The sequence below is a fragment of the Schistocerca gregaria genome, chromosome 2, assembly GCF_023897955.1.
Source record: "Schistocerca gregaria isolate iqSchGreg1 chromosome 2, iqSchGreg1.2, whole genome shotgun sequence".
Lineage (NCBI taxonomy): Eukaryota > Metazoa > Arthropoda > Insecta > Orthoptera > Acrididae > Schistocerca > Schistocerca gregaria.
In genome coordinates, this window is record NC_064921.1 from 1,053,325,363 (window position 1) to 1,053,469,541 (window position 144,179).

The following is a 144,179-nucleotide window of genomic DNA, read 5'->3' on the forward strand; positions in this document are numbered from 1 at the left end:
TTAATGTAATTGATGTTTTCGAAGGAGCGCCACGCAAACCAAATCTAAATGGCAAAACAACACAATAATTGTCCCGGTTTTGGTTTTAGCACATGAAAATTTTAGGGACGTAGGCCTATAACCTTTTAACCAGTTCAGATGTATAGTCTGACGTTTTGGAAGAGAGTTCGAGTCTAACAGTATCGAATGAAAATGTAACCTCCTTAGCAGCGTACTCGAGATCCCAATTCCCATCTTTGGCTTTAAAAAGATGTTTGGTGAAGCAGTAGTATTAATGGCAAGGGGTCAGTGGCGACTCATAGCTCTCACAAACAGTGAAAGGAAAAAAAAATACAATGTAATCATCTGTTTTTCTTTCAAGAAAATGTTTTAACAGTCGGTATTACGTAGGGTTTTGATAGGGGCGGAACTAGAATTTTTTATGGTTACTTACAAGTTGCCATTCCTTTCCCAGAATATTAAAAAATGCACCATATCGCCCGATCTTGCGGCCTGCCCCCCCCCCCCCCCCCTCACCTGCCCCCACTGTAACTATCGTATGGGAGCTTTTAATTGATACGACTCATATGTTTAACTTCTTTCATGTGGTCTTTCCTTTATGTGCAGTACAAAAGTCCCTAGCACATAACGTGCAATAAAGACGTTATTACTCTCATTACACAATTTCGGAAATTTGTATTCTTGTCGAAGGTTAACAGCCAACACACATTCTTTTGTCCATTTGCTAAAAGAAGAGTCAGAAACCGAATACTAATAAAACGATCAGAAGCATGTAAACAGAGGCACGGCTATAAGAGAAAATTTAAAAACTCGATGTCGAGCGTATAGGTATAGAATTAAAAAAAAATCTTCGTGATGCATAAAATTGTCAACTTCCCGGACCCTACACTGCACAGAAGTGAGAAACCAGGACTGTCCAGGCTAATCCTGGACTTATGGGTAAGCCTGCACGTAGGGGCTCAGAAGCAGACACCAGACACTCCATACGCGAAGCAGCCATACTGTGTGGTACAATGGGAAGTAGACTCTAGCAAATATTTCTAAGAGCATGTGTAAAAATGTCGGCAAGCAAATTAAATATATAAGTTACGGGAACAGGTCTGTTCCCTTCTCCAAACTGATTTAACCTGGTCAGTCCAGTGCAAACAGAGTTCAGCGATCGTCCTGCGTAATATCACTTCCGTGCAGGAGAACCAAAAAATTTGTCAATTTCAGTCTGGCTCCTGAAGTAGGTATCACGCTGTGTGTATCGTGTCGCGAAGTATTTGATGCTAGTGGGCATGGCCAGCTCCGGATCTACTATATTTCCGAATCGGGGCAAAAGCTTGATATTGGCACCCCCCCCCCCCCCCCCCACCTCTCCACCCTTTCCCTCCTCATGCGTTTGAAGTAGTACGACAAAATAAAAAAATCGATTTTTCAAAAATACGTTGATTTTGTAGCGCAAATCTTTCAGAAGAATTTGATATATAAAACGTATATGTTCGAGGAATAAATGTAAGACATGTTATTTGGTCTTAAGTGCGTCAAAGTGCAGTGCTACGCCTCTTCACAAAGCATTTTTCTATCGTACGTTACTGTATTTCGCGCTTTGGAATGCAAACAGGTATATTTTGTAATTGATGCCATCAAACCTGTATTCAGGACAGTAAAATTAAAATGTTCTGTGGTGCTGCTCCTGCTGTCAGTTGCCCGGTTTGTATCCTACACCTACACTCCGTAAAATAAAACTCAAAATTAATACTGGGTGGGATTATTTGTAGCCGGGAGAATAAGAACTCTTCAGAAAATTTGCGCTCTTTGCTGCCTATTAGCTAATAACTCTCTCATTTGTGTGACGTAAAACTGGTTATAAAAAACATAAAACCTGTAAAGACAAGAGACAAGCAAGACTGTACACATTTCTCCAGTCCTTAAGTCATAATTTTTTTTTCTCTCTAATCTTTACACGGTGTGCTTTCCTTTCAGCGAAAGAATGTGTTACCTCATCAAAGTTCGTCAAACGATTTGCTAGATGAAAACTCAAAATGCCATTCTTTAATACCGAAAAAGCTGTTAAAACGAATAGTACCCAAGATTGGCGTGGTTTCCCAATTTGGTTACGTCTGTTTTGTCACTATCTGTTAGATAAAACGAAATAGGTCTTTCTAATATTGCAGCAATTGTAACACACGCTAAATAAGCGAGACTATTTTGGCACATATGGTCATTTTTATGTACCCCATTTACAAAAATAATACGACATCATAAAATTCACGAAGTTCAAATATCAGATGCCTATTAGGGCTAGTACAAGCAAAAAGTTGTATGTTAGCCAATAGTTTCAAATTTCATTCATTCTTTCCAGTTTCTCAAGCATGGGATCGAAAAGCTGTAGTACGAAATTTGTGTATAAATTTGGAATCGTCATATTGTTCCGTGTAATTTGCATGCTCTCTCCGTTTCTTCTCCTTCCTCGTTCTAATAAACAATTTTGTCATCACTAATTCTCGCACACCCAATAAACCACATAAGCAAGCAGCGATTGGCATCCACCTGTGAGTGTTTATTCGGCTCAGCTCGTTTAGCACCGTCCTCTTTTGTCTGCGGAAAAGTTTAATCTTCTAGATGCGACGGGGATTCCCCTAGCAGAGGCATCACGTACATTATGCATGCATTCAAAAATCAACTTATGATTCGTTCAGAAATCAATATAGATTGTGTTCAAAAATGTTCGAAAACCACCATGATGATTGAAAGTCATATGAATAATCGATAGACCAACGTGCTCTGGATGCTAGACGCTTCGTGACACAAGGTTCTTTTCTTCAAGATTATTTGAATTTGGCGCCCCCTGAAATTACCGCTCGGGGCAGATACCTCGGTTTGCCCCCACTGAATCAGGGCATGGGAATGTCTAGCAATGCAGACAGAGCATTTCTTGGGTTGAATTTAGTGTTGTGTATAAAGAAGAGATAGAAAACAAGACGCTGGTCCAGGGAATAGTTGAAAGTTAGAGATAAATACATCGATGAAAACGCGCCGAAGGAAATATTGCACTCAGACCTTGATGATTACATCAACTTCCTCCGAAAGCAACTTTCTAGGACTACCTAGCATTTAGGCCTTCACTCAAAAAGGCGACACAGTTATGTCAAATCTGATGTCTTCTATTTGTTTCCCTAAGGAAAGTTCATTAAAGAAATACATTTGGAAATTATATGCATCGTTCATGGAAGAATAGGAGATCATTGATTTTTTTTTATTTTACTGCACTCCCGCTTGCATGTTGTGTGTAGGATATTCATTTTATTCTTCACGTATTCCTGCGTAATATATGGCTGAGATGATGATGGCGTGTGACGAGGGCCTCCCGTTGAGTAGACCGCTCGCCTGGTGCAAGTCTTTCGATTTGACTCCACTACGGCGACTTGTGCGTCGATGGGGATGAAATTAAGATGATTACGACAACACAACAGCCAGTCCCTGAGCGGAGAAAATCTTCGACCCAGCCGGGAATCGAACCCGGGCCCTTAGGATTCACAGTCAGTCGCGCTGACCACTCAACTACCGGGGGCGGACTATGGCTGGCAAAGAAGTAACACCTCTATACCAGTTCGGTTATTGCCAGTCCTCTTTTGTTTTTATTATTGATCGTGTTTTCCACAACTGTGGAAAGTCACACTAATAATGAGATAAAATTCTAATGAAAACTCTTTCTCGTTAAACATGCGCGACGAAACATTAGAAGAAACAGTGTCCGCCCTCTTCAAATCGGCCAACAATCACAATGTCTTTCAGATACGTTAAACAAAATCTACGTTTGTGAAACTCTTCAAAGACACACGCTGCCAAATAATTTGACGAAACTGGTGAAGTCTGAGCTAGTGATATTTGTCAAATTGTTTGATCGTTTATAGGAGGGTCTTTAGATACAACATGAGTTAGGCGTACTATTAACATGCAAGGAAAAAAGTGGAGCCGCATCAGGCTTCGAGCCACGGTAGACAGTGACATCACTCGTCGGGGCGTATCGCATTTAGCTCTCTTCTGGCGACGCACAGGCTTGAGTCCTGTGGAGGGGGCAAGGACACTTACGTCGCCTCCCGCGCGAGTCAGCACGTGACCCTGCTCTTGTTCGGCGCCTTGGCGTGTAATCGTGCCTCTCTCGTTAAAAGGTAACTACAGTAATGCTAGTCATTTCCTCTTTACTTCCGTACTGATTAAATTCCTGTAAGTCTGCATCTTAAACACCTATATGCTGTTCTGCATAGCGTGATACATACGCACTGATCAACTCTTCTTATAGCGTCATTGTGCCCGTGCTTCAACACTCATGTTTTTCGCTCTGCTTGTTGAGCCGTGTGTCAACAGTCGTCCTATAAAGACCCCGAGACCCTGCACTACGTTTCAGTGTGCTTCTTTTCACTAATCTAATACCCTGTGGACAATCGAGACCCCTGATGGCTTGCAAATTCAGCATTGCTTTACAGGGTATAGGCATTTATTGTAGTAGACCAAGTGGAACACAGCCGGCTACACTTAATCCAGAAGTCTAAACGCTTCGGACAATTCCGTTTTATGCTCTGGAAGTGGGGGGAAAACGTGTAACCTCAAGGTCGAAAAGATGACCTCACCAGTAATTTGAAATATCTTGTCTATCGGGCTGTAATACAGCGCCACATGCAACCACCGAGCTACCAGTATGAATTCATCGGTCGAGCTGGTATGACTGTACGATAGTGTAAGGTGCTTTTCCACTACGGTCGCAAGTTCGAATCCTGCCTCGGGCATGGATGTGTGTGATGTCCTTAAGTTAGTTAGGTTTGAGTAGTTCTAAGTTCTAGGGGACTGATGACCTGAGAAGTTAAGTTCCATAGTGCTCAGAGCCATTTGAACCATTTGCTTTTCAACCCTCACCTAATCAGGTGCAGGCCGTTGGCTACTCTTTACATAACCAAGAAGAACCAGTTTTGAAAACGTATTTTGTTCAATTTAAGTTGAACAAGTAAACACAGGGTCACCCTCTGTCCCTTTATATCGCGACCGTCACCATTACGGGCCTTCTTGTCCCGTTATCCCGGCAAGATCCTATTTTGTCCAGATTTTGCAAAATACTGTTACGAGCTCGCCTCAACTACTGAAACAACACCGTCTGTTAGCGCAACATGTAAATAAAGCCCCGGTTAATTTTATTTATCTCAACAAGTTTTTGTTGACAAGGTTGTCTCACAGATGTGTATCCTATATCGACGATGCAAGCACCTTCTAGATGTAGTGCTATAATTCGAGAAACTACCGGACTTCTGAATTCAGGGGTGGACCCAAGGGGGGGGGGGGGGGGGCAATGGGGGCAATTGCCCCCCCCCCCCCCTGGTGCGTGACGATCTTTTTTTTCCGACTGCTTTAGGGGCTGATTACCTCGGCCTATGTAGTATGTTTTACTTGAAGTCGAAGATGTAACATTTCAAAAAGAGACCTTGAAACCTCTTCCATTTAGCGAATAAACTACAGAAGAAACAACTAAGGCATGAGCGATCTGTGTCCCTTTTTTAGCACTTTCCCCGCAGTGCGTATGTAAGATTTTGTTTCTAGTGGCATTTGCAAAGAGATAGTGTTGATAATTAAGCGATGAACACCGAAGGAATACTTGAAAATATTCTCATTAGTTGCAAATTATCAGAACGTTACGACAGTCCCTTTTATTCTGCAATTGCACATTTTCGATTTGGATGAACGCTTCTCCCCCATTTTGGCTTTTTTCTCACTTTTGGTGCGGAATGTGAACAAACAATAACTAGCCAAATGTAATAATGTAAACGAAAATAACGTCTATGGATTCATTCACAATCCACTCTCTTATACGGTAAGAATAGAAATGTTACGGTCAGCAGACTCAAAAAATACTGAAATCTAGAAAACTCAGATTCATTTCTCTTTCTCCAAAGTGCAAAGGGCAACTCTGCCAAAGACTCAGGAAGATGCGTTTTCCTCAACAATAAAATTTATTCTGAGGTATTAAGCGTATGCTTCTATCGCAATCTGAAAGAAGGATAAATTTCATAACAGTGTTAGAACTTGTTGCGGCTTTGCTCTAAACTGTTTGCTTATTTCGGAAGTCAAATCTTGAAGAAACAAACTGGTGTTTGCAAATAGCCAAGGAAACTGCCGGATTATAAGGAACAATCTGCTTATTTAAGAAAATTGATAAATGTAAACCGTTTCCTTGGTCTTGCACTTATGCATATTCATTACCAGATTCCTGTAGATGTAGAAAAAGTAATTACAAGATTTAAAAAAGTGGGCATAAAAGGGGATTAGAATTTAATATTTAAGAGCAGTAATGTGAATATACATATTTAATATTAAATTTAATTTTATTTATACTTTTGCATTTTTATTTTATTTCTTATTTTGTTTACACAGAGAAAGAAAGAAATTTCTTATTGTTAGTATTTACATTCATGAGAAAAACAGCTTATTATGAGCATAAAATGACGTAAATAACAATATAAGATGATTTCCTGAACACAGTCAAGTACCCTATAATAACTTTTCGCAGTAGTATCGTCATTGCTGAGTATAAACACATGCGCAAATTCGATGGCAGCATTCTGTGAAATGAAAGCAATTGGTGAACTAATTTCGAAGATTTAAGAATGGAAACAAATGAACATTAGCATTTTTATAGATTATTTTACATTATCAGACAAACACAGAGTTTTTCAAGTGCACGTGTCGTCTTTGAATAATATGTTTTAGGTAATGCAGTAATTTATTTCATTAAACACACTTAACACATATCGATACACAATTAAACTAAAAACAGAATATATATATATATATATATATATATATATATATATGTGTGTGTGTGTGTGTGTGTGTGTGTGTGTGTGTGTGTGTGTGTGTGTGTGTGTGTATCAGAATTTACAGAGTGGTCTGAAGCTGCAGTCACAAGGAAATCCGATTCATCTATGATCTTGCCATTCACATTTTTCACATTCCACATTTTCTGAAACCAAAAGTTACATTTGTTGGTGTCATGCCTTAAGCAAGCTTTCACCAGAAAATGCCGCAACTTCAGAAATTGCCATAGGCCTAAAGTTTACAGCACCCACGAGTATACACTGTTTCACTATACACTGTATACAAGTGTTTAACTGTGTACTAAATACATCATAAACCAAAAAATTACTTCAGTTTCATGAGCTACGTATGTACCACATCTGAAACTGGCCAGTATATAGCTAATAGTGTATATATGATCACAAAATAGCAAATTCTTCTTACCTGTGAGTATTACGGAAAATATTAAGTTTATAAATAGATGCTCATTTTAATTCCTGACTACAAAAAGTACCGTGCTTTACTGTGTAGTACTCTCCTCTACGCCTTTTCTCAAAATTTGCAGCAGCCTTTTCCTCCACTTCGATCACTGTTAATATTGGTTATTTTTGTTTATGTCCAACAGAATTTTCTCAGTCGTTCCGATTTTTTCTGATGTCTATTTTTGGTTTTCGTTTCATACTACAATATGGGGCAATAAATAACGTTTTTTAAAATTGTTCTAGCTTTTTGCATAACTCTTTGCATACACTGGAATTAATCATATGAGTATGAAATACTAGATCTTTGAATCAAAGAGTGGCAACCTTATTCATATTAATAACATAAAAAGATATAATTTGCACTCACCCTTTAAATATGAAGGTAATCTATCTTAAAGGTGCTAACTATGTAAGTAATAATCATTTGAGGTATAATAAATTTTGTGTGCTTCTCGTCAAATTTAGTTCCTGGCGCACGACACGTTTTCAGACGCACGTAGCGTTATTAAAGAAATACAACTTTCAGAATTTTGCCCCTTGGAAAATTTCTGCGGACGCCGATGGACGTGTTAGTAGTAACTGAAACAACAGTGTTTCTTGTGATGTGTTACAGAAAACCATAGATATACGGAGGAGAAAAAAAGTAAAGCTGTCATAAACCCGATTGTTGTGTTGAACAGTAGGGTGCTTCGGGATCTTATGGGAGACTGTCTTCCTCTGACCTCTGAACTAACTCACGCAGTCCATTACAGGGGGATGCCGAACCGCGGTGCTACTCGACAATTTCACTACGACCAACAATCCAGAGATGAATGAAGTGATAAGTTGCTGGTAAAAGTATCAGGAACAACCAGAGATCGAACCGGAGGCGTTTGGATCTTTAGTCTAGCCCTTTTCTATGGAGGTAATAAATTACAACACGTAAAAATAATCGTCTTTAGTTCTCTTCGACTCATGCTATCAATTTTAATTTCTCCATTTTATCCTGAACAAGTTTCTCAGTTGTAAGGAGTTTTTGGCAAGTCTTACCTTTTGTGGTTGGTTTAAAAGGAGGGGAAAGGGACCACACTGCTTGGTTATCGGTCCCTACCTTTCGTGCCGTTACTTTGTGCTAGCGTGAAGCTTGTGCTTAGGGTTCATGTAAGGCTGAAGCAGATCATCTGGAAGGCACCAAATGGAGAACATACACCATCAGAGTGAAAGGTTCGCCAATATACTGTATCGAATAATCACACATCCAAATAAAAATTTAGATAATGTTGTAAAAGAGATGTGAATTTCATCAGTATCGCACAGAAAATATTTCTGTAATGATCTTATAAGATGCAGTGCAGTACGATAATTACATACTTGTCACAACATACGGCATAGTTGTTTTCTAAGACTAATAAACTTTGCCTGTATCATCTTAACAACCACATCTTTGTTCCACACCCGTACTGTACTTACGAGAAAATATTTACCTATTATGCGTTGACCTTCCCAGAACACAAGTAACGAACTCTACGAGAAAGTATACAGTCTTCTAGACAGTAGAAAGTCTTCATTGGGATAACCGTAGATGACATGCTTAACATGCCGTCATTAGTTCCTTGTTTCCAGTGTAGTGCATTGACGATTGTCTTTTGGAGTATTTCATTGTGCTTTGTCAATGGCAGATTAATGCACAAACACTCATAACAACAGCGAAGCCATTGTAGCATACCTGCACTCTAACGACGATTGTCGGTGATTTCCGTGATTTGTGAATAATGCGTTATGTAAACGAGGTCCTTGTCATGCAAAATCTATAGAGCGTTCGTTTTACAGAATGTAACATGTAATAAATAACATCGTACATGAACCATGGACCTTGCCGTTGGTGGGGAGGCTTACGTGCCTCAGCGATACAGATGGCCGTACCGTAGGTGGTTCCTGAAGAGGGGCAGCAGCCTTTTCAGTAGTTGCAGGGGCAACAGTCTGGATGATTGACTGATCTGGCCTTGCAACATTAACCAAAACGGCCTTGCTGTGCTGGTACTGCGAACGGCTGAAAGCAAGGGGAAACTACAGCCGTAATTTGTCCCGAGGGCATGTAGCTTTACTGTATGATTAAATGATGATGGCATCCTCTTGGGTAAAATATTCCGAAGGTAAAATAGTCCCCCATTCGGATCTCCGGGCGGGGACTACTCAGGAGGATGTCGTTATCAGGAGAAAGAAAACTGGCGTTCTACGGATCGGAGCGTGGAATGTCAGATCCCTTAATCGGGCAGGTAGGTTAGAAAATTTAAAAAGGGAAATGGATAGGTTAAAGTTAGATATAGTGGGAATTAGTGAAGTTCGGTGGCAGGAGGAACAAGACTTCTGGTCAGGTGACTACAGGGTTATAAACACAAAATCAAATAGGGGTAATGCAGGAGTAGGTTTAATAATGAATAGGAAAATAGGAATGCGGGTAAGGTACTACAAACAGCATAGTGAACGCATTATTGTGGCCAAGATAGATACGAAGCCCACACCTACTACAGTAGTACAAGTTTATATGCCAACTAGCTCTGCAGATGATGAAGAAATTGAAGAAATGTATGATGAAATAAAAGAAATTGTTCAGATAGTGAAGGGAGACGAAAATTTAATAGCAATGGGTGACTGGAATTCGGCAGTAGGAAAAGGGAGAGAAGGAAACATAGTAGGTGAATATGGATTGGGGCTAAGAAATGAAAGAGGAAGCCGCCTAGTAGAATTTTGCACAGAGCACAACTTAATCATAGCTAACACTTGGTTTAAGAATCATGAAAGAAGGTTGTATACGTGGAAGAACCCTGGAGATACTAAAAGGTATCAAATAGATTATATAATGGTAAGACAGAGATTTAGGAACCAGGTTTTAAGTTGTAAGACATTTCCAGGGGCAGATGTGGACTCGGACCACAATCTATTGGTTATGACCTGTAGATTAAAACTGAAGAAACTGCAAAAATGTGGGAAATTAAGGAGATGGGACCTGGATAAACTGAAAGAACCAGAGGTTGTACAGAGTTTCAGGGAGAGCATAAGGGGACAATTGACAGGAATAGGGGAAATAAATACCGTAGAAGAAGAATGGGTAGCTCTGAGGGATGAAGTAGTGAAGGCAGCAGAGGATAAAGTAGGTAAAAAGACGAGGGCTGCTAGAAATCCTTGGGTAACAGAAGAAATATTGAATTTAATTGATGAAAGGAGAAAATATAAAAATGCAGTAAATGAAGCAGGCAAAAAGGAATACAGACGTCTCAAAAATGAGATCGACAGGAAGGGCAAAATGGCTAAACAGGGATGGCTAGAGGACAAATGTAAGGATGTAGAAGCTTATCTCACTAGGGGTAAGATAGATACTGCCTACAGGAAAATTAAAGAGACCTTTGGAGAGAAGAGAACCACGCGTATGAATATCAAGAGCTCAGATGGCAACCTAGTTCTAAGCAAGGAAGGGAAGGCAGAAAGGTGGAAGGAGTATATAGAAGGTTTATACAAGGGTGATGTACTTGAGGACAATATTATGGAAATGGAAGAGGATGTAGATGAAGACGAAATGGGAGATAAGATACTGCGTGAAGAGTTTGACAGAGCACTGAAAGACCTGAGTCGAAACAAGGCTCCCGGAGTAGACAACATTCCATTAGAACTACTGACGGCCTTGGGAGAGCCAGTCATGACAAAACTCTACCATCTGGTGAGCAAGATGTATGAGACAGGCGAAATACCCTCAGACTTCAAGAAGAATATAATAATTCCAATCCCAAAGAAAGCAGGTGCTGACAGATGTGAAAATTACCGAACTATCAGTTTAATAAGTCACAGCTGCAAAATACTAACGCGAATTCTTTACAGACGAATGGAAAAACTGGTAGATGCGGACCTCGGGGAGGATCAGTTTGGATTTCGTCGAAATGTTGGAACACGTGAGGCAATACTGACCTTACGACTTATCTTAGAAGAAAGATTAAGAAAAGGCAAACCTACGTTTCTAGCATTTGTAGACTTAGAGAAAGCTTTTGACAATGTTGACTGGAATACTCTTTTTCAAATTCTAAAGGTGGCAGGGGTAAAATACAGGGAGCGAAAGGCTATTTACAATTTGTACAGAAACCAGATGGCAGTCATAAAAGTCGAGGGGCATGAAAGGGAAGCAGAGGTTGGGAAAGGAGTGAGACAGGGTTGTAGCCTCTCCCCGATGTTATTCAATCTGTATATTGAGCAAGCAGTAAAGGAAACAAAAGAAAAATTTGGAGTAGGTATTAAAATTCATGGAGACGAAGTAAAAACTTTGAGTTTCGCCGATGACATTGTAATTCTGTCAGAGACAACAAAGGACTTGGAAGAGCAGTTGAACGGAATGGACAGTGTCTTGAAAGGGGCATATAAGATGAACATCAACAAAAGCAAAACGAGGATAATGGAATGTAGTCAAATTAAATCGGGTGATGCTGAGGGAATTAGATTAGGAAATGAGACACTTCAAGTAGTGGAGGAGTTTTGCTATTTGGGAAGTAAAATAACTGATGATGATCGAAGTAGAGAGGATATAAAATGTAGACTGGCAATGGCAAGGAAAGCGTTTCTGAAGAAGAGAAATTTGTTAACATCGAATATAGATTTATGTATCAGGAAGTCGTTTCTGAAAGTATTTGTTTGGAGTGTAGCCATGTATGGAAGTGAAACATGGACAATAACTAGTTTGGACAAGAAGAAAATAGAAGCTTTCGAAATGTGGTGTTACAGAAGAATACTGAAGATAAGGTGGATAGATCACGTAACTAATGAGGAGGTATTGAATAGGATTGGGGAGAAGAGAAGTTTGTGGCACAACTTGACTAGAAGAAGGGATCGGTTGGTAGGACATGTTTTGAGGCATCAAGGGATCACAAATTTAGCGTTGGAGGGCAGCGTGGAGGGTAAAAATCGTAGAGGGAGACCGAGAGATAAGTAGACTAAGCAGATTCAGAAGGATGTAGGTTGCAGTAGGTACTGGGAGATGAAGCAGCTTGCACAGGATAGAGTAGCATGGAGAGCTGCATCAAACCAGTCTCAGGACTGAAGACAACAACAACAACAACATTACGTTTAGCATGCAAGGTTTAATACATAGAAAGACTGTTAATCTATAAAGAGTAAAGTTATTACTTAGATTCCATCACCACAAAAAATTCAGTACTCTTATGTTCCCTTCAGATATTTATTATCTGCTCACACGTCTGAAGCTCTAGTCCGTTATAATTATCAAGTATTCAGAAAAACTACGCTCTCACTGTTTTCTTCCTACAAAATATTTAAATGGCAGTAAAAATGGAATCAGTAGTTGAGAATAGAACGAGACAGGGCTGTAGCCTGTCCCCGATGTTACTCAGTGTGTACATTGAGGAAGCAATATAGGAAACCAAAGAAAGATTTAGAGTCGAAATTAAAGTTCAGGGGGAAGAAATAAAAACTTTGAGGTTTACCGATAACATTGCAATTCTGTCAGAGACAGCAAAGGGCTTGGAAGAGCACTGGAACGGAATGGATAGTGTCTTGAAGGCAGGGTATAAGCTCGACGTCAACGAAAGCAAAACAAGAATAATGGAATGCAATTGAAATAAATCAGGCGATGCTGAGGGAATTAAAATAGGAAGCAAGACACTTAAAGTAGTACAAGAGTTTTGCTATTTGAGCATCAAAATAACTGATGATGGCCAAAGTAGAGAGGACATAAAATATAGACAGGCAAATTCACAAGAAGCGTTTCTGAAGAAGAGAAATTTGTTAACATCGATTATAGGTTTAAGTGTCCGGAAGCCTTCTCTGAAAATAATTGTATGGAGTTGTGGCCATGTATGGAGGTGGAAAATGGACGAAAAACAATTTAGACAAGAAGAGAATAGAAGCTTTAGAAATGTGGTGCTGTAGAAGTATCCTGAAGATAAGATGAATAGATCACGGAACTTTTAAGGAAGTACTGAACAGAGCTGAAGAGAGCAGAAATTTGTGCTACAACCTGACGCATTCTGAGACATCATGCTGACATAAAAGTAGAATTGGTGGGAAGTGTGTGTGTGTGTGTGTGTGTGTGTGTGTGTGTGTGTGTGTGTCTGTGTGTGGACCGGGGGGGGGGGGGGGGGGGTCGATATCGTAGAGGGAGACCAAGAGATGAATACAGCAAGCAGATTCAGAAGGATGCTGGTTATGGTAGTGATTCGGAGATGAAGAGACAGGATAGAGTAGAATTCAGAGCTGCATCAAACCAGACTTCGGCAGACCACAACACAAACCAGTATGAGTACTTAAAGTGGGGAGAGTTTGACGTTTCGACACCAGCAAGAGATATCCATGACTGATATGAAGACGCTGTCATTGTGATCTTCAGTCGTAAAACGGCAAACTAAATCAATTTCAACTTTGCATCTTATAACATCTTTTCTAGACAATATCCATTCCGCTCAAAAGATCCAAATTCAATGCTATCTCTGGTAGAACTAACTCGTTGGCATACCTTAAACTCCCTGAAGTTTTAATCCCGTTTAACTCGTTTGTTTGCGTTATGGTTGCTCAACGTACAGATTGTTAAATAACTCGGGACATAGGCTAGACTCATTTCTCTTTCTCTTCTCAGTTACTATCTCTTTCTCATGTTCTTCGGCACTTATCGCAACAGTCTGGTTTCAATACGTGTTGTAGATAACCGACCGCTCCTGTATTTTGTATCTGTAAACGTCACAGTTGCAAAGCTGTTATAAATATATTCTTCCAGCTTTATAAAATGAGTCATTGATTTCTTCAGAACCATAATTATTCTTCTGTCAAGTCCCCTTCTGCTTGTTTCCATAGAAAACTCGTGTCAGTGTTTTACAACCATGACAGTGAACGGTTGATTCATTAATGGTCACAATTGTCAGCACTTCCTCTTATTGATGCTGGATTGCTACAAAATTCTCGAATCAGAGGGCATTTCGCCTCTCTCATACGTCTTGCGTCCAAGCAGTGTAATTGATGAAGGAGGAGGAAAACGTAGTAGGCTGTGTCACTTTAATGTGAGCAATCTCGGTCTTCGTCATAAGTGATTTAGGAAAGTCAGAATGACGGGCCAGAAGTTGGAGCTCATTATGTTCCGAAAGCGCCGCAGGTGAGATTCAAGAACGAGGAGAATATCAACATAATGTGTCGCTTGACGTCGATGTTTATATCTTATTGCTCTTGAAATTAACGCTCTCATTTACATTGATAGAGGCAGGTAATTTTTGGAAAGACTTTTTTAGTGTCTATATTTTTCGGTCATGTTCTTGTTCATCCATTTCAGACGTCTTGTCTTTGCTAACACTATTGACATTAGCTTCACTGGTTAACCAAGAGCTTTAAGTCATAATACTGACTGACTAGTGCAACTAGTCTGTTCGCTAGTTCCTCGCCACAGTCGGGTATACACTGTACTACCGCTGTGGTTGGCACTGTAGGTGAGAGGGCGGCAAGTCATATTAGGTGGGGTCCGGAACTTTTGAAAATGTTTATCGAAAAAGAAACTCATATTCCTTACTAATTTTTATTTTGGTTATCACTCACAAAATAATATGAGATACGATAGATAGGCATGAAGTGGAAGAAATAACATTTGAGGTCTTGAAGCCAGCTTTCTGAAGTTAGGTTCACGCCGGGAGCTTACGGGAAGAGTGTCTTCGAGATGAATGGCCGTTAATCTTGAGCAATATTATTTCTTTAAAAAAATTGGTTTTTGAAAATGAAGTTTCAGTAATATGTTTGGATCCGAATTTAGCAACCAGGTAAACGGCAAATTTTTTGTAATTCTTTGGAGGATGTGTTCCTACATGTCTGTTATCTCCATCTGGAGTAAACGCTTTGGAAGACAACAACTTCACAGCCACGCCGGTCCATTATGCCGCTGTAGAAAATTCAAAAGACGATTTTAGGAATCCCGACAACTTCTCTAACGTTGCGAAGTCTTGGAATATTGCTGCAAACTCCTTGCTAACTGTAGTATCTGACATAGAATCTGAAAATACTGCAGTGTCTATTTCAGATTTATTTTTATATTCAATAATTGTTGAAAAGTGAATAAATTCTTGACTTGCAAAGTCTTTTTCAAATATGTATAGCTTGTAAAGGAAAAAAGATATACATTTATCCGACAACGTACTAATTTCACATTTCCATGTAGTTCGGTATTGAGCGCCTTTAAATGTTTCATAATTACTTTGGGAAAGGAAGACGTTACTAGGAACTGCACATGCTTCCTTGCTTCCTGTGTGTCCAAGTTGCCGAAGAAGCAGGTTACTTCTTGTTTTTGTGCCAAAACGTTCAGTCGCTTGACCTGTGCGAACAGTGTTGTGGTGCAGGAAGTCAGAAAGCGCCGAATCACACTCATACAGAAACTCTTTGAATTGTCTGTGCTAAAGGGCAGAAATGGACCTCAAAAAATTAATCAACTTGACCAAACTATCCTTTACTTCTTTCACAGTGGACTAAGTTCCCTACAAAGGACTGCCTCGTGAATTATAACTAATGACACAGTAGCCCAGCATCCTTATCCTTGATTCCCTGTGCTAGTCCCTTTCTTCGCCGATCATTGCTGCGGTTCCGTCCGTCGAAAGAGACACCATTTTATCAAAACTAATGTTTGATTTTGTCACCAAGTCATCAGAAGTGCTGAATAAATCTTCTTCGCAAATCTGTCCTTTAGACGGCAATATTGCTAGCAATTCTTCCTTAAGTGCTTTACTTTCAGTATCCAAAAATTGCCATTTGTTCTTCATCAACAATGTCAAGTGGTTTAACAAGTGATGGCGTATCAAGGCGTCTTCCGCTGAAGCTCGCGTGAATTGCTGCTGTTGTGACAGGCAAAATTTGGATTCTCTTGTGTTGTGGCGACAATGCAATACCTTGAACTGTTTCGGCAATATCCTTTTTCTCTTCAAAAAGTGCCATGACAACTTCCAACGTACATTTCTTTACTATACCAGCGTCAGAAAATGACTGCTGGGGTTTATTAAGCGTCCAACACACAGGCAACTCTGCTTCGGTAGATTTTTGTTGCCCACTCTTAGGATCGATTTAGTAAGGCTAAGAGTTTTTCTTGACGAGTTCCACTACTCACAGGAAAATTTGTATGGAGCTGCTGATGAATTGTTTCGTAGTCGCTTTTTAAATTGATGCTTTTAACAAAAGCGATAGTTTTGTTGCATATGAGGCAAACTGGAACAGATCCAGTCTTATCAGGCAGCGTAAAACAATACTGTTCAGTTCACTAAATCAAATACTTCCTATTTTCACGCCTTTTACGGTTCCGTACCTCAATCGGTAAAAATGGAACCTTTGTAGGACCACTTTGTCGATCTGTCTCTCTGGATATTAATGATTTATTTTCTCAGGAACAGGTAGACGTACAAAGTTAAAATTTATGTCACACACTGAGGTCTGTGACTCAGGGGCAGAACGCGGCAAGTGCCGTCACCCGACCGAGTTCCCAGGAACTTTGCTCAGTGGAAGAGCCACAACAAGTGAACACGTGTCTCGGCTTATCCGTAGATATTCTACCGTTTGTAAAAAAAAGGCGCTAAAAGTTTTCCAGGTATTTTCGAGGTATTTTAGGTGCCTTTTAGCGCGCGATTTGCTCAGACGAAATGGTGGCTCAGTTAGCGCCCTGTTTCTTAATTTTATACCCCATGTCGAACCTCGACTATAATTGTTATTTATTTTATTTTTATTGTTTTCATTTATCTACCTGTGTCCGTAGGAGATGACTAGACAAATGTTTCTTATCAAATTAAGGAATGTAAGGGCATTATTTTAACTGTAAAATTACGACTACATTTCACAATTGGTGTCATACATTAATTACATATGCATGTATCGTATGTTGAGGCGTTACAATCTATTTAAATTCTCATACTCTTATACTTCATTCTCATATCAGTTCTTACATTTTTTATTCACATGTTTATTCTTCCGAATGATTTGGTGCACTTCCTTGGATGATACCGATCGTAGAAACATATGGAACACAGCTGTTCCAAACACCACGAGCATTGCCCGAGGACAGGTTTGCGACGGCTTCGGGAAAGAGACGTCGTTAACGTCGAAGATTTCTCTCGTTTGTAATAATTTCGCGGCAAACCATGCATAACGGGTCACTTCCGTGGTAGCTCCTGTAGCCGGCCATAATTTCAGACGTGTTGCTAGTACACAATTTTGTGTACGAAATGGCCTCTAGATTATGCCCAACAGACGTCCAATGGGTGGCCAGATCATTCGCTCGAACTGTTCAAAATGTTCTTCAAATCAATCCCAAAAAATTGTGGCCCGGTGACATGGCGTATTGTGATCACAAAAATTCCATCGTTGTTTGGGAACATGAAGTCCATGAATGGCTACAAATGGTCTCCAGGTAGCCGAACATAACAATTTCCAGCCAATGATCGGTTCAGGTGGACCAGAGGATCCAGTCCATTCCATACAAACACAGCCTACACCATTACGGAGCCAACACCAGCTTGTACAGAGTCTTGGTAACAATATGGATCCATTGTTTCATGGTGACTCTGCCACACTCGAACCCTACCGTCAGCTTGTATTAGCTGCCATCGTAACTCATCTGACCAGTCGTCTAGGGTCTAACCAATGTGGTTGTTGGGAAGAAAGCCAGTTGGGCTACCTGCACTAACATAACCCCCAGAAAATGGGCTCGAAATTTGAGTTTTGGCGGGAAAATAGGTCAATTGTGTTATGTCCGCTAACCTAACCATCCAGAAAAAATTGGCGCCAAATTCAAATTCCAACACGATAATGGCTGCAAAAACCGTGCTTGTCTTTATTATTATTCATTATCATTTATTATCTTTCATTATCATTTATTATTATTGGCATACCTCCACTGCAAAATTGCGCCAAATTCAAATACCAACACGATAATGTCTCGAAAACTGTACTTCTATTTATTATTATTATCATTTATTATTTATTGAACATGACCGATTTCGGCGGGAAGAAAGCCATTTGCGTTACATCCAAAACAAAAATCTGTTCAAATTCCAACACCATAATCGATCGCACATACAAAATAATCCACATGCTACGAACTTTGACTGTCCCCTAACTTTTTTCACTGCTAACCTATCAAAATCGTGTCAAATAATAAACTGCACTTGTGCTAACGTAATTCACATCCTCTGATTTAGCAAGGAAAAAGGACTGAAGTCTTTATTTCAAGCAGTACAGTCATAACTTGTTCTCGAACTGACTTAGTACACATCCTCGAGATCGCAGCAACACCCAGTGCACTCGCCACTGGGTCCGGACTCCCAACTGGCTCAGTTCAAATCGTCGCCAGTAGAGGAGGCTCCCCCTGGCGCCACCGGTCAGCGGTAGCCCGCCACTGGTCCAGCGGCCGCCCGGGCTGCGCCAGTTGCTGGACCCTGTAAACATGTTTCCGCCGGACACACTGGAACCCGCCGATGCCGACATCACACACACAACCGCCCTTCCGTCCACGATCCACCATGTGGTCGACATAGAACGCACTGCCACACTTTTGGCGCCAAATTTGTTTTGCTGGACAGGTTGGGGGCTGTCCATGCCTACCTTACGACGGCCAGTCAGCCGCTCGGACCACTAAACATGTTTTGCTCGGTCGAACCTGCCCATTCTGATGTCACAACCATTGGTTAGCAATTCAACACTCTGGTTTCGTGGCGCTTTGCGCCAAACTTGTTTGCTGGAGAGTGGAATCTGCCCTGGCGTCACACAACCGCTGGTCCATCACATGGCGTGCTCGACAAGGAATGCTCTCGCTAAGATAACTGGCACAAAATTGTCTGCTGTCTCTCTAGCGCGCTCGTTACAACTGGACACGTTCCGTTGCACCGCGGGTGTCCAACCACTTCCGTCACACAGCCTCGATCGCTGCCCCTATACACGCGCCGGACATAGTCTTCTGTAAATATGCTAACGCCCACATCGCGCATCTAAGCTATCAATTGCCTAAGTACTTAATTTCATTTCAATTTTAATCATATTAACTAATTCAATTCACAATTTCATAAAAGTATCAATTGCGTTCGATGATCTAATTTCAACTATTTTCAAGGTCGTCACTGCCACCTTTTCCTAGGAACCAGCGGCAAGTTTGAATTCTGCCAGTAAAGAAAACTCACTTGCACTTCCACCACCAACCTAAGAAAATTGTTGCAAACAAAGCTCATGACCAGTAACCTAAGCCTCCAGGACGCAACGTCTTCCTATGTGTTTCTGGTAAAAGGACTCAGCCTGCACTAGGAGCATGGATCGAGGAACGAATGGACTTTATTTAAGGATGGAGTATATGCATCACAGAACACAAGCACCGACATGCCCCACACCATACAGACCTGCAAACCACTCCTACATAAGTGATTTATAATGCTCTACACACATGCTTGCTAATCGTCAACAGTTAACAATAACACATCGGACAGCCTACAGACATGAGAACCGCTCGTAAATAATGCAAAACATATACGCCCAAATAGCCAAACAACACCTAATTTTCGGAAACAATTTCAGCGCAGACCAGCAAACTGCTCCTAAATAATACAGCACACTCATGTGTAGACACGCTAAGTGCTCGTAAACTATTCAAATAGCGCATATGAAGGCCTACAAACCCGCTCCCGAAATAATCCAATCAACGCGCTCAAGCACATTCCCTTGAATACAAAGGAGGTAGCGATAATTGACGTATATGGCAGACCGCGCACAGCTCCTGCTCGGCTTCTGCAAGCATGAGGTGGCGGCACCTCCCATTCATACGTAACACCTGGGAAATTCCCATCCAAATACGTCTTCACCTACACACACGTGCTGATGTGATCGGGCGGGAACGCAACCGCGAGCTGCAGCCGAACGCAGACCAAAGTTGTAGGTAGGCGCCGTTAATGACCGGGTGTTTATTTACACACATCGCGCACTCCAAGCACAGCCGTGCGCCTTCGGCCCTCCTCACACTAACTGCGGACCGGCGAAGACGCTTCAGAATTCCATTCCACGATAGCAGACTCTGCTTTCCCCTCTTAGCGATTCTAACGGACCACAAGTGACGACCGACTGACGCTTCATCGCGCACGCCACAACCCCCGCGAAGTGAGGCAGCCACAGCTCCCACCCGCCAACTGCCGCTACCAAACACCGGTGAAAGTTGCATTCCAAGCAGCGCTCACACCAATCTCATATTCGAGGCATCTCCAGGTGCCGCTTGTCTCTGCTGTTCAATGCAGACGCAAACACACACACAGTCACACGTTTAACCATCCTTAACTACCCAGCCAGCATGGTTCTCGCCTCGACGCGAAACGTCTGCGTGACGACTCGCCATTTAAAACGTTCTCAACATTACTCTTACATCACATCTCTTTGGAAAAAATAAGAAACAAGTCTCGGGGACTGTATAGTGTCCCAGAAACAGTTAACGCTTGCTTGCTTTCTTCATGCTTCAGCTTGTATGCACGGAAATTCCTCCCATAACAGAACCTGTTTACCAAAATATCACCGAATCCAGTCTTCCTCCCGGACATAACGCGATAGTCTTCCTGCTATCAACATACGCAAATGTTCTGACCTCTCCTACACTCCTGGAAATTGAAATAAGAACACCGTGAATTCATTGTCCCAGGAAGGGGAAACTTTATTGACACATTACTGGGGTCAGATACATCACATGATCACACTGACAGAACCACAGGCACATAGACACAGGCAACAGAGCATGCACAATGTCGGCACTAGTACAGTGTATATCCACCTTTCGCAGCAATGCAGGCTGCTATTCTCCCATGGAGACGATCGTAGAGATGCTGGATGTAGTCCTGTGGAACGGCTTGCCATGCCATTTCCACCTGGCGCCTCAGTTGGACCAGCGTTCGTGCTGGACGTGCAGACCGCGTGAGACGACGCTTCATCCAGTCCCAAACATGCTCAATGGGGGACAGATCCGGAGATCTTGCTGGCCAGGGTAGTTGACTTACACCTTCTAGAGCACGTTGGGTGGCATGGGATACATGCGGACGTGCATTGTCCTGTTGGAACAGCAAGTTCCCTTGCCGGTCTAGGAATGGTAGAACTATGGGTTCGATGACGGTTTGGGTGTACCGTGCACTATTTAGTGTCCCCTCGACGATCACCAGAGGTGTACGGCCAGTGTAGGAGATCGCTCCCCACACCATGATGCCGGGTGTTGGCCCTGTGTGCCTCGGTCGTATGCAGTCCTGATTGTGGCGCTCACCTGGACGGCGCCAAACACGCATACGACCATCATTGGCACCAAGGCAGAAGCGACTCTCATCGCTGAAGACGACACGTCTCCATTCGTCCCTCCATTCACGCCTGTCGCGACACCACTGGAGGCGGGCTGCACGATGTTGGGGCGTGAGCGGAAGACGGTCTAACGGTGGGCGGGACTGTAGCCCAGCTTCATGGAGACGGTTGCGATTGGTCCTCGCCGATACCCCAGGAGCAACAGTGTCCCTGATTTGCAGGGAAATGGCGGTGCGGTCCCCTACGGCACTGCGTAGGATCCTACGGTCTTGGCGTGCATCCGTGCGTCGCTGCGGTCCGGTCCCAGGTCGACGGGCACGTGCACCTTCCGCCGACCACTGGCGACAACATCGATGTACTGTGGAGACCTCACGCCCCACGTGTTGAGCAATTCGGTGGTACGTCCACCCGGCCTCCCGCATGCCCACTATATGCCCTCGCTCAAAGTCCGTCAACTGCACATACGGTTCACGTCCACGCTGTCGCGGCATGCTATCATTGTTAAAGACTGCGATGGAGCTCCGTATGCCACGGCAAACTGGCTGACACTGACGGCGGCGGTGCACATATGCTGCGCAGCTAGCGCCATTCGACGGCCAACACCGCGGTTCCTGGTGTGTCCGCTGTGCCGTGCGTGTGATCATTGTTTGTACAGCCCTATCGCAGTGTCCGGAGCAAGTATGGTGGGTCTGACACACCGGTGTCAATGTGTTCTTTTTTCCATTTCCAGAAGTGTATATCACATCACAATCAATCGATCATTCTCATTAGCTCTTATCGTATTTACCGGCCGAATTACTAACGCCGTCGCTATCGAAGCACCACCCACTTTTTCTTTCTGGCGCTCTCTCGTTATTTTGCAAAGATTGCTAATGTGCACGGACAGTTCCCTCAATCTATACACACCCAACCTGTTCTTTCTTTCTACAGACGCTACACTCAATGGTAATAACCTATTTTACACTGATCACCATTTTTCACAGACAACTATAACGTCGCAATGTTGTGTACAGGTTATCAAATATAAACCATACTCGCAAGAGTATTGACCCGTCAAACCGAACTCCAACCACGGAATATCACCGAGTACCGTCAATTTCCGCTGTATTTCTCGATATCAAGAACATCGCACTAGCCTCCTGATCGCTAACGTAGCATACGCTGTAAATTATTTCTCCACAAACACCAAACTTTAGCGATGTGCAACGTGCTGTAAACCATTGACTAACTAGAAACATTAAGAGTAAACTGATATTCGCACTCTCGAATACTGCGGTCGGCCATCTAACAGATCCGAGATGATCAACATTCTGCTGGCCAGAGTGGCCGAGCGGTTCTAGGCGCTCCAGTCTGGAACTGCGCAGCCGCTACGGTCGCAGGTTTGAATCCTGCCTCGGGCATGGATGTGTGTGATGTCCTTACGTCAGTTAGGTTTAAGTAGTTCTAAGTTCTAGGGGACTGATGGCCTCAGATGTTAAGTCCCATAGTGCTCAGAGCCATTTGAACCATGTTTTTAATCAATATTCTCTACAAACCAACTAAGGTCGTTTCCACGTCTAGAGACCAGGAAAACGTGTGTCCAACACATCACAATCCATATTCCCTCAACTAAATAAAGGCATCAAATGTGCAGAACCAGTTGACTGAACAATTTACATGGGAGGGAATAACGCTCCACCGCAAACGCGCCATCTTCTCAAAGTTACACTTGATCAAGAAAGTAGTCCAGGACATACTTAGTTCGCTATTCGGTCGTCTAGAACATGATGAAATTACCTTTCTCGAACCTATCTGCAACAGTAAAAATCCAACATGGTCTTAGTCAGACCCTACACATCTTGCAATTGTTCCCATTTATACAGCTTTGCACATGTGATCACACCATTTTAAGTCGATACTAAGTAGAAGTCGGACAAAGACGTATCCACCACCTTCTGCAGCCCGCCTAGAAACAGAGTGAACTGAGTTACTGCGACAGGACCGTGTTTTGACCATTCGGCGGAAATGCGCGCATTGTGGTGCGTCCCCAAACTACATACAAGCACTACAGATCCACATCCATTCAAATCTATGAGCCCAACATCCTGTCATCGTTATTCTCTCCCCCCCCCCCCCCCCCCCCCCACAGACAAAAATTAACAACGATGGAAGCTAAAATAACTTCATCCGACATAGAACTCACATAGACGCCATTACTCGCGCGTTGACGCAAAGCTGTGTTGGGGGTCCAGCGGGGAGAGAGAGACAGAGACAGAGAGAGGGAGATAGAGAGATTTCGCAATGCTTCCCAAAAAAGCACAACACGCAGCCCTAACGGCATACTTCACTCCTCACTGAATTTACCGCTCAAACTGCTGCTGCTTCCTGGGTCGAACAAACCTATTAAATACACACTTATTGATACACTACAGAGGGAAGTTTAAAGTTTCATCACCTCTACTCTAGGAGAATGATCGTATCCCACGTACTATACTGTGAATCCCAAGAAACGCCCAGTGTGAACCTGTTTACTTGTTTGAAACACTTTTCTAACGCGCTTTGTATACTGCCAAACATTTCTTTTTTCAGCCACGACTTCGACCTCCATGTCACATTCTAAACTGGCATTAAGACGCTCTGATCCATGTCCTCTCACTGAAAACGAGACATCACATTATGTAAATCATATTCTTACTGCGGACAGCATACCACTGAATTATTTTTAAATAAAACACACTTACAACATAAGGAATGTAGAAGAGTTTGGCAGCGTTGAGCGGGGTTTCCAAACTACCGTGCGAAATTCTTTCATGACCTCTACATTTAAGTTCATATGTCGCCGTGACAGAACAGATGATGGCTCGGCGTTCCATTTCGACTCACTGGTAATTTTGCACTCATGTAGACGATCGCTGTTTAGTTGCTAGCAGCCCCCAGAAGTTGTCTCCAACCCACAAAACTTCCCCCCCCCCCCCCCAACTCAAATAAGCTAAGTCACTCAATTTTTATGTGGTAACCAATGTGTGGATGTGATGGAAAAGACACCTTTGATGTAGTGTAATATTAAGCAACAGACTTGATAGTGCGAAGAATTTTACACTGAGTTCAGCACCGGTCATTGACGTGAAGGCTTGCTCCCCCAATTTCAGTATCACAGCTACACCACCCCTTTTACATCACTTTGCGAGTATGATTGCGAATGTGGGTAGATTACTATGCAGTACGTGATCAAAGTATATCAGACAACGCTCTACATATTTGTAACACTTCGAACAGAGTGTGTAATTTACGATCTATCTCTCAGTGTATGTGTCACAGAGAATTCTCCCCGACTCAGGGTAAAAGACCAACCTCACACAGTCATTGACCAACACACCCTGCAGCACCGCTAGAGAATTAATCTCCAAGCGATCAGAAAAAGAGCGCTACACTCCAAGCTCGTGAATGAATATAGCTCTCCAAGCCCCAAACCATCCAAGAGCTCGAGATTTCTCGAGATGTTACCATGTCGAGTAGCTTAGCCCTCCTTATCGATGTATAGTAACAGATTTCAAAGTGCCGTAATGTAACAGCATACAATTAAGAAGAACAAGACAAGACTTATTTTTATACGCAATGGACTTCGAGACGAATTGAGTTGGATACATGTTTACCTAAATCAACGAAGCTATCAACTCTAAATTATTGTTCTAGAGTCTAGGATCTGTACTTGGAAGGTAGTCGTAAGACAGAGAACATAAACACACACACGCTCCTAAGACTACGATGTTCTGCACTTAAAAGCTGTCTACAAATGGTTCAAATGGCTCTGAGCACTATGGGACTTAACTTCTGAGGTCATCAGTCCCCCAGAACGTAGAACTACTTAAACCTAACTAACCTAAGGACATCACACACATCCATGCCCGAGGCAGGATACGAACCTGCGACCGTAGCGGTCGCGCGGCTCCAGACTGAAGCGCCTGGAACCGCTCGGCCACTCTGGCCGGCAAAAGCTGTCTACAATATTAGATCGAAAACCTTTCACCCCTTTCAGACATACCTCCTCCTTCATAGTTTCTCAACGATGAAATATCTTATCGAATCGCAAAACATTACCTGTTCATTATACATGCGCAATATAGCTTTGCGGAGACGTATAGTGTCCATTGTTCACATCCGATCATGGTTTAGAAATTATAAGGCCCACATAAAATGATACTTACTAGCGGGGGATACATCCGACAAGGAGACAGATAAACGCAAAGCAGCAGCATGAGACATGTGGAAATTACAACTCATTCCGTCTCTAACTCTGTAAACAGCGCATCAGTCGGGCAATGCATACACAGCGGTTGCTGCGCGTCACAAGCTCTTACCGCTAAGTTAGTTATGACCCTGAAGTCTCGATTTTACACCCAAGATGCAACAGGGGTGATCGCATACATGAAAGTTCCTTTAGAAGAGCGTGTCAAGTTTATTCACACATGAGATGGAAGTTCTCTGATGCCCGACAGGTTTACCGTTAACGATCGCAAGTAGACAGTGCTATAAACACATATGGGACACGTAGCATTATACGAGTAGAACACAGGCTATGTCACGTGACTGATGAATCCGGTACCTCAATAGACATACAACATAATGCACCCCCAATGGGGAAAAAATTGACTGCCTCCCTTATTCCCTTCGTTCCGATGTCCCCATTTTTCCAGGATTCTTCCTGTTGGAGCATACTTGGTCCGATATACAAATTTTTCGGTGCGAACCAGAAGATAGCAAAGTATCTTCTCAAGTTCATCGCATCAGGCTCTATATTCGGTCGACATATACCTATTCTCTGGTCATTTTTCGCAGTTCTATCGATTTGAGGTCAGATCTACATATGCGATCATGACATATCATCACGTACTGTGTTTTAAAATGGATTGTAAAAGTAGCACAGATGCCACCACCTAACCCAAATGAATTGATCAGGACATGTAATATAGCACTGCACTCGACTGTATCCATTCACATCCACATTCGGAGAGCGTGACGTCAGAATCGGCGGGTTCGACCGAGCAAAACATGTTTAGTGGCCCGAGCGGCTGACTGGCCGTCGTAAGGTAGGCATGGACAGCCCCCAACCTGTCCAGCAAAACAAATTTGGCGCCAAAAGTGTGGCAGTGCGTTCTATGTCGACCACATGGTGGATCGTGGACGGAAGGGCGGTTGTGTGTGTGATGTCGGCATCGGCGGGTTCCAGTGTGTCCGGCGGAAACATGTTTACAGGGTCCAGCAACTGGCGCAGCCCGGGCGGCCGCTGGACCAGTGGCGACCGGTGGCGCCAGGGGGAGCCTCCTCTACTGGCGACGATTTGAACTGAGCCAGTTGGGAGTCCGGACCCAGTGGCGAGTGCACTGGGTGTTGCTGCGATCTCGAGGATGTGTACTAAGTCAGTTCGAGAACAAGTGATGACTGTACTGCTTGAAATAAAGACTTCAGTCCTTTTTCCTTGCTAAATCAGAGGATGTGAATTACGTTAGCACAAGTGCAGTTTATTATTTGACACGATTTTGATAGGTTAGCAGTGAAAAAAGTTAGGGGACAGTCAAAGTTCGTAGCATGTGGATTATTTTGTATGTGCGATCGATTATGGTGTTGGAATTTGAACAGATTTTTGTTTTGGATGTAACGCAAATGGCTTTCTTCCCGCCGAAATAGGACATGTTCAATAAATAATAAATGATAATAATAATAAATAGAAGTACAGTTTTCGAGACATTATCGTGTTGGTATTTGAATTTGGCGCAATTTTGCAGTGGAGGTATGCCAATAATAATAAATAATAATAAATGATAATGAAAGATAATAAATGATAATGAATAATAATAAAGACAAGTACGGTTTTTGCACCCATTATCGTGTTGGAATTTGAATTTTTCGCTATTTTCTAGTTGAGGACGGCCAATAATAGTAACAATAAATAATAATAAATGATAATGAAGTATAATAAATGATAATGAATGATAATAAATGGTAATGTATTATAATAATAAAGACAAGCACGGTTTTTGTAGCCATTATCGTGTTGGAATTTGAATTTGGCACCAATTTTTTCTGGATGGTTAGGTTAGTGGACATAACAGAACTGACCTATTTTCCCGCCAAAATTCAAATTTCGAGCCAATTTTCTGGGGGTTAGGTTAGTGGAGGTAGCCCAACTGACTTTCTTCCCACCAAAATCCGCCATATTAAATGACTTCATGGTGGCGCTCTCTGGTGCAGGGGTATGTACTAACAGTTGCACTCCAGACCTCGTAGTGAACATCCGTGCATCGTATAATAATAATAATAAATAATTATAAGTGATAATGAATGATAATAAATGTTAATGAATAATAATGTATAATAATAGAGCCAAGTACAGTTTTGCAGCCATTATACTGTTGGATTTTGCATTTGGCGCCAATTTTTTCTGGAGGGTTAGGTTAGTGGCATAGCACAATTGGCCTATTTTCCCGACAAAAATTAAATTTCCCGCCATTTTTGTAGGGGTTAGGTTAGTGGGCATAGACGAATTGCTCTATTTTCCCACCAAAATCCGCCATCTTGAATGATGTCATGCACTGTTGCCAAGTCTACACTCGGCCATCTTGTATGAGGTCATCGCCGCCATCTTGAATAAATCTGGCAACAATGCAGAGTGTTTCTGTTGGTTGGTTTGGGGAAGGAGACCAGACAGCGTGGTCATCGGTCTCATCGGATTAGGGAAGGATGGGGAAGGAAGTCGGCCGTGCCCTTTCAGAGGAACCATCCCGGCATTAGCCTGGAGTGATTTAGGGAAATCACGGAAAACCTAAATCAGGATGGCCGGACGCGGGATTGAACCGTCGTCCTCCCGAATGTGAGTCCAGTGTCTAACCACTGAGCCACCTCGCTCGGTGAGTGTTCCTGTACGAAGGTAGTTCTACTACTACTGACATATGAGGTGCCTACTGGAAATTGCAGGCCAATTAATGACATGTGGTAGATTATTCTCTAACTCTTCATAATAATATGTATTTTCCTTTCTTCAGAAAGAATGCCTCTGTTCTGACAGGATTGGTATATAGCACATTCGTCTGAGAAGAAAACCATGCCTCTCTTTGTGAGTGTCACTAACACGTCGAGAGAACTTGAGCAAGCTTCATACTTTTGCCACGTGTCCTCGTCACTTAACTCAAGTACAAATTTTGACCTGAAAAATTTTCATTCCAGATGTTTTTTCATGTGTGTCAGCAAAGTGTTTATGGAATTCCAAGTTCAGCACATCTTTTCCGCAATGATTTTATGGGAGATCTGGTCAAAGAATCCGCCACTGCTGCACATTTCTACTGTCGTGTTGATGGTCGATCTGTCCTCTTTCCCTTATTTGTAATTTAGAGTGAGAAACTTTATTTGTGAAAGTAAATTGTATCACAAGGTACAATATGCACATTTTTCACTTTTCGGCATGCTCACTGTGAACATTTAAACATTTGTCAACTCGTGGCTCCAGCTTCTCGATCCCAGTATCAAAGAACACTGCCGCCTGACCGCTAAACCATTTAGCAACATTTTCTTCCAACATATCTTCTTTTCCCATCCGCATTTCACCAAGAAATCCCTTCAGTTTTGGAAACAGATAAAACTCTGCTGGTGCTAAGTCAGGGCTGTATGGCGGATGATCCAGTACTTCCCAATGCAGCTTGTGCAGTTGCGCCTTTGTTCTCGCCACAACCTGAGGCCGTGCATTGTGGAGCAGGACGACGCAGTTGGGGAGCAGTCCCGCCGCCGATTCTGAATACCGCGCCTGAGCTTTTACGATGTTTCACCGTACCTCTCAGCATTTATTGTCATTCCTCATGGCAAAAAAAGGTCTAATAAAAGAATGACTTTCCGGTCCCAAATAATCGTCCACGACTTTCCATGTTGAATTTTCTAGTTTGAATTTTCTTGACTTCGTCGGGGAGTCTGAATGATGATCACTGGATTGACGATTACTTTCTAGAGTGTAGCACGCAATCCACGTTTCACCGCCGGTCGCAATGTGACTCAAGAACTCGTCACCATCCTTGTGATAGCGCTCCAAAATGGACAAACAATGTGTTATTCACTTTGTTTTGTGTTCTTCTATCAACATTTTCGGCATCTATCTCGCACACATTTTTTTGTAGTGAAATTGTGAAACTACTGATCTTGAAACTTGTGGAAATTTCTGATACAGCTCGTCGACAGTGAAGCTCCTGTTCTGGTGAATTGCCCCGTCAAGTTTTCGTGTCAAGTCTTAATTCATAACTGTTGGCCGACCAGATCGTTCTACATCATGAACATTCGTCCTTCCTTCATAAAGCAACCCACACCATTTATGCACGTTTCCATAATTCATTTCACCTGCACCATAAACTTCAACAAGCTGCCCGTGAATGGACCTGGCGACAGGCGAGGCAGTATAAGCGTACAACCAACACCGGCAGAGACGTGAAACGTAATTCCGGCCTAGTGGGAGACTATATGCTTATTGGATATGTTCGAACATGTCCGAAAGAACAGACACCATATCCATATAAGTATATCGTTCTGGCAATACCGACCATGACCTTCCTCTTCTGTGCTGATGCACACATATTACCCGAACTCTTATGGGATTTGGTAAGAATGTCTTCCACGAGTAATGAGTGTCTTGGATGGGGACACTACGAATGTACTGTGTGGACCTATAAGGTGAGCATGTGGGTCTCGCGGGAGGCTAGTCCCTGCAGCCGCACCACCCTCTGTGCCCTCGGTGGCTCAGATGGCTAGAGCGTCTGCCATGTAAGCAGGAGATCCCGGGTTCGAGTCCCGGTCGGGGCACACACTTTCACCTGTCCCTGTTGATGTATATCAACGCCCGTCAGCAGCTGAAGGTATTAATGTTGTTGTTGTTGTGGTCTTCAGTCCTGAGACTGGTTTGATGCAGCTCTCCATGCTACTCTATCCTGTGCAAGCTTCTTCATCTCCCAGTACCTACTGCAACCTACATCCTTCTGAATCTGCTTAGTGTACTCATCTCTCGGTCTCCCTCTACGATTTTTACCCTCCACACTGCCCTCCAATGCTAAATTTGTGATCCCTTGATGCCTCAAAACATGTCCTACCAACCGATCCCTTCTTCTAGTCAAGTTGTGCCACAAACTTCTCTTCTCCCCAATCCTATTCAATACCTCCTCATTAGTTACGTGATCTATCCACCTTATCTTCAGTATTCTTCTGTAGCACCACATTTCGAAAGCTTCTATTCTCTTCTTGTCCAAACTAGTTATCGTCCATGCTTCACTTCCATACATGGCTACACTCCAAACAAATATTTTCAGAAATGACTTCCTGACACTTAAATCTATATTCGATGTTAACAAATTTCTCTTCTTCAGAAACGCTTTCCTTGCCATTGCCAGTCTACATTTTATATCCTCTCTACTTCGGCCATCATCAGTTATTTTGCTCCCCAAATAGCAAAACTCCTTTACTACTTTAAGTGTCTCATTTTCTAATCTAATTCCCTCAGCATCACCCGATTTAATTTGACTACATTCCATTATCCTCGTTTTGCTTTTGTTAATGTTCATCTTATATCCTCCTTTCAAGACACTGTCCATTCCGTTCAACTGCTCTTCCAAGTCCTTTGCCGTCTGTGACAGAATTAGAATGTCATCGGCGAACCTCAAAGTTTTTACTTCGTCTCCATGAATTTTAATACCTACTCCAAATTTTTCTTTTGTTTCCTTTACTGCTTGCTCAATATACAGATTGAATAACATCGGGGAGAGGCTACAACCCTGTCTCACTCCTTTCCCAACCACTGCTTCCCTTTCATGCCCCTCGACTCTTATGACTGCCATCTGGTTTCTGTACAAATTGTAAATAGCCTTTCGCTCCCTGTATTTTACCCCTGCCACCTTTAGAATTTGAAAAAGAGTATTCCAGTCAACATTGTCAAAAGCTTTCTCTAAGTCTACAAATGCTAGAAACGTAGGTTTGCCTTTTCTTAATCTTTCTTCTAAGATAAGTCGTAAGGTCAGTATTGCCTCACGTGTTCCAACATTTCGACGGAATCCAAACTGATCCTCCCCGAGGTCCGCATCTATCAGTTTTTCCATTCGTCTGTAAAGAATTCGCGTTAGTATTTTGCAGCTGTGACTTATTAAACTGATAGTTCGGTAATTTTCACATCTGTCAGCACCTGCTTTCTTTGAGATTGGAATTATTATATTCTTCTTGAAGTCTGAGGGTATTTGGCCTGTCTCATACATCTTGCTCACCAGCTGGTAGAGTTTTGTCATGACTGGCTCTCCCAAGGCCATCAGTAGTTCTAATGGAATGTTGTCTACTCCGGGGGCCTTGTTCCGACTCAGGTCTTTCAGTGCTCTGTCAAACTCTTCACGCAATATCGTATCACCCATTTCGTCTTCATCTACATCCTCTTCCATTTCCATAATATTGTCCTCAAGTACATCACCCTTGTATAAACCTTCTATATACTCCTTCCACCTTTCTGCCTTCCCTTCTTTGCTTAGAACTGGGTTGCCATCTGAGCTCTTGATATTCATACACGTGGTTCTCTTCTCTCCAAAGGTCTCTTTAATTTTCCTGTAGGCAGTATCTATCTTACCCCTAGTGAGATAAGCCTCTACATCCTTACATTTATCCTCTAGCCATCCCTGTTTAGCCATTTTGCACTTCCTCTCGATCTCATTTTTGAGACGTTTGTATTCCTTTTTGCCTGCTTCATTTACTGCATTTTTATATTTTCTCCTTTCATCAATTAAATTCAATATTTCTTCTGTTACCCAAGGATTTCTAGCAGCCCTCGTCTTTTTACCTACTTTATCCTCTGCTGCCTTCACTACTTCATCCCTCAGAGCTACCCATTCTTCTTCTACTGTATTTCTTTCCCCTATTCCTGTCAATTGTTCCCTTATGCTCTCCCTGAAACTCTGTACAACCTCTGGTTCTTTCAGTTTATCCAGGTCCCATCTCCTTAATTTCCCACATTTTTGCAGTTTCTTCAGTTTTAATCTACAGGTCATAACAAAAAGATTGTGGTCAGAGTCCACATCTGCCCCTGGAAATGTCTTACAATTTAAAACCTGGTTTCTAAATCTCTGTCTTACCATTATATAATCTATCTGATACCTTTTAGTATCTCCAGGGTTCTTCCACGTATACAACCTTCTTTCATGATTCTTAAACCAAGTGTTACCTATGACTAAGTTGTGCTCTGTACAAAATTCTACTAGGCGGCTTCCTCTTTCATTTCTTAGCCCCAATCCATATTCACCTACTATGTTTCCTTCTCTCCCTTTTCCTACACTCGAATTCCAGTCACCCATTACTATTAAATTTTCGTCTCCCTTCACTACCTGAATAATTTCTTTTATTTCATCGTACATTTCTTCAATTTCTTCGTCATCTGCAGAGCTAGTTGGCATATAAACTTGTACTACTGTAGTAGGTGTGGGCTTCGTATCTATCTTGGCCACAATAATGCGTTCACTATGCTGTTTGTAGTAGCTTACCCGCATTCCTATTTTCCTATTCATTATTAAACCTACTCCTGCATTACCCCTATTTGATTTTGTGTTTATAACCCTGTAATCACCTGACCAGAAGTCTTGTTCCTCCTGCCACCGAACTTCACTAATTCCCACTATATCTAACTTTAACCTATCCATTTCCCTTTTTAAATTTTCTAACCTACCTGCCCGATTAAGGGATCTGACATTCCACGCTCCGATCCGTAGAACGCCAGTTTTCTTTCTCCTGATAACGACATCCTCCTGAGTAGTCCCCGCCCGGAGATCCGAATGGGGGACTATTTTACCTCCGGAATATTTTACCCAAGAGGATGCCATCATCATTTAATCATACAGTAAAGCTGCATGTCCTCGGGAAAAATTACGGCTGTAGTTTCCCCTTGCTTTCAGCCGTTCGCAGTACCAGCACAGCAACGCCGTTTTGGTTAATGTTGCAAGGCCAGATCAGTCAATCATCCAGACTGTTGCCCCTGCAACTACTGAAAAGGCTGCTGCCCCTCTTCAGGAACCACACGTTTGTCTGGCCTCTCAACAGATACCCCTCCGTTGTGGTTGCACCTACGTTACGGCCATCTGTATCGCTGAGGCACGCAAGCCTCCCCACCAACGGCAAGGTCCATGGTTCATGGGGGGGAGGGTATTAATAAATAATTCTAATTTAATTTAGTGAGAGACTGGTCAAGATTGGCCGTCCGTGAACGGACATCACGGGACAGGATGCGCCGCTATTGGTTCTTACTTAAAAAGTGATCCTAGTAGATGCAGTTCTGAAGAGTTTCTGATGGCATCGCAGTATCGTTCGCTTTGGTGGAGCTTCTTTACGGAATCGTGCAGAAAAATCCTGTTGCACATTTCTAATAGTTCTCAAGCTATGTGCACGTTCATAAGCCTATGCAGTTGCAGGAAGACGTTTTCGCACACTGTAGGTATTGATCCCATCTGAAAAGAAAGAAAAGACATAAGGAGTATAAAAATCCATCATGACGAAAAGAGAGAGGAGTGGCAGGGCTTTCAGACCTTACTGTGCAGAGTGCGCGATGGGCGGAACTTTGACAGAGGTACTGAAGAAATTTAAAGACTAGAAATGTTTGAGCGACATGTCGTGTGAGGAGTATAGAAATAAAGGTGAATGAATTTTTTAAAATTTATGCATAAAGGTTAATGTGCACATAGAGTAAAAGATATATATATTGTATGAATGAAAGTCTGTCGGCCTTTTGTATCTCAGTTTTTAGGTTTTATTCCGGAACTATTACTGTTGTGGTTTGGTGGTGGTGGTCCTCACTGCGAAACTAGCGTGATGCAGCTCTCCATGTTACCCCATCCTGTGCGAGACTCTTCCTCTCCGAATAACTACTGCAACCGGCATCCTTCTGAATGTGCTTACTGCTTTCCTCTCTTGGTCTCCCTCTACACTCCCCCCCAGCGCTACATTGGTCAACACACGATGTCTCAGTTGAGTCCTATTAACTGATTCCTTCTTCCAACCAGGTAACGTCACAAATTTCTTTTATCCCCAGTTCTATTCACTACCTCCTCGTTAGTTACGTGATTTACGCAGACAATCTCCAGCATTCCTCGTTAGCACCACATTTCAAAAGCTTCTGTTCTCTTTTTGTCTACACTATTTATCGTCTATCACTTCCATACATGGCTACATTCAATACAAATACTTATAGAAAAGACTTCCTGACAAATCTATATTCGGTGTTAACAACTCTCTCTTCTTCAGGATCGCTGTTCTTGCCATTGCCAGTCTACATTTTACATCCTCTCTAATTCGATCATCATCAGTTACATTGCTGCCCAAATAGCAAAACTCATCTACTACTTCGAGTGCTTCGTGTCCTAATATAATTAACTTAGCATCACCTCATTTTATTCGTCTGCATTCCATTATCCTAATTTTGCTTTTGTTGATGTTCCTGTTTTATGGTCCATACACAAATAAATTAATAAACTTTACATAAACGACATTTGTTTTATTTATTTTGCTTATGTTGTGGTTGGCAGGAAAGCCAACACCGTGTTACTAGAGGAGGCCGAAAGGGACACGTTTTAGCTCACGCAGGCTGCCGTGAGGTCTGGAACAGGACAAGGAAATTAGAATTTAGAAAAACGGACGTAGCTGGACTAATACTTAACTTTAATCCATTAATGATGAACGTCGCTCTTGACGGTACATGATTCTCAATATCAATAGTAACTGAATATGGCGCCTTGCTAGGTCGTAGCAAATGACGTACCTGAAGGCTATGCTAAACTATCGTCTCGGTAGATGAAAGCGTATTTTGTCAATGAACCATTGCTAGCAAAGTCGGTTGTACAACTGGGGCGAGTGCTAGGAAGTCTCTCTAGACCTGCCGTGTGGCGGCGCTCGGTCTGCAATCACTGATAGTGGCGACTCGCGGGTCCGACTTATACTAACGGACCGCGGCCGATTTAAAGGCTACCACCTAGCAAGTGTGGTGTCTGGCGGTGACACCACAGCTTGACCATGACGTATTTCCTCAGGTGACTATAAATCACGTTGCAGGTTTTAGGAATTACTATAGATAATAATTGTGGAGATGGAAATGATCGCATGGCATTGTTGGCCGGGAGGCCCTGTTCGGGGTAGTTCGGCAGCCATATTGCAAGTCCCTTTTAGGTGACGCCACATCGGCGACTTGCGAGTGAGTGATGATGACGGACACACAACACCCAGTCCCCGGCCGGGAATCGAACCCGGGTGCCCTGCGTGGTTGGCGGTAACGGTACCGCTACGCTGCGGAGGCGGACATTGTGGAGATACAAGAAGACGAATTTGGGGTCCTCTGAACTTCTGCCAGTGCCTAGAAACCGTGAAGTAGCTAACATCCTCCCCTTGGAGATTACAGCATCTCTCAGGATTGTATTCTTTTCCGTTAAGAATTCTTTGACGATGTTCAGCAACTCCGAAATGCATGTTTCATCTATTCTTAGGTAATCACGGAAGTCAATGGCTCGCAGATCCTTAAGTAACAGAGCGTGGCTGAATTTCTTTGGATTAGCCATTTCTTTACCCACAGCTTTCTCTCGGCGTTTTTTTTTTTTTTTTTTTTTGTTGTTAACTTTGATACAGTCAGGGCAAGCCCCAGTTTTTGTTTTTGTTTATGTGCAAAACCAAAGATAATCTTGTGAAACATAGACTCGATGAACTTCAGATAAACAAATCAGAACAATAGGGCGACGCTGTAGGCTGCCACGAAATTGGTGCGTTCGTTGGTCGGCCGGATGACTTCGTGAGTGTGAAGGCGCCTATAGCGACCAACGCGAGCAGCAGTATTGTGAAACGATAGCCCAGTACCCTTCCACTCTCGAATTCCGATACATGTTGCGAGACATTTCTTCTTCCTACAGAGGCATATCACAATATTCTTACGAACTTGAGTAATCCTTTCTCTTACACATAACGTAAACGGCATTACACCTACCTATTTTTGCGGTGAAATGTTAACCATTAGCATAACCGAGCATTTAGTCAGTTCGTGCCAGTTTGACATTCCACGCTCGCTTCCTTCACGATGCTGCAGTTTTAGCGGCCATCAGCGTATTTTATCTTACCGGCAGGTGGCAACACGATGTCGGAGATGGCGCCGTGGACACGGCCGGAGTCGGTGCCCTTCCCGAGCGTGCACCAGCGCCACGAGGGCCGGCGGCCGCCGGGGGCCGGCGGAGGAGACGCACCGCCCGCCTACGTCGTCCGGGAGCTGCCCGACGATCGCCACGACGAAGCCGTGCGCCTCATGGCCGATGTCTTCCTGCGTGAAGAGCCCATCACCTCGTGCTTTGGCTTGCGCGACGATCCAGAGGTACGCTATCCTTCGACGTCGAGTGTTGCTCAAATTGTTCGACCCGTGTACGTCGGCGGCCTCCAGCTCTAGTGGCCCAAAACTCGCGCGACTGCAAATCTGTGACGTCAACACATTAGTTTCGAGATCGGTACGTAGTCACGTCCCCAGGTCCATCTGAAGTGCTCGCTCACTCACAGGGGTCAGCGCTTAGCCCCCATTTAGGAGACAGGAGCAGGCAAGTCGGTGTTAGCTTCGGGAACGGGATGAGCGGCAGCAGTGGCTCTCTCAGATGAGAGAGGATGACGGACAGCGGCCTGGTGACGCGCGTCAAGCCCACGGCGGGCTTGCAGGGTGGTACTGGGCTCTGTGGCCCAACAGCAGTGGCCAGTACGTTGTCTGTCAGTGCATCTGGCAGCAGAAGCACCCTTCCAGCTGGACTCGCGGCTCCACATACGATCCGAGACAGCTGGACATGCCGAGGGTGGACCTCCGTAGCCTTTCCTCTCAGTGGATAGCTGCAGCTTGACACGAGGGCTCAGATTGCACACCGGACAGTCGGCAGTCAGACATTAGGTAAGATGGGTAGGCTATTTATGTTCGCGTGCGCTCTGCAGCAATGGGGATGGCAATTATGTCATGCCTCCTGGTTTTTCCTCATTCTAAGCTCTGCTAGTGAATCCGGACTTTCGCAACTTCGCCTTACAAAGGCTATTTTCTGCTGGTTCGACACCTGAACACTTATTGTTGCGTTGCATGTACGCCTCCTTACAACACTCTGCTTTGTCACTAATATAATGGTATTGTAACGTGCGCGTGGGGCACACAATACTCTTGAAAGCCTGTGCTATGGTAATTGAGCGGGGTTCACCTGATGAGAAAGGATTTTCGTATAGATATCGACCGCGTATACCTGAATGGTGGCAAATCAGACTTACACCAACTCTGTAATAACAATGATCCGCCAGCAAGTTCGAAATGCAATTACACGTCAGTATGGACCAAACGCAACACTGAAGATGCTACCAATTAGATAATAATACGGTCGCCAGCCTAATTAGGCATTAACTGAGTTTCTTCCCTGTACAAGTTGGTGTATATTCATGCAAAACAACACGAAGTAACACTGCATAATATAGTAGAATTTTAGAACCAAAAAATCTATTGAACTGATTGTTTCACGTTCTATACTGATATGGAAAAACCATGAATACATAACACTACACCATAATGTATACTACAAAACTTCATACTGTCTATTAATCTGATTAAAATCGGGCATAGGTTACCCTAGCAATAGCACTTCCGTGACACACACAAACTGTCAATTTTGATAAAGATAAAACACTGATAAATTTTGACTTTTATATTGACTTGTGGAACACTGAAATTATCATGCGTCCAAGATTATATCTGTCTCGAAATAATTAAATTTCATTACTGTATCAATATTAAAGTTATCTTTCAACTTCGTTAGACCTTCGTTATTCAGTTACCTGTTCATTAACAAAACAGTTCTTTAAACACCATTCTAACATAGCTAGGTCTGCAACTACTTATTATTAACACTAAATGTAATTTTTCATTTCGGGACACTCGGATTACACAACATTTGGAAAGGACCCTGTCTAGGTTAGTTGTGAGGATAATTAAATGATGGGAAAGTTCTGGTAAAATTTAGGTTATTATTGCACAATTCACTCTCTGGCCCATATGAATACAGTACTAAAAGTTTTAACCTGCTTGTATCGATGCGGCGGTTGGTGGGCGGCGAGATGGCGAGGCACAGAGCACACGTACAACCACAGCTATGGCTCTTGACGTATCGGCACTTTAATTCTTCTTAGCGTCGCAGTACTTTTGCGTTTAGTGCCTATGGAACTTTGCCATGCTGTGTGGGCTTTGGAACGCCATACCCGAGGCTCAGTGAAACTACGTCTTCCAGGAGAGCCTCCTCGCTCCAGAAGGTGTTGCTCAGACCAGTGCCAGACTCCAACTACTACTGCTGTGCCCGCTGTGCCGTGCAGTGCAGTGCATTTTCCCGCGCTCGCCTGCCATCCACATTTCACCGCTCCCTGACAGACCGGGTATTCACCCGAGGTTTCGCATTCTACATATCCTAACACATTGCCTACGTATGGACCAGACGCAGTTACAATATTAAACATTTTACAACAGTCTCAACATTTGTTAGATTTCAATTCTATTACAATATTGCTTGACATTTGACATAAACATTAATATTCACATTGAAACTAGTTTACAGTTTTCTTAACACAATGACATGAAACAAAAAAGAAATGAAATCAGGACATCAATTACCCTGGTTTATCGAAAAATCAGATGGAAAAAAATTACTTATATGTACAATAGCACAGCGTCATTGTTGTTACAGTATCACTAGATGTCATTATGCTTCGCATGCAGACTTTGGTACTTGGTCATTCCCATGTGCTGCAATAGCTTCCGTGTCTCCCACAACTTGCTCGGTATTTCCGCCTAGCTGACAGTGTGCCCCTCATTGGCACAGGCAGTTCAGCTTCCGGGAGCTGCCAAGGAAAACATTAGACAAATTTTTAGCTTCTGCTGTGGATACTATCTAGGGCCGTAACAGATGACAATGAAGATGTCACACTAATTTACGTATTTCAGTTTCTATTACTTAATGTTTCTATGACATTATACAGTAATGGAAACGGGAAGTTTTATACCGTGAATTATCAGTCGTTTGTGAGATTTTCATCACATAACTTGTGTTTAACCTTTCACTCCATTTTGAACTGATGTCCATCACAAACATCAGAATGAATTGTGACCCCTCCCCCCCCCCCCCCCCCCCCCCCCAGTCTTTTCTTCATTGGGGCACTGAGGCAAAAAGCTTCCGAACCTCGTCTTGAGGAATTTCTTGCCATGTTTCGAACACTTATTGTGTCAATTCATCAAGATTTATCGCTAGTGGATGGTCTTCCCATCTCATCCCAGACAAATTGGGGGACTGGGCAAGCCAGTCAAGCATTCATTCACTCCTCGAGGTATACTGTATTTGGTGAGAAAAGAGTTTGGGAGCTTGCATTATCATGCTGGGATAAGCCAGTTGATCCACTGGTCATGAAGGCTATCGCAGCACAGTTTACTATTCAGCCTCCGTTCAACAATTACCAAATCAGTGCTGTTGTACCAACTACAGGGGTGGAAAAACTGCGGAATCGCCAAAAACACACCGGCATACCACGCCCCACGCCTAGCACGCCGTAGGAAAACGACTGGCGGTCAAAACAGATTCTAGTGCTTTCTGACTGGAGAAACACAGGTCATGTACGATTTTCAAATATCGGTTTTGGTGAAAAACTGTGGCAAGTGCAGATAACGACGATGGAGGTAGGTAGCGATTACGCATCGTTTTCTCTAAAGCCGCGCCGGGTAGTCGCGCGGTCTGAGGCGTCTTACCACGGCCCGGGCTGCTCCCCCGTCGCAGGTTCGACTCCTCCCTCAGACATGGGTGTGTGTGTTGTCCTTAGCGTCAAGTATCGTGTAGGCTTAGGGACCGATGACCTTAGAAGTTTGGTCCCATAAGGCCTTACCACAAATTTCCAAATTTCTCTAAAGCAGACCACAAAGCCTCAATAATCCTGAGATCCGGTGACTGTGGTGGCGATGGCATGTACAACAGTTCATCCTCGTGCTCATAAAACCAGTCCTGGGTGATTCGAGCTGTGTGAACAGAGGTCCTGTCTTCTTGGAGTACCAGGGAGTAATAACATTGTACTATGCGATGGACTTGATCAGACAAAGTGGTCACAAAATCATTGCAAGTAATGCGACGTTGCTGAGTAACCACGGGGCCCGTGCAATACCGCGATATGGCTGCCCAAATCATCGGCGAAGTCTCACCTCACGAAATTACTTGCTGCCAGTGGTCCATACGGCTTTGGCACCACGTTTTCCTTTTACAGCATATGCATCAGTGATGAGTGGTTTTGTAGTTCCAACTCGCCTTGAAATGCACTGCTGATGGATTTTTTCTCCCTTCGTGTTTTGGAGCTGACAGGATTTGCGAGCGCGACATGTAGATCTGCTCTGACTTAGCGGATGGTTGAAATGATTCAAATGACTCTTAGCGGTATGGGAGTTAACATCTGAGGTCATCAGTCCCCTAGAACTGAGAACTACTTAAACCTAACCAAACTAAAGACATCACACACATACATGCCCGAAGCAGTATTCGAACTTGCGACCGTAGCGGTTTCGCGGATCCAGACTGAAGCGCCTAGAACCGCTCGGCCACACCGGCCGGCTAGTGGGTGGTATTTTAGCACTTTCCCTGTATGCTGTGTGAATCTTCGATTCGGTACCTCTTGAAACATCAAACACTCAGGCTCCCCCGGTTACGGAAGTGCCTACCGTACGAGCACCTACAATTTGCCTACATTCGGATTCACTCAGTTCTGACATAACGCTCTCACTACTACACAGAACACTGCTCTGACCTCAGCTGACACTTGTGATGCACTGAGGACACGGCACGTGAGCCGCTCGTGGTCAAACTCGGCATCGCAACCTGCAGGCTTGGCTACCATCTGGATTTACGCCGAAGCACGCGTTTCTCGCGGTGTTTCCACATATTTATTCCTCCCCCCTCCCCCCGCCCTCTACCCTCCTCCCCCCTGTAGCTCCCAATATCACAATTCCAGTAGCTAGATGCACAGGCATGAATCTGTGAAATCGCTGCTTCGCTTCACCTGTCGCCAGGTCGTGAATCTGACCGCCACGGACAGAAGCAAGACTCACGGAAGAATTCACTCTGGCTCTGCAGCATTTCAGGCTGTTGTCTGCGGCATGTTGCCAGCTGTAAACGATACATGGCAACTCGAGATTTCAACCCAGGTTGCAGTAATTTTCTTGGATTTCAGCTGTTGTGATCTGTCTCTTTGCCTTGTGGTATTATTGTGGTTCAATTTTCTTGGAAGGGCTCGTGTTTGCTCTCCGTATCGCACTATTGTGACTCCATCTCGTCTTCATTCGTCGTGCAGTAATTGCACTACAGACACCTGTTTATGCGATCTGTCGGTACGATACTCTCATATCAACCTTTCACAAAATCCGAAAAATGGCGATAAGGTACATTTACTCATCCTCCGGATATCACGTCTTTCGATACCCATCTGTTCCACTCATTAGGCACATTTAGTAGGTACCATGACCACTCACCATTCATTACCTGTTGATATACCTTTTCCTGTAATTAAAACACACAAAGTAAGCAGTAACGTTTCACAGCGACGAAATTTTGATCAAAATATCCCAGAGTCATAGAAATACTAGAGTATTAGTTTCGCACTTTTCGGTCAAGGCTGTGAACTACATGTGTGGTTTGTGAGAAGACTCTCTGAATTGTGTTTAGGGAACAAAAGAGATCTATCTCCAAGCGAACAGTGAAAAAATATTTGAAAAATAATCACCGTAAAGTTTAAGAGGACTGAGAAATTCCATTCTCAGCTTTAATACACTGTCCAGTGCTACTGTGACTACGGATCAAAAGCCTGAATAATCAGATATTGCCGCCCGAACCGCTGCGAGTCGTGCAGGGAGAGAGACATTGAGGTCCTGGAAGGCATCGAAAGGGATGTGGAGATTCCAGTGCAGCGGCTAGCTGCGCTAGGGTCTCCGGGTGATGATCCATTTCTCCAACAGCTCGATCGACGTAGTCCCACATATAGCGCACTGGCCTTAACTCCGGGACTTTTGCTGGCCAGGGTAGTACATTAAACTCATTCTGGTACTCTCTGAACGACGTGTTGCAGTGCGAGGTGTGTGGCACGCTGGTAGATACAACTGTGCCGGGGAAAAACAGACTGGCTTGTGGGGGAGGGCACGGTCCCCAAGGATGGGTGCGTACTTGTGTTCGTCCATTGGCCTTCCAGACCCAAACGTATCCAATGTGTTTGCTCTCAGACCTTTGACGCTGTACATGCCAGTAGCCATCTGTCCAATAGAACATAAAACGTGATTAATCTAAAAACGACATCTCTCGCATTCACTGGACGTCCAGCTGCGTTTCTGGTGTGTAAATTCTTGTCTTCGTCACGATGAGTAGCAGCCAGCATGGGTGCATGAGCCAGGCACCAGCTGTAGAGGGCGACACGCAACGACGTTCGCTGAACGGTCGTTGAGGAGACACTGTTACTAGCCCCTTGATTCATCTGGGCTATCAGCTGCTCAACAGTTGGACACCTATTCGCTCATACACATCCCCACGGCCATCATTTACCCCTGTGACCTATGGCCTGTGGCGCCTCAGTTGCCTCGGTGCTGGTTTATAGTAGTGCCGCTTCGCCGTCGACGGTATACTAAACCACGACGGTGTAGAAACAGTTTACAAACTTAGCAGTTTCGAACATGCTTTCACCATTTGCGCGAAAGCCAAAGATCGTACGTTTTTGAACGTCTGATAAATCGCTCAGTTTGCACACTACGACAGCAACTGCAGTCTTTTCCATGTTCCCCATAAACATCCTTCACAGCTAGTAAAGCCAGCTGTCATCTGTGTGTGGTTACTGCACGCTGACGTCGAACATAAGTGGTGATCACATCAGTGTGCGTGGACTGTGTATTAGCCTAGGCACTGAGTTCTGTCGAGTAAATATACAAGTACTTTACACGCACCGGAGAGTAAATGAGAGAACAAAACTTTGTAACAGACCGGGAATAAAACGTGATTTTTGTTTTCCATCTTAAAAGCTCGAATGACTGATTGATCACACCACACCGAGTCATCCGACCAGCTTCAGGCTACGTGTTCGTGCCTCTTTCTCTTCCAATCGGCGCACGGGCTCTCCACCATAGCTGACTGAGTTGGCACTCACGTAATGCACAGCTTATGTGTTACCCCGTGTCTCTCGCTCTGTGGAAAGAGATGTGAGCTGTTATGAAAATTAAGGATGGAGCAAAACTGACTGTCTTTCACAGGCAACCATTTATGTCTCTGGTAGAAAGGACTGGGGGAGAGAATAACTGATTTTAATCTACCGTGTGAATCTCAACCTTACATCTAATTAGTATATGTATGTAAATATGCTTCCCCCCATGAACCATGGACCTTGCCGTTGGTGGGGAGGCTTGCGTGCCTCAGCGATACAGATAGCCGTACCGTAGGTGCAACCACAACGGAGGGGTATCTGTTGAGAGGTCAGACAAATGTGGGGTTGTGGTTCCTGAAGAGGGGCAGCAGCCTTTTCAGTAGTTGCAGGGGCAACAGTCAGGATGATTGACTGATCTGGCCTTGTAACACTAACCAAAACAGCCTTGCTGTGTTGGTACTGTGAACGGCTGAAAGCAAGGGGCCGTAATTTTTCCCGAGGGCATGCAGCTTTACTGTATGATTAAATGATGATGGCGTCCTCTTGGGTAAAATATTCCGGAGATAAAATAGTCCCCCATTCGGATCTCCGGGCGGAAACTACTCAAGAGAATGCCGTTATCAGGAGAAAGAAAACTGGCGTTCTACGGATCGGAGGGTGGAATGTCAGATCCCTTAATCGGGCAGGTAGGTTAGAAAATTTAAAAAGGGAAATGGATAGGTTAAAGTTAGATATAATGGGAATTAGTGAAGTTAGGTGGCAGGAGGAACAAGACTTCTGGTCAGGTGACTACAGGGTTATAAACACAAAATCAAATAGGGGTAATGCAGGAGTAGGCTTAATAATGAATAGCAAAATAGGAATTCGAGTAAGCTACTACAAACAGCATAGTGAACGCATTATTGTGGCCAAGATAGATACGAAGCCCAAACCTACTACAGTAGTACAAGTTTATATGCCAAGTAGCTCTGCAGATGACGAAGAAATTGAAGAAATGTATGATGAAATAAAAGAAATTATTCAGATAGTGAAGGGTGACGAAAATTTAATAGTCATGGGTGACTGGAATTCGGTAGTAGGAAAATGGAGAGAAGGAAACGTAGTAGGTGAATATGGATTGGGGGTACGAAATGAAAGAGGAAGCCGCCTGGTAGAATTTTGCAGAGAGCACAACTTAATCATAGCTAACACTTGGTTCAAGAATCATAAAAGAAGGCTGTATACATGGAAGAAGCCTGGAGATACTGACAGGTTTCAGATAGATTATATAATGGTAAGACAGAGATTAAGAAAACAGGTTTTAAATTGTAAGACATTTCCAGGGGCAGATGTGGACTCTGACCATAATCTGTTGGTTATGACCTGTAGATTAAAACTCAAGAAACTGCAAAAAGGAGGAAATTTAAGAAGATGGGACCTGGATAAACTAAAAGAACCAGAAGTTGTACAGAGTTTCAGGGAGAGCATAAGGGAGCAATTGACAGGAATGGGGGAAAGAAATACAGTAGAAGAAAAATGGGTAGCTTTGAGGGATGAAGTAGCGAAGGCAGCAGAGGATCAAGTAGGTAAAAAGACGAGGGCTAGTAGAAATCCTTGGGTAACAGAAGAAATATTGAATTTAATTTATGATAGGAGAAAGTATAAAAATGCAGTAAATGAAGCAGGCAAAAAGGAATACAGACGTCTCAAAAATGAGATCGAGAGGAAGTGCAAAATGGCTAAGCAAGCATGGCTAGAGGACAAATGTAAGAAGGTAGAGGCTTATCTCACTAGGGGTAAGATAGATACTGCCTACAGGAAAATTAAAGAGACCTTTGGAGATAAGAGAACCAATTGTATGAACATCAAGAGCTCAGATGGAAACCCAGTTCTAAGCAAAGAAGGGAAAGCAGAAAGGTGGAAGGAGTATATAGAGGGTCTATACAAGGGCGATGTACTTGAGGACAATATTACGGAAATGGAAGAGGATGTAGATGAAGATGAAATGGGAGATACGATACTGCGTGAAGAGTTTGACAGAGCACTGAAAGACCTGAGTCGAAACAAGGCCCCCGGAGTAGACAACATTCCAGTAGAACTACTGACGGCCTTGGTAGAGCCACTCCTGACAAAACTCTACCATCTGTTGAGCAAGATGTATGAGACAGGCGAAATACCCTCAGACTTCAAGAAGAATATAATAATTCCAATCACAAAGAAAGCAGGTGCTGACAGATGTGAAAATTACCGAACTATCTGTTTTATAAGTCACAGCTGCAAAATACTAACGCGAATTCTTTACAGACGAATGGAAAAACTAGTAGAAGCCGACCTCGGGGAAGATCAGTTGGGATTCCGTAGAAATGTTGGAACACGTGAGGCAATACTGACCATACGACTTATCTTAGAAGCTAGATTAAGGAAGGGCAAACCTTCGTTTCTAGCACTTGTAGACTTAGAGAAAGCCTTTGACAATGTTGACTGGAATACTCTCTTTCAAATTCTGAAGGCAGCAGGGGTAAATTACAGGGAGCGAAAGGCTATTTACAATTTGTACAGAAACCAGATGGCAGTTATTAGACTCGAGGGACATGAAATGGAGGCAGTGGTTGGGATGGGAGTGAGACAGGGTTGTAGTCTCTCCCCAATGTTATTCAATCTGTATATTGAGCAAGCAGTGAAGGAAACAAAAGAAAAATTCGGAGTAGGTATTAAAATCCATGGAGAAGAAATACAAACTTTGAGGTTCGCCGATGACATCTTAATTCTGTCAGAGACAGCAAAGGACTTGGAAGAGCAGTTGAACGGAATGGATAGTGTCTTGAAAGGAGGATATAAGATGAATATCAACAAGAGCAAAACGAGGATAATGGAATGTAGTCGAATTAAGTCGGGTGATGCTGAGAGAATTAGATTAGGAAATGAGACACTTAAAGTAGTAAAGAAGTTTTGCTATTTGGGGAGCAAAATAACTGATGATGGTCGAAGTAGAGAGGATATAAAATGTAGACTGGCAATGGCAAGGAAAGAGTTTCTGAAGAAGAGAAATTTATTAACATCGAATATAGATTTAAGTCTCAGGAAGTCATTTCTGAAAATATTTGTATGGAGTGTAGCCATGTATGGAAGCGAAACATGGACGATAAATAGTTTGCACAAGAAGAGAATAGAAGCTTTCGAAATGTGGTGCTACAGAAGAATACTGAAGGTAAGGTGGGTAGATCACGTAACTAATGAGGAGGTATTGAATAGGATTGGGGAGAAGAGAAGTTTGTGGCACAACTTGACTAGAAGAAGGGATCGGTTGGTAGGACATGTTTTGAGGCATCAAGGGATCACAAATTTAGCATTGGAGGGCAGCGTGGAGGGTAAAAATCGTAGAGGGAGACCGAGAGATGAGTACACTAAGCAGATTCAGAAGGATGTAGGTTGAAGTGGGTACTGGAAGATGATGAAGCTTGCACAGGATAGAGTAGCATGGAGAGCTGCATCAAACCAGTCTCAGGACTGAAGACCACAACAACAACAACAACAGGTAGTAAGGAAATCCGTCCGTAATCCATGTGTAATCTGTGAGGAAGCTTTACTACAACATAGCTTAAAGGGAAGGAAAAATTCGAGCCTGGATTTGATATGCTCTTTGTTAACACTGAATACGGCTCGAGAAGCAAAATTTGGAGGAGGTTACTCTGATTTAACATCAAAAAAGAATGTGAAGCACCTTGACGGCATCGTTTGCCATTTCTCGGGGATGAGAAGCAAGTTCAAATTCCTGTGATCGGGAGAACATTAGAAAGAGACACGTGATGAAACATTTTACCGAAATTCTTTCATCCTCGCGATGATTATGTGTCGATCTGTGACGTCCGTAACGACTCTCCATACTGCTGCAGGTTCAACGGGCTAGCAGATATTCCGTCTTGGCACACAGATGCACACTCGGTGTGTTACTACAGTTTCCGTTAGATTGCTGGTAGACGGTGGAGAGTTGATTTTGTCTCAAATGTAATAGAACGAAATGAGAGGTACTTGTCAGTAGCCAACGGTTAAGCAAGGTACGTAAATTTTATGACTTTCTGTCCACGACGGCGCCATGACCTGAGGGAAGAGAAGTAGACGTAAAGGAGGGAGTTGCCCAACGTAAAATCAGCTTATAGCTATCATTTGAATTCGTGAAACTAAAAGTGCAAATTCGCCACACGGTTACATAATAAACTCAGGGTGAGCTGTTCTGAGGCTAGGGGAAACGTAGGAGACAGGTATTGTCTTCAACATTGGGTTGGAAATCTTACTGTAGTTTGACGTCGAGCAAAACTTGAGTTAGCAGACCTCCGCACACTACTCAAGAAACTGGTAATTATCATGTCTGCTGTGTTTATCACCTAGGAACTGCTGATGGGCTCTGTATATTGAAAACCAAGCTTTCATTGTCCATAACTGCAGGATGACTTCGGAAGACAATGTTCATAAAAATTTAATCAAATGAACTTCAACTTTATGAAACATAACACTGTATTACTGTTCGCTTTATGTAAGAAGTGCTATAATTAACCCTTTAGTCAACAACATTGCTATCAAACAACACTGATTTATACGGAGGGGCCCAAAAGAATGTATCCACTGTTTAAAAGTCCATAACTGGCAAAGTAATTGACGGAGTTGTCTCATCTTTGGTAGTGTAATAGTTTGTAGTTCCGGCAATCGTCACACAAGCGTTGTATTGCGTTGTTTTGTTTTGTCAGATGACAGTCGCCAGATAGTCAGTGTTTTGTTCTTAGTTGCACCTAGTTATTCGAGTAAACATAGCTCGCGCGAGGCTTACATTCGATGAAAGGAAGTCAGTTTTGAAGTGGTATTTTAAGTACTAAAACATTAATGAGGTTCAACGGCAATAGTGAAATCAGTATCAAACAGAGCCACCGACACGTTTAACGATTCGTCGCATTCGAGACAAATTTGAAGCCGAAGGCTGTGTTAAGGATGTACACAAACAACGATGTGGACGACCTGTAACAGTAACAAGTCTAGCTAACTCCCGTCGCATGTTGCAACAATTCACTCGCTCACCACAGAAGTCTGTGGGACAGTGTGCCTGTGAAACTGGAGTGTGTCGCTCAAGTGTTTGGCGAATTTTGAAGACAGTAAAGTGGGAGTCCTACATCCTACGATTGCTAGACGCAATGAACGAGGACGACCCAGATCGTAGAATGGAGTACTGCGAGTGGTTTACTAACATGGTGCGCAACGATGAAGAGTTTGCAGAGATGATTGTGTGGTCTGATGAGGCACAGTTCAAACTCAATGGTACTGTAAATCACCACAATTGCATCTACTAGGCCACCGAAAATCCGAACGTCCATGTAGTCAAAGCCGTGAATTTGCCAGGAGTAAATGTGTGGTGTGGGCTGTCTTTCCGGGGCTTGATTGGACCATTCTTCTTTGACGGCACAGTTACCAGGGAGGTGTACCTCCAGAAGCTTCAGACATCCATTTTACCTGCCATCCGAGACTTGTATGGAGACGGAAGAGTTTACTTTCAACAAGGTGGAGTCCCAGCCCACTACCAAAATCGTGTTAGGGCGTATCTCGACGAAAATCTACCAGGAAGATGGGTAGGTCGTAGCGGTGCTGTGGAGTATCCACCACGTTCCCCAGACCTAACTTCTCTGGACTTTTACCTCTGGGGAACACTAAAGGACGCCGTTTATCGACAAAAGCCACGTACATTGGATGAACTTCGAGAATCCATCGTACATTCATGTGCAAATATCCAACTGAACACGTTGCAGTCAGTAGTTCGTGCTGCAGTTCGGCGGCATCGTTTGTGTGTGGATGTTAACGGTGACCATTTCGAACACCTACAGTGAGATCTTTAAGTTGGACTTTAAGCTACATTTTCACCAAAAATGAGACAACCTCTGTCAATTATTTTGCAAGTTATGGACTTTTAAACAGTGGATGCATTTTTTGGACCCCTCTGTAGTAACCGCTGTACAAGGAATAATATTCTTAAAACACTCATGCTCATAAATTAAGGATAATACTGATACCTGGTGAAACAACGCTCTGCTGGGCGGTTTGCGGGTTTAAATCATCTCGGGGTATGACCATGCGGTGCATTTGACCTGCGGTCGTTGCACGGTGGCGCTGGCAGCAGTCCACATACGCAGTGGTGTGTTGGTGCATGTCAGAGTACGGTGCAGCGAGTAAGTGTGCAGACTTTTCAGACGTGCTAATGGTGAATGTGTGTTGAAAATGGCTCAAAGAACACATATCGATGACGTTATGAGGGGTAGAATACTAGGGCGACTAGAGGCTGGTCAAACACAGCATGTCGTAGAACGGGCCCTCCGTTGGCCACAACGTGTGATCTCATGATTATGGCAACGATTCCAGCATACAGGAAACGTGTCCAGGTGCTACAGTACGGGACGCGCACAGTGTACAACACCATAGGAAGACCAATATCTCACCATCAGTGCCCGCAGACGGCCACGGATTACTGCAGGTAGCCTTGCTCGGGACATTACTGCAGCCACTGGAACAGTTGTCTCCAGACACATAGTCTACAGACGACTGAACAGACACGGTTTATTCACCCGGAGACCTGCAAGGTGCATTCCACTGACCCCTGATCACAGGAGAGCCCGTAAAACCTGGTGTCAAGAACGCAGTACATCGTCAATGGAACAGTGGTCCCAGGTTATGTTCACGGACGAGTCCAGGTACAGTCTGAACAGTGATTCTCGCCGGTTTTCATGTGACGTGAACCAGGAACCAAATACCAACCCCTTAATGTCCCTGAAAGGCACTTGCTATGAGGCCGTGGTTTGATGGTGTGGGGTAGGACTACGATTCGTGCACGTACACCCCTGCATGTCGTTGACAGACGAACTGTAACAGGTCAGTATGTCCGCTTTTTCAGGGGTGATGGATGATAATGCACGGCCCCACCGAGGAGTACCTTGAAACAGAAGATATCGGGCGAATGGAGTGGCCTGCCTGTTCTCCAGATCTTAACGCCATCGAGCACATTTCAAAGCACTACGACACTCCAGGAGCTCCGACAGGCACTGATGCAAGAATGGGAGGCTATACCCCAGCAGCTGCTCGACCACCTGATCCAGAGTATGCCAACCCGTTGTGCGGCCTGTGTACGTGTATATGGTGATCATATCTCATACTGATGTCGGGGCACATGCGCAGAAAACAGTGGCGTTTTGTTGCACGTATATTTCGGGACGGTTTTCTCAACATATCACCAATTTCGTAGACGTACAGATATGTGTCATGTGTGTTCCCTATGTGCCTATGCTGTTAGCGCCAGTTTTGTGTGGTGCCACGTTCTGTGGCACTACGTTCTGCAATTATCTTTAATTTACGAGCATGAGTGTACGTCGTAACTTCCAGTCACCCCATTGGCTACGCGCATTTGGCAGGGCCTAGCGTTGTTGCACAGTGTTTTGCTCCAGATGTCACCGTTAGGTAGCACGAGAACTGTGAGTTGCTGGAAGGCACTTTTTTTAGTGTGGTTAAATAAAAAAAGACATTCATGTAAATTCGTTACTTAATAGAACATATACAGGCGCTTCTACTTTGATTTACAAGAAAATAAAGTAATATTAACTGCATACAGCAATATTCTATATTTTTCGAAGATATGCGTCGTCTGTCAGGAGGGAGGGTACATGGACATACTACGCCCTATTCCGAAAGGTTTCCGAGTTAGAAGACATTTAATGTCAGTTTTGTACGTTTTCCATGAATAACTAGAAAACCGCGGCCACAGCTAAAGCGTGTCGAAGTACAAAATTAAACTGCATTCAGTTTCCTACAAAAAAGATCCTATTCATTTTTTTACTGTAGCGCTAATAGTTTGCGCGAAGAAAGTAAGAGAATATTGAAAATCTCGCGCGACGCCCAAGCGCTGTGGATTAAGTAGATCTGTAGGCCAATTTGAGGTAGTTTCCCGACCTACTACATAACAAGTGCCCCGTATCAAACTGTTCGTCTCAAATTCCTCTACACTACTGTGGTAAATTTTGAATAAATAACAACGTACTCGTACAGTAAACGTGTTCTCCCACAGCGACCATTCGGATTGGGACATATATCAATATGCATTGTGGTCAAAATAACCAATACTGTCACCCCCCAAAGCACTTAATTTTCCCGTTACTCACCCTGTGGTAAAATTAATTGATGTAAATACTTTATTGCATAAAGTAGGCCTCATGTACAGGGTGCCCATAAAGAAAGTATCCATTTTCATTTTTCAGATGTGCTACAACACAATAAACATTATATTTAGAGAGAGTAGTTAATACTGTTGAGCATGTTCACCCTCATTGGCAACACACTTTTCCCATCGCCTTGTGGTTGCGTGGAACACGCTCTTATAAATTTGAGGGGTTATTAGCAAGCCCGCCTCTCGATTCGCCGTTTCAGTTCGTTCAGATTTGGCACCCTGGTAGCATAAACTCGTCTCTTGATGAAACCCCACGCAAAAAAGTCCAGGTGAGTGAGGTCAGCGGAGCGAGCAGCCCACATGCGACCTGCAGCTTTTCCCGTCCACCTGTTAGGAAAGGTCTCGTTCAGGTAGTCCCGGACAATGTTTGCGTAGTGGGGTGGTGCCCCATCTTGTTGATACACGACAGAGGCAAGGATACCATCCTGTTACAACTGTGGCTCCAAGAACAACTGCAGCATGTCCAGGTAGGCTGCTCCGGTAATAGATCCTATCTTTGATGAGACCACGCCACACATTGGCTTTGGGAGTCCTTTTGCCACTCAGTGCATTCAGGGGTTGCTCCTCTGCCCAGATCCGGAAATTGTGTTTGTTGACGACGCCGCAGACATGAAATGTCGCCTCATCGCTAAACGTAACATGATTCATCAGGTCCTCCTCGGCTACAGTCTCCAGCATATCATAACAGATGGCTGCTCTTGCCGCATGGTCTCCCTCCTCTGGCTGGTGAAGCATCTGGACATGATATGCCTTGGTTTTAAGGGTGTAGTGAAGCATTTTCGACACTGTGGATTTCGGCATGGATAGTTCACGACTCAGCTGGCGGTTAGATGCCGTCGGAGTTCTTTCGACAGCTTCCCTCAGTAGGTGCGCAGATTGTGGGCTGACCGGTGGTAGCGCAGCGCGTCTCTCATCAGCTACAGATCCTGACGCCGGAATTTGTCGATGAGCTTCCGAATAGCAAGTCTTGTGGGGGCATCCTTCCGATACTTTCTCTCAAACAGCCTCTAGACCTCAGCACAGGTTTCGCCACGTAAACGATATTCCAGAATTGTGATTCTGTCGGAAATTGTTAACATTGTGATGTCTCTTCACGGTACCTGTAACAGAAGTAATCCACATGTACGTTTTGCACAAAATGGATACATACTTTATGGGCAACCTGTACTTCACGTTAACAAGTTCTAAACACATTTATTAAGAAGAGAATTCAGTAAGTCAGAGCCCACGAGTGAAGGTTAAACATAAGAAATATGATCAGCACCCAATCAGCAAGTACGCATTAACTGAAAATGTAGCATAAAATGCCAAACCATAAAAGTCCTGCGCTTCAAAATAATGTCAACTTTATAATTTTAACTTTATAATAACAAGGAGGGCATCTAACAGTGGACAACCGTATCACTAATAACTATACATGCTGGGAGGAATGACAAAAAAAGCAAGGTTCTACCTCAGTACACCGTATCCAAAATTGGACTAACTGGAGTGGAAACTCCAACCCCCCCCCCCTCCAAAAAAAGTAAACAAACAATACTAATGAACAAGAGACACAGTAAGTAGATAATTAAGGGACACTGAACCAGGCCATACGATGCTGCCAGGCCAGGAATTCAACTGAGGCCAGCCATCTTGAAGTCAGGAAGGTAAACATCGAAACAAAATTGAGAATAATACAAGGTGTACCCTTTGGATTCAATTCACGCAGAATCTTCTCGTATTAGAACTTATTTCAGATAACACTAGGCCTCGCGGTAGCTTTGCTGTTACGATAACGTAATAACCAGCGCAGCTGAAGCTGAAACACAGCCAGACACAGGCGTCTGCGCAACTAACGTTTTCTGCAAAGCACAGCCGTCACAACACCTTTCTTGTGCGCCGTCGTCCAGTAGCACACACCGCAGCAAATATCTGTTTGGGTCTCATTAGCACAATTTTCCATGGAGCCAGAGTCTAGGTACTACAAGCTCGCGTGAAACATGAAGTGATGCCTCTTGTCGCTCGGGCCCAATCTGCACCAGGCTGCCTCCATTGCTGGCTACACGAACCTGCCGCAGTGTGTTGTCCAGCTGACTCCTTTCTCAGTTGCTTGCTTCTTGTCGTGCTTCCTCGCTTGCTGTGCACATCTCGTTTAGCTTCCAGTCCCCACGATGACAGCAGCCAGCGCATCCTCCACACACGAGGGCCACTGTCACCGGCTGCCAGCAACCAACTGTCGCTGCCCTCCGGCCAGCTCCCTGAACCGTCCACTCCAGGATGTGAAGAACACTGGCCGGCGCCATCCACGCGGGACTCGAGATATTGACCTGCAGCTGCTGTCCACGTCCCCCAGTGCTAGTTCAAAGTTACTGTCGCTCTCTTGTCCCACACCAGACTACTCTTCACTGTCACTCCCGGCTGCTCCTAGCCTCGTCATGGCACTGCGCTCGGCTATTCTGCAGTTTTGCGCACACTCTTCTGGACCATCACTACCAGCTACCAACCTGGTGCCAGATACCAAGTGCCGTGAGTGGGCATTTCACAACACAAAACCAATTAAATAAATTTGAGCTCAAAAATTTTATACAATGCCAAATAAAGTGTTAATACGTATGGGAACTGTTTGTCTTAATATTTTTCCTAAGGATGTTACAATACTTTCATACAGCAGTCTTTGTTTTTCAGAGACTTTTCTATGATACATTGCTCTTCAGAGTAGACAACATTACAAAAATCTCATGCTCTACTGTGCCGGCCGCTGTGGCCGAGCGGTTCTAGGCACTTCAGTCCGGAACCGCGCTGCTGCTACGGTCGCAGTTTCGAATCCTTCCTCGGGCGTGTATGTGTGTGCTGTCCTGAGGTTACTTAGGTTCAAGTAGTTCTAAGTCTAGGGGACTGATGACCTCAGACGTTAAGTCCCATAGTGCTTGGAGCCATTTCAACCATCTGATCATGCTCTACTTTGTTGTACTCACATAATCATATCAACATCTACATGATTAGTCGTAGTAGTAGTAGATCCCTTTTTACAAGTATATAGGACATGTCAAAGTATTTACAAATTTAGATCAATTTAAAATAATTCGTAACACTCATATTTACAGACTTCTAGTTAGAGACAATGATTAGATTTAATTTTGGTATACAATACTTTTTTTTTTTTACAAAGAACTTATTAAATAATGCCACATTGCTCACACATATCTCACCATCAGTCACACACACACTGGTCATCTCTGGACCATTTTCTGTACTGCAACTTCCCATTTGCTATCCTGAAAAACTGAGTCAGCATCCATCCATAATGAGTCAGATGTTGAGCTCAGAAAGAGGTGGAGATGTTAGTATTGTGCTATGCATAGCTTATGGATAAGAAATTCTAGAAAGGAAAAAAGAAGGAAAAAAACAAAAAGTTAAGGTAAGTGGAATGCTGGATATTTTATAATCATTGTTATTATTTATTTGTATAACATTTTTTATCAAACATCTACTCTTTTGTAGCTAAGTAATCCTTCAATGTTTAAAATGTATTGCATAACAGGTAATTTTTAGCTGCCTTTTTAAATAAGTATATTTTTGCAATTTCTTTAATCTCTTTTGGTAATTTATTGTACAGTTTCATTCCTTGGTGGAAAATTCTGTTTTGAGTTTCAAGTTTGTTTTTTCTTGGCAAATGTAAGTTGAGTCTATCTCTTGTTGCATGATCATGCACAGAGCTGTTTGTGCAGTAATTTCCAATGTTATTTTTGAAGTGTACAACTGACTGGTAAATGTATTCACAAGGAGCAGTTAAAATCCCCAATGTTTTGAACAGATGTTTATAATGAGCTCGACTAATATTTTCACTCATTATTTTTATGGCTCTTTCCTGGAGTTTGAAAATTGTGTTCATATTTTGTGCATTTGTTCCCCTCAATAAATGCCATAGCTAAGAATTGAGTGTACATATGAATAGTATGTAGCTAAAAAACACTGCACGTTACACACTGATGATAGGAATCTAAGAGTATAACATGCTGATGACATTCTGTTTGCAAGTACCTTTGTGTGTTAACACTACTTCAACTGAGAATCAATATTCATTCCTAGAAATTTTGCGTTTGTTACACAGTCTATAGAGGTGCTATCTACATTTAATTTAACATTGTCATTTGTGCTCTACAAACTAAAATTCAAGGAATTAGTTCTCTTGTGTTCAATGTTACTTTATTGCTTATTGACCAGTGAAAACTTCCTTGAGAGTTTCATTTGCTTTCTCAGCTAGGAGTTCTCTTGTTTTCTCAGTGGATTACTCTGCAATTCACAATTAAGTGCCTGTCAGAGGTTTCTTAGAACCACCTTGAAGCTATTTCTCTACCATTCTACTCTCGAACAGCATAAAAAAAACTTAAATCTGTGTGTGGCAGCTGAGCTCTGATTTCTCTTATTTTATGACGATGATCATTCCTTCCTGTGCCTGTGAGCGCCAAGAAAATATTTCCATGATATAAGAACGTCGGCTTCCGCGGCCGGTGCCATAGTGATTGAAATTCTTCCGGATATTATGCCGCGTCATTGCTAAAAACTAACAATAATGAACTAAAACCGACGTTTCGGCCGAATTGCAACGGCCTTCGTCACGGGACGACTGGTTTTGCATGGGGATAGGAGCTTCTATGTCCATCGATGTCTGATGTCAGTGTTGTAAAACTTTTAATTGGCCCTCTAATATGATTGGCTAGCCATGACGTAAGGCAAGATGGAAAGAAAGAGGCTATTCGTCGATGTCCATGTAATAAATAGAAGCGCCTATATCCATGCAAAACCAGTGGGGCCGGAGGAAGGCCGTTGCAATTCGGCCGAAACGTTGGTTTTAGTTCATTATTGTTGTTAGTTTTTAGCAATGACGCTGCATAATACCCAGAAGAATTTTAATCAAAATATTTCCACACTGTGAGGTGAAAGTTAGTGATTGAAATTTCAAGAGAAGATAATGCGGCAACGAAAAACACCATTGCTTTAATGATTGCCACCCAAATTCAAGTATCACATCCGTGGCACTCTCTCCCCTATTTTGCGACAGTACAAAACGATATGGCTTCCTTCGAACTTTTTTTGACGCCCTCCGTCGATACTATATGATGAGGATACCATACCGTACAGCAGTGCTCCAGAAGAGGACGTACAAACGTAGTGTAGGCAGTCTCTTTAGCAGACCTGTTGCATTTCCTCAGTGTTCTGCCAATAAATCGTAGTCTCTGTTTTGCGCTTTTTGCTCAGTATTATCTATATGATCGTCCCAACGTAAGTTATTTTTAACTGTAATGCCTAACTATTTAGTTGAACTTGCATCCAATGGATTTGTTGTGATTTATCGCGTAACCGAAATGTAGCGGATTCCTTTTGGTACTCACGTGGATGACTTCACACTTTTCGTTATTTAGAGGCAGCTGCCACTTCTCGCACCGTACCGTATGGTGTGTAAATTGTTTTGTAATTTATTTTGATAACACTTCCTAGGGGAACGCCAGATATTACTTGTGTTTTACTCGATGACTTCCCGTGAGTTACTACGAGTTTTGACCTTTCTGAGAGGAAATCAGGAATCAAGTTACAGAGTTGATACGATACTACATAGTCACGGAATTAGATGAAAAGTCGCTCTTGAAGTATACTACCAAAAGCCATCTGGAAATTTAAAAATATTCATTCAATTTGAGATCCTCTGAGCCGCGCGGAGTGACCGCGCGGTTTGGGGCGTCATGTCACGGACTGCGCGGCCCCTCCCGTCGGAGGTTCGAGTCCTCCCTCGGGCATGGATGTGTGTGTTGTTCTTAGCATAAGTTAGTTTAAGTAGTGTATAAGTGTAGGGACCTATGACCTCAGCAGTTTGGTCCTTTAGGGGTTCGCACACATTTGAACATTTGAGATCGTCTGTCAATAGCACTAGTACCTTTGTGAGCAGTAAGTGAGAAAAGTCAGTAGACTATGCTAATAGTTCACTTTAAATGGCGCATTTTTTATGGTTGAGACTGAAAAACTACTTGCTTGCACAGCCGAATGCGTAATGGGCAAACTTACTAGGCAGGAAAGTGTGCCAGTTTTGGCTCGAATCTACGTGCGTTGTTAACCACCACAAGTCCGGTATACCAGCGTCGTCAGTTTGTTTTACAGCTCGTCTCCCACGCAAATTGTGGCGTGGTTCCCGAACTCGGTGCCACAAAATTTGATACGCAAGGAGTTGAAGCACAAGAGCAAAGTGTAAACCATTCACAGACAGATGGAGCACACATTACGTTTACTGGAGACCGTGGGGGTGTAGTAGGCATGCAACAACAAGGTTAAAACAATTTTTTTAAAATCATGAATTGTTCAATGGAGCATTATTTTTTGTCCCGGTACTGCCCCTATTTTCGGGTTCAATGTTGTTCGTAATCTGCGTTGCAGGCGTTCGCAGAGCTGCAGGAGGTGTGGCGGATGGTTCTGTCGGAGCGCATCAGCCTGTGCGCCCTGGTGGAGCAGCCGGACGGCAGCCTGGGGCCGCTAGCCGCCTGCAACATGCTGATGGTTGTCCGGCCCGGCGAGAAGTTCGAGGTGGGAGGCTGTACTGGGCTCTATCGCCTGCGGTTTTCGGTTGCCTGTACCTAATCTGCGTACTCTTGCATTCTGTAAAGCACTCTCTCTTTAGTGTTGGTTCTACATCTACATACATACTCCGCAGTCCACCATACGGTGCGTGGCGGAGGGTACCTCGTACCACAACTAGCATCTTCTCACCCTGATCCACTCCCAAAGAGAACGAGGGAAAAATGACTCCCTATATGCCTCTGTACGAGCCCCAGTCTCTCTTATCTTATCTTTGTGGTCTTTCCGCGAAATGTAAGTTGGCGGCAGTAAAACTGTACTGCAGTCAGCCTCAAATGCTGGTTCTCTAAATTTCCTCAGTAGCGATTCACAAAAAGAACGCCTCCTTTCCTCCAGAGACTCTCACCCGAGTTCCTGAAGAATTTCCGTAACACTCGCGTGATGACCAAACCTGCCAGTAACAGATCTAGCAGCCCGCCTCTGAATTGCTTCTATGTCCTCCCTCAATCCGACCTGTTAGGGATCCCAAACGCTCGAGCAGTACTCAAGAATAGGTCGTATTAGTGTTTTATAAGCGGTCTCCTTTACAGATGAACCACATCTTCCCAAACTTCTACCAATGAACCGAAGACGACTATCCGCCTTCGCCACAACTGCTATTACATGTTTGTCCCACCTCATATCACTCTGCAATGTTACGCCCAAATATTTAATTGACGTGACTGTGTCAAGCGCTACTCTACTAATGGAGTATTCCAACATTACAGGATTCTTTTTCCTATTCATCTGCATTAATTTACATTTATCTATATTTAGAGTTAGCTTACATTCTTTACACCAATCACAAATCCTGTCCAAGTCATCTTGTATCCTCCTACAGTCACTCAACGATGACATCTTCCCGTACACCACAGCATCATCAGCAATCAGCCGCACATGGTTATACACCCTATCCAAAACATCATTTATGTAGGTAGAAAAAAACAGCGGACCTACCACACTTCCCTGGGGCACTCCAGATGATACCCTCACCTCCGATGAACTCTCACTGTCGAGGACAACGTACTGGGTTCCATTGCTTAAGAAGTCTTCGAGCCACTCACATACTTGGGAACCAATCCCATATGCTCGTACCTTAGTTAGGAGTCCGCTGTGGGGCACCGAGTCAAACGCTTTCCGGAAGTCAAGGAATATGGCATCCGTCTGATACCCTTCATTCATGGTTCGCAGGATAGCATGTGTAAAAAAGAGCGAGTTGTGTTTCACAGGAGCGATGCTTTCTAAAGCCGTGCTGATGCATGGACAGCAACTTCTCTGTCTCAAGGAAATTCATTATATTCGAACTGAGAATATGTTCGAGAATCCTGCAACAAATGTTAAGGATATTGGTCTGTAATTTTGAGGATCCATCCTTCCACCCTTCTTATATACAGGCGTCACCTGCGCTTTTTTCCAGTCGCTCGGGACTTTACGTTGGGCGAGAGATTCGCGATAAATGCAAGGTAAGTAAGGAGCCAATGCAGTAGATTACTCTCTGTAGAACCGAATTGGGAGCCAATCAGGACCTGGCGATTTATTTATTTTCAACTGCTTCACAACCCCAGGGATGTCTATCACTATGTCCTCCATACGGGAATCTCTGCGAGACTCAAACGGCGATATGTTTGTACGATCCTCCTGCGTGAAAGATTTGTCAAATGCTAAATTTAAAATTTCAGCTTTTGTTTTGCTGTCTTCCGTTGCCAGGCCAGACTGATCAGTGAGTGACTGGATGGAAGCCTTCGACCCGCTTAACGATTTTACGTAAGACCAGTTTCCTTGGGTTTTCAGCAAGATCTTTTGCTAAGGTATGACGGTGGTAGTCGTTGAATGCTTCGCGTATCACTCTTTTTACAGCAGCACGAATCTCTAATAACTTCTGCCTGTCCTCACTCTCCCGATCTTTGTTGTATCGCGAGTGCAACTGCCTTTCCTTCTTACCATGGTGAGTCTTTTCCGTCCGTAGCCTACTTTTTCGGCACATACTTGTCCAATGCGTGATTTACAATGCGTTTAAAATTTTCCCATAATTCTTCCACGTCCATCGTACCGGAAGTAAATGAAGTCGATTCATTTACTAAGTGGGATGCTAACAACTGCTTATCTGCTCTTTCTAGTAAGAATATTCTCGTAGCCTTCTTGACTGACTTTTTAAATTTCTTAACCATAGTCGTAATGAAAACATCATGATCACTAATCTCTGTCTCAACACTGACACCGTCGATGAGGTCTGGCCTGTTGGTGGCTACCAGATATAAAATATTTCCATTATGCATTGGCTGTCGATTTAGTTGCTCAAGACAGTTTTCGGATAAAGTGTTCAAAAGTAATTCACACGACGGCTTGTATGTACCACCTGGGGTTGATTTTTTTTTTTTTTGGGGGGGGGGGGGGGGGCAAACAGTCTCTTTAATGTATGAATGTCCATATGAAGCAGATGTTTTATACTATGCCTCGCATATTTATAAATAAAAGAAAACAACTGTATGGTCGTTTGAGATCTCCATATTTCTTTTACGCAAGTCACAAATAATACGAGGACTATTCGGAAAGTAAGGCCTGATGGTGTAAGAAATGGAAACCACAGTGATAATCCAATGAAGTTTTGCACAGATACGTTGGGCGGTGTCTTTAGTGTGCCTGTCCACCGTGTCATGTTGCTCTGTTCAATTCTGAGCACACAGTGACCACGTAAAGGTGCTTAGAACAACAGTGTCCCCCACCAAGTATGAGCGCCTGGTGTGACGTTTCGCCTGATGTCATGCAGCCCACATAACACAGGTGTCATGCTTTCCCTTCTGTATGTCAATTCTCCGCCGCACTCTGCGGGGTCAATGAAGATGCTCCGCAGCATTTTCGCTGGGAAGTGTTTGATCACCCACAGTTGAGCCTATAACTGATTCTTTCTGACTTGCTTCTCCGCTCACATGAAGCACTGGTTATGAAGACAATGTTCTGGCACAGGCAACGAGCTGTAGACCAGCGTAGAGAATCGGCAGGAAGCACAGACGGCTGCCTTCTGTGACGAGGGTACTGGAATGTTGCTACAACGCTGCGGCAAATGTCTAAATCGGAGCGGCGACTATGTAGAGAAGCAGTGGGAAGGTGTAGCTAACTGTTGCAAATAAAACATTTTTGATTGTCACAGTGGTTTCCATTTTGTGACTGAACGGACCTTACTTTCTAAATAGGCCTCGTAATTTTAAAAAAGAAAGATGCAAAAGTATATACTCCGGTACAAAGAGACCATCTGTAATTCGGTTTCATTACATTTGGCTACTTTGCTGCAAAGTATAAGAATGCTACCATAAGATAGTAAAAAATGCGTCTTAATATCTTGTACGTTGATATTTTCTTACTATTATGTATAGGAAAAATGCATCTTAATATATTGTACGTTAATATTTCCTTACTGGTATGTCTTCTAAACATATCTGAAAATTTTCCACAATTTTTCTTTTGTTTTAGGCCATCTTTCCTAATCTCCTTCTAAAATATTCTCTTTCAGAAATCAGTCTTTTCTATGACACTTTATAGAATTTCCTGTAAACTGTCGGAATGACTGAGATCTAGAATGTACACGAGTGTTCAAATAGTTTTGTCATACGGCCACAGGAACACTATGTATGCTTCGTATTTAGGCTAGTTGGTCAGAACATCGAAGAGGTGAGGAAGAAAATGTTTAGAGCACCTAAAGCACGACATACACTAGTGGCCATTAAAACTGCTACACCAAGAAGAAACGCAGATGGTAAACGGGTATTCATTGGACAAATATATTATACTAGAACTGACATGTGATTACATTTTCACGCAATTTCGGTGCATAGATCCTGAGAAATCAGTACCCAGAACAACCACCTCTGGCCGTAATAACGGCCTGCATACGCCTGGGCATTGAGCCAAACAGAGCTTGAGTGGCGTGTACAGGTACAGCTGCCCATGCAGCTTCAACACCATACCACAGCTCATCAAGAGTAGTGACTGGCGTATTGTGACCAGCCAGTTGTTCGGTCACCGTTGATCAGACGTTTTCAGTTGCTGAGAGATCTGGAGAATCTGTTGGCCAGGGCAGCAGTCGAACGTTTTCTGTATCCAGAAAGGCCTGTACAGGACCTGCAACATGCGGTCGTGCATTACGCTGCTGAAATGTAGGATTCCGCAGGGATCGAATTGTTTAAGAAATCCTGCCTGCATGTGTACGCCAAAGAAGTGACCGAGATGTGTAACCAATGGCAGCCCATACCATTACGCCAGGTGATACGCCAGTATGGCGATGACGAACACACGCTTCCAGTGTTAGTTCACCGCGATGTCGCCAAACACGGATTAGACCATCATGATGCTGTAAACAGAACCTGGATTCATCCGAAAAAAGGACGTTTTGCCATTTGTGCATCCAGTACACCATCGCAGGCGCTCCTGTCTGTGATGCATCGTCAAGGGTAACCGCAGCCACGGTCTCCGAGCTGATAGTCCATGTTGCTGCAAACGTCGTCGAACTGTCCGTGCAGATGGTTGTTGTCTTGCAAACGCCCCCATCTGTTGACTCAGGGATCGAGACGTGGCTGCACGATCCGTTAGAGCCATGAGGTTAAGATGCCTGTCATCTCTACTGCTCGACTGCTAGTGATACGAGACCGTTGGGATCCAGCACGGCGTCCCGTATTACCCTCCCGAACCCACAGATTCCATATTCTGCTAACAGTCATTGGATCTCGACCAACGCTAGTAGCAATGTCGCGATACGATAAACCGCAATCGCGATAGAGTACAATCCGACCTTTATCAAAGTCGCAAACGTGATGGTACGGATTTCTCCTCGTTACACGAGGCGTCGCAACAACGTTTCACCAGGCAACGCCGGTCAACTGCTGTTTGTGTATGCGAAGTCGGTTGGAAACTTTCCTCATGTCAGCACGTTGTAGGTGTCGCCACCGACGCCAACCTTGTGTGAATGATCTGAAAAGCTAATCATTTGCATATCATTGCATCTTCTTCCTGTCGGTTAAATTTCGCGTCTGTAGCACGTCATCTTCGTGGTGTAGCAATTTTAATGACCAGTAGTGTAATAGTGTAATAATGGTATGACAGTACATATCTTTGGATGATGTTATCACTAAAGATAGTCAGATGATTATTTTAGAAGGTTATTTACAAAAAGTTATTTAAAAGCCTGGCGTCAGGTTCATTTATAAATTCTACTGGGATAAAGTGAGGCTATTCTGAGCCCGCTAGTTGCTTGCAACACTGTAGCGCTTTGCTTTGCATAATCCTCTTGGAGACGGTCCTCTTTTTAACTAACTTATGCGGTCTCAGTTATATGTGGATCTACAAACAAAGACCCTGAACAAAGGAGTAACTTGGGATTTGTTAATGTGAAATAAGTCGAGTTTTATATTTAGTCCCAGGTTATGAAACTGGTTTCAAAACAGTAGATTAGAAGAGCCCCATTCAGGAGAGCTTGTAATTAATTTGGTTTAATGTGGTTCCTCTAAATAACAATGTAAGCATGGTGAAGTACTTTCTTAACAAAGATATTGACTAAAGTGCTTGTGTGCAGAGTATTTTGACAAACAGCAGGAGAGTAAAGTTGAGAGGATTAGGAACATTAAGGTGTAACGCACGTATCTCCAGAAATGCATGGTTTCCATGCTACGTACCAGTTTATTCATATGTTGCAGCACCCGGTACAGTTGATTTCAGTGGAACATGTACCGTCATTCTCTCAGAGGAGGCGCGTCATGTAGGTACTCTGCGTGGGAACGCATTACCAGCGTCGTGGGAGGTGACCCTCGTATCAGTACCAGAAAGATGAGCCGCTAGTATGAAGTAAGCAAGGGGAACGTGTGGCACATCCCCCATGAAAACTGTTGCTATCCGTTTTTTAGCATTACATGAGTATGTTACATATAGTCTGACCTACTTTGCGTCACTTGATTGTAGGGGAGTCGAAACTAGTAGTGACCCATGACGCCATATCAACTTGAGATTTTTTTACACATGTAATTCATTTCTAAATTTTATTGATTATTTGCAGAGTAAAGAATTAAATTATGTATCACATGTAAAAGGTAATGAGTTTTTATGAGATAGATATAAATATGTTTTGACTTAGCAAATCACCTTGATGCATTATGCATGACATGTTCTCTCTTTGTGAAAGTAAAAAGAAAAAAGTTTCCGTGTTGCTCGAGTGCGCAGTCGAGTAGTCGTCGAGTGCGGATCTCCTATATCTTTCATGAATGGACGTAGAATTGTTAATTTACAACCGGGAGTTGATTAAAAAATTATTCTAGGCAACCACGGCCCGACTTTGGGGCAAACAAATCGAGCGCGAATTCTCAAATGTCGGCGCGGAGTTTAAGATAGGCGGCTGGATATCGGACGTTATCGTCGCGTGTATGGTTCAGTAACATTAACCGCAATTTACGGACATTACTTTGATAATAATTATCAAAGACTTATACGAACGACATAGTCATCTTCTTGATGCTTAAAGCAAGCGAGAAGCGATTTACTGTCGGGATTCGACAAATATTAATCATTGCATAGTCAGCTTGTTGATACGTTGCTTAGCAACTCATAAACGAACAGTGATAGAATTACTGAAACAATCTTTTAAGTATCAGTGACCACTACACACATCAGAAACTAATTACTCTAACTGTGAGTGACTTCACTATTGGATGAGTTTTTTTTAATTTCAGCTAATTGGTATTAATAAACTTTATTTCGAGGTTGAAGCTTCATCAATGGCGTCGCGCTCATTCAGTTTAGGAGAACGGTAGATAGTACTAGCTACGCTACTGTTTGTAGTTTTAAAAGAAAAGAGAGCACATAGCTGTTTTTTGCTTTGAGAAATGTTCGTACTTCAGTCGTCAGTCTTCTCAAACCAGAGTGAGGAGTGACACTCCCTCACACCACTACGATATCGTGAACCACTACACACTACATTTCTGCGTTGAAAACCCTGAGATATAGCCGCGGTACGAAGAAGAAAGAAAGAAGAGGAAATATCAGCGAAAGAAACTGAGCATAGAGAGAAGGGAGGTCACAGTTTCTTCTGCAATGTTATTACCATTTATTACTGACTGGGCTTCCTCAGCTAATTTTATATTGTCGTTGGTTCATTCAGGTAACACTAACATTTCCGAATATCTATTGTCTGTTCAATTGACGGTTAAAGCCAACTATGTGAGCGACTGTAGCGCTAACATCTGCCTCACCCTTCTGTGGGAGTGCATAAAACCACCGTAGTACGATGACCAGGAACCGTCTGTACCAGCCAGCCTCGGTGTGTTGGTGGGACTACTGGTGACCACCCAATGGCTCCAGTCGTTCTACCAAAGTGCTGCACACTCAACTTCTTCTGCGTGACACGAATGCCGACAAGGTTGCTTCAGTAACTAAACAAATATGTTTGAGGACATGGAAAATAGTTCTTATTACAGTACTGTGAAATTTTACTGATAATTATGATTTAATTATAATTAGAAGCACGAAAACAACATTCTCTATAACACAGGTCTGCATATTCCCCCTCAGAAACTACGTAAATCGTTATTTTAATTGTATCCCATAACAGTGCACGGTTACGCAGGGTAGAGTTTTGTGCGGATCACGAGTCTTGCAAATAAGAATGTGGAACATCAGGTCATGTGGTTGCTGCTGTATGTTCCTCCAGCCAAGTTCCATGGTAGTAAATATGGATGTCGGTATACTGAACGAGGCGATTGTGGCAAGCCCTGTCGTTAGACCTGTTTTTTGAACTCACACCAGTGCTGGTGTGTGAAATGTGTTTTTGGATGCAGGCTGCAACATTTGAATGAATGGGGCGATCTGTATGGTGATATGAGTGTAGATCGTTCAAGGCAAGTGTGGAACACTTCGAACATCTGCTGTATGCCTCATCGTGTGTAGTCTGATGGAATCTACTGTACAGGCGATCAACGATATGAGTAAAATGACGTTTGGAATCGCAACGCAAGCATTTTCGAAAAAAAATTAATTACAGCTTATTTGTTCTTTAACCTTAGTTTTTTCTCAGTATCCAAAATTATACTACAGAGCCTGTCTAAACATATTTGATTCTTTCTCTTGCCTATTTTGTTAAATAGAAATACATTGCTGCAATGACGGTTACATGGTGGCCTGTTATTATTATACAATTCTCGGTCATTAATGGCGTGTAAATGAGCTTAGGGGGCACTGAGACACCAAAGTGGAATAGGGAGGCACTATACCAGCCTATTTACTCATAACTGCGTATATAGAGATAAGATATATTCATCATAGATACGTTTCATATACCGTCTAACACTGATCACAGATTTATAGAATTAAGCGTTTGAACTGTCTGTTGACATAATACTTTTATATGATTCGTATACATTTAATTATTCCCAGAATTTAGTTAAATATTTATTCCCCAGATAAAAATTAAAGCTGAACACCCAGCTAAATTAACATCAGACCAAAACTATCCAACGAGCTCACAGAGCGATCGATCAAAACAAGCAAAAAATGAGATCAAAAAGTGAGACTGAGGAAGGACTCTTGTACAGTGGTTTTTGTGACCACTTACGTCGATTATCTTTGTCTGTATAGAAATTACATTTATTGTTACAGCTCCGGTATCTCTGATACAGTTCATATAGCCTCAAAATTTTATTCTTTTCCTTTGTGCACTTTACAGTGTCTATTTCCACACATTTACGTTAATAAATTAAGGGGAAAATTTTTAAAGTTCGAACATGACGCCACAACTCCTTCCGTCCAAAAAAACCATGCTGTTCACAGTTACCCATGTTCGTCTGCTCTCACGTTGTCTTATTGATGACCACCAGCGTACTTGCAAGCCAGAACAAGTGCAGATGCACTGTGCCACCTGTGTAAAGCAGCAACACCATCTGAGTACGGTAGGCAGTACTTTAGTCTGTCTTCACGCATATATCGAACACATTTCAAACTGCTACTTTGCAGAAGTTTTAAGGGGAGTTTTGAACAAACAAAGTAGTAATGATGTATCTGACATCGCACTCGCGGAGTAATAATTTTAATATATTTTCCATAAGCTTTATTTATTTGTATATCAGTCGCAAAGTATATTGTTATTCTTCAGGAGGAACTGTTGGTGTAAATTTTTAGGAAAGATGTGAGCTTTCCTGGCTAATGTTTCCATGCAATCCTATACATTTTAATGAGTCTTTGGTCTGGACACTGAGGTCAGATTTTTGGAATGCTAGGAGTGGTACATAAATACAAAGACTAATTATTTCAAAACTGTGTTAGAAGGTCCCTGATGAATTCTCATCAGGCTAATGGAGAAAAACAACTGAGTCACTGAGAACTATAAGGCCTAAGGTACATCGTCGTCAGTTTTGAGATTTTAGCATGTATGCATGCTCCTAATACTTCTTGGTCCTATGGTGAACCAGCTTTAACTTTATCTGTGGCCCCTCACTGTATATATGAACATTCATGAAAAGCTGTCTCACTCATTTCTAGGATATTCGTTTCCATATGGGCCTAAAGCACAAAGCATATCTTTGTTGCTCTGCGCTGCTCAATTGTTGTTCAGGGTTCACAAGCTAATTTCGTGTGTAGATCGTGTAGGTAGTGGTTATACTTCATAATCAAAATTGTATTGGCAGTTTTATCTGAACCACAAGCCACAGAACGTGCTTAATGAAAGTAACGATAACGAGAACCTTGAAGTGTTGGAACAGGTCATAAATGTGTTTGTGGTGTATTTACTATATGTTCTTTATGTGCCGATTGTTGTTTCATATTGCTCACAATCTTTACACAATTCAAAAGACACTATTGGCACTAGCTTACGGAAGGACAGTGCGGCGAAATTTTTCGTTGACGGTCTGTGGCAGCAGACGACCGACGGAGCACTTCTGCTAATAGCACGACATCACCTGCAGTCCCTCTCCTGGGCTCATGGCGATATCTGTTGCAACTTAGACTACTGGGAAACCGTGGCCTGTTCAGATGAGTCCCGTTTTCAGTTAGTAAGAGCTTACGGCAGGCACCGAATGTGGCGCAGACCTCACGACGCCATAGGCCCATAAAAGGCACTGTGCAAGCTGTTGATGGCTCCATGATAGTGTGGGCTGTGTTTACATGGAATGGACTGAATCCTCTGGTCCAACTGAGCCGACCATTGGCTTACTTGCAGCCATTCATGTATTTCATGTTCCCAAACAACGATGGAATTTTTATGGAAGACAATCCGCATTGTCACGAGGTCAAAATTGTTCGCGGTTGGTTTGAAGAACATTCTGGGCTACACGAGCGAATTTAGTTGACCATCCAGGTCGCCCGGCATGAATCCCATCCTACATTTCTGGGTCCGGACATGCACAAAATACTTCACCGGTAACACTTTCGCAATTATGGACGGCTATAGAGGCAGCTGGCCTAGTAGTGTTTCTGCCGGGGACTTTCAACGACTTGAGTCCATGCGACGCCGGACAAAAGGAGCTCCGACACGGTATTAGGAGACATCCCATGGCTTTTGTCACTTTAGTGTAGTGAGTGTTGCACCACGATCCTTCAGGCATCAGGCAACAGTCCAGGGATATCTATATCTGCATGTGCACTCCGCAAAACACAGTTAAGTGCCTGGCAGAGGATTCACCGAACCACTTCACAATAATTTTCTTTTACTCCAGTGTCTAAAAGCGCACCGAAAACACGAACGCCTGCATCTTTCCGTGTGAGTTCTGATTTACCTAATTTTATTATGATCATCTTTTCTGCCTATGAAGTTCGGCCTCAACAAAACATTTTCGCATTCGCAGGAGAAACTTGGTATGGAAATTCCGCCGCAACGGAAAACGCCTTTGTTTCAATGACGTCCACCACAAATCCTGTTTCATGTCAGTGATTCTCTCTCCCCTATTCCGCGGTAATACAAAACGTGCTGCTCTTCTTTGAACTTTCTCGGCGTACTGGGTTAACCCTTCCTGGTAAAGACCCCAGGCCGCGCAGCAATACTCCAGAAGAGGGCGGACAAGCGTGGTGTAGGCAGTCGCTGTAGTGGAGCTGTTAACGTTTTCAGCCAATAAAGCGCAGTCTTTGATTTTACTTTCTCACAACGTTTTCTACGTGTTCTTTCCAGTTTAAGTTAATTCCTTGGTATATGGTTGAATTTACAGGCTTTAGATTTGACTGATTTATCGTGTAAGCGAAGTTTAACGGATCCATTTAGCATTTTCTAAATCGTTTTGCGATTTTTTTTTATCTTCTGATGACTTTACTAGACGATAAACCACAGCATCATCTGCAAACAACCTAAGATGGCTTCTGAAATCTCATAAATCGTTTATACGGGGTCTTGAACTTAAATAGTGGCGACTATTTATTCACAACAGATACAAAAGAGTTACATTTTTGCATCTGTAACTGTCCTTCAAAGCAGTCACCAGTGATGTGTAGAACGCGCTGCCAGCAATGTGGAAGGGGTAGTATTTTCATTAGCAGAGCCTGTTCTGTTGACTGTGCGAATGGAGCGATCTAAAGGTTCAAATGGCTCTGAGCACTGTGGGACTTAACTTCTGAGGTCGTCAGTCCCATATAACTTAGAACTACTTAAACCTAACTAACCTAAGGACATCACACACATCCATACCCGAGGCAGGATTCGAACCTGCGACCGTAACGTCACGCGGTTCCAGACTGTAGCGCCTAGAACCGCTCGGCCACACCGACCGGCCGATCTAAAGTTATGGTGATTCTCGTGTACGACTGTGATGGTGTTACCCTAACGCGTTACGTTCCTCCACGGCAGACCGTCAATGCACAGTATACTGTTCGTTTTTGGAGCATCACCCGCGACCAGCTTTGCGAAAGAAGCGGCGACACTTTCTGCGTAACCCACCCACCACTTTGCACGACAATGGGCGGGCGCATACAGCGCAAGCTGTGGCTGCTCTGTTGGGTCGATGGGACTGGGAAGTAGTGTACCATCCACCGTACTTCCAGGACTTAAGTCCTTGTGACTTTGATTCCGAAGATGAAGAAACTACTTCGTGGCATTCGCTTCAGAACAGTTCCAGAGATTCGACAGGCAGTGGACCGCTCCATTCGCACTATCGACAGAATAGGCTCTCCTAACGGTATACTACGCCTTACACATCGCTGACAACGGGTTCTACAGAACGCTGGTGCGAACATGTAACACTTTTGTGTCGGTTGTGAATAAATAGTTGCCACTATTTAAGTTCCAACCCTCGTACAGATAAGGAACACCAATAGGCCCATAAAACTAACTTGGAGAACGCCGTAAATCACTTTGTTTTCCGTCGATTACTACTAACTGTGATCACTCTGGCAAGAAATCACGAATCCAGTCACATAACTGATACGATATTCCATAAGCACGCAATTTGACTAGAATCCGGTTGTGTAGTACAGTGTCAGAAGCCTTCTGGAAATCTTGAAATACGGAATCAATTTGAAATCCCTTGTCAATAGCACTCAACACTTCGTGCCAGCAAAAAGCTAGTTGTGTTTCATAAGAATAATGTTTTCTAGTCCCATGTTGACTGTGTGTCAATTCACCGTTTTCTTCGAGGTAATTCATAATGTTCGAGTAAAATATAGGCTCCAAAATCCTCTTGCATATCGACGTTAATGACATGGCCCTGTAATTTAGTAGATTACTCCTGCTATCAGCATTGAATACTGGCGTGACTTGTGCAACATTCCATTCTTTGGGTATGGATCTTCCGTTTAGCGAGCGGTTGTATATGAGTATTAACTATGGAAATATTGGATAGCTTACTCTGAAAGGAAGCTAATTGGTATACAGTCTGGACCAGAAGACTTGCTTTTATTAGGTGATTTAAGTTGCTGACGATATTTACTTCTAAGTTACTCGTGTTGGCCGCTGTTCTTAAATAGAATTCTGGAATATTTACTTCATCTTCTGTGGTGGAGGAATTTCGGAAGGGTGTGTTTAGTAGCTCTGCCTTAGCAGCACTGTCGTCGATAGTATCTCCATTGCTATGGCGCAGAGAAGGCATTGATTGCGTCTTGCGGCTGGCGTACTTTATGTATAACCAGAATTCGTGCCAGGTTTCGAAACAAAGTTTCGTTGTGGAAACCAATATAACTATGAAAGTAATATAAACATGAGATCCGCACTTAATTTCAAGCTTGTGATAAAGATAGCTAATCTGGAAGATTTTGCGTTCATTTAAGTTTGGCTTGCTGTTTTCGTGCTCTGACCCTTTTCTGATATGCTGGCCAGCCACCAGGGCTACCATAGCGCTGGCGCAGCCTACTGCAGCGCGGCACCCTCCGGTCAGCGGTTGACATGGTTGCTAAATGCCGTACAGAACGCGACGTTTCCACAGCCGACTACATGACAACAGTGTACCCGCTGCCATAGCACATTTTTGATGGCAGCATTCCTTTGGTGTCGTGCATTAGACTGCCGAAATCTCCACACCCCAATCACCGGTCGAATGTACGGCTAAGCTGGTCAAGGCTCACCGAGCCTCACCGTCAACTAGACGAAGCTGCTGCTTTATGTGGTGTCAGCTAGCCATGATGGCTACAGGATTCGTAATCGACCTGCCAAGGCGGAGTCGCCCAGTCCATGTCGTGGCCTGACACTCCAGCCACCATCGATGGTCCTGCGTTCGACGTGATGCCTGCACTCCTTCTGCCAGTTGCCACAGACCACGGTTGGTGGCACCTACCCATCTAGCCTTGTTACCCCACGAAACTTGACACACGACACGACAGCAAGGTCTTTGCCCATTGCTAGCCTCTGCTGTCTCAGCATACGCCAAACACTACATACCTACCAAAACGGGTGCTTGGGTCGCTACTGTCGAGGTACTGTACGGGAGGCAACAATCGATAAAAATGTTCCATTCAGATGTTTTACTGTTGAGGGCAAGTAAGTCATATTTCTGGAATAAACCTTTTCAGCTGTATATGAACTTTTACAGCAACACAACCAGTTTCGTCATATCAGAAGTATTTTATTTTGAGATGGTAGAGTCTTTCCCCTTCCCGTGTCAGGACGTAAATCTTTTACAGACGTATGGACACCAGAAGACGTGATTTGACATCACGAAATCGGTAGTGTTCTTGTAAAGCTTTATATACAGCTAAAAGCGGTTTATTTCCGAAACATGGAAAAATATTCCTGTTGACTAAACATTTTTGACTCCTCACTTGCCTCGGTACTTAAGAAACCTATCACACTTATTCTTCCATACGCAATTCTGCAGCCAGAACCGGGCAGCTCGCAGCATAGAAGAGGTTGCGCTGCGACATGGCCAAACATACATACAATGGTGGAAATTGGTGTAAAGGTAATTTGCTATTTGTGGAAAAAAACGTGTTTACTTACGTATATAGAATTGCACGTGAAACTTCCTGGCAGATTAAAACTGTATGCCGGACCGAGGCTCGAACTCGGGACCTTTGGTTTTCGCGGGCAAGTGCTGTACCATCTGAGCTCCCCAAGCACGACTCACGCCCTGTGCTCACAGCTTCACTTCTGCCAGTACCTAGTCTCCTACCTTCCGAACTTTACAGAAGCTCTCCTGCGAAACTGAAAGAAAGGACATAGCGGAGACATGGCTTAGACACAGTCTGGGGGACGTTTCCAGAACGAGATTTTCCCGCTACAGCAGAGTGTGGAGGTTCGCAGGAGAGCTTCTGTAAAGTTTGGAAGGTAGGAGACGAGGCACTGGCAGAAGTGAAGCTGCGAGGAGGGTACGTGAGTAGTGCTTAGGTAGCTCAGATGGTAGAGCACTTGCGTCTGCCAGGAAGTTTCATGTCAGCGCACACTCCGCTGCAGAGTCAAAATCTCATTCAGGAAGTATTGGACGTATTTTTCCCGTGAAGTCTGCAAAAAAGCAACACAAAATACATTCACATTTTACGAATGGCATTGATACTTAGGAAATTTAAATACACAAGCCAACCTTAGGGATTTAAACTGATGTAAAGGCACTTTTGAATTGTTGTCAGAGTAACCTAAACTATACAGTAGATAGAACACAACTATGACCTAGTATTTGGTGGAACCTACATCGTTCTTAATTACTGAAAAAATTTCTCTTAGTGATTGATTATATAAGGGCAGTATATCTTCCTACGAGATTGATATCCAGTTGATTCTAACTGGAGTTTGCAGCTGGGCCACAGTCTCAAACTGTCATCCACTGTAATGAACACGTCGCGGTAAGATGCCCCATCGACACTTCTCGATGGTCAATTTAGAAGTGGAATTCCTTCGACTTCGTCGCGATAGACCACTGAATCTCAGCGTTATCGTGTTGGAGTAGGAAATTATCATCCTTAAATTCCTCATACGTACGAACCAATTCAGTTTCCAGCATTCCTGTATAGTCTTCGGACTTCATTTTGGGGTTCAGCCATGCTACGTTGGACGTGTCTTTAGCTAGTAATGCTGCCCAGATAATAACGCTGCCACCGCCCAAGTTTCTACTCATGCGAACTGTTCCTCTGTACGGAGCGCCATAAATACTGAAAACCGTCTGGCCCAACCAAATTACACTTCTTCTCCTCGCTGAAAATTGCTTTGTTCCACTCTTCGTTCCACGACATATGTTCTTCCGCAAACTTCAGTCGAACGTGGCTATGCGCATTGTTTGAAGGTGGGTTGCGGAGCCTCTTCCTGGATGCCAGATTCGCGTCTTGAGACAGGATTCGTCTAAAGCGTGTGGAAATCAGCCACGATTTGAGAGTAACACAAGCCGTTGATTTTTTGCTTTAAGCAAAATGAAACGCTTATCTAATGCTGACAGTTTTCGTGATCGGCCACATTCGCAATTACTGTGCACCAAATATGATAAGATCATCAATAACACAACCGGAACGCCCTAATTTCTCAGCAATCTTGTGATGGTGCATGTGCATTTCTTTGTACCGCTTAATACCTTCTTGCTCGTCGCCTGATAGAGGCTTTCCACGGAACATTATCACAGTAACTGCCGTACGACGTTAGCAGTCACAGCTCCAAACTGTTACCTGTAGCAGACTGTTGACATTCACCACGGCGCGCGTCAACTAGCGGACGTGCGTTTGTACCAACTTCCTTCAAATGGCTCTGAGCACTATGAGACTCAACTGCTGTGGTCATTAGTCCCCTAGAACTTAGAACTACTTAAACCTAACTAACCTAAGGACATCACACACATCCATGCCCGAGGCAGGATTCGAACCTGCGACCGTAGCAGTCGCACGGCTCCGGACTGCGCGCCTAGAACCGCGAGACCACCGCGGCCGGCACCAACTTCCTTCCCGTCGCAACGGAAAGACCGCTTTTTTTTCAATTTGTAAATACTCGGCCTCATTCCAGTTATGAAGTGAGAATATATTTTGTTTTGCTTTGCTGTAAACTGTAAATATACATGCATTTTCCATAAGTAACCACGTGCTTTTATACTAATTTCCTCCAGTGTACACCAGCACTCGATATCCGGAGCAGTGATTATAAATATGAAACCTATTTTTCGAGACTTCAGTGATAAAAGTCCTTTAGAAAAACACCGCACACAAAATACAAACGAATGGTTGCAGTTTTTGCAATGTCCCACAAGTTGGGTTTTCACTACTTTAGGTATCAGTTTTTTAAGGAAATGCTTGCAGTAGGGAGTCAAAAATTAACATGATGTTGTATCTAATGACGTACTGCAAGAGGGGTACGTAACTACTCGTGGCTCTGTCTTGTCAAGAGATTATCGTTCACGGCGAAAGGTGTGAAGAAACTGGGGAAGTAAAACTTATGTTACCGCTTGCCCTGGCTCGCCTCGTGTGCGACTGACTCATTCGCAGCACGTGCGAAGGTCACCCAGAATCCTGACTGGTTAAATCAAACTGCGCATTTAAATAAGCGCTGTTGCAGAATACAGGGAATTAATGATTTGCGTTTATAGTTACGGATGATAACTTACAGGCACGAAACAGCTGACGACTTGTTGCTTACGCCATAGCGCTACCGCCTTAATGGCTCTGAACTAACACAACCATCCGAGCGCTCAACCAGGTGATCACTGACGAGGGACGGTCGCCCATTACGCTGTTCATCACTGGTACACCAGTGACGCAACATCTGTTGGCTCATCATTTCTGCCCGTAGGTCTGACGACAGAGATGAATTCAGATGGCCGCCATGTTTTGCGCATTAAGGAACCTTATCACTGGCCGAAGTCTGCTGGCGCCTGGAGAACGAATAAAAGACGCGACTTGGGAGCACTGCTGCCGCCGACCTGCCCGGCCGGCACGCGACTGCCACGTCAAACACCCTGCATACGTCTGGATGCGCCTCGTGAAATCAGCACTGAGTGAGATCAAGTAGAGGACAGACATTCCAAGTTGTAGGACATCGTTATTTAATAAATCTGACACAAATATTTTTTGAACGGTCAGTGTGATCCTGGAATCCACATTGTGTAACTATTCTGTCGCCGACCTTGAAGTTCATTTATGTGAAAATGGCATGTAGGAATGATATTTGACTAACGGAAGATGCTAATCGGGAAGCGTTGTTAGAAGAACTGAGTTACCAAAGTGACGTAAGTGACTTTGAAGCTGTTAGTCCTATAGCAGTTGTGGACAATGGCGGAACTGATCAACCTAAGAAATCTTCAAATAGCGATGAAGAAAATGCAGTCGCCCACGAAAAGAATGGTCGTTATTGCTACAAAGCTGTCCTTAATAGCTCTGACCTGCCAGCTGCCGATAACCTGACGTACATATTCCAAGAGCTTGGAAATAATAAACTGAACGGATTCGTGAAAAACTGGGAACATCTCAATTCTTGTACCATGTGCATTGATTAAATGAATAGCATCTCCAGGTAATTAAACTGCAAATGAAGTCTTTAGATTCGGATCACTATCAGGTTTCTTCACTCAAAAGTTTCCATGACAGGTTTAACTTAGTCTCGAATTTTGGATGCATTAATACAAATGTTGGTTGAAAAGAACATGACAGATGGGAAATGAAATGGGTTCAGTACATGAGTGTCCAATAACATTATAAAATATTCTACTTTCAGGCATTTTCTCCAATGTATAAGTGAACCTGGTTTACTTTTCCCATGACAATGTCAGAGGTGTACACTACTAGGAATAATTTGAGAAAGAAATCTATGAGAATGTACGTTTAGAGCTCTACATTGTATGACAGTGAAACATGGACTGTGGGAAAACCAGAACAGAAAAAAATGATATTTAGATTAGATTAGATTAATTATTCATTCCATAGACCCATAACAGAGGGAATCTTCCTGGGTGTGGAACATGTCAGATAAACACATTACAAAAATGTAATTAGAAAAACTTGAGTTTCATTAATTTTAAGGATCCTCAGTCAATAAACAGTAACATTATGTACATGAACTTAATTTAAACTTCTAATATTTACAGGTTTTATACTTACATCTGCTTTCATTAAATCCATCATTCACACATTTGCTAGTTTATGGCTATTACAACCAAGTATTGTCAAAAAATAAAGTAAATTATTCATTTCAGTGCTCCTCAGTTAAGACCAGCCAGATTACATACAAGATTTGAAATTAAACTTCCACTATCAACAGACTTGAGACTTACATCTGCTTTCCATACATCCATCATTCACACAGTAGGTAGTTACTTGGCTGTTACAACCAAGTATTGTCAAAAATTAAAGTATAATAAATTTTCATTAAAGTGGTCTACTGCACTTGTTGAGAAACTCAGTGATGGAATAGGAGTTGGCCACCAAAAATTCTTTTAAATTATGTTTAAATTGTGCCTAGTCTGAAACTAAGCTCTTAATGGCTGCTGGTAACTTATTGAAAATATGCATTGCTGCATACTGGACTCCTTTCTGGGCAAAACCAACTGATTTTAAATCTTTATGTATATTGTTCTTATTCCTAGTATTGATACTGTGTACTAAGCAGTTAGTTGGAAAAAGAGATGTATTATTTACAACAAACTTCATTAAGGAATAAATATACTTAGAAGCTGTGGTTAATATGTCCAATTCTTTGAATAGATTTCGACATGATGTTCTTGGATCTACACTACTCATTACTCTTATTATACACTTCTGTACTCAAAAAATTATTTCTCTGTTTGTGGAGTTACCCCAAAATATGATACCATATGACATAATGGAGTGAAAATAAGCAAAATATGCCAGTTTTTTAAATATTTATATCTCCTATGTCTGACATCATTCGCATTGCAAACACAGACTTGTTCAGGCGCTTTAGCAGTTCATTAGTATGTTGCTCCCATCTAAATTTATTATCAAGTTGTAATCCCAAGAATTTTACACTCTCAACGTCTCCTATTTCCATGTCATCATATTTTATACACACACCAGAAAGAAATCTCTTGGAAGTTCTGAACTGCTTATAGTGGGTCTTTTCAAAGTTTAATGACATTGAATTGGATATGAACCACTTATTAAGTTTGATTAGCTGCCCTTTCTAAATTTATATTTGATTTACTATTTATTGCAATGTTTATATCATCTGCAAATAAGACAAACTTGGCATCTGGTAATGTAACAGATGACAGGTCATTAATATACACAAGAAACAGTAGTGGAGCTAGTATGGAACCTTGGGGAACACCATATGTAATTTCTTCCCAGTCATGTGATGTCTGTTAGCCTACTGCGGAAGTGTTACTTAATTGACACCCTTTGTTTTGTATTAGTAAGATATGACTGAAACCACTTTGCAGCTCTACCAGTGACGCCATAATATTTTAATTTACTTAAAAGAATGCTGTGATTCACACAGTCAAATGCCTTTGACAGGTCACAGATTATGCCAGTTGCCTCTAATTTGTTGTCCAATGAATTAAGGGCATTTTTGCTGTACGTGAGGTGCTACAGAAGAACGTTGAATATTAGGTAGACTTGATAGGATAAGAAATGAGGAGGTTCCCTGCACAATCGGCGAGGGAAGCACTATATGAAAAACAATGACAATAAGAAGGGACAGGAAGAAAGAACATCTGTTAAGACACCAGGGAATAACTTCCATGTTACTAGAGGGAGCTGTAGAAGATAAAATCTGTAGACGAAGACAGGGATTGGAATACATCCAAGAAATAGTTGAGGATGTAGATTGGAAGTGCTACTCTGAGATGAAGAGGTCGGGACGTAGGATGAATCCGTGGCGGGCCGCATAAAAAGGGGCAGGAGATGAGTCAATAAATAAATAAATTTCAAAGTCATAGGTACCTGACACTAAAAGTAAAAGCGATCGCTTGCTGTATGTTGCAGCTGAAAAACGAGAAGCTGGCGGATCTACTGAAGGCGGTGAAGGAGGTGGAGGCACAGCCACAGCCGGACGTGTTCGAGCGCTTCGGCGTGTCGGAGTGCCTGTATGCGCTGGGGCTGGTGGTGGCCCGCGAGCACCGCGGCCAGGGGCTGGGCGAGCAGCTGCTGCGAGCGCGCTGGCAGCTGGGCCGCTCCCTGGGGCTCCGGGCCACCGCCACCATGTTCACGGGGCCCGCCTCCCAGCTGCTGGCGCGCCGCGCGGGCTTCCAGGAGCTGGCCGAGGCGGTGTACGCCGAGCAGCCGCACCCCGCCTTCCACACCATCACCAACTCGCGCAGCATGATCTTCATGGCGGCCGCGCTGGAGTGAGCATCGCCACAGGCACGGGGAGTGCCTGGCCTGCAAATATATCTTTTTTATATGTACTTAATGAAAAATGTAAACTACAGACTATTACTGAATAAACTATATGCAATGCAAAACAACTGGAGATTAACTACACTGATTGGCTCCTTTGCGAAAAATGCAAACGTTCTATTAGCTACACGTAGGTCACGAAAGTCACGAGATATTCCGTAATATTGTGTACAATCTCCTTTCGCCCAACGAAGTGTCATTGATTCGACGAATCATTGGAAGTTCCTGCAGAAATGTTGAGCTGTGCTGAGTCTATAGCCATCCGTAACTGCAAAAGAGTTGCCAGTGTAGAATTTTCTGCACAAACTGGCCTCTCGATTAAGTCCCATAAAAGTCTGATTGGATTCAAGTTCGACAATCTGGATGGGCAAATCTTTGACTCAAATTCTACAGAATTTTGTCGAAACTAATCGTGAATAGTTCTGGCCCCATGACACAGTGCCTTCTCATCCACAAAAATTCGATCATTGTTTCGGAATGTGCAGTCAGTAGTAGGGTAGACTATGTTCTGGGCCATTTTGTTTGTGTGGGTTGCATACATGCAGTGGTAAACATACATTCGAGGAAAGCTTGACTGATTTACAACCCCCTCCCCTCCTCTTAACCCATCCTTCTTTTAATCGACTTATGGTCCCCTGGTGATAATATGCGCTAGTGAGAAACCACCCACCCCTCCTCTCCCATCCACTTCCCCCAACCCTCTGGGAAACCCCCTATCTCATACAAAGATAACTTTTGTATCAAAGTAATTGACGAATTCCTGAAATCGATAAATTAAGTAACTTCTTCCCCTCTGGTAAATTCCTCAGTCTCCCTCCCATCCCCCTTCTGAAAGTATGTGGGAAAAATTGCTCAGTTATTATTGGATTGTTGGACTGGAAGGATCTCACAACAGCATGCTAATATATCGTCAATCAGTTTGCATTAAACAAAAGGCACTGAAATATTGTTTAAACAGAGTTATGGGATATTGTTTATTTAAACAATTTCCAGGAGCCAAGGAAGTGCAGAATATTAATTATTTCAGCTATTTCCAGGGATGTTTTACACGAAGTTTATTTATTTCTAAAATCACAATGGAAATGGAAACGAAGTCTCACACTTCTTGACCTAGCATAGTGGAATGATGAGGGAGACCCGCACCGCCGTACTAGGAAAGCTCCTAGTGGAGGTGGCTTGCCGTTGCCTTCCTCCGACCGTAATGGGGATGAATGATGATGATGAAGGCGACACAAGAACACCCAGTCATCTCGTGCCAGATGAAAATCCCTGACCACGCCGGGAATCGAACCCAGCATCTCGAGATCGAGAACCGAGAACGCTACCGCCAAACCGCGAGCGGCGGACTAAAACCACAAAACAGCTCGAAATTGACGATGTCCGACAGATAATGTTATCTTTCCGAAAAAAATTCACGGTATCGCTTAAAAATAATAACAGACAGACTCAAACTCTACAACTCGAAATAAATAAATATATCTGTAACTATAAATGGGATGCTCACCACTTTTCGAGTTTTGGCTGCTTCTTTGAAGGCACTGTCAGAGAAAGAAAACTTTCTTAGACCTACAGCTGGTGTGGTGTTCATCATTTTTCTGGAACGCTGAGTTGACTTAACTCACCTTCTGCTGGAGTCGGTAATATTAATGTATTTATTTTTTATTTTCCTCGCTTTTCGAATCGCACTCGTGTCTAAGCACAGTCAGGAAAATCAGAACAATTAGATATCTAAAAATTAATGCCATATTTTGAAACCCACAACACATTGGGAGAAAAAACACAGACACACAGCAGATCAGATGTTTCTAAGATTCCCCTAGAGTTCGAAGCACCGTCCCACAAACGAGAAAAATGGCTGTAATTTTCGGTAAGTTTTCGATGGCCTACAGCTGCTGGTATGGAGATGCTCTAAAGCCATAATGGTGGGTGGGGGAGTAAATCCCATCTGCTGAAACCGGAGGGACCTGGTAAGCCTGGAGTTGCCTCTGAACACTTGAACAATGAAAATATCCCGTGACTGCATTCTGCATGTAGCTATCGAGCACGAAAGACTCATACATACACGGCGAAGACACACACACCCCAAAAACATAAGCACATGTACCGTATATAGTCACAGTTTTCATTTATTTATTTATTTATTTATTGTCCCGTTGGACCAAATTAAGGCGAAGTCTCCATGGTCATGGAACGAATCAATACATGAAATTATAACACGATATTAGAAACAGATAAAATGAAATATAAAAAAACATATTCAGGTGACAAGTCGTAAGTTTAACTAAAGAAAATCAACTATGTAACACTGGAATTTGCTTAATTTTTTAGCTCTTCCAGGAGCTCCTCGACAGAATAGAAGGAGTGAGCCATGAGGAAACTCTTCAGTTTAGACTTAAAAGAGTTTGGGCTACTGCTAAGATTTTTGAGTTCTTGTGGTAGCTTATTGAAAATGGATGCAGCAGAATACTGCACTCCTTTTTGCACAAGAGTCAAGGAAGTGCATTCCACATGCAGATTGGATTTCTGCTCAGTATTAACTGAGTGAAAGCTGCTAACTCTTGGGAATAGGCTAATATTGCTAACAACAAACGACATTAACGAAAATATATACTGTGAGGGCAATGTCAGAATTCCCAGACTATTGAATAGGGGTCGACAAGAGGTTCTCGAACTTACACCACATATAGCTCGAACAGCCCGTTTTTGAGCTAAAAATACCCTTTTTGAATCAGAAGAATTACCCCAAAGAATAATACCATACGACATAAGCGTATGAAAATATGCGAAGTAGACTACTTTTCGTGTTGAAGTGTCACTTATTTCAGATACTGTTCTAATGTTAAATCAAGCAGCATTTAGTTTCTGAACAAGATCCTGGACATGGGCTTTCCACAACAGCTTAGTATATATCCGAACGCCCAGGAAATTGAACTGTTCTGTCTCGCTTATAATATGCCCATTCTGTCCGATCAAAATATTGGTTCTTGTTGAATTGTGAGTTAGAAACTGTAAAAAGCCACGAACTTATTTAATGAAGTACATTATTTGACACTGTTACAATATTACATACAAGATCCTTCACTACCGAGGTGGTCTCATCAGCAAACAGAAATATTTTTGAATCACCTGTAATACTAGAAGGCATATCATTTATATAAATAAGAAACAGCAGTGGCCCCAGCACCGACCCTTGGGGAACGCCCCACTTAACAGTGCCCCACTGGGACTGAACATCTCTACCACTCTCAATATTGCGGAGAATTAGCTTCTGCTTTCTGTTCTTAAAGTAAGATGCGAATCAATTGTAAGCTACTCCCCTTACTCCATAATGGTCCAACTTCTACAGTAATATTTTGTGGTCAACACAGTCAAAAGCCTTTGTTAAATCAAAGAAAACACATAGCGTTCGCAACCTTTTCTTTAATCCGTCCAAAACCTCACAGAGAAAACAGAATATAGGATTTTCAGTTGTTAAACCATTTCTAAAACCAAACTGAACATTTGACAGCAAATTATGTGAATTTAAGTGTTCCAGTAACCTTGTATATACAACCTTCTCGATAACTTTTGCAAACACCGATGGCATAGAACTATTTCTATGCCACATAATTGTCAATATTATCCCTGTCTCCCTTTTTATAAAGTGGCTTCACTACCGAGTACTTTAATTGGTTAGGAAACCGACCACTCCTAAAGGAAAAGTTACAGATACGGCTAAGTACTGGGCTAACATACATAGAACAATACTTCAGTATTCTGCTAGGTACCCTGTCATATCCATGAGAGTTCTTGGTCTTTAGTGATTTAATTATTAACTCAATCTCCCTCTTGTCAGTATCATGGAGGAGCATTTCAGGTAACAGTCTCGGAACACTTTTTTCTAAGAGCGCTATATGATTCCCTGTTGGGACTAGGTTTCTATTTAATTCACCTGCTATATTCAGGAAGTGATTATTAAATATTGTACATATATGCGACTTATCAGCAACACGGACATTCCCACTACGCACTGATTCTACACTCCTGCAAAATGAAATAAGAACACCATGAATTCATTGTCCCAGGAAGGGGAAACTTTATTGACACATTCCTGGGGTCAGATACATCACATGATCACACTGACAGAACCACAGGCACATAGACACAGGCAACAGAGCATGCACAATGTCGGCACTAGTACAGTGTATATCCACCTTTCGCAGCAATGCAGGCTGCTATTCTCCCATGGAGATGATCGTAGAGATGCTGGATGTAGTCCTGTGGAACGGCTTGCCATGCCATTTCCTCCTGGCGCCTCAGTTGGACCAGCGTTAGTGCTGGACGTGCAGACCGTGTGAGACAATGCTTCATCCAGTCCCAAACATGCTCAATGGGGGACAGATCCGGAGATCTTGCTGGCCAGGGTAGTTGACTTACACCTTCTAGAGCACGTTGGGTGGCATGGGATACATGCGGACGTGCATTGTCCTGTTGGAACAGCAAGTTCCCTTGCCGGTCTAGGAATGGTAGAACGATGGGGTCGATGACGGTTTGGATGTACCGTGCACTATTAAGTGTCCCCTCGACGATCACCAGAGGTGTACGGCCAGTGTAGGAGATCGCTCCCCACACCATGATGCCGGGTGTTGGCCCTGTGTGCCTCGGTCGTATGCAGTCCTGATTGTGGCGCTCACCTGCACGGCGCCAAACACGCATACGACCATCATTGGCACCAAGGCAGAAGCGGCTCTCATCGCTGAAGACGACACGTCTCCATTCGTCCCTCCATTCACGCCTGTCGCGACACCACTGGAGGCGGGCTACACGATGTTGGGGCGTGAGCGGAAGACGGCCTAACGGTGAGCGGGACCGTAGCCCAGCTTCATGGAAACGGTTGTGAATGGTCGTCGCCGATACCCCAGGAGCAACAGTGTCCCTAATTTGCTGGGAAGTGGCGGTGCGGTCCCCTATGGCACTGCGTAGGATCCTACGGTCTTGGCGTGCATCCGTGCGTCGCTGCGGTCCGGTCCCAGGTCGACGGGCACGTGCACCTTCCGCCGACCACTGGCGACAACATCGATGTACTGTGGAGACGTCACGCCCCACGTGTTGAGCAATTCGGCGGTACGTCCACCTGGCCTCCCGCATGCCCACTATACGCCCTCGCTCAAAGTCCGTCAACTGCACATACGGTTCACGTCCACGCTGTCGCAGCATGCTACCAGTGCGATGGAGCTCCGTATGCCACGGCAAACTGGCTGACACTGACGGCGGCGGTGCACAAATGCTGCGCAGCTAGCGCCATTCGACGGCCAACACCGCGGTTCCTGGTGTGTCCGCTGTGCCTTGCGTGTGATCATTGCTTGTACAGCCCTCTCGCAGTGTCCGGAGCAGGTATGGTGGGTCTGACACACCGGTGTCAATGTGTTCTTTTTTCCATTTCCAGGAGTGTATATGAGCAGGCTGGTGTGGCCGTGTGGTTCGAGGCGCTTCAGTCTGGAACCGCGCTACCGCTACGGTCGCAGCTTCGAATCGTGTCTCGGGTATGGATGTGTGTGATGTCTGTGATGTCCTTACGTTAGTTAGGTTTAAGTAGTTCTAAGTTCCAGGGGACTGATGACCTCAGATGTTGAGTCCCATAGTGCTCAGAGCCATTTGACTCATTTTTTTGTATATAGTTTCAAACAAATAAAGGCAGGAAATGTGTTGAGTGACAATACAAGCAGTAAACCGGTCACTTTACATGTGTGGGATATAACTGTCCAGAGTTAAGACTCGCCATTCTGAAACTTCTAAAAATTATGCATAAAAATCGGAGACTACTCGCAACACACACGATCACAAATGCTGTCCAGTACGTTCTGGGTATTACCTCGCTATTCACTCGACCAGAGAGCGACACGGTTAGGTTAACCGCAACACTGTTCCCCGCCTGACCGGTTCGGGAAGCTCAGCAACCAGTATGGCGATGACGAATACACGCTTCCAATGTGCGTTCACCACGATGTCGCCAAACACGGATGCGACCATCATGATGCTGTAAACAGAACCGGGATTCATCCGAAAAAAGGACGTTTTGCCATTTGTGCACTCAGTACACCATCGCAGGCGCTGCTGTCTTTGATGCATCGTCAAGGGTAACCGCACCCACGGTCTCCGAGCTGATAGTCCATGCTGCTGCAAACGTCGTAGAACTGTTCGTGCGGATGGTTGTTGTCTTGCAAACGTCCCCATCTGTTGACTCAGGGATCGAGACGTGGCTGCACGATCCGTTAGAGTCATGAGGTTAAGATGCCTGTCATCTCGACTGATAGTGATACGAGGCCGTTGGGATCCAGCACGGCGTACCGTATTACCCTCCTTAACCCACCGATTCCGTATTCTGCTAACAGTCATTGGATCTCGACCAACGCGAGCAGCAATGTCGCGATGCGATAAACGGCAATCGCGATAGGCTACAATCCGACCTTTATCAAAGTCGGAAACGTGATGGTACGCATTTCTACTCCTTACACGAGGCATCACAACAACGTTTCACCAGGCAACGCCGGTCAACTGCTGTTTGTGTATGAGAAATCTGTTTGAACTTTCCTCATGTCAGCACGTTGTAGATGTCGCCACCGGTGCCAACCTTGTGTGAATGCTCTGAAAAGCTAATCACTTGCATATCACAGCATCTACTTCCTGTCGGTTAAATTTCGCGTTTGTAGCACGTCATCTTCGTGGTGTACTAATTTTAATGGCCAGTAGTGTATATCTCCTTTGTGGACGTAGACAGTAATTTTCTATGAACATGCTGGAACACTTATCCTAGTAACGTTAAGTTGCAACAGCATAACATTCCTAACATTTATAGTTGTATAGCGTCCGGAAATTTATGGTATGTCCACCCTCTCACCAGCTGGGTGTCGTTTTGCACTAACTTACAAGTAGAAAAACACTCTCGCCACATCGTATTTGTCGAAGAATAAAGGGTATAATAACAATTAAAAAGTCCCCCTCGTCTTATATTTATGTTACTGACGTTCTTGCACGATAGCCAGCGTTTGTCAGAGGAGCCAGCTCACAGACTGCTGCTAACTCCATCACGTCCCAACAGCACTGTTCCGTAGTTAGAAGTCTGTCTAGCTAGAGAGCTATCGCAACGACAAGAGGAGCACACTAACGTACATGAGGAACTTCACAAGAAAGCACAGTATATGCGGAGTGCACAGAGAAATTCAGACAACACCTACAGTCCATCGACACCGAGTGACTCTCTACAAACATCCCCCTGTACGCATCCTGATCACCTTTAACGTATTCCTATGATTAACATCATAGAAATACTACAGCACAGTGGCGTTAGAGTCGTAGAGTCGTCGTTGACACCACAATCTCTCTGTCTCCCCTCATTATTTTTGTAACTTCCAATGGAGTAAACCTACTAGCTGTAAAAATTCCACTAAAGTCATCAGGTGGAGAACCCAATAAGATTTCTCTTCCGATATGTCGGAAGCAATGCTGTGTGCGCGCTGACACTGACCATATGTGGCGACCCCGGTAAACAGACATGTGTTGGTCCGTCGGAGCAGGCCGCCAGTGTTTGCAGTCACCTCCGTGGACCTGTGTGAAGTTTTTTCGCTTGTACTGGAGGAAGATCATGTCACACACACTATAATTCACAATAGAAGGTTCTGCTTGTGTTGTTCTTTCAGACGTCGTTTGATACTTTTTTTTCTGTAGCACATCGAGGAATTGTAAGACTACAGAAGTGCACAAATCCATACATTTTATCTTTTTCTTTGAGGTCTATGTCAGTTACTAAACCGACATTAATAAGTTTCAGTCCATTTACTCTCACAGAAAGTTGATCATCGCTAAGTATAAACTAAGCTGCTCCCACAAGACACAGAAAGGTTGAAATAAAAGACAGAGGTGGAGTTTCTTGTTGACAGAAATGTGGAAGACACCTGAGTATTCGGTATAGAAGAGTCTGCGCCATTGTGGAGCGTTTCAAAACTGCTATCTGAACGTGATGACCTTTATATTTTTCATCTTAACTTCCACAGTGACGGGGAAGCAGATGCCTCGGCGTTCTGTTCTCAAAGAGACCCAGATCATTGATTCCTCATACTGGTGGTGAATATTGTAGCCAGATATGTGATCAATGTTTCGGTGTCCTAGCTGTTAGTGTACCTGACCCCCAAATCTTTGGACACTGCGTCTACCATTTTTATGATTTACAATGGGTAACAGCATGTGAAACAAAAGGGAATTCTGCAGGACTTAAACCCATAGACCATGGATGAGATCTATAACGGAATTTCCTATTCCTAAAAATATTAGAGATGTGAGAAGCTTCCCCGTATTATATTCTTATTGCTGTCGTTTCATCAAAGATTTTTGTATCGAAGCTAGGCCACTCCAAGACTTGTTAAAAACTGATGATACATTTATCTGGGGTGGTGCTCAACAAGATTCTTTCGATGTGCTGCGAAGAGCTCTGACGACTGACCCTGTATTTGGTCTGTATGATGAGAGAGCACCCACAGAACTAAACACAGATGCCAGCGGGTATGGGATCGGTGCTGTTCTGGTGCAAATTTCGGGTGGAAAAGAGAAGGTTATAGCCTGTGCTCCTAGGACACTTACCAAATCCGAGAGAAACTACTGAACTACAGAAACAGAATGTGTTGCTGTGATCTGGGCCATGTGCACATTTCGACAGTATCTCCATGGAGTGCCATTCACGGTTGTTACGGACCATCATTCACTTCGTTGGCTGACAGGTCTTAAGGATCCAACAGGACGACTCGCCAGGTGGGCACTACGCCTTCAAGAGTATGACATTACCACAGTGTAAAAAACTGTAAGAAAACACCAAGACGCCGACTGTCTCTCGATAAACACTGTGCAAGACCATCAAGACTTTGTTGAAGATAGTGACTGTCTCGCTGCACTCCAGGATCTCTCTTCTGAGCAGAAGAAGGACGCCAGATCATCTCAAATTGTGCTTGCCTTAAATCGGTCAGAGGATGTGAAAGGATAGTTTAAGGGAGTTAATGGATTACTTTGCAAGGAAAGCTTTGATCCGTTGGTAAAGCGGTGGCTACCAGTGATTCCTAAACACATGTGCTTAGATGTTCTACAGAAATTCCATGACACACCTGAGGCCGGACATTTAGGATTTATTAAGACATACGATAGGATCCGCAAGAGATTTTTTCTGGCAGGTTTATTTAGGAGTATCTGTCACTATAATAATAATAATAATAATAATAATAATAATAAGGGCGTGTGGCTAGGGCTTCCCGTCGGGTAGCCCGCTCACCTGGTGCAAGTCTTTAGATTTGACGCCAGTTCGGCAACCTGCGCGTCGATGGGGATGAAATGATGATGATTAGGACAACACAACACCCAGTCCCTGAGCGGAGAAAATCTCCGACTCAGCAGGGAATCAAACCCGGGCCCTTAGGGTTGACAGTCTGGCGCACTGACCATTCAACTATGTGTCGCACTGTCGAGATTTTTTTTTTGCCGGGGGGGAGGGAGGGGGGGGGGAGAAAGGCAGAAACCACCTGGTCGACTCATACGAATTCCACCAGCCGAAACGCCTTTCCAGCGTGTTGGGATTGACCTCCTCGGACGATTTCCAACGTCTGCTAGTGGCAATAGATGGATTATTGTTTGCACTGATTATCTGTCACGCTATGCCATTACAAAAGCAGTGAAACAGCCGAAGCATTCGAGGTAGCCAAATTCATTGTGGAAGACGTAGTATTAAAACACGGTGCCCCCAGGTCGCTAGTTACGGATCGAGGGAAAGTTTTTCAATCGAATCTTGTGACAGAGACAAACTGTCAGTGCAACATTACACATCACACGATGACTACCTACCATCCACAAACTAACGGGTTTACTGAACGCCTTAATAAGACCTTGGCCGACGTGCTATCAATGTTCGTCAATGTTGAGCAGAGCAACTGGGATGAGGTGCTAGCTTTCGAGACGTTCTCCTACAACACCGTCAAACAGGACACCACAGGATTTACGCCATTTCTCCTGGTGCGTGGGTGTGAGGCGACGACAACGATGGTCACCGTGTGCCCGTCACACCATGATGACGTGGACGACGACTACAAGGGCATGGTGTTAACCAGAGCTGAGGAAGCCCGGCAGTTAGGTCGACTGCCCACGTTTCAGGAGATCAAGGAAACGATCGCCGAAGGTGTGACGAGAGCCACCGCCCTGTTGTCTACCAGCCTGGTGACCTCGTCTGGACCTTCACTCCTGTTCGGAAGGCTCGTCTCTCTGAGAAGCTCCTCAGGCACTACTTTGGACCTTATAACGTTGTAAGACAGTTGTCTGATGTCACTTATGAAGTTGAAGATTTCAACGCCGACGCAAGACGACGAAAGATCAGAGATACGGTCCACGTCCTTCGTATGAAGCCCTATAAGGATCCTGCAACCCAGTGCAAATTCGAAGCTCCGGGGACAGGCAACAAGCGGAAAGGTGGCGAAGAGCGTAGCGGCCAAGGAGGTTCTAAGAAGGTCACCGCCAGGGCGAGCATCAGTCATCGGGCGTCGGAGTGCGCAGGACCGAAGACTCGGTCCCGGTCTAGCAGGACGTAACCCCGAGACGCTGGCTGCTCTCTTAAGACCCGCGGGCGTCCGGCCGCTTACGTCACATACCCTCGATCGCCGCCCTCACACACGTGTCTTCTCTAAATATGCTGACACCCACATCGCGCATCTAAGCTATCAGTTGCCTATGTACTTAATTGCATCTCAGTTTTAATCATATTAAATAATTCGATTTACAATTTCATATAAGTATGAAAAGCGGTCCAATTACCTAATTTCAACTACTTTCAAGGTCGTGACTGCCACTTTTTCCTAGGAACCAGCTCCGAGTTTGAATTCTGGGAGTAAGGAAAGGTCACTTGCGCTTCCGTCACCAGCCTAAGAAAATCGTTGCAAACAAAGCTCATGACCAGTAACCTAAGCCTCCAGGACGCAACGGCTTCCTATGTGTTTCTGGTAAAAGGACTCAGCCTGCACTAGGAGCATGGATCGAGGAACGAATGGACTTTATTTAAGGATGGAGTATATGCATCACAGAACACAAGCACCGACATGTTCCACATCATACAGACCTGCAAATCACTCCTAAGTAAGTCATTTATAATGCTCTACACACACGCTTGTTAATTGTAAACAGTTAAAAATAATACATCGCACAGCCTACAGACATGTGAACCGCTCGTAAATAATGCAAAACATATACGTCCAAATAGCCAAACAAATCCTAATTTCCGGAAATAATTTCAGTGCAGACCTGCAAACTGATCCTAAATAATATAGCACAATGATCTGTAGACACCTTAAGTACTCGTAAAGAATTCAAACAGCGCATATGAAGACCTACAGACCCGCTCTACTGAAATAATACAATCAAAGCTCGCAAGCACAGTCAAGTGAGTACACAGGAGGTAGTGATAAGTGACGTATACCTCAGATGTCAAACCGCGCACAGCTCCTGCTCGGTTTCTGCAAGCATGAGGTGGCGGCACCTCCCATTCAGACGTAACACCTGAGAAATTCCCATCCAAATACGTCTTCACCTACACACACGTGCTGATGTGATCGGGCGGGAACGCAACCGCGAGCTGCAGCCGAACGCAGACCAAAGTTGTAGGTAGGCGCCGTTAATGACCGGGTGTTTATTTACACACATCGCGCACTCCAAGCACAGCCGTGCGCCTTCGGCCCTCCTCACACTAACTGCGGACCGGCGAAGACGCTTCGGAATTCCGTTCCACGATAGCAGACTCTGCTTTCCCCTCTTAGCGATTCTAACGGACCACAAGTGACGACCGACTGACGCTTCATCGCGCACGCCACAACCCCCGCGACGTGAGGCAGCCACAGCTCCCACCCGCCAACTGCCGCTACCAAACACCGGTGAAAGTTGCATTCCAAGCAGCGCTCACACCAATCTCATATTCGAGGCATCTCCAGGTGCCGCTTGTCTCTGCTGTTCAATGCAGACGCAAACACACACACAGTCACACGTTTAACCATCCTTAACTACCCAGCCAGCATGGTTCTCGCCTCGACGCGAAACGTCTGCGTGACGACTCGCCATCTAAAACGTTCTCAACATTACTCTTACATCACATCTCTTTGGAAAAAATAAGAAACAAGTCGACCTCTCGGGGACTGTATAGTGTCCCAGAAATAGTTAACGCTTGCTTTCTTCATGCTTCAGCTTGTATGCACGGAAATTCCTCCCATAACAGAAACTGTTTACCAAAATATCGCCTAATCCAGTCTTCCTCTCGGACATAACGTGATACCCTTCCTGCTCGCAACATACGCAAATGTTCTCACCGCTCCTATATCACATCACAATCAATCGAGCACTTTCATAAGCTCTTATCGAATTACTACTGTCGCTATCGAAGCCCCAGCCACCTTTTCTTTCTGGCGCTCTCTCTCGTTGTTTCGCAAAGATTGCTAATTTGCACGGACAGTTCCCTCAATCTATACACCGCCAACCTGTTCTTTCTTTCTACAGACGCTACACTCTACGGTAATAAACTATTTTATACTGTTCACTATTTTTCACAGACAACTAAACATCGCGACGTTGTGTACAGTTCATCAAATACAAACCATACTCGCAAGAATATTCGACCGACAAACCGATCTCCAACCAGGGAATATATCACCGAGAACCGTCAATTTTCTCTGTACTTCTCGATATCAAGAACACCGCACTAGCTTCCCGACCGCTAACGTAGCATATACACTGTAAATTATTTCTCCACAAACACCAAACTTTAGCGATGTGCAACGTGCTGTAAACCATTGACTAACTACAAACAAGTAGAGTAAACTGATATTCGCACTCTCGAATACCGAAGTCGGTCGTCTAACAGATCCCAGATGATCAACATTCTCAGTGTCGAAGTATCGATACTTCTTCCATAAAGTATTCATGAGGATCAACTATACGTCTTATACCGATATATCTATATATTGATATCGAAAAGGTAACATCGAGTGCCAATATTTTTATTTTATAGTTTTTTCGCAATTCTCGGTAAATATTTGAAATAGTTCTGAAATCGTAGTAGGACATAATTTTACTTTCACTGTGTAAAGGATCCTTCCAATTATTTGAGCTTTCATCACGTCCAGTCCTCCACTTTGACTGTGTGAAGCAAGTGCAGGTGGCACAAAGAAAAAGTCCGACTGCATGGTGGAGGGAGAGCGGGGGGATGGATGGAATAACAAGATATCCGGTGTGAAGAAATAGCACACCAGTTGCCTTATAAAACAATGTTTAACGCAACTAGTGTGATATTTCCTCACATCGGCATTCTTCGAAAACAGTTGCTGAAACAAACTAACAAAATCTGAACGACAGTTAGTCTTTTGCGGTGGGCAGACACGTGTGAGAGGAAATGTGGACGTAACGGGCGCTCGGCTCTACCAACAGAAACTGCAACATTTAACTTTAGCACGCAATTTTGACACTACGACTGGTAGTTCGCTGGCGTTTGCGGAACTGAAAAAAAAAACAGGGAAGTGGACTTGAAGTGTTCCAGACAAATCCGATATGTGACGGAAGTCAACGACGGGCCCATCGGACACCCTTTATTGATTCATTTACACGCAGTTACCATTGTTAACAGAGTGGTTAACGCCAAGCATGAAGGTGCATCGTTTTGCTGTCAGTTCTTGCTCTAAGGAGAATAAACACGCTGCTAACGTCTTAATATACAGAATGTTGTTGTTCTTGTGGTCTTCAGTCGTGACACTGGTTTGATGCAGCTCTCCATGCTACTCTATCCTGTGCAAGCTTCTTCGTCTCCCAGTACCTACTACAACCTATATCCTTCCCAATCTGCTTAGTGTATTCATCTCTTGGTCTCCCTCAACGATTTTTACCCTCCACGCTCCCCTCCAATGCTAAATTTGTGATCCCTCGATGCCTCAAAACATGTCCTACCAACTGGTCCCTTCTTTTTGTCAAGTTGTGCCACAAACTCCTCTTCTCCCCAATTCTATTCAATACCTCCTCATTAGTTATGTGATCTACCCATCTAATCTTCAGCATTCTTCTGTAGCACCACATTTCTAAAGCTTTTATTCTCTTCTTGTCCAAACTATTTATCATCCATGTTTCACTTCCATACATAGCTACACTCCATACAAATACTTTCAGAAACGACTTCCTGAGACTTAAATCTATACTCGATGTTAACAAATTTCTCTTCTTCAGAAACGCTTTCCTTGCCATTGCCAGTCTACATTTTATATCCTCTCTCCTTCGACCATCATCAGTTATTTTACTCCCTAAATAGCAAAACTCCTTTACTACTTTAAGTGTCTCATTTCCTAATCTAATTCCCTCAGCATCACCCGATTTAATTTGACTACATTCCATTATCCTCGTTTTGCTTTTGTTCATATTCATCTTATATCCTCCTTTCAAGACACTGTCCATTCCGTTCAACTGCTCTTCCAAGTCCTTTGCTGTCTCTGACAGAATTATAATGTCATCGGCGAACCTCAACATTTTTATTTCTTCTCCATGAATTTTAATACCTACTCCGAATTTTTCTTTTGTTTCCTTTACTGCTTTCTCAATATACAGATTGAATAACATCGGGAAGAGATTACAACCTTGCCTTACTCCCTTCCGAACCACTGCTTCCCTTTCATGCCCCTCGACTCTTATAACTGCCATCTGGTTTCTGTACAAATTATAAATACCCTTACGCTCCCTGTATTTCACCCCTGACACCTTCTGAATATCTGATAATAAACCAATACTTAAATATACAGCTCTTAAAACAGGCGGTATTTTTACAGTGTGTAGGAGATTTTTTTGGACGGAGAGTCAATATTTTTCTCGTATATTCACAGATATAACGATAATTTTTCGATGTATCGAGGGCAAACAATGAATTTATACCTAAATATCGATATATCGGATACACGATATTTTTAATAATATCAACAATTCTGGCGGAGACCTGTCCGATGTACCGCCTCCTTGCCGGCTGTACACAGCCGTGCCTCCTGCAGTGTTTGAAGGCGCCGGTACTCTCGTTCTACGTGTTCGATGGGTCACAAACGCCTCGCTGCTCAGCTGGACGTCTGTTGGTAGTGCTGACACACACATCTACCGCCTAGCAGAAGTCCGTGAAGAGCAACGGAGTACCAAGTGTCCGGAATTTCTTGCGCGCTATGAGGCTGAACGTGGCAATTTTTTTCCGAACACCGTCACAGGCGAGGAAGCAAGGGTTCATCACTGCCAACCAGAAACAAAACGCCACACCACCTCTCCTCCGACGACAAAGTTCAAAGCCTCATGGTGCAACGATCAACAGTGAACTGTATTGTGTTATCCTCAGGAAACTGAAGAAACGACTTCAGCGTCTTCGTTGCACAAAAATGTAAACAAACTTCGCCTTCTCCATGGCAATGCAAGGCCTCACACAAATTCTGCACACCAGAGAGGAACTCACAAAACTTGACTGGGCTGTTGTTTGTCATCCACACTACAGTCCTGATCTCGCACCTTCTGATTTCTGTCGGTATGACCCAATGACGGATGCAGTCCATGGAAAGCATTTCCTGGGTGACGGGGAGGTTACTGACGCAGCGAGGCGGTGGCCCAGACGTCGACCGGTAGGGCGGTACCATGCGGCCATACAGGTCCCCCCAGTAAGGCGGCGTAAGGCCGCCGCATCGAACGAAGATTAGGTTCAAAAGTAGGATTTTGCAGCCAAAAGAGTGGAGAATAACATGATGTTTTGGAATACCGCATAAAACCAGTCTGCTTTCAGAATAAAAGTGTTGTATGGCTTATTAAACGGTCCTCGCATGAAACTATTTTTAACAACTTTTATTACGAAACTCTTTTTTTCATGGCCACATCTCTCACCAGTTCGATCCACTACAGTTCGTTAATGGAATGGGAAGACATCCACAAGAGAGGTCACTTACACTTCCCCCTTCCACTGGAATCTGGAGTACACAGTTTTTATTCATTGCAGAATTCTCATATAGAGTGGATATACATAATTTCTCTGTAAAACTTATATTTTGTGACACGATACGTCTAGAAACTGACCACCTCGTACAAAAAATGGCAATTTTACACGCCTCCCGCTCCCCTGGGTAAATTCCTCTGCCTACGCACGAGTGCGTGCAATATTATATGGCCCCTAGCTGTGCAGACAATATGGGTGGGTAGGGGATGTTGGTAGTAGTGGTGAGGGTTCCTTTGCGGACAGGACAGTGGGGTAGGGGAGATATACACTACTGGCCACTAAATTTGCTACACGAACAAGAAATGCAGATCATAAACGGGTATTCATTGGACAAATATATTATATTAGAAATGAGTGATTACATTTTCACGCAATTTGGGTGCATAGATCCTGAGAAATTAGTACCCAAAACAACCACCTCTGGCCGTAATAACGGCCTTGATAAACTGAGCTCGGATGGCGTGTACAGGTACAGCTGTCCATGCAGCTTCAACATGATAGCACAGTTCATCGAGAGTAGTGACTGGCGTATTGTGACGAGCCAGTTGCTCGGCCACCATTGACCAAACGTTTTCAACTGGTGAGAGATCTGGAGAATGTGCTGCCCAGGGCAGCAGTCGAACATTTTCTGTATCCAGAAAGGCCCGTACAGGACCTGAAACATGCGGTCGTGCATTATCCTGCTGAAATGTAGGATTTCGCAGGGATCGAATGAAGGGTAGAGCCACGAGTCGTAACACATCTGAAATGTAATGTCCGCTGTTCAAAGTGCCGTCAAAGCGCACAAGAGGTGATTGAGACGTGTAACCAATGGCACCCCATACCATCACGCCAGATGATACGCCAGTATGGCGAAGACGAATACACGCTTCCAATGTGCGTTCACCGCGATGTCGCCAAACACGGATACGACCATCATGATGCTGTAAACAGGACCCGGATTCATCGGAAAAAAGGACCTTTTGGCCATTCGTGCACCCAGGTTCGTCGTCGAGTACAACATCGCAGGCGCTCCTGTCTGTGATGCTGCGTCAAGGATAACCGCACCCACGGTCTCCGAGCTGATAGTCCATGCTGCTGCAAACGTCGTCGAACTGTTCGTGTAGATGGTTGTAGTCTTGCAGACGTCCCCATCTGTTGACTCAGCTGCACGATCCGTTACAACCATGCGGATAAGATGCCAGTCATCTCGACTGCTAGTGATACGAGGCCGTTCGGATCCAGCACGGCGTTTCGTAATACCCTCCCGAAACCATCGATTCCATATTCAGCTAACATCGGATCTCGACCAACGCGATAGGCTACAATATGACCTTTACCAAAGTCGGAAACGTGAGGGTACTCATTTCTCCTCCTTATACCAGGCATCACAACAACGTTTCACCAGGCAACGCTGGTCAACTGCTGTTTGTGTACGAGAAATCGGTTGGAAACTTTCCTCACGTCAGCACGTTGTAGGTGTCGCCGCCAGTAGTGTAGTTCTACAGCTTAAGGGAAATTGTCTGTGATACAGTTTCAAAAATACGTTTGTTTTTCTTGTGGATTCAATAGTTGGTGTTTTTTCGAACAAAATGGTGGTTAAAAGAACTGAATTTGATATAATTAAGTAATTTGAAAATGAACTAAATGATCTCTCGGTGTGCTTCGGCACTGATGTTTCCGCTGCTTTCACAGACTGCTGTCACTGGACTCCTGCTCGAGGAGCGTATAACACACAGCTCTTGTTCAAACTGACAGCCTTGTTAGGAGATACACTTTGTCGTGCTCTTTTGTTTTCCTTATATACATTTAGTTGTCGAGCACTGCTTGCCTTATAAACTTTTCTGTACGTTGAGTTGCTGCTACTTTGTCACTGTCGAAAGTTATTGTACCTGTAATTTGTTTTCATGAGGGGCAATTAGCAGGTTTGAAGTTCTAGAGTTTCTAGGAATCTATCCTGGTTTTTATATGACGCTGTTACTGTTAGCAGTTGATTCCATAAGAGTGGCTGAAGCTAAAAAGTGAGGCCTTAAGGCAACTAAAGACCTCAGAATAACAAGGAGAAGGAAGAAAAGGAAGAGAGAAGTTGAGAAACATGTAAAGCAAGAAGATTATGCAACTGGAGTGTATTAGAAACAATGTAGATAAGTCATAGATGAAACACTTGTATAACTTTCAACTGAATTTCCCGAGAACGATATTTTCTGGTATGTTTGCTTCATGCACAAAAAATCTACTTCAGCTAGAGGTCTGATATGTATTGGAATCTTTCAGGGTATTATTTGGAGGCAAGCAGGCTACAGACACTAACATACTAGCGACAGGAAACAAAAATATATACCTTATTAATTATGAAGAAGTAATCTTAATTTTGTGTATGAAATGTAAATATTGCTAGAATAAAAACTTTGGGCTAAAATGACATGATTTTAGTCCTCTTTCTAGATAAAAATTTTATTTTAATGTTTACTTACAATTTCAGGCACCTAAGTTAGACGGTGCATAAATTCCCAGTTTGTACCAGTGTATCAATATGTAATTTGCTGATCTTCACAAAAAATTGTAACAAAGTCCACGTGAGAACTAATGTTACTAATTGTGTATCAAAATGTTCAGCAAGAAACATTTCTATAGTCCTGAAATTTTCATCCTACTGAGAGTTCGCGTCATTTAGTGGGGCCCGTGTACACTTTACGAAAATTGTTAGTATTTTTGCCGCCCGGGGTGGTCGAGCGGTTCTAGGCGCTACAGTCTGGAACCGCGTGACCGCTACGGTTGCGGGTTCGAATCCTACCTCGGGCATGGTTGTGTGCGATGTCCTTAGTTAGGTTCAAATAGTTCTAAGTTCTGGGGGCTGATGACTTCAGATATTAAGTACCATAGTGCTCAGAGCCATTTGAACCATGTCTTAGTATTTTTGCAGACGTTCACTGGTAAGTTACCTTAAACTTCACACAAACACGTGTTGAATACTATAGCTAACTATACATAGCGAGTCTGCAGTCGATCGTAATATCAGATTATGCCACTATGACAAATAATTTGACGAGCCAATCGTTTAACATTAAAAACAAATGGATATAGGATTACGCTGAAACTGGAGCAGGGGAACGATTTATTTTCTCCTGGCTTGTACACCTTTTCTTCTTTCTCGTGTCAACGAGAGAGGTGGCGCAGTGGTTAGCACACTGGACTCACATTCGGGAGGACGACGGTTCAAACCCGCGTCCGACCATCCAGATCTAGGTATTCCGTGATTTCCCAAAATCGCTCCAGGGAAATGTCGGCATGGTTTTTTTTAAAGGGTACGGCCGATTTCCTTCCCCATTGTTGACACTGATTGAGTTTGTGCTTTATCTCTAATGACTTTACTGGCGACGGGACATTAAACCCAATCTTTCTTCCTTGCTCCTTTCTCTTGTTGCCTTGTTAAAATTAGCTTCTATTCAAGAACCATCTGTGTTTACATAATATCACCTCAATGGCACGATAATTCAGCTGCATTTGCGACAGAATCCTGGAACGGTCTGCTATGGAAACGCCGTGTGGCTGTGGCCTCCCGTCGGGTAGACCGCTCGCCTGGTGCAAGTCTTCCCATTTGACGCCACTTCGGTGACCTGCGTGTCGATGGGGATGAAATGATGGCGATAAGGACAACACAACACCCAGTCCCTGAGCAGAGAAAGTCTCAAACCCAGCCGGGAATCGAAACCGTGCCGTTGGGTATGACATTCTGTTGCGCTGACCAATCAGCCACCAGGGGCGGACACGCTCTACAATTAATCAAACAATTGGGAACTAAGATCAACGGATTATGAAAAGCTCATGCTCGGTATAAAAATAAAAGTGTAATTCCTTCATTTACGTTTTTACGAATCCGCATTAACTCTCATTTCACCACAAATTAATTATCCTCCAAAGAATTATATTATTTCATTGAAAAAGTCCGTAGTGACTCGTAAATAACAGTAGATAACAAAGCTTTGCGTGTTACCTAAGTGGCAAAATTCTCTCCGCTTTGAACGCTATCATTTGCCAAAAATTCGATTCGGTACCACTAGCTGTTAATGACATATGAGGGGTGACATGAATGTTTCACTTCCACTTTCACAATATTTATGCCTGTTAAGGAAATGATAGGAAGTTTACTATAGAGTAGACGAGTGAGGCTACGAGATGCGAGACAATTTTTTTTACAGAATGCATAGCCAAGTCACATTAGTGTCACCTATGTTAAACGTCAGCGTGCAGTAATCACTCACAGACGGCAGGTAGAATCACTAGAAGTGGAAGGTGATATAAAGGGCGTCAGACGGACGCGGAAAGCAGTGCAGTCAGAGTCGTTTTGTGGAAACGGAGCGATTTGTCTCACGCCCAAACGGACATGGTCAGTGGCTTTAGGGTCAAGGGTGGAAGCATTTTCGAAACAGCTAAGTTTGTAAACTATTCACGTGCTACCGTGATTAAAGTAAACTGTGCCCGACAAAATGGAGTTATCCAAAACCGGCACCGAGGTAACTGTGTCGCACCACGGGCTTCGGTGTCAGGGGTGAGCGCCAGCTGCGGGTGCGTATACAGGCGAACAGACGCGGGACTTCTGAGCAGCTGGACATTACCCACCCAGGTGATCCAAAGAACTACGAACAGGGTCTCCTCGAAGACTATTCATCAAATGTTTCTGCGTTTGGGCCCCTGCAGCAGGATCGGGCACCTTTGCTGACTGCGGTTCATCGGCGACGGAGGCCGGAGTTTGCTCGCCAGTGGCGCGACCGGACGTCCACTGAACGGCGACAGGTGAGCTGCTCAGGTGGGTCACGTCTTGTGCTCCATCCACCCTGCAACAAACATCACAAGCGTACAGGCAGGTGGAGACAGTGTTATGGTCTGCGGAATGTTTTCGTGGCATTGTTTGCATGATCTCCTTATTCTAGAACACACGATGGATCAACACCAGTACGCATATCCTTGGAGACCTGTCCACCCCTACATGCAGTTTATTTTTTCCTAGGAGAAATTGCAACTGCCAGCAGGACACTGCAACGTGTCATACACGTCTGATGTCAACGACTACCGACCAATCTCTCTTCTGACTGCCTTATCCAAAATTCTCGAAAAAGTAATGTATTGTAGAGTAGCTTCACACGTTTGTAAAATAAAGTTTTAACAAAATGTCAGTTTGGTTTGCACAAAGGTTTTTCAACGGAAAATGCTATATATACTTTCACTAATGCAATATTAAATGCTCTGAGTAACTGGAAGTCACCCGTTGGGATTTTTTGTGATCTATCAAAGCCTTCTGATTGTGTAAATCATGGCACACTTCTAGATAAGCTCAAATACTGTGGTATGAATGGGACAGTGCTGAAACGGTTTAAATCATACCTAACGGGAAGAGTGCAGAAAGTTGAAGTAAGCTGTTCACATAAAATGCTAAAAACTGGTTATTTCTCAAACTGGGGAAAAATCAAGAATGGGGTGCCGCAAGGTTCGGTCTTGGGTCCTCTGCTGTTCTTAATATATATTAATGACTTTTCATTCTATATTCACGAAGATGCAAAGATGGTACTTTTGCTGATGATACGAGTATAGCTATCACACCCGACAGACAAGAATCAACTGGTGAAATTGTAAACGACGTTTTTCAGAAAATCATTAAGAGGTTCTTTGCAAATGGGCTCTCATTAAACTTTGACAAAATACAGTAGATACAGTTCCACACGGCAAATAGAATGACATAATTAGTAAATATAGACTTCGATCAGAAACAGGTACTAGCTAACGTAGAATATTCAAAATTTCTAGGTGTATGCATTGATGAGGGGTTGAACTGGAAAAAACACACTGAGGACCTGCTGAAACGTTTGAGTTTACGTACTTCTGCTATTAGGGTCATTGGAAATTTTGGCGATATACGTCTCAGTAAATTAGCTCAACACGCCTATTTTCATTCTCTGCTTTCGTATGGCATCATATTCTGGGGTAACTCATCACTGAGTAAAAGAGTGTTCATTGCACAAAAGCGTGTAATCAGAATAATTGCTGGAGCTCATCCAAGATCATTCTACAGACATTTATTTAAAGAGCTAGAGGTCATCAGCGTAGCCTCACAATATATATATTCACTTAAGAAATTTGTTATTAACAATCAGAACGATTTCAAAAGTAATAGCAGTGTGCATGACTACAACACTAGGAGAAAGGATGATCTTCACTACTCAAGGTTAAATCTAGCTTTGGCTCAGAAGGGGGTTAATTATGCTGCCACAAAAGTCTTTGGTAACTTACCTAATAGCATTTAAAAGGAAATTAAAAGAATTTCTTAATGGCAACTCCTTCTACTCATTAGACGAATTTTTGGATATAGTAAGTGGGTAATGTCCCCAACCCCCACCAAAATAAATATTAAGTGTCATGTAATATTTTGTGTAATGTAATATCTTGTATAGACACCCTTTATTAACCTGACACGTTCCACATCATTACGAAGTGTCGTATTGATGATCTATGGAACAAGTACTAATCTAATCTAATTGCAACACCTCGCAGCGTGTGTGTGTATGGTTCAAAGAGCACTGGGGTGAGTTTACCATACTCCCCTGGCCACCGAACTCCCCAAATTTAAACCCAGTTGAGAATCAGGCTGTCGTGCCACAGTTCCTCAACCGAGAAACCCAGAGCAATTGTCCACAGCACTGTAGCTGCCATCACCCCGTATCACCGTTACTGTTCACTGACTCTCTTGCAGCACGTCCGCACTGCAAAAAAGTGGCTGTTCAGGCTTTTGACAGGCGATAACATTAATGTGACGGGACTGTGCCGTTTCTTTAAAATCGGCTGAGAAAATATGTAGTGCATCTGGTGAGCACATGTCTCCATTCGCACAATGTAGCCCCAGCTGGGGGTCGCCCCTTCGATGACTCACCCAGCGCTGAGAATGAGCAACAGGTACCAGGTTACCTCGTTCAAGCTGCACTTTAAGATACACCATATTAGAAAGTACACTCTGACATTTCAGTGTGGCTGCGAAGGTAGCAAATGGACAAAAATTAAATGGGAGTCTCGCCACTGAACACGCCCCAAAATAAAACATTTTGATAGTAATCGACGGGACCAAATTGCTGTTCGCAAACAACGTAGCCTCATTCTGCCTATTTAACTGTCGGGCTCATCTGTGTGGAGCCCATACTTCAATACATAACATCATCTCATTCAACACGGAACGCACCTTGAAAACCCCACAATATTTTCAATTTTCTTACTGTGTTTTCTGCTTCATCCTCTCCCACTACAACTACAGATTCTCTCACAGTTACACATTCCTGAAATACCATTCCTAAAAGAACTAAATCATTCACGTAGACCAGGAGTAGTCAACCTCTTTTACATGACGCCCACTGTCTAACTCTTTTAATAGTAAACTTTTCTAACCATCCACCTGTTCCACAGTACCAGTAACTTATAAAGTAGGAATGTAACATTACTTTTACAAAAGAGAGCTACAGCAAGTTAAAGCGTATAATAACAATAATTACTTACAAATATTTCATCTCAAAATTTTATGAAAACCTAATGAAAATGTTTTAAAACCCCTACCACCTACTGCCCACCATGAAAGTTCGAGCGTCGACTAGTGTGCCATATGGGCCAGGGTGACCACCACTGGTGTAGAATGCACCCAGGAATTGTTCAACGTGAAGGAAGAATTGCCTCTTCTGAGCACCTTTTCAATTCATTGTACTCCGGTGACTCATCCAGTCGACAAACTCCTACCCTGAAATGACATCTCGTTAATTCCATCTAATCCAGTTCTCGTGGATGTTTTCTGCAAAGTCATAACTCGAATGAGGCGACTCAACATCACACTACCTTACACTTATCAAACTTGGACTCTGCTTTCTCAATCTGTGAATTAAGTAAAGCTGGAATTAAATCAACTAATTCATTCTTCTCAAAGAGTTACTTGTGGAACAGATAACAATGTTCGCAATAGGTATCTTACGTTGTCGGTATGATGAGAGGAAATTCCCTTAAAGCTTGTTTCGTTTTACAGTGAAAATGGTAATAACAATGACGTACTACAATGAAATACATCCTGTGGATGAGGCACACTTACTGGAACAGACAGGTGGATTATGCGTGCAGGAAATCATGTGCTGTAAGCCCTTTGTTATTCAGTGGTAGCACAATACGGACTGAAACGCTTACAGTGCTGACGTTTCAGCGCCTGTGGTGACAAATGACGCAGCAGCTCGCAAAGTTTTGAATCACTTAGAACAGTGGTTTGCAGCCTGAGGGTAACTACCCCTGACCAGTGAATGGCATTTTCTGACTGCTAAAAATAAAAGGCGCACTTGTATTTCGGATACGAAACTATAGTGTTTTTTAAAAGACCGTCACTAATATCACTATTTCGTACGTTTGTAGTGCTGATTCCATAAGTAACAAATAACGACTTTTTTATATCAAATGCTAGTATTAACTCTGGACACAATGAGGTTGACCTTACAGCTGGTGGGACGAATGTATAATCATCTTTCTCACATAGCCTAGCCACTACAACATACTTTTTACTTTGTACTCTGCATTGATGACAGTGAAATTGAGACGTATGTATAGCATACGCTTAAATGTCTCATGAAACCGTTTTCTCCGAATTGTGGGTAGTTTCCTCAAGAGAACATAAATTGCTTAATTAGTCACTTCGCAATAATCAATTACCTGCAGCACAACTCAACGGTAACTATACAGTGGGTACTGCACTGATGTAGGGCTAACACATTGTTATTATTATTGATGGAATACTTGCTTTGAAATTCTGCAAGTAGCAGGGGTAAAATACAGGCGAGCGAAATGTTATTGACAGCTTGTACAGAAACCAGACGGCATTAATGAGTCAAGGAGCATGAAAGGGAAGCAGTCGTTGAGAGGGGACTGAGACAGTGTTGCACCCTATCAAATGGTTCGAATGGCTCTGAGCACTATGGGACTTAGCATCTGTGGTCATCAGTCCCCTAGAACTTAGAGCTACTCAAACCTAACTAACTTAAGGACATCACACACACCCATGCCCGAGGCAGGATTCGAACCTGCGACCGTAGCAGGCGCGCGGTTCCGGACTGCGCGCCTAGAACCGCTAGACCACCGTTGCCGGCTGCAGCCTATCCCAGAGGTTATTCAATCTTGACACTGAACATAGGCTAAAGGAAACCAAAGAAAAATTTGGAGCAGAAATTAAAATTCTGAGAGAACAAATAAAAACCTTGAGGTTTGCGATGACATTGTAATTCTGACAGTGAAAGCAGAGGACTTGGAATAGCAACTGAATGGAATGGTCAGTGTCTTGAAAAGACCATATAAGATGAAAGTCAACAAAAGCAAAACACAGCTAATGGATTGCAATCAAATTAAACCAGTTGATGCTAAGGAAATTACTCACTTAAAGTAGTAGGTGAGGTTTGATATTTCGGCAGCAAAATTACTGATGATGGTCGAAGTAGAGAGGATATGAAATTTAGACTGACAGTGGCAAGAAAAGTATTTCTGAAGAAGATAAATTTGTTAACACCAAATACAGATTTAAGTGTTAAGCCATGTATGGAAGTGAAATATGGATGACAAACGATTAAGACCAAAAGTGAATAGAAGTTTCTGAACTGTGGTGCTGCAGAAGAATTCTAATCATTGGGTGGGTAGATCACATAAGTAATTAAGAGGTACTGAATAGAATTGGGGAGAAAGAAATCCCCGGCACAACCTCATTAGAAGAAGGTATCGGTTGGTAGGCCACATTCTGAGACATCAAGGGATCACCAATTTAGTAATGGAGGGAAGTGTGTGGTGTAAAAATCGTAGAGAAACCAAGAGATGAATACAGTAAGCAGATTCAGAAGGATATAGACTGCAGTAGTTATTCAGAGGTGAAGAAGCTCGCACAGGATAGAGTAGCATCGAGAGCGGCATCAAACCAATCTTTGGACTGAAGTCACAACAACATTATTATTGTTATTATTATCATTACTGATGACACCAATCAGACACAAAGCATTGGCAGCGTGAAGTCTTCCTATTTCTGCCATTTCAGAAGCAAGGAGTCCAGTAATCAAGTGATTTACTAACAATAAACGCAGTGCATACACAGTTTGGGTGCAGGGTGTCGGCGAAGCACATGTTGGTAGGGAAAGAAGTGCCAATGGAGGAGCGTGTATTTGTGGCAAGTCTGCCCTCAATGAGCACAGTCAGCTTACTTTTCTGAGGAGGAGTACTCAGAATTGCCTCATCATTCTGTAAAATATAAGTTGTTAGAAATAAGCAGTATCAGTTGACTCGTCGACTCATTAGTCTGTGATTTAATAAAACACCTACATAAAATAAATTCCATTTATCTTCCATCGTTTTAAAAAAAAGTCTTCAAACAAAATTCCTTTTCATTGTAAAGTTTAACTATAGGCCTAAGCTGATGATGATGGAGGGAGGGGAGAGGGATTGGCGAAGGATACTAGCTAAAATCTGATTGGACTCAAGTGTAATCATAGAGAAAGGTTGGGAACTATTGATTTAGAGCATTCATCTCCTGAGTTTTAGACACTGCTTGCAGTCGGTAGTCTCATTGAAATTTGCTCTCCATATTTCATTAAATTAATCCTGTTTACAGACTCTGTGTGCTCTGAGACATCTTCTGTCATGCACTTGCTACTGTTTTCTCTGACTTGATGCTTTTTTTGTCCCTTCACGATCATTTGGCGTGAGATGAAAGAGGAATTGTGTAAGACATAAGCGTTCAAACTATTTCACATATCTGCCACAAAGACCAATTTTTTCCCCTTTATTGTAATTTCATTCCCCTGCCCCACATGGGGAGGCGAGGGATGGCAGCGGCACAGTCCACCTCTCCTCATCCAAATAGCTTTAACCAAAATGCAAAGGGATCTCTTACATAAAAACGGGGGTAAAAAGGGGGGACATAAAAATACAGTAAATGGAGATGATGGGAGTTAAAATATACGCTGATACGGAGACATTGGGGGACAATTAAAAAGTCGACATAAAGTTAAAAGAACACAGCTGGCAATTCGTTGTGTACTTAAAATCACTGGAGTCAAACACAAGTTAAAAGTTGGCCAGAGTATAAAAATCACACAGAGAGAGACACTTAAAAAACAAAACCACTGGAAACGACGAAACACTCACAAAGAATAAAAATCACTGGTAGGAACCTGCCGAAGGACTGGAGGTCGGAGAGGAGGAAAAAAGAGGGGAGGGAGGGATTGGGGGGGGGCAGAGAGTGTACCAAGAGGCAGGAGACAGCAGGAGATGAAGAGGGAAGACGAGGCAGGAGGGAGTGCAGAGACACCGTAGGGGAGTACGGGAGAGGGAGGTGGGGCAGACCAACCAGAGCGTCACATGTATATTAGCACTAGCTTATTTACGTATGCACTTGACACTTTTTTTCTGAATAACAAAACAGAAAATGTGACCGGCAAGAACCTTAAGGATGTCTAGTGGCCATCGCGATATGGGACAAGCACAGTGCTCTCCTGCCCGTTGTCAGTTTTCCAGGCCTTGAAGACAATACTTCTCATTCAAGTACGAGGGTAGTTTCAAAAGTTCGCGAAATCACCACCAGATGTCAGCGCTAGCGCAATGAGGATCGCGCGTGATAATAGATTATCCTTTACGTGCTGACGCGTGATGCGTTAGTGCACTGGGCAGAGATCTATGGCGCGCACGTCAATCTGTTGTTGCTACCGTGTAGTGATTCGAGAAGATAGAAAAAGAGTCGAGATTCGAGCAGTGGTTAAATATTTCGTAAAGAAAGGTACGAAAGGAATGGAAATTCATGCCGATTTTTAGAACAGGCTAGGGGACTCTGTTCCTTCGTATTCAGCAGTTTAAATTTGGTTAGGACAGCTTAGATTGTGTGTAACCTCCCCTTAGAAAAATTTATGAATTACTGTGCTGGTAAACCCCTTACGTTATTTGACTTTCAAACAGCTGAGCAGAAATGAACGTACTCAGACGTTTCTCTCTCTACTTATTCTGATCAACCCTAAACTGACAAGCAATATTTTTAGCGTAACGCAATATGACTTTCAAAAATCCCTACAAAAGAATGGCCGTGACTAACAATAACCTATACCTTTCATGAATGACTTACCTCCCAAAAACCTTCGTTACTCGAACTACTGCAATACAGCGAGCGCCACTACTGCCAACTAACTAAAAGATTCTAACTACGGAAGGCACTAACTACTGATAGGCATAGTTAGCAAATGAAAGATTTTGATAGAGAACAAACAATGTATTTACCTTAATAGTGTTCAAAAGTCATAATATATATATTTCATGACATCCAGTCTTACAAATTTACTGTCTCTGATAGACACACGTCCAGATCATCCGCTCTCAAGACTCCGCCACCTCTCTCCCCGCATCCACCACTGCTGGCGGCTCACCTCCAACTGCGCAACGCTACGCGCTGTTCACATCCAGCTGCGCAACACTACAATAGCGAATATTCCAACAATCCAAACCAGCCACAGACTGCACACAGCACAGCCACGTTACCGGCACAAAAACCTAACTAAACAGCCTGCTTACAAGTGGTGCGCGTAGTGGACGGCCAAAATGTGACACTAGCACAGAATTTCTTGCAAAAGTGCATAAAATGATTATGGAGGAGCACCAACTGAAAGAGTGAGAAATTGCTGATGCTATAAGGGATGTCGCCCTAACGGACATGTCAAATCATAACAGTGGAAGTCGATATGAGTAAATCATCTACTCGATAGGTGCCGCGACTCGTAAGACAATACAATAAAACCAACAGAATGGAAGTGTTTGACCTGTTTCCAGAGCAACCAACAGGATAATGCGTTGATTTGTGACCACACATGAAACTTGGGTCCACTACTATACTGCATAGACAAAACAACCGTCATAGCAGTGGGAACATGTAGAAAAAGCAAAGGCAATGCGATTTGGCCGTAAAGGTCATGGCGTCAGTTTTCTCAGATGTGAAAGGGATTCTGCCGATAGAGTATTTTTTCCGCTGATCCAACAGTTACAGGACAGTACTACTTAACCTCCTGGACTTTTGTGTCTCTTTTTCTGTCCCATGTCTGACAAGGAAGAAACTCATCTTTCATCAAAACAATATGCGTTCACACAGAGCTGCCGTCCTCATGGCAAACATGCATGAGCTACGATGCGAATTGTTGCCACACTCGCCTTCGCCTAATATGGGTCCATCACACATCCTTCTCTTTCCCAACCCCAAAATTTTCCTTGGTGGACGGAGATTCTCTTCCTACGAAGAACTGACAACCAAAGTTTTTTTGCAGCTCTGGCGGAATCTAGTTTTCGAGATGGGATCAAGGCAATGGATCCTCGCTGGACCAAGTGCATTAGTTTGCATGGAGCCTACAAAGATAACTAAAAACGTGTCACTGACGTAAGGCGTATCTTTCTGTTGTATTCAGAGAACTTTTCAAGCTACCTCCACAGTTCTTGAGACCGAGTGCATATCGTTCTAGTCCTCCCGGCATGGAGAAAATCTCTCGCATCACCTTGAACTAGAACACGGTCCTTCGTGTGGAAGTCGGACTCGCTGACGGCTCACCTGCTGAGGCAGGCAGGAGGAAGGGGTGGGGGGGGGGGTGGGGGGGGGGCGCGGGGGGGGGGGGGGGGGGCGGGTCCTTAACAAAAGTTCTCACGTGAACGGCAAAAGATGGCTCTAAGAGAGCAAAAGGAAAGAAATTTTCAAATAGAACGAAGCAGCTACTAAAGACAAGGTGATACTTTTAAGAAAAGGTTGATAGGTACTTGGTAAAATATGCTGAATTAACCCAAAGTAAAGAAGAAATGTCTTCAAGAAGTGGCGACTAGTTACAAAAAGTACCTGAGAAGAGAAACAATTGAAAACAATAAGAATTTTGAGAAGACAAAAGAGAAATACATCTCGGGCGGACACCGCATTTAATCAGTTTAGATGATACACGGCATAATTAAATTAGCAACAGAGAAAACTATACAAGCACTTACGGATTTATGTAATGAAAAGCTAGTCAACAGTACAGATAATCATTAATGAATATATAATAACATCCCAGAAGTAATGTGAAATGAGACATGTTAAGCCCTTCGAGGTGCAAAGCAAGGAGAGAAGTCTGGAAATATGTTTCTGTAAAAACGGTGAAAACTTTGGGCAAATTAACAGCAAAATTGTTTACTGTATGCCTTTGGAGAAAGACTGGAACGACTAAGTAATTATTCTCCTGCACAAGAAAGGAAAACGGACAAGACAGAGGCATTTCAGCCTCCTCTCGCTAATGCACGAGATATTCACCAAAACTGTCATCAACGTACAGAAAAGACAAAGAATTTTTGCTGAATCAACGGAGCAAGCGGTCCTTCAAAACTGATACAGCACAGTCGACCATTTATCAGTCTTGACACAAATTATAGAAAGGAGCAATGCGTATGAGTATGAGTTACCTCTTTGCAGTGAGTCGTAGGTTTTTAGAAAGCTTTTGATCCAGTTTTAACGAAACCTGCAACAACTGACGTCAATAAATAAGGCGTTGATTCAACATGTGGGAGTCTACTGAATCATACACTAACGAAAGAAAATCGCAACACCAAAAAATAAGTAAAATAGAGTAATGAAATTTGGGGAATACATTTGTCTAGGTAATATATTTAAGTGATTAACATTGCAAGACCACGAAAAAATGCAAGCGAGTGATTAGTCACTGTAAATATGAAATCCTGCAACATTAATAACTGTTGTGAACACCACATGATGAATGCAAGCATAGGTGGTCCATTGGAGACAGATCTGCTGATCTAGTGGGCCAAGGCAATATGTCGACATTCTGTAGAGCTTGTTCGGTTACAATGGCGGTAGATAGACGAGCGTTATCCTGTTGGAAAACATCGCCTGTAATCCTATAGCATAACAAGTGGAATCACCAGAATGTTGTACAAAGTTGCAGTCAGGTGCGTGGGATAACCGCGAGAGTGCTCTTGCTGTCATACGAATTCTTCTTCTATTTCTCTGCGTATACTGAGTTTTTCAAAGTTTTTTATTTTACTGCCCCAGACCAAGAAATTGAAATTTTGGGTAAATTTCCACTCTTGTCTCAGTCCATGCTACAAGCCTGTCCGATTCATTTCTCTTTTGAGACAAGAGTTGTGAGGTGCTCTTACGGATTAAATTCTTTTTTAGTAGTGTTTTCTACTTCGTGGTGTGCAGAATTCCCACTATCTTACTAATATTCTTCTGTTCTAGCATTTATAATTTCACTGAAGCTGTAGTACTGTTCCATTAGTTTCCGCTTTCTGTAGGTCACAGCTTCTTCGGCGGACACAGTGCCAATCAAACCGTCCTGGAGATGTTGCAATTGTAATTGGCAGAAATCAGTTGCGCAACGCCATACTCGGCCTAAAACGCAGCGAATCATGCGCATGTGACTTTGAGACTCTCTTCTTATCAGTGACATTTAATCTCGTAGATCACATGATTTGTTACAAAAGAAAAAGAAAAGTCACGGAGGTAAGTATATATGGCATAGATTTGCTCCAGGAGGACGAAGTAGTCTGCTGTCTTCCGACTACACACACAAGCGCTATGGAAGAACTCGATAGGTAAGTGTCGTAGAAATAACTAGAATACGCCTTATTTCGAGTTCCTTAACTTTTCGTCCCTCTTTATCTTATTTGCTTCATAGACTAATTCTTCGTATTGTGGAACAGCGATTCTTCTTCTGTATCGGGTGAGGTGTGGAACTAGTTTACACCGAGACGGCATCCTCGACGAGCGGGATTCAAATGCTCGTTTTTCAACTTCAGCTTTGATAGAAAGTTCATTTTTAACATTCAGTTGTACTAACCAGGAGTCCGTTTAAATAACACGCAGAAGCAATTTCTGACAGATGTAACAACACGCGTCGGAAAACGAGTGAATAATATTTTTCTTCATTGTTGAACAGATATAACGACAGGCGTCGGAAAACGAATGAATAATAATTTTCTTCATTGTTGAAAATAATATCAGTGTGTTTCTGTCCTATTATGAAACACGAGGTGCTACTGGCAGCGATATTCAAGTTGAATTTTTACTCTGTTACTGTCAGAAACTTGGCGCAAACAACACAACGTATCTAAGTGGTGTTGGTGCAAATCAGAGATTTGATTTTGCAGCAGGGAAACAATAGAAGTTAATGTCTGATGCTAATGATGATAATATTGAAGCGTGTTAAGATGTTTTTGTTTAGAAACGATGTTTACTTTTCGGAAGAAACTCTCTTGGATTTGTTGCTGCGTAAGTTTAGATCATTACTGAAGATTTAAACTAATTACTATTTGGGAGATCGGTCTTGTTACCGCCAGATCCCCACCACGGACGTCAACATAACATTTGGCGTACGCAGAGTCCTTGTCCTTTCTATGATGTCACCATGACGTACGATGTCTGACTCAATGAAAAATACCACCAGAGCATCAGTTTCAACAGTCGTCTTTAAAAATAGGGTTGAATTATTGTTTCTGTGGAAATTTTCTTTTACTTGATATAAAAAACTATCTACCTTAGATGATGGTTATTAAAAGGCGAGATTGTATTCTTCTCCGAAATATATACAAACGGAAACATATCGTGCTATTGAAAAATATCTGTTAAAAGGACAGACGAGGTTGTCGAAAGCGTATAGCTTAGACGCATCCTAGCCGGAGAATTGAAATTTTTTTAACCAAGAGCCTCTTTGTGAATATCTCTGCTCACGCGATGTTTGTCTGTGATATCTCAAAAACGTGTGATAACTGTTACCGTGAACTCTAGACAGTGTAAACAAACAGTGGTGATAAGGACGTTTAGCTTCCATTAATGTATATAATTTCGTAAAATAAGCGTGTAAATGTCTCAAACTGCGCTTTAAAAAGAGGTTTGAATTGTTATTTTTTTCGGTGCACATTCTCTTGTATGTGATATAAAAAATCTGTGTCCTTAGATAACGACTAATAAAGGCGAGACTTGCATTCGTCTTCAAAATCTGTACAAACGGAAACATATCGTGCCACTGAAAAATGTGTGTTTAAAGGACAATCACTTGTACGTTGGACAAGGCGAGGCACCTTGTTTCCATGCTGGAGAAGACTGCGACATTTTTCGATCGGAACTAACCTAGGCCTCGGACTACGCTGCAGATGAGACCAAGACTAGCAGGGGGCGGGAGGGCACTTCACACCCTGGCCAAACGTTTATCTTCTTCCCGTTCCACCATCAGCTACTAAATAACATCCAACGCTAACTGCAAGATACAATCTATTGGTAGCCTATTTAGCCCCCCAATGTCACACTTCCTGACAGTTCACCACAACAAACCGTACTCGTTTTGGAAAGATGTTTAATACGGTGTATATTAGCTTCGCAGCGTGCTTAACGGTCTTGGTATCTTCGGTTCTAAACTTAAACTTCAAATGTTTAGTGTTTGTGTGCCCAAACTGCGGCGTTTATGAAGTACGCGGAAGGAAATAGTTTTCTTCCAAATCGCGGATCCTGTGCCGTCATTGGCTGACATGAGCAGCCTGAACAACCATCATGGTAATTTACTCACCGTATTTAAATGATAAAGCGCACAGAAGCACTCAGCTGCATTGTGCATTGCTGTTAACATTTCGTGGGTACCCTATCCTGGATTTAGACAATTCTTGCTATTGATCCATGTTTACATTGGATCTATATGTTCAAATACATGTGAACTCCTACGGGACCATACTGTTGAGGTCATCGGTCTCCAGACTTACGCACTACTTAAACTAACTTACGCTAAGAACAACACACACACCCGTGCCCGAGGGAGAACTCGAACCTCCAGAGGGAGGGGCCAAGCAATCCGGTACACGGTGCCTCAAACCGAGCGGCCACTCCTCTTGGCACATCGGGTCTGGACGCACCCAGTTCCTTCACTTTCATCCCAACCGTATAATCCAAAATTTTACTTGATAAATTGCACACTGAAATCATACTGTCTTGTTGTCGAATTTGTGGTACATTGCTGTTATTTGCAAGAAAATAAAACCCACTAAACCCATGTACAATGCATTCACATAAAGAAACTTGCTAATAACACACATGACCCGCCGTCAGCAAGCAACTAAACTACAGTAAAGGGACATATTTCGATCACGGGGTGAATTTCGCTCGCTTTTTCGTCTAATCATTCATGAAACTCGTTAGTTGGTGATACCGTAGTGCACTCTGGCGAGACATTTGTAAACTTACCCCAACAGTGAATAGAAGAGACGAAACAAAAGCTCTAACAAATAGTAACATCAAACGTCCATTAATGACGCACCTAAGCATAATAGAGATATATGGAGAGAGGGAATCGATAGGTAAGTTTAGCAACTCTGTTCATTCCATTATGATGTAAGTGGTGGAGGGTGGGTGCAGTTTGGTGGGACACCCTTGGGCTGAAACATCAGAGCCTTCGGGCCGCGGAAGCCATGCCAAAAAAGAAACTACCGTGTTGTTATTGTAACTCCCATTGTTTGCCTTCTCATGTGTAAACTTCATCTTTTATCCCTATGTTTTATGTGTGTAACGTTTTATTTTATACAGTCTCTTGGCAATTGTGCCTGTGCCAGCCGACACCTGCTCACATGGGGCAGGTGTATGAAATAACAATAAAGGGAAAAAAGGAGAAACCGTGCCCCCCAAGTATCCGTTACATAGAGGTAAGCGTTATTTCAAGGTGCAGCCTCAAGACTCGGTACTACATTTTAAAAAAATATCGCTTTGTATCACATATCATCCTTTCCAAAAATGTTGAGCGCCATTAATTAAATCTGTGGGAAATACGCGAAATGCTTTCTGATAGTTTGTATTCTATGAGACGTCATTAATAATTTTTTTAAATATATATTTTGGGACGGTTCCCCCTCAGAACCTTTAATTACGAACCGCGCCAGCGTTAGACCATTTGCATTTATTAATTCTCAGATTGTGTTCTGTACATGAAATTACGACAGGGTGCTCTTTGAGATATAAACAAATTCTAACTCTGTTAAGGACAGGCGTACCTGTACGCTCTTTACACTTTAGTGATTTTAACATTAGTGCATAGTAAAGAGTAGTGATTAATTTTGTAAATCCAAAAAAAATGTATACCAGCTCTCCTATTTTATCAGCCGGTCGACAGACCAATGCATTTAAAGCAAGAGTGATCGATTTTAGTTAGGATGCGGCTAATAAGGAACCACACACATTGAAATAAACAAATTTATTGTAATTTATATTTTTCATGGATCGAGAAGTTAGGAGTTTTGCCCATTAAATCTTAGAACGATTGACCTGAATGGCAATTGAAGGGCTTATTTCAATAGTGGTACAAGTCCCTGTTTGTTCATTCTGAGATACAGAGTCCTAAAGTTAAATGAGTGCTGAAAAATCTGCCGTTCAGTTACCAGAAACTTTTCTGGTTCTGAACTTCATATCAGAATGCGATTGGAGCGTAATAGGAAAGTATTTTCATTTAGCGTGCTCATGATATTTCGTGACAGCCATGCTGTAATTAGGCAAGAAAATAAACACACACGTCAAAAAAAGTTTTGCATCACCCTGGTTTCCAAAACTCATGAAGACAGACGTTGGATGTGGATATTTTGTTAGAGAAACAGTCACTTTGACTGTTCAGAGATGTCACTAATCCCACCCAATGATGCAAACAACCATGAATGAGTATTGCCTATTAGACGAAGGGGTCCGACAGCCGATTGGTTCCAGTCATTCCACCAGGAAGGAGGTGGTTCAAACGGCTCTGAGCACTATGGGACTCAACTGCTGTGGTCATCAGTCCCTTAGAACTTAGAACTACTTAACCCTAACTAACCTAAGGACATCACACACATCCATGCCCGAGGCAGGATTCGAACCTGCGACCGTAGCAGTCTCACCGCTCCGGACTGCGCGCCTAAAACCGCGAGACCACCGCGGCCGGCAGGAAGGAGGTACACGGCTCGTGTAGTCTGTAGTTCAACCACGTCTAGACGGTCAATACCGCCTTTTGATCGCGTCCGCATTGTTACTTTGTGACAGGGAGGGCTCTCAATAAGGGAAGTGTCCAGGCGTCTCGGCGTGAACCAAAGAGAAATTGTTCGGACATGGAGGAGATACAGACAGACAGGACCTGTCGATGACATGCCTCGTTCAGGCTGCCCAAGGGGTGCTACTGCAGTGGATGACCGCTACATACGGATTATGGCTCGGAGGAACGCTGACAGCAACACCACCATGTCGAATAATAATTTTCGTGCAGCCTAAGGACGTCGTGTTACGACTCAAACAGTCTGCATGATGCGGAACTTCAATCTTGATGCCCAGAGGAGGTCCTCTTTGCAACCACGACACCGTGCAGTGTGGTACCGATGGGCGCAAAACATGCTGAATGGACGGCTCAAGACTGGAATCACGTTCTCTTCACCGATGAGTGTCGCATATGCCTTCAACCAGGCAATCGTCGGAGGCGTGTGTGGAGACAAACCGATCAGGATGAACGCCTTAGACACCCTGTCCAGGTGGAGGTTCCCTGCTGCTTTGTGGTGGCATTATTTGGGGCCGACGTACGTCGCTGGTGGTCATGGAAGGCGCCGTAATGCCTGTACGATACGTGAATGCCATACTCCGACCGATAGTGCAACCATATCGGCAGCATATTGGCGAGGCATTCGTCTTCATGGACGACAACTCACGCCCCCGTGGTACACGTCTTGTGAATGACTTAATTCAGGATAACGACATCGCTCGAATAATGTAGCGAGCATGTTTCCCAGACACGATCCCTATCGAACACGCCTAGCATAGATTGAAAAGGATTGTTTATGGACGACGCGACACACCAACCACTCTAAGGGATCTACGCCGCATCGCCGTTGACGAGTGCGACAATGTGGACCAACAGTGCCTTGATGAACTTGTGGATAGTATGCCACGACGAATACAGGCATACATCAACACAAGAGGACGTTCTACTGGATATTAAAGGTAGGTGTGTACAGCAATCTGGACCACCACGTCTGAAGGTCTCGCTGTACGGTGGTACAACACGCAGTGTGCGGTTTTCATGAGCAATAAAAAGGGCGGAAACGATGTTCATGATGATCGCTATTCCAATTTTCTGTACACGTTCCGGAACTCTCGGAACCGTGGTGATGCAAACCTTTTTTTGATGTGTGTATTTGTGGCGGTTCCCCCTCAGAGCCTTTAATTACGAACCGCGCCTTTGTTAGACCATTTGCATTTATTAATTCGCAGATTGTGTTGTGTACATGAAATTACGATAGACTGCTCTTTGAGATGTAAACGAAGTTTAGCTTTGTTAATGACAGGCGTACTTGCACGCTCTTTACACTTGAATTGCTTGAATATTAGTGCATAGTAAAGTGTAGCGATTAATTTTGTTAATCCAATGTCATGAAGGAAAAAATAAACGCTAGCTCTCATGTTTCATCAGCTGTTTTGTAATGACAGCCAGTATACAGACCACTGCATTTAAACCATCAGTGATCGATTTTAGGAAGTTATGAAAAAATAGATGGTAACGGGCCTAATAGGGAACCACACACATTGAAATAAACAAATTCATTGTAAAATATATTTCTCGTGAAGCGAGAAGGTAAGATCTTTGCCCATTAAGTCTTAGAACGATTGACCTGTATGTTAATTATTCCATTTGGGCTGTTGGATATAGCTACATGTCACTGAACAGCTGAGTAAGGTTTCGCCACTGGGGAAAGGAGGAGTTCCTGCCGACATTGTCAATTTCACCAGTCATTCAGTGAAGACCATCGAGAGGTGAAGATGAATGCAGCCACCTAAGAACAGTAAGCTACGGAAAACCCTCCTTACCAGAGATGAGCGACAACAGAGGGGTAAAAAAAAAGAGGGACAAGCTTAACCGAGAGTTTCCTCACACCGAAACAAGAAAAAAATGTCTAGTAGACATGGGCTCCAAAAGGCATACTTGCTGAGCTGTGAACACATCTTCGATACTGTGTAACAAATTTCTTCTTCTGCAAACCTTTTGTTTTCCATATTTTGTGGGGAGATAGTATCGACAAAAAAAACAAAAACAAAAAGAGGACGTAGTATGCATGGGCTCTGTAATGCGTTGCTTAAGAGCTATGAGTATTTGTTCAGTAGGAGAAATGTATTTCACACTAGAGAAGATGAACAAGTGGTCAGAGCTCGATACGTGGTATTTGCTGGAATTAAGGAAAATGTGGAAGGGAGGACCACCCACATAACTTTATTTTCACACAACCTTTTTATTTAACAATATATAAACTGTGTTTTTAGAGATAATCGAAGCATTTAACCATTTTCTTTAACAAAATGAACAAATTTACAAAGTTCTTATGACATTAAACCTTAAGATAAATAAGCTTTTAATCTCTGCAAAAGAAATCGGAAGTGATGTATTGCAAAACAGCAAACAATATGGCAATGATTACAAGAGGGGCGGGGTGCAGTTCCGGCCGTCTTTTAATAATTGTGAAACAGCGGTGTTTACTACCGCACTGGAAACAGTCTGTCTTATAAAAGGCTCTTTTGCGACACATGAAAACTAGTAAGCACCATCGATGACGTAGGTGATGCAATTACTCAAAACAGATGACTTAGCTTTTAATTTGAAAGCAGTATGTCGAAAGGTTCGGGGTTAAGGTGCGCATCTATGCTTAAAGGTTAACCGTCTTAGCAAACAATGTGACAGTGATAAGGCTTACTTTTTAAGCAACCAACCTCTTAACTTCAGTCGGCAACCAAGGTTGCGACTGGATCCCAACCCGTCCCTTCTGACAATTTTATTTTGACTAAAGCCGTGGTGGCAGATGACTGTCAATATTTTCAAAGTTGAATTGATTGTCAGTTACTGAGACTGTTCTGAAGGAACGTCTTAAAACATTACTTGTGAACACTTATTACAAGAGGACTCACTCGGCGGAATGACGAGATCCAGCTAAAATACAGCAATAGTGCAGTCCTACAGCCCACATTTAGTACCAAAGAGCCGACCGAGTAAAACTTCTGAGGGTCGGGTACAAACCAGAAAATAATAAGGAGGGCAGGCAGACAGTGAAACAAACCACCACCAGGATTACAGAATGCTACTCCCCTTGATCAGCAAGCAGTTACAGGGATGCACGTTGCGTCGCAGCGGTTACTGAGTGGCGATGAGAGGCACGTAGAAGGGGGCAGCCAGGCCACGAGCGCTCGTATGACACGAATGTTGCCAACCAGCCGACGGGATGTCAGCCTGCTGTTTGTAAGTCGACGCTGACCCCGGCGAAGCACTCCGGCACCTTCGCTCTGCGCTCGCCCTCCTTGCGCAGTTCGTGGTTTCTGCCGCTCGGACCTCGTGAGCACCTCTGGCCGCGACGCTACCGCCAATGCCTCCTTCTCGGGCCAGCGAACCTATACATATGTCGGCGAGCAAAGACCTTGTACGGACACAACCCACAGATACAAACTCTTAATCATAGGTATCGGCAAGGGGCCGCAAGGGGGATAGTCGATACTACATCTGGCGGCAGACAGAACAGTCTACTAACTCAATGGCGCCACGGCTCGTAGCTCTTCAAGTTACATTCAGGCTCCACGTTTACTGGACACATTTTTGGTGGTTTGATCTACGCTACCTCTTCTCAAAATAAGGAAACCAAAGTCCTTGCAGTAGAAGAGATCTGTTTAATAGCGTCGAGGATGAACAAGTGCTCTTAGCTGTTAACGTATGCATTTTGGAGCACAGGTTTTGAACTTATTTCTTGTTTTGTTGTAAGGAACCTGTCCCTTAAGATTGTGAGGGTTTTTTGGGACACCCTGGATTCTCCGCAAACCACTGTTCTATGCATGGCTGAGGATACTCCGTACCAATACCGCGGCAGTCGCCGACATAGTGTAGCTGAGGCGGAATAAGAGGAACCAGTCCGCATTCGCCGAGGCAGATGGAAAACCGCCTAAAAACCATCCACAGACTGGCCGGCTCACCGGACCTCGACACAGATCCGCCGGCGGATTTGTGCCGGGGACCAGCGCTCCTTCCCGACTGGATAGACGTTCGTTACACCGCACGGCCAACCGGGCGGGCTAAGGATATACATATACTTATGTCGATCTATTGTTTTGTGTCGTCTTGTTGTCACTGCAGGCTTGTACCACGGGAAGTGAGGAGAGGATCTCATTTAGTACCCAGTATCCTGTTTCTAATACACAACTGCTCATGTGTATTAACACAGTTCTTTATTAACCAGAACAGAAAGTTACTTATATTGTTTTGTGTTGGAAGAAGAGCCAACACCGTGTTACTAATGGAGGCCGAAATGCACGCGTTTTAGCTGACGCAGGCTGGCGTGAGGAGGGAAAGACTATACTGACGTGAGGTCTGGAACATGACAAGGAACTAGAATTCATGAAGCGGACGTAATTAGTTTGATATTTAACTTTAATCCATTAACGATGAACGTCGCTCTTGACGGTACATGATTCACAATATTATCTGTTCAGAATAGAATCTTAAAGAATATGGCGCCTTGCTAGGTCTTAGCAAATGACGTAGCTGAAGGCTATGCTAGACGGTCCTCTCTGCAAGTGAGAGCGTATGTAGACAGTGAACCATCGCTAGCAAAGTCGGCTGTACAACTGGGGCGAATGCTAGGGAGTCTCTCTAGGCCTGCCGTGTGGCGGCGCTCGGTCTGCAATCACTGATTGTGGCGACACGCAGCTCCGACGTATACTAACAGACCGTGGCCGATTTAAAGGCTACCACCTAGCAAGTGTGGTGTCTGCCGGTGACACCACATATTGAGCTAGTCCATGTGGCACAAACTCTTCTGTAATAGTCCACATTAGCCTCACTACTGGTGAAGTAAGCGACCGATATGTAGACTCTTCTGGTTGCTATGTGCTGCCTGAGACTAGACCGAGACCGATTGGGCCCGTAACGGTCCGTGACCGCAAGTGACTGGGCTGCAGCTGACGATTCTGCCTGCGACTGACTTACTGGCTGGCTGCCTGGCCATCCAGTCCACAGTGGTGATCTAAACTGCAGGAGCGTCTATAGAAAGGTCCCAGAACTGCTCTCATTAATAAACGGTCACAACGCCCATATAGTACTAGGAACAGAAAGTTGGCTGAAACCAGACGTAAACAGTAATGAAATCCTAAACTCTGATTGGAATGTATACCGCAGAGATAGGCTGGACAGTGAAGGGGGAGGCGTGTTTATAGCGATAAGAAGTGCAATAGTATCGAAGGAAATTGACGGAGATTCGAATTGTGAAATGATTAGGGTGAAGGTCACGGTTAAAGCAGGCTCAGACATGGTAATTGGATGTCTCTATAGGCCCCCGGGCTCAGCAGCTGTTGTGGCTCAGCACCTGAAGAATAATTTGGAAAATATTTCCAGTAGATTTCCCCACCATGTTATAGTTCTGGGTGGAGATTTTAATTTGCCGGATATAGACTGGGAGACTCAAACGTTCATAACGGGTGGCAGGGACAAAGAATCCAGTGAAATATTTTTAAGTGCTTTATCTGAAAACTACCTTGAGCAGTTAAACAGAAAACCTACTCGTGGCGATAATATATTAGACCTTCTGGTGACAAACAGACCCGAACTATTTGAATCAGTTAATGCAGAACAGGGAATCAGCGATCATAAAGCGGTTACTGCATCGATGATTTCATCCGTAAATAGAAATATTAAAAAAGGTAGGAAGATTTTTCTGTTTAGCAAAAGTGACAAAAAGCAGATTACAGAGTACCTGACGGCTCAACACAAAAGTTTTGTCTCAAGTGCAGATACTGTTGAGAATCAGTGGACAAAGTTCAAAACCATGGTACAATATGCGTTAGATGAGTATGTGCCAAGCAAGATCGTAAGAGATGGAAAAGAGCCACCGTTGTACAACAACCGAGTTAGAAAATTGCTGCGGAAGCAAAGGGAACTTCACAGCAAACATAAACATATCCAAAGCCTTGCAGACAAACAAAAATTACGCGAAGCGAAATGTAGTGTGAGGAGGGCTATGCGAGAGGCTTTCAATGAATTCGAAAGTAAAGTTCTATGTACTGACTTGGCAGAAAATCCTAAGAAATTTTGGTCCTATGTCAAAGCGGTAGGTGGAGCAAAACAAAATGTCCAGACACAATGTGACCAAAATGGTACTGAAACAGAGGATGACAGACTAAAGGCCGAAATACTAAATGTCTTCTTCCAAAGCTGTTTCACAGAGGAAGACTGCACTGTGCTTCCTTCTCTAGATTGTCGCACAGTTGACAAAATGGTAGATATCGAAGTAGACGACAGAGGGATAGAGAAACAATTAAAATCGCTCAAAAGAGGAAAGGCCGCTGGTCCTGATAGGATACCAGTTCGATTTTACACAGAGTACGCGAAGGAACTTGCCCCCCTTCTTGCAGCGGTGTACCGTAGGTCTCTAGAAGAGCGAAGCGTTCCAAAGGATTGGAAAAGGGCACAGGTCATCCCCGTTCTCAAGAAGGGACGTCGAACAGATGTGCAGAACTATAGACCTATATCTCTAACGTCGATCAGATGTAGAATTTTGGAACACGTATTATGTTCGAGTATAATGTCTTTTCTGGAGACTAGAAATCTACTCTGTAGGAATCAGCATGGGTTTCGAAAAAGACGATCGTGTGAAACCCAGCTCGCGCTATTCGTCCACGAGACTCAGAGGGCCTTAGACACGGGTTCACAGGTAGATGCCGTGTTTCTTGACTTCCGCAAGGCGTTTGACACAGTTCCCCACAGTCATTTAATGAACAAAGTAAGAGCATACGGACTATCAGATCAATTGTGTGATTGGATTGAGGAGTTCCTAGATAACAGAACGCAGCACGTCATTCTCAATGGAGAGAAGTCTTCCGAAGTAAGAGTGATTTCAGGTGTGCCGCAGGGGAGTGTCATAGGACCGTTGCTATTCACAATATACATAAATGACCTGGTGGATGACATCGGAAGTTCACTGAGGCTTTTTGCAGATGATGCTGTGGTGTATCGAGAGGTTGCAACAATGGAAAATTGTACTGAAATGCAGGAGGATCTGCAGCGAATTGACGCATGGTGCACGGAATGGCAATTGAATCTCAATGTAGCGAAGTGTAATGTGATGCGAATACATAGAAAGATAGGTCCCTTATCATTTAGCTACAAAATAGCAGGTCAGCAACTGGAAGCAGTTAATTCCATAAATTATCTGGGAGTACGCATTAGGAGTGATTTAAAATGGAATGATCATATAAAGTTGATCGTCGGTAAAGCAGATGCCAGACTGAGACACATTGGAAGAATCCTAAGGAAATGCAATCCGACAACAAAGGAAGTAGGTTACAGTACGCTTGTTCGCCCAATGCTTGAATACTGCTCAGCAGTGTGGGATCCGCACCAGGTAGGGTTGATAGAACAGATAGAGAAGATCCAACGGAGAGCAGCGCGCTTCGTTACAGGATCATTTAGTAATTGCGAAAGCGTTACGGAGATGATAGATAAACTCCAGTGGAAGACTCTGCAGGAGAGACGCTCAGTAGCTCGGTACGGGCTTTTGGTGAAGTTTCGAGAACATACCTTCACCGAAGAGTCAAGCAGTATATTGCTCCCTCCTACGTATATCTCGCGAAGAGACCATGAGGATAAAATCAGAGAGATTAGAGCCCACACAGAAGCATACCGACAATCCTTCTTTCCACGTACAATACGAGATTGGAATAGAAGGGAGAACCGATAGAGGTACTCAGGGTACCCTCCGCCACACACCGTCAGGTGGCTTGCGGAGTACGGATGTAGATGTAGATGTAGAAATACTGGAGGCGGAGAGAGTATTGGCGGCACGTTTCTTGCGAGTCTGTCTTTGGCCTCTCTCCTGATAGGCACATCGTTTGCGCCCTACTATCTAACTTATCGCAACCTCTTTGCCCGCCTGCGTGCTGGTGACAGCTTATACCTGCACGTATTGTGCCTTCAACAATGACGAGATCACCCGGGGAATGATATGGAAACATTCCCTAGACTATAACACTCCCTGCTCTGGCCTGGATTCTTCCATAGTTTGTTGCAGGCTGTTTGGTTTCAAATTTTTCACGGTGCGCACACCAACAATCTTATCTTGATGGAGGATAAAACGCGATTAACCTGAAAAGGGCCACATGTTGCCACTCAGTGGTTTTCCTGTGCAAATTCTAGCCTTCGTCGCTGATGAACACAAGTCGGTATCGGTGAATGAAACAGGCGCCTGATGTGGAGGCGTATACACAGCAACGTTGGCTGTACGGTCGTGCATTAATCTGGGCGATATGTTGCTCAACAGCTGCCCATCTGTTCGCCCGTACACACATCCCCAGCTCTTATTCGACCCTATCATCCACGGTTTAGTTGTGGACCACATTTGCCTCGGCGCCGGTTTCGGATACTCCATTTTGCCATGCACGGCGTACTATAACCACAGTGGCACGTGAACAGTTTACAGTGTTAGCTATTTCGGAAATGCTTGCACCCTTGGCACGACAGCCTCTTTAGACGTCAGATACACTGCTCCGTTCCCGCAATACGACACTGGTTGCACTGTCTCCCGCATTACACCGACATTCCTTACACGCCCTTCACTGCTCGTGCTGCCACCTGTCCTCTGCGTGTGGTTATTTCACGTTGACGTCGAATACAGGCGTGATCACGTTAAGGCGATTGGACCGTGTAATTAGTTTGCATTTATGTTCGTTAGTAAAAATGAGTACGACGTACACGGTATTTGTGAGGGTACGTAGCTATTAGGGCAGCATTACCTCCTAGCGTGCCCGGTTTCAGAGGTCAGCGTGCAACAGCCGGATACTGGCAGCTGGGCGCTAGCCACTGTACATGGCGGGATGTGACGCAACTGAGCTGAGCAGTTCTTTGTAAATTTTGTATCAGGCGCCGGGCAGGGAATTCGTTCTCTTTGTTCAGCAAGTCATTTTCTGCTTGAAACATAAGTCTTAATTTCTTCTGAAGTCACTTAGTGTGTCCCTTTTTCCGTCACTCGTAAATCCTGAATAGAGCCAATAGTATGATTCTCCGTTGCAAAATGTGCTCAAAGAGCAGTTTTATTATTTCGGTAGGATTGTTCTTTCACTGATAACTGGAAAAAACTTCGCAAGACGAGATCGCTGAAAAAGTATTTTCGGATGATTGGTTTCGACACAGCTATGCTGCATCTTATTCTTTAAAATTTTTACGATATATTGTCCATCGGTGTTGCAACTCGGTACACGTTGTATATGCACCAGCTGTTGGTGAACAAGAACACGTGTAATCGGCGCAATACAGTTATCTTTATGTTTATACATAATAATTTTATATTTGACTGTCATCTTGATGGTATGGGGAAGTGCATATGTATCTGATGCAACACTGACGTACAATATGTCATAAAACTTTAAAGCATAAGATCCAATGATGACAGAATAGCTCTGTCGAAACCAGTCACTCAAAAACGTTTTTTTAGTGATCCTGGCTTTTGAGGTTTTCTTCAACTGTCATACACTACAGATCGTGGTATACAAAGATCGGTATACAAGGAGGTGATTGCACTCCGTCAACAAAACATCGACGTCTACCTACTGTTAGCTCCAGTGCAGTTGGCAATGCGGTAGAAACCGTTTGCAGCAAGTGCCTTTGTGTACGATTTTATTCTTTCTCATCATTATGGAGGTAGTACTAGGCAGATCTTACAGATTCTATAACATTTCTTTGTTTCCTCTTTTTATCTATTGACAATCTGAAGAGGACCACCTGCTGCTCGAAATTGGCTACGGCATCGTGAAGTGCTCATATAATCGTGATGTAAACTGAGATTTTTAATTGCATTGTCAGTGAGAGTTGAGGGGTGATATATCAACAGACTGCAGCAAGCTATGCAGCTGCTGCACTGGAAACGGCCGGAGTCGGTGCCGTTCCCGAGCGTCCAGAAACGCTACGTGGGACGGAGACCGTTGAAAGGAGCCGGTGGCCACTCGCCGCCCACCTACGTCATCCAGGAGGTGCCCGGCGACCGGCAGGAGGAAGCCATTCGCCTCATGGCCGACGTCTTCCTCCGCGAAGAGCCCCTCACTGCAGCGTTTCGCATAACGGACGATCCAGAGGTATGTTACACCAATGTCAGCGTAGTGATATCAATTTCTGATATTTTTTCTATTTCAGAAAAGACTGCACAGTAGACAATATCTTACGTAGTCATTTGCGCTTTGTGGTTTCAATGTAAATTCATTGAGCATCACAACTAGATACAGCTGCTTAGCCAAGTAGTGGCAGCGCGTTTCACGCGGACAACAGCGACGTGTCAACGCACGGATCGTAGGAGACACTGAAAATGTCGGGGCAGCCCTCTGAATGCACGTCTTCACAAATAATCTAGTAGGTTTTTGTGTTTGGAACCAAACAACAAGCACTTCACTCGGTCACATCTCACATGTAATCAGCGATATAGAGGTCAGCTAACCTGGGGAGTCACACAAGCATCGGCACATTTGTCAAATGTTTTCCAAACATGAAGTAATCTACTAGCCAAGTGCACCAACTGATAAGAGTGACATAGAAATTCCGTCCCACACTTATCACAGTGAACATCTTGCTGTTGTTTAGTCTTAAGCATTCTGAAAATTTAAAAGCTCATTTGTCGCTTCTATTGACAAAGTATCACCAGCAGTAAAATTGTAATCATTAAGACTAGCTGATACTTTTCGTTGCTTTGTTTTTTATAGATTGAATTACATTCATGAGTAAGAACGACACATTTCAGATTTCACTGTCAGCGTTTTGTGTTCTTTGTTCTAATGTTTGATCATACTACTTCTCCTTTCGGTTCCATGTTAGGAAAATCTGAAATCGAACTTGCACTGCACTCAATTATGTTGTATCATTTCTGCGTAAACCATTTATGCTGGCAACTGATGCCGCGTATATGTTCGTGATAACTCCTTCAGCATCAACTAAGCCCTGAAGATGGCGCAATGAATCGTCGACACTGGTAGCTACTCAATAAATAAGACCATAAGGACGGCTGTAGGCGCTTCGTTTTCTTACGTTACTGAAAAGGCGGCCTGCCAAAAAAAAATTCCTCTGCTCTTTCTTCATGATGGTCAGGTTACTGTTGGTTGGTTCATCTGGATATTACTCGTACTCCATTTAGACCCCAGTCCTCATTACAGAAGGGGGAATAAAACTAATTTGCTACACTGTACTTCAGACAATTCGGTACCCAGCCAACCGGCCGCTGTGGACGAGCGGTTCTAGACGCTTTAGTCCGGAACCGCGCTGCTGCTGTGGTCACAGGTTCGAATCCTGCCTCGGGCATGGATGTGTGTGTCCTCCTTTGCATAAGTTCGTTTAAGTTAGATTAAGTAGTGTGTAAGACCATGGACCGATGACCTCAGCAGTTTGGTCCCATAGAACTTACCACAAATTTCCCATTTTTTGCTGTCGACTTACTTCCTGCAGTAGCACAGAATTATACAAGTAAATTCAATTGCTATTTTCTTGTAATTTCCATTACATAATGTGGATGATTCTCATTAATATGTAACACTAGATTAGCAAATTCAGGATTTTTATTGACTGGCGCCTCCATGGAGTGTTGTGTGCACCACGACGAAATAGTGGACGGAACTGGAAGGAGAGACAGCACTGGCCGTATTCTGTTGCGTAATTGTCAGCAAAACCGATTTTCAGTCACTTAGTTACCATCCTCAGTGCTGTAATATACAATTAAAATTGGTAGGCAATGGTATCAAGCTATAACCATAAGCTTTGAGCGATCACATGCTGATTTTCGTTCCAATTCTATCCCAGATTTTTATTCCAAGACGGTGATTCCACACGTAATCGACAACTACCCCTCATACTTTACATAGTGAAATTTGCGTTACAAATTACTAAGGAAACGAGAATGCAGTGCAGGGAACACTGGCTCGTTAGCTAAGCAGAAATGTACTGGCCTTGTAGAGCAGAACTGGAGACGTAGATAGTCTGTCAGCTTTTTACCCCTGTCTCACTGAGCTACGATGTGCCAGATAGATAAATTGGAAGAAATATTAACTTATCCTCTTAATTCTTCTCAAAAACTAAGAAGAAAGAGTAGGGTGTAATATCGCGTCAAAAACAGAGAACAAGCTCCAATTGTTTCAAGGATGCGGAAGGGTGTAGGCCACAACCTTTTGGAGTAACCATCCTGGCATTTGCCTGGAGCTATTAGGGAGGTTACGGAATATCTAAACGTGGATGGCTGGACACATATTTCAACGGTGTCCTCCCGAACGCGAGTCCAGTGTGCTGACTACTGCACCATCCCACTCGGGATAAGTCTTCTTGCACCATCAGTTTAGTTCCACTTAGAACTACGCCGAGGTGCAAACATCAGAAATAAGCGATACGCACGTATACAGCTGGCTGTAGCATCGCGCTCACAAGGTATAAGAGGGCAGTGCAGTGGCGGAGCTGTCGTTGGATGATCTACGTGAAAAAGCTTCCGACGTGATTATGGGGCATAACGAGAACTGACAGACTTTGAAAGCGGAAATGTAGTTGACGCTTGACGCATGGGAAATTCCATTTCGAAAATCGTTAGGAAATTCAAAATTACGAGATCCACAGTGGGGGGAGTGTGCGGAGAATACCGAATTTCTGGCATTACCGGAAGCAGCGGCGTTTGCACAGACCTGTCACTATTAACAGACAAACACCACTGTGTGAAGCAGCTGTAGAAATGAGCGCCAGACCTACGACTAACGTATCCGTTAGGACAGCGCGGCGAAGTTTCACATTAATGGGCTATGGCAGCAGGTGCCCGGAGGGAGTGCTTTTGATAACAGCACGACGGCGCCTGCAGCGCCTCTCCTGGGCTCGTGACCATATCGTTTGGACCTCAGAAGACTGGGGAATCGTGGCCCGGTCTGATGGGCCCAGACTTCAGTTGGTAAGAGCTGATGGTAAGGTCCGAGAGTGGCGTAAACCCTTCGAAGTCACGGACCCAAGTTGTCAAGAAGACACTGTATAAGTTGGTGATACTCCGTAGCGCTGTGGGATGTGTTTACACGGAATGGACTGGGTCCTCTGGTCCAACTAAACCGATCAGTGACTGGAAATGCTCATGTTCGGCCACTTGAATACCATTTGCAGTCATTCTTGGGCTTCACGTTCCCAAATAACGACAAAATTTTTATGGATTCCAGTGAGCCGTGTCACCGGGCCACTATATTGGCGATTTGTTTGAAGAACATTCTGGACAGTTCGAGAGAATGATTTTGCCACTCACCGAACATTTATGGGACATAATTGAGAGGTCAGTTTGTGCACAAATTCCTGCACCGACAACACTTTAGCAACTGTGGACGGCTGCAGAGGCAGCAGGGCTCAATATGTTTGCAGGGAACTTGTAACGACTTGTTGAGTCCATGCTACAAGTTGCTGCACGATGCTGGGCAAAAGGAGGCATCCCGTGACTTGACATCTCAGTGTAAAGCTAAAGAGAAAAAAAACAAAAAAAAACAAGAAACTGTGATATGGTGTGCTAGTTAATACTTACATTTTTCTGCTTATTTTGACAAAATTTTTAATTTTTTGTTTGTTTGTGAATACGCAATTTGACTGACTTACAAATGGCAATCGATAATTTGTTCAAAATGGTTCAAATGGCTCTGAGCACTATGGGACTCAACATCTGAGGTCATCAGTCCCCTAGAACTTAGATCTCCAGGTAACACAGATATTATCTGATGCAGGTTGTTATCTTATTTCGATGTAATGACGTGCAGAACGAATGGTTATCTTAAGAGTCTATAAATGGTGAGGTTAAGCCCCGTTAACTAATGCCTTAAGGCGAATCTGCTTTTCTTCGCTGTTCCCTGCGTTGATATTATGAGCGTAGTCTGACTTGAGCGTCTGTTCTGCAGGCACTTGAGGAGATACGTTTGATGTGGCAAGTGCTGCTGTCCCAGCGAGTGAGCGTATGCGCCATGCTGGAGCGCCCAGACGGGAGTGCGGGACCGCTGGTTGCGGTCAACATCCTGATGGTCAGCACGCCGGGCCCGGACCCCACGGTGAGGCACAGCACTGCACATCTGCACCAGCACACGTCTAGAGGCACCAACGGAACGCTTCCTGACATTTTCCCCACGCGAATCTAAGAGCAAAGCATCAGTGATGGTCTTGCACCGGTTTCTCCGGAGGCTGCACTTGCATACTATTTTAGCTGGAGTCTCGGAGTTGCTACAGTTGGAGCTACATCTACACATCTACATATATACTCCGCTAATCACCAAGCAGTGTGTGGCGGAGGGCATTATTCGCACCAAAGATATATTTTCCCTCTTCTGTTCCACTCGCGGATTGCGCGAGGGAAAAACGACTGTCTGAACGCCTCAGTACGAGCTCTTATTTCCCTTATCTTTGAATGGTGATCATTGCGCGATATGAATGTTTGTGGTAATAAAATGCGCTCTACACCCACGGGGAAGATCGGATTTTGGAATTTAGTGAGCAGCCCCTTCCGTTTAGCACTTCGCCTATCTGCAAGTGTGTCCCACTTCAGACTTTCTATGAGATTTGTAACGCTCTGGCGATGGATAAATGTACCAGTCACGAATCTTACCGCTCTTATTTGAACCTTCTGAATGTCTTGAATTAGACCCCACTGGTAAGGGTCCCATACAGACGAACAATACTCTAAGACTGCATTAACTAAAGTATTGTAAACAATTTCCTTCGTTGAAGGACTGCATCGCTTCAGGATTCTACCAATAAATCGGAATCTTACCCTTTACTTGTGTAATCTGATCGTTCCATTTGAGACCATTTCGAACAGGGAGCGAAAGTATTTCGAACAGCATACCTCAGCGGTCTCAGGGTAGAATTGCTTCCTCAAATCCGACAAATAATGTAAGAAATCGAATGCAATTCAAATTAGATTTTAATATGCTAAAGGTATTGACAATCTATGTACTGTATGACGAATAGTCACTACGAACTCATAGAATTCCGACCATAAGATTATTACCCACGAGATACAGATATCAAAATGGTTTTTCAAATGGGTTATGACCTTTATGATTCCGCAGTAGTATTAGTAAATGATTTCTGCTGCCTTTAATGCACTCTCCTTAAGTTAATACATTGCTAGGCAACACTTAATTTAAAAAAATAATTTTACCTTTAGAATAATTTAAAAATTGTTGCGTTAACCCAAGACAGGACGTGCCCACCATAAAGCTAGCAGTAAGCGAATCCCCTGCAACAGATATCCGTAGCTACATTTAAGCGGCCTGCTTGCACACTGGCTACAAACTCTTCACAGGGCAATTACTCTAAAACAACAACAATCATTTATTGAAATAAACTTGTCCGGAAAGGCCTCGGAAGGCCCAACGGTACCGACCGACCGCCATTTCATCCTGAGCCGACAGACGTCGTTGGACGCGGCTATGGGGGAGCATGTGGTCACCACACCGCTCTCCCGGCCGTTATCCGTTGTCGTAACCGGAGCCCAACTTGTATCAAACAAGTAGTTGCTCAATTCGCTACAAGGGCTGAGTACACCACAGCTGGCAACAGCGCTCGGCAGGCCCCAACAGTCACCCATTCAACTGCTACCCAAGCCCGACAGCGCTTAACTTCGATGTTCTGAGAGGAGCTTGTGGTATCACTGCGACAAGGTGTTGTCGTTTACTCAAATAAGGTATATCAAAGTATGCGGAGTTTGGCTTGCGGATGAGTCGTGGCAGTGATGTAAAGTTCTGCGCCTAAGCTAACTTAACACATTAGACCATTACCAACTAATCTAATTAAGTTCAGTATGGAGAGAGTTTTAAGTTCAGTCTATCAATAGGTAAACACTTTGACTGTCACTTTGAATAATGTCGGACACTCGGCCTGACTAGCGTGTCGGCCGGCTAGCACTGGTCGGCACCGTAGACAGCTTGTAGGCCACTGGAGAACTGGAAGCGTTGCTCTGGAGCCACAGGACCTGGCCGATGACAGCCTGGAACTGGGCAGTAACTGCCCGAATGCCGGCGTGCGGTCGCTAAAATCACGTGATCGGCCTGTGAATGTCATCCTGTGAACTACGTACACAACACAATTAAAGGATCACTGTTTCGGAACCGCGTTACTGTCTCACATTTAGACCCAGAAGTTTGTAATTTGATTCAACAGTGCCTACAACCTTCTTCTGTGACGGTGCAAAAGCGTGGTGATCTGTGACGTAATCCCAGGGCTAGGGAATGCTTCGAGAGCCAATGTGTCAACACATGCGAGAAAAAAGGCCACGACTCGCACGTTCATTTGAGATGTGTGTTGGGTTAGTGTCGTCACACTGGCACCGGATTTCACCAGAATTCTGCTCAACCCACCGTGGACACGTCACACGATGGGGAAGGTCGTCACACACCTCCTTGCAGACATTTCATCCCTTCTTCTGACATCTCTGCTATGCGTGTCAGAACAGTGACGTCCAGTGTTGAAATCTCGAGGTTTTCGCGTGGGTGGTCTAAGATAACACAGACACACCACCCCTCAGAATGGAAATGAAAAGGCCTCGGATGGTAGCATGAAGAACGTCAATGAAATCACCCCTTTCCTGCAGGCATTAGTCCCCAGACATATCCACGGTTGAAAACGACGGTTCGGAATGCGATGAGCAAAGGGACAACGTTTGTGACAACCTTTGATACTGCTGACATCATACGGACGAACAACCCTTCGCTAAGGATACTATGGGCCTGTAATCCCACTGAATGTCTCTGCACTCCTTTGCAGTGTACCGCAACAACAATTTTTCTTCCGGTGAACAGCGTGGAACCACTGAGGACCGTTTAAAAGCATTCGAGGAAGTTTGAACGCCATCCGAAGAAGCAAAGAGCGCTCATGCTTTTTCGGTCCTCCTGTGGCACTATTACAGGGGGGGGGGGGAGGGGGGGTGGACGAGTTGACACGTGCGTGAAGAAAACGGTAGAGGGTACCCCTAACTTTCCCTAGTTTAGCGACACCATCAGTGCCACATGACCACCTGACGAAGTGCCAGGCGCCTGCAGATAGGCTACACTACTACTCTAGCCCCTGACAGCTAGCGTGCAGAATAAGAGGGTTGTCGGAGGGTTGCACTCTGCCACTGTGTCACCTGTTCTCTCTCTACAAGTGCAGTTTTAAAGTCCTCAGCAAAGGTGGGTAGATGACCCCAAGGTTGTTCCCATACTTTTGGGCCGGGAAAGGGTGTGTGTGTGTTACAAGGATCCTTTTCCGTTTTATTCATGTATGTGTCAATGTCACACCGCAAGTGACCAAGCCAGAGGAGGGCGCGAAACAGGAGGGCTGAAAAAGCATGATCATCCTTTGCTGCTTCGGAACACGGTCAAATTCCGTCAAATGGTTTTCAGAGGTCCCCAGTGGTTCCAAAGTGTACACCAGAGCAAAACCTACGGTTGTATTGCAGTTCAAAGTGAAGCCAATCATGTTCGTGGAATTGCTGGCCAATGACGTCTTTAGAGAAAGACCGAATCGTTCGTGGTGCGTCAGCAGTGTCAAAGATTGTCAAGAACGTCGTCCTGTTACAAGTTACACCGCAAACTGGACTTTCTGACCCCGATATGTGTGGCAGTCAACACCTGAAGGAACGCATGGTTTCACTGACGCCTTTTATGCCATTCACTGACGCCTTTTCATGTCGATTTCGAGCGGCGGTGTGTCTGCAATGTTTTCGTCGGCCACCTGCAAGAAAACTGTGTGATTTCAACTTGTTCTGAGCTCCGTCACAGAGGCGTCGAGAAAAGGGGTGAAATGTTTGGAAGACGGGGTGTGGCGACCTTGTCATCCTGCGACACGCCCATGATGGGATTGGGAAGATTGATGGTGAAATTTGGTGCCGATGTGACGTCATTAAGCCACCTTACTCCTCACATGAACTTCTGAGCTGTGGCCTTTCTTCGCATGTGCCGACACCTTGCTACTTGAAGCGTCACTAAGCCCGAGAGTGACGTCACTGGGCGCCACGCCTCTGTACCATTACAGGGGAAGTTTTAGGCATCTCTGAGGCAAATTTCATACTGTTTTGCAGTACGACGCAATTAAAGAATTTAGGAAGTGTGACCTTATAATTGTTTGGACGGTGTGGTTGTTGGAGGCAGTAGCGCACTCTGTGGTGGCGGAAATAATTATTGGCTCCTTAATGGCCTAGCTGAACGCCTTCTGTCACTGTGTACCGCGGCTGGCGGAGAGAGAGCACAAATTAATAACCATTCAACACTAAATGTATAGTAAGCAGCATTAGTTAAATCAACTTTCCCAAGTGTAAAAATAGAACGACGATGCCTCACTCCCCACCCAATAACGTCCATTTCATTTTTTAAGTCTGTTCACCCAGTGAAAGCAGCAAAATCGGGACAAAAAAACCAGCTTCCCATAATGATGTGTGGAAACTAATAAGAACTGATATGTAGATCGTTCCGTCGTGTGGCTTGGATGCCATATCTTCTCACGCTGCCTTCCTTGTGATGGGAGAAGAATACCTTTGAGTGGCTTTTGATGATGTCTGTCACCTTTGCTCTACCTTCCCCTCAAAAGAGCTGTCGCGGCAATTTTGACTATGTATAGTTCATGGTTTTACTGCCTAGTTTATGCTCTCACGTCTGGACAGTTATTAATCAGCTATTTCGACCGTTCCAGCTGCACAAGAAAATTTGTTTCCGTGTTTTACGTTTGAATAGTTGACCACTATGCATCATAAAGTGCAGGATGTCTACCTATTATAAGAGGGACCTACCTCTGGCTTTTGTGTTTTGGGAGCAGGTCTTCAACTGTTGTGAGATAGAGCACATATAACCGTTGATGTAACGATACATTCTTCTGTTTTATGTTCGACAACTGTCAAACATGGCGTACATGTATAAAGCATCTCAAAGCTGCTTTATTTCCTAAGCCTTAGGCTGAGGTGCGTAGTTTTCCTTCCCCAAAACTTAACTTTTTGTTACTTTTCCAAACACTCGGCTGAAGTATAACACCATTTATGTTTCGTTTAGCAACTTAAAGTTGCCAGTATATCTCTGTTAGTTTACACACTCCTCAGAAGCTCTCCTGGATACATTGCTCGACAAGCATTTTTGGGGGAAAAGGCGGAGAAATGGGTTAGCCACAGCATAGAGGGATGCAAAGCGGCATCTCAGATGACTGGGAATCAGAATTAGGAGCGGTGTTATAGCAAACCCATGAGTGTGCAGTTGAAATGGCTGAAATTTAGGAACTTTATTCCATGTGATACTGGCAGTAAATTTTACAAGGATTCACAACAAATAATCGGTTAACTCTTTGCTGAGTATCGTGAGCCCGTTTCTTCTAATATTTCTTACGCAACTGAATCTTCTACTAGACTTCTCCAACCACAGCGATCTTCAGCTCCACTTAATACAATGTGAAGAGCTAGGTTGGTAATCTTCTCCGCTCGATTCTACAATTTATTTCCTGCTCTTCCCGGCCGTCTTTTGCCTTAGATTATGAATTGCAAGACAGTCTTTTCACATTATCCCATTCTCTTCTCAAAATTTACCCAAGGAAATGAAAGAATCTTTGGCTGAAACGAGAAGAAAAACTTCTTGTGATGCTAAGTTCCTCTGTAATGGAAGCACTAGTTCTTCTTTCTGTCCATGGTACACATAACATCTTCCCTCAACACTATACCTGGAAGGCATCATTTCGGCTCTTGTCACTGGATTTCACGGTGTGGTGGTCCTCTGGGAATGAGAAACATTTATTTATAGTTGACATGACATGTTTAAATGAACTGTTATTCTGAGTGCAAAAGAGTACGTAAAAATATTAATTACCTGACTCTGATGCAGATGAAAAGCAGTATCGATATTGCAGTATAGTCTATGTTTTGAGAACAATGAAACAAAAGAAATAGATTTTCAGAATTATATTACTCTGGTTCGAATATTCATGTGAGAAAGACGCGGATGGAGACGAATGTATCTTGTAACATATTACTCGTAAGTATATGCTGTTATTTACAAACAAACCACTTATTTCAGTAGCGGTAGCATCCCTACATGCGTGAAAATTTAATCGTAAGTTTTTCAGAGATTAATAAGATGCGGTACTGCACGAGTTGTAATTTGTATTGTTGGCCGCCATTTGCAAGATGACAGATTCCTGTTCAAATCATTCCAATATTATTAACAGCACAAGTATACACTCACACATACACACACAAACACACGAAAATAAAATCACTACAACGGTCCACGTCTCGGAGCCGCACAAGAACACAAGAAACAGAAATAATTCCACCAGACGCATCTCCGTTGTTTTGGACCGTGTTTGGTTCTGCCAGTGAACCAAGGACGATTCTTCGTTTTATTTCTTGAACACTCTTTCCTATGTCATCGCTCAGAGATCCTACATATACACAATCTTTCAGTACGTCTAGAGCCTTTAAGCATCCTGCAAGTTGTATTTGATCTGAACCATGACGATGAATTACCATTAATTTGTTTTTTTTTTTCACTGTGAACTCTAGACCGAAACTTAAACTAATAGTTTTCACTCTGGAGAACAGATCACTACGTTCTTCCTCGCTTGCTGCAATGAGAGCAGTGTCATCTGCAAAGTGTAGGATTATTGATTTTTCCGTCGCCGAATCAAATTTCACCACATCAGCCATTCAATTCTGTCCTGATGGAATACTCTGCATAGAATTTATAGAGCTGAGATGACACTATACATCCTTGTCTACACAACCTTGTATGATTCCGTTTGTCACATCGAAAAACTCCAAGTATTCACTATCTACCTTACTATCTGCTACGTTGAAGAGCCAAAGAAACAGGTACACTTACCTAATATCGAGTAGGTTCCCCGCAAACACGCAGAAGTATCGCAGCACGATGTGCCATGGTTAAAATTGGTTGAAATGGCTCTGAGCACTATGGGACTTAACTTCTGAGGTCATCAGTCCCCTAGAACTTAGAAATACGTAAACCTCACTAACCTAAGGACATCATACACATCCATGCCTGAGGCAGAATTCGAACCTGCGACCGTAGCGGACGCGCGGTTCGAGACTGAAGCGCCTAGAACCCCACGGCCACTCCGGCCGGCCTACGTGGCGTGGACTCGATTAATGTTGGAAGTAGTGCTGGAGGGAACTGACACCATGAATCCTGCAGGGCTGTCCATAAATCCGTAAGAGAACGTGAGGCTGGAGATCTCTTCTGAACAGCACGTTGCAAGCCAGCCCAGATATGCTCAATAATGTTCATGTCTGGGGCGTTTGGTGGAAATCGGAAGTGTTTAAACTCAGATGAGTGTTCCTGGAGCCACTCTGTAGCAATTCTGTGCGTGTTGCGTGCCGCATTGTCCTGCTGGAATTGCCCAAGTCCGTCGGAGTACACAATGGACATGAATGGATACAGTGATCTGTACAGGATGCTTACGTACGTGGCACGTGTTAGAGTTTTATCTAGACGTATCAGGGGTCCTATATCACTCCAACTGCACATGTCGCACACCATTACAGAACCTCCGCCAGCTAGAATAGTCCCCTTCTGACATGCAGGGTTCATGGATTCACGCGGCTGTCTCCAAAACCGCACACGTCCATAACCTCGATACAATTTAAAACGAGACTCATCGGACCAGGGAACATGTTTCCAGGGATCAACAGTCCAAAGTCGGTGTTGACGGGTCCAGGCGAGGTGTAAAATTTTGTGTTGCGCAGTCATCAAGGGTACACGGGTAGGGCTTCACCTCCGAAAGCCCATATCGATGATGTATCGTTGAATGAATCGCACGCTGACACTTGTTGATGACCCAGGACTGAGAACTGGAGCAATTTGGGAAAGGGTTGCATTTTTGTCACATTGACCGATTTTTCTTCATTGGCCCCGTTCTTGCAGGATTTTTTTCCATCTGCAGCAATGTCGGAGATTTGATGTTTTAACGGTTTCCTGATATTCACGGTTGTTGTTGTTGTTGTTGTTGTGGTCGTCTTCAGTCCTGAGACTGGTTTGATGCAGCTCTCCATGCATACAGTAAAGCTGCATGCCCTCGGGAAAAATTATGGCTGTAGTTTCCCCTCGCTTTCAAACTGTTTGCAGTACCAGCACAGCAAGGCCGTATTGGTTAGTGTTACAAGGCCAGATCAGTCAATCATCCAGACTGTTGCCACTGCAACTACTGAAAAGGCTGCTGCCCCTCTTCAGGAACCACAACCCCATATTTGTCTGACCTCTCAACAGATACCACTCTGTTGTGGCTGCACCTACGGTACGGCTATCTGTATCGCTGAGGCACGCAAGCCTCCCCACCGACGGCAAGGTCCAAGGTTCACGGGGGGGATATTCACGGTACACTCCTTAAATGGTCGTACGAGAAAATCCCCACTTCACTGCTGGCTCGGAGACGCTATGTCCCACGTCACGTGCGCCAGCTATAACACCACATTCGAACACATTTAAATGTTGATAATCTGCCATTGTAGTAGTAGCAACAGATCTAACAATTGCGTCAGACGCTTTTTGTCTCATATAGGCTTTGCCGACCACAAGGCTGTATTCTGGCTGTTTACGTACCTCTGTATTTGAATACGCATGCTTATACCAGTGTCTTTGGCGCTTCAGTGCAATTCAGTCATATCAGAAATTGAGTCTGCATTGATGCAAAACACCTCGTTATTCGTTTATTTAGTGATATTTTTCACTCTGGAGGACTGATGACTAAGTTCTTCCCCACTTCGTAAATGAGAGTAATGTCATCTGCAAAGCCTAGAGTGTTGATTTTCCCGTCGCAAATTCGAATTCCACCACACAAGCCATCCAGTGATGCCCCGATGGCATACTCTGCGTAGCATTTATAAAGCTGAGATGACACTACACAACATTTCCTGTATAACCTTCTCTGACTCTATTTCTCACATCAAAAAACTCCGTATATTCAGCATCCACTTTTAAGGCTGCAGTATGACAGTTTAGTAATGATACAGGGTGGTTTGGAGGACATGCCACAACTTGTCCCCCATGTTGTCAGTTGAGGAGTTAGTAACAGAGCATTTCTGCTTTTGTTTTTTACAGCCGAAAAGTGAAAGGCTGCAGCGGGTAGTGAGTGTGGTGAGGAAGTTCGAGGCGCTGGTGCAGCCGGACGTGTTCGAGCGCTTCGGCGTGCGCGAGTACCTGTCGGCGGTGGGGCTGGTGGTGGCCCACGAGCACCGCGGCCAGGGGCTGGGCGAGCAGCTGCTGCGAGCGCGCTGGCAGCTGGGCCGCTCCCTGGGGCTCCGGGCCACCGCCACCATGTTCACGGGGCCCGCCTCCCAGCTGCTGGCGCGCCGCGCCGGCTTCCACACGCTGGCCGAGGCCAGGTACGTCGACCAGGAGCAGCCTGCCGTGCGGGCCATCACCGGCGCCAGCTGCATGAAGATCATGGCCGCCGCTCTAGAGTGACCGCTACCGGAACAATGGCGATGTCAAGAACGAGCACACTACCCAATCACAGGCCTCGTGTTTGGCTTGTACGAGGCCGATTCAAAAATCAAATTAATAGCACCTGTTACACATAGGAACTAATCTCCTCAGTTAAACAAATATACTATTACATATTAATATACTTGCACAAACGTTTATGTTGCTATACTTGAAATGTGCCTATATGTAATTTTATAGGTAATTTTGGATGTCTTACAACGTGCATGTAATATTTGTATCGTTTAGTTATGAGCGCGCAGCCCTGCCAGAGACACTGTGCTGCTCAGAGACTAGTTAGGTCATCTTTGCTCTGTGAAGATGAGCGGAGAGGAGAGGAAAAATGGAGTTGTAGCGGGGTGTCGTGGCAGTGAGCTTGTACACGAAGGACGCAAAACATGGTGCTATTCGGAATTATTTCATTGATCTGATGGAGTATATTGTTATTACAAGAAGAAATATTACCAATATGCACTGAACTGGGATAGATTTACCGAGACAGATTCTATTTGAGAAGCCCGAAAGGTAACAGATGAACATAGTTTACAGCATTTAGTTAGCTATTCTTGGTTCACTACAGACATCCAAATCAGAAATTTCTCGCTATTTTTACAGAGCTTTCTCACATTCAGTATTAATGGATTTGAAAAGATGAAAAGATTTAAATCATTAGTATGAGGACTTTTGTGTTAGAATAAATTTTCATGTGAGTTACAATTTGGTACTTCTCTAGTGTTCATCTTATAAGCTCCCATCTCCGTGGAGATTATGTGGGTTAATTAATGATTATTATGTACATTCCTCTTGTTTTAGTTGACCGTGTAAATCGAGACTTCGTTCATTGTTAAATGCAATGGTGTGGTACTAACTGATGGAGATGCATTAAGAAATGGTAAAATTTAATTTATTTTCTTTATCATACTGTACAAACATAAACACTCTATTATTCAAACTGTGTGCCACTACTATTAAACAGAGAGATAAATCCTTCGCCACACAACCGACCGCCTTCGGCTCACGCAGCCTACACCTTCCACAGCCTCTCAACAACTGCCTCTGCTTGCGACTCTCTGCGTCACTGCGCATTGTCGCCCTCCAAAGAACAACCACTTACAGGTACTACACACCAGTACCCTCACATCCCCACCAAAACAAACCTATTAATTAGTATTTCATGTCAAACTAGTTGGAATAAGTATCTGACCCTGTGAACAAATGACTTTCAAAATATTACTAATGTTAATTAACCTTATCACCATGCACATAAAACATGATAAATAAATATAGCAATTTGAAAATTATTTAATGAGAGCAAGAACTTTATACATAATTTACTTACTGTCTGTTAATCAGCAAGAAAAATGTAAAAAAGATAAGATAATGTGACTGACACAGTTTCCCTTTTGTTGAAGAAATCAAGCATATTAGTAAAGGTTACTCTTAATTACACACATGAATCACAGTAAAGAACATCATTGACACTAAGGAATGGAATCTGAATAAATAAGCCTAATTTTAAATAACCTAATACAAATGTAAAACCTATATACACAAAAGCAATGACACTCTGAATCTGTCAAAACTACAGTTACAGGCATGAAACATTTTATCAATTAACTATTGAAATTTGTAAATTGGCCCACAGTACACAGACTACTTATACAAAAATCAGTACATACCATTTTCCATTTACAACCAAGTTACAGTGAGTGAATGATTTATAAACAAAAGACATTTTGTTGGCTTGAGCACTTTTCACACTATAAGGAAATATTGGGTACTCTGCTTTGGGGCCCTACCTAGAAGCTGAGCACAACTTCACACAATTTCACTATAGGGAATGGCATCGTCGCCGCTGAGGACTCACAAGCACTATACGTAACACAGCACTTGTTAATCTGCTTTTATCACTGTCCTATGTGTTGAGCTGGTCGTCACACGCAGTTACTACGTTTGATGCAAGGGAAGAGTGACATCGACGCTGCCGGAGACAGGAAGATACAGGAGCTGTTGTTACGCCCACGAAGAATCGCCGCATTCGGCCTTATGGTTCGTCGGCGGCACGTTCCCGTTATGTTGACAAGTGCCGGATGCCAGTCAGTTGTTCGTGACGTCAGGCACCTCCGCCCTCCTCCCAAACCACAGCGCGCCGGGCGTCGAAGGTCATTGGCAGGCAGGCAGGCATGAAAACAATAAAACAATATTACGGCGGCAGCGTGTAGTAACAAAAGAGTAACGCACTGCACGCTTAGCTGTGCAGTGTTGCCTGATTCCTGAAAACCAAAACACATGCTACGAGCGTCGCTTCGTTGTCCACTGCTGCGCCTGTCATGAGAGAAAGTCACACGATATCAAACAAAGAGAATAAAATGCACTATTGTCCAAAGGTTTGTCCATCAGTAACGTAGCATATTTATAACCAAACACGGTTCACTAATTGACACTTCCTTGTGATAGTTCAGGACACTTATACAACTTAATGTTCTCAACATGCGGTAGAATAATGCGGCTCATTGCGCGAGCATCAAGAACCATGCGTCCTGGACCGTCCCTTTTTCCTACAGCGTGTATTGGGTTCGAATATTCACTGTCTGATCTTTCAATTATCTCATTAGCCAACATACCTTTGATTTCCTTGTTCACTGCTTTTCTCTTCGGTAAAGGTATTGCATACGATTTACTGCGAAATGGTGCATGTTCCTTGACTTTAGTTTTGCAAACACATCCTTTAATTAATCCAGGTAATTTTGAAAACAGGTCAACTTCGCGTCTCAGCACTTCCATTAATTCCTCTCTTTGCGCTTCCGTCAAGTTCACTGACGTCTGAATGTTGATTCGAATACCAGTCAGAGCATCTTCATCATTATTCTTCTGTCGCAGAGCAGGATCTTCCTCAGAATCATCATAAGTCGCCAGTTCCTCTTCTCCTCGGAACGCATTAGCCTCATCTTCACGCACGCAGCGCCATTATTTTCTTCATTAATAAATCCTTTAAACATTATCTTCTTATCGACATTATTTATTCTCGTCCGCAGACAACCCGTTTCAAATTCAATACTGCACCTCATTTCAGTCAACCAATCGATTCCAAGAACTAATCCGACATTAAGAGATCCAACAATTAATACGCTCTGCTCATACTCGTCTTCATTGATTCTAAACTTCAATAGAGCTTGACCTTTGATGGGTTTGCTCCTATTACCTACAGCACTGACAATACGTACGCCGTTCACGGGGAATGTTGGAAATGCCACCAGATTATTTAATTGTGAAAACAGATTTTCTGAAATGGCACTCGCTTCGCTCGCTGAGTCCAGGAGTGCGTCCACAATAATTCCGCATACCTCAGCCTCTAGAAAAGGCATTAAGATTTCTTGATCATTATCTTCATGCTCTCGGTACAAATCGTCTTTAAAATCAGCTACTCGTTCTCGCTTGATGCGCTAATCGCTACATGCGACCCCTTTCTGGTAACTTGAGTTTCAGATCGGGTCGTCTTCGAAACTTGATTTAGTTTAACCGTTCACGCTCCTGTGGATTACGCTCTGGGCTCATTTCTTGTTTCGGCGATCGTTGTTGCCTTCTGTTTCTTCATACTGTTATCGATCTGAGTACCGATTGTAATGAAACCTGTTCGGTGCGTCATACTCATTTCTTCTTTGTTTTCCGTCCCCTCTTCTATCAAATCTGCTTGGTCTTCCATTAGTCTTAAATTGTTGTCACGGTGGGCCACTACCACGCCAATGACGATCGCCATTATTTCTCTCGCGGTGTTGCCTTTCATGGTTAAGTGCGTCGATTCTGTCGATCATTAGGCAGGTCTGCTCCATGTTCAATTTTGGAGTGAGTGCTAACTTTTCACGTACCGCGAAAGGTAGCTTCTGTATCAAAATAACTTCAATTCCTCTTCCTTGACCGGATCATCGAGATAGGCATTGTAGTTCCAATATTTCTGCATATGTTCACGCATTGTTCCATAATGTCTTGTGTAGTTCCGCGGTGTAAGAATCTTTTATTTTACATCCCATTGTTTTTCTCGGGACCAAAATTTACTCAACATGCAGATTCAAATTGTTTGTACTGTGAATAATTTTCTGAAACACTGATGCCCCAGGTATGTGCTTCGCCTTTCATGTGGCTAATGCACGTATCAATTTTCGCACGTTCCGAATAATGTCTTGGAAACGCGTGCTTAAATTGCTTAGTAAACGCAACTGCATGGATACATTGTTTCGGATCATAATCTTGAACTTTGCGTACCGGTACGCTCAATTCATCATCTACAATAACTTGAGGAAAGTTATCCATACTGTTATCAACTTCGGGTAACGCTGCATTAATTTCCTGGCGTATAAGGTCTTTATTGACATTGTTCAAACTACTTTCGGATGACATTACCTTCTGGGGAATTTCGCCTTTTTCGGTACTCAGTTCAGTACATTGCGTCTGTACGCCTTGAACTAACTTAACAGTTGTTTCTTTATTGCCTTTACATGTACACTTAATTTTAAAAATTTCATCAGTTTGAGCCTTAACTGTTTCTTGAACTTGGTTAAGTAACGTGTTCGATTGTTTAACTTTTGTGTTAAGATCTTGCATTTTACTTTCAAGTTCGTCATGCTTGGTATCACATTCCTTATGTTCCTGATTGAGTGAATTAGTGAGCTCAGTTGGCCAGTTAACCACTGCATTCGGTAAATTCTCTACTTCTCCGTCGGCGTTCCTACTTTCCCGTTTGGTTCCCCTCACCGCCTGCAGTATCAGGTCGTCAGTGCCAACTCTCGTTCCCCTGGTGCAGAACTAAGAGCCGTCGAATCGAAACTAGCTGCAGCACTGTCTTCCATTACGTTAAGCGTGGCATTCTCAAGTCCAAACTCGCATTCTACATTGACTAAAGCATTAACTTGTCCCTCCTCATTAGTAACTTCACTGGTATTTTGCGTTGTGTCGGCCATGTTAACGATGTTCACAAAACTTACTATCCGTTAATAATTAAATACAACACTTCATTTAAAAGATCATATTATAAGTATCACAGTCTCTAACATAGTTCAGAGGTCCTTTCCTAATTTCTCCTCTCAACGTGGAAAACAATTAGAAACGAAGCGCCGCGGTCGCAGTTAGCTAGCTGCTCCATTCACCGTCTGTTGTGCCGTCTTCTCCGACGATTCGAAGATTGCGAAGGAATCGACGTCCGACACACGCGTCGCCAAATATGAGCTCCCTTCTCCTTGGAGATTATGTGGGTTAATTACTGATTACTTTGTTACATTCCTCTTGTTTTACTTGATCGTGTGTATCGAG

The 144,179-nt window shown here is 43.6% G+C and overlaps 2 protein-coding genes and 1 non-coding gene across 4 annotated transcripts; all 3 read left to right on the top strand.

Moving 5' to 3' along the window:
- Positions 1-4,073: 4,073 nt before the first annotated feature.
- Positions 4,074-79,391, top strand: LOC126335594 (uncharacterized). The gene is made up of 4 exons (XM_049999040.1): positions 4,074-4,157; positions 36,728-36,969; positions 58,438-58,584; positions 78,910-79,391. The coding sequence occupies exons 2-4, from the start codon at positions 36,739-36,741 to the stop codon at positions 79,273-79,275; spliced, it is 744 nt and encodes a 247-aa protein (XP_049854997.1). The 5' UTR covers positions 4,074-4,157; positions 36,728-36,738; the 3' UTR covers positions 79,276-79,391.
- Positions 30,342-30,416, top strand: Trnat-ugu (transfer RNA threonine (anticodon UGU)). Its single transcript has one exon. It is a non-coding gene; the product is annotated as a tRNA-Thr (tRNA).
- A 31,480-nt stretch (positions 79,392-110,871) lies between the features above and the next one.
- On the top strand, positions 110,872-139,053 carry LOC126335592 (uncharacterized). Of its 2 annotated transcripts, XM_049999035.1 has the most exons (4): positions 110,872-110,983; positions 125,285-125,525; positions 129,330-129,476; positions 138,492-139,053. In XM_049999035.1, exons 1-4 carry the CDS (start codon positions 110,967-110,969, stop codon positions 138,855-138,857), a joined length of 771 nt encoding a protein of 256 aa, XP_049854992.1. In that variant the 5' UTR covers positions 110,872-110,966; the 3' UTR covers positions 138,858-139,053. The 2 variants fall into 2 exon arrangements, with proteins under 2 accessions (XP_049854992.1, XP_049854993.1); XM_049999036.1 differs by lacking the exon at positions 129,330-129,476 and having other exon boundaries at positions 110,925-110,983.
- Positions 139,054-144,179: the final 5,126 nt, after the last annotated feature.

Coding starts and splice junctions, on each gene's coding strand:
- LOC126335594 (XM_049999040.1), top strand. CDS start 36,739: ATGTCGGAGATGGCGCCGTGGACACGGCCGGAGTCGGTGCCCTTCCCG. Junction 36,970..58,437: donor GCTTGCGCGACGATCCAGAG/GTACGCTATCCT, acceptor TCTGCGTTGCAG/GCGTTCGCAGAGCTGCAGGA. Junction 58,585..78,909: donor GGCCCGGCGAGAAGTTCGAG/GTGGGAGGCTGT, acceptor TGTATGTTGCAG/CTGAAAAACGAGAAGCTGGC.
- LOC126335592 (XM_049999035.1), top strand. Junction 125,526..129,329: donor GCATAACGGACGATCCAGAG/GTATGTTACACC, acceptor TCTGTTCTGCAG/GCACTTGAGGAGATACGTTT. Junction 129,477..138,491: donor CGCCGGGCCCGGACCCCACG/GTGAGGCACAGC, acceptor TGTTTTTTACAG/CCGAAAAGTGAAAGGCTGCA.